The 144,179-nt window shown below is 38.3% G+C and overlaps 5 protein-coding genes across 7 annotated transcripts in view; 3 read left to right on the forward strand and 2 right to left on the reverse strand.

The window, feature by feature from the left end:
- Nucleotides 1–27,047: 27,047 nt before the first annotated feature.
- LOC117422643 (cytochrome P450 1B1-like) lies at nucleotides 27,048–31,219 on the forward strand. The gene has a single exon (XM_034037872.2). It carries the CDS (start codon nucleotides 27,476–27,478, stop codon nucleotides 29,060–29,062), a length of 1,587 nt encoding a protein of 528 aa, XP_033893763.2. The 5' UTR covers nucleotides 27,048–27,475; the 3' UTR covers nucleotides 29,063–31,219.
- A 9,082-nt stretch (nucleotides 31,220–40,301) lies between these two features.
- On the reverse strand, nucleotides 40,302–108,988 carry LOC117422079 (regulator of microtubule dynamics protein 3-like). Its single transcript, XM_058987431.1, has 12 exons — nucleotides 108,363–108,988; nucleotides 104,744–104,924; nucleotides 103,567–103,713; nucleotides 98,885–99,173; nucleotides 97,003–97,105; nucleotides 86,748–86,808; nucleotides 55,516–55,591; nucleotides 53,537–53,614; nucleotides 48,839–48,937; nucleotides 48,157–48,210; nucleotides 44,244–44,324; nucleotides 40,302–43,477 (listed from the first exon to the last, which is right to left on the reverse strand). Exons 1-12 carry the CDS (start codon nucleotides 108,568–108,570, stop codon nucleotides 43,427–43,429), a joined length of 1,428 nt encoding a protein of 475 aa, XP_058843414.1. The 5' UTR covers nucleotides 108,571–108,988; the 3' UTR covers nucleotides 40,302–43,426.
- A 3,399-nt stretch (nucleotides 108,989–112,387) lies between these two features.
- On the forward strand, nucleotides 112,388–115,984 carry LOC117422172 (GTP cyclohydrolase 1 feedback regulatory protein-like). The gene is made up of 3 exons (XM_034036867.3): nucleotides 112,388–112,575; nucleotides 113,406–113,500; nucleotides 114,554–115,984. The coding sequence occupies exons 1-3, from the start codon at nucleotides 112,540–112,542 to the stop codon at nucleotides 114,681–114,683; spliced, it is 261 nt and encodes an 86-aa protein (XP_033892758.1). The 5' UTR covers nucleotides 112,388–112,539; the 3' UTR covers nucleotides 114,684–115,984.
- Nucleotides 115,985–123,476: 7,492 nt separating this feature from the next.
- The window catches only part of LOC117422602 (dnaJ homolog subfamily C member 17-like), a 72,866-nt gene continuing 52,163 nt past the window's right edge, over nucleotides 123,477–144,179 (reverse strand). The window contains exon 11 of the mRNA XM_034037793.3: nucleotides 123,477–123,943. Coding sequence (XP_033893684.3) covers nucleotides 123,821–123,943 — 123 coding nt within the window. The 3' untranslated portion in view covers nucleotides 123,477–123,820. The remainder of the gene's footprint in view (nucleotides 123,944–144,179) is intronic.
- The window catches only part of LOC117422603 (cdc42 effector protein 3-like), a 3,564-nt gene continuing 1,326 nt past the window's right edge, over nucleotides 141,942–144,179 (forward strand). The window contains exon 1 of one of the 3 annotated variants that reach the window (XM_034037796.3): nucleotides 141,942–142,169. The gene's annotated coding sequence lies outside the window, so the exon portion shown is untranslated. The other 2 variants (XM_034037794.3, XM_034037795.3) reach the window with 2 other exon arrangements.

Here is a 144,179-nt window from a genome sequence, read left to right on the forward strand (position 1 = left end):
GGTTTAGGTTCTGTGGTGATGGGAGAACATCATATGTTGACCTGATGAGGAAACTGATCCTGCTCTGTTCCATTGACCATAGGTCTTGCCAGCCAATCTTGCGTTGTTCCACACTCTCCCATCTCATCCATTCTCCCTGCTTGGCCTAGGAAATGGCCTTTATACACCTCATCCTCTCCTCCTGCTTTTGCACCTCGTTGACTACCAGCTTCCTCCTTTGAGCTGGGGCTGCCTTGTGCCATGTAGGAGGAGCTGAACTGAAACCAAGACCCCCTCTTCCATGCTGAACTTGCCCCATGATATCACCAATTCAAAGGGCAGCCTTTGCATCTTCCACAGCTTTCTTTGCCGCCCACTTTCTTCCAGTTTTCAACACAGGTGCTGCCTCCCTTACGCATTTATCGCGTGACTCTACTAATGTCATTTCCAGTCTGACCTTGGCGCACTTAAACTCCTCGGTTAGAGCAGAGACTGGTAGCTGCAGTATTCCTTTACCATAAAGTCCCACTCTGCTGAGGCAGCGTGGAACTCCCAACCATTTCCTGATGTATGAACTGATTAAAGCTTCCAGCTTCTCTACTGTTGTCAAAGAAACCTCGTACACAGTCAGTGGCCACAGCAACCTCGGCAGTAGACCAAACTGAAAGCACCAGAGTTTTAGTTTACCTGGTAGAGCGCAGCTGTCTATGCTCTTCAACCCTTCCACTGCTTGTTGTCTAACTTCTCCCACACGAACTGTGTCCTTTAGATCCCCATCGTACCATCTCCCAAGACTCTTCACTGGCTTCTCAGACACTGTTGGTATTGCCTCACCATTAATGAAGAATGTTTTATCTACTACTTTGCCTTTAATTATAGAGATGCTCCTTGATTTAGTGGGCTTGAATTGCATTCGTGCCCATTCAATGTTATTGGTTAATTTGCCCAATAATCGATTAGTGCAGGCTACTGTTGTAGTCATGGTTGTCATGTCATCCATGTATGCTCGAATTGGTGGTAGTCGCATTCCAGAAGCCAAGCGCTCTCCTCCTACTACCCATTTTGATGCCCTAATGATTACTTCCATTGCCATGGTAAAAGCCAGTGGAGAAATGGTGCATCCTGCCATTATTCCAACCTCTAGGCATTGCCATGTAGTGCTGAATTCTGAAGTTGAAAAACTGAATTGCAAATCTCCAAAGTAGGCTTTCACTAAATTTGTTATTGTCATCGGTACACTGAAAAAATCAAATGCTGCCCAAAGTAGTTCATGTGGCACTGAACCATATGCATTAGCCAAATCCAGGAATGTCACATGGAGCTCCTTCCTCTCCTTTTTAGCTGATTGAATTTGTTGCCAGATCACATTGATGTGTTCTAAGCAACCTGGGAAACCTGGAATGCCCGCTTTTTGTATTGAAGTGTCAATGAAGCAGTTCTTTAATAGGTAAGCTGACAATCTCTGAGCAATAATGCTGAAGAAAATCTTGCCTTCTACGTTTAATAGGGAAATGGGACGAAACTGACTGATGCTTGTAGAATCTTTTTCTTTAGGTATAAAGACTCCACCTGCTCGGCGCCATGCTCTTGGTACAACCTGTTTTTCCCATGCCACTTTCATCAATTTCCACAGAATTCGTAGAACTCCTGAAGCACTCTTGTACACTCTGTACGGAACTCCATTAGGCCCTGGAGATGATGAAGCCCTTGCTTTTTTCACAGCTTGCTCTATTTCTTTCCACTTAGGTGCACAGTCCTCCATTTGGTATTCTGGTGGATTGATAGGTGGGATGTCTGACGGAATTGACATAGGCTCCTGCCTTTTTGAATCTGTATGTGTTTCCTCCAAATATCTCTCCAGCTCAACCTTAGATGCTTTTAGTGTGCCATTCTTCTCACTGGTGAATAACTTCTTTACAAATTTGAATGGGTCTTTATAAAAGTTAGCTCTCGCACGCTCCTTCTTTTTGTAGCGTTTCCGTAGGCGCTCAGCTCTGCGCAATGTTGCAAGCTTATCTTTTATGACCCTTTGTAAGAAATTGAGTCCCTCCTTCTGACTTTGTTCTGCTCTTCTCCATTGGTTCCTCAGCTGTCTCCTTTCTCTAACTAAGCGTTCAATCTCCTGCTGCCGTCTAGACTTTCCAGGAATAGTTTGTACTTTTTCCTTCCTTTTTTCAACTCCAAACCTCTCACTTCCATATGCGTAGATGATGTCGTGAGTTTGCAATGTGAATATAATGCACATCATGATTATACATTAGTTTCTGCTCATACTGTTACGTTTACTGAATGTTTATATTTGAATAATCTTTAAGTGAATCTTTTTGCATTTGGCTTTGATTATCTGTTTTAATTTTACACTGTTTTCGTTTTTTAATCATTACTTTCTATAACACTACAGGTCTTAGGCAAGTGCACAGTATTTGCACAGGACTAAATTATTTCATGTCAGTACAAACAATATTTTGAGGTTAAAATCTCTCTGCTTGACCCTCTCCAATCTGGCTTCCGCTCTGCTCACTCCACTGAAACCGCCCTTCTCTCTGTCACCAACTCACTTAAGTGTGCCCGAGCTGCCTCTCTCTCCTCTGTCCTAATTCTCCTCGACCTCTCTGCTGCCTTTGACACTGTTGATCACTCTATTCTACTATCATCTCTTGCTGACCTGGGGATCTCTGGCACTGCTCTGGCCTGGTTCTCCTCCTACCTCTCCAACCGCACTTACCAGGTAACCTGGCGTGGAGCAACCTCCACACCTCACCCTCTCTTGACTGGAGTCCCCCAAGGGTCAGTCTTGGGTCCTCTCCTGTTCTCTCTCTACACCCGCTCCCTGGGCCCCCTCATCGCATCCTATGGTTTCTCATACCATTTCTATGCTGATGATGCTCAGATTTTCCTCTCCTTCCCCACCTCTGACTCCACCATCTCCTCCCGTATCTCTACCTGTCTGTCTGCTATTTCCTCCTGGATGCACTCGCATCACCTCAAACTCAACCTCTCTAAATCTGACCTCCTTTTCTTTCCCTCCTCCTCCCCCTCCTCTGATCTCTCTATCTCTGTTCCTCTGGAATCTACCACACTCTCTCCCTCTTCCTCAGCTAAAAACCTTGGAGTCACCCTGGACCCCTGCCTCTCTTATTCCCAGCACATCTCCACTCTGGCACGCACTTGCCGATTCTTCCTGAGCAACATCCGAAGAATCCGACCCTTCCTCACCAACTATGCTACCCAGCTCCTGGTCCAGGCCCTGGTACTCTCCCGCCTAGACTACTGCAACTCCCTCCTGGCTGGCCTCCCTGCGTCCGCCACCCGTCCGCTCCAGCTCATCCAGAACTCTGCTGCTCGCCTGGTGTTCTCTCTACCTCGCTTCGCCCACGCTACTCCACTACTCCGCTCGCTCCACTGGCTCCCGATCACCGCTCGCATCCAGTTCAAGACTCTTGTACTAGCCTACAGATGCCTTGATCAGACTGCACCCAGCTACCTCCAGACCCTCATCTCTCCCTACACCCCCACTCGACCTCTCCGCTCCGCCTGCACTAGAAGACTGGCTCTACCTCCGCTACGCTCCCCTGCCTCCCGAGCCCGCTCCTTCTCCACCCTTGCTCCGCAGTGGTGGAACGACCTTCCTACAGATGTCAGGACTGCCCAGTCCCTGACCACATTCCGGCGCCTCCTTAAGACTCACCTCTTCAAACAGCACCTGTAGAACTCCTCTGTTGTATCCTGGGACACTATCACCCTTCATTTAAATATGCTTTATTTTGCTCTCATCTGCCCCCTATTTTACTGCATTTAATCCTGTACCTCAGAATATTGTAATCTCCCAAGTGTTTAATCTGTAGTATTTTGTACTTAATCATATCCTGATGTAACTATCACTACTTAATCATATCCTGATGTAACTTTCACTATTATCTGCTGTATTATTGAATTGTGGTTTGTCACACTTGAGAATTATTGTATTTCTTGTTCTTATTGTATGACTTATATTGTAACACTTGAATGTATTTGTATTTGCTTGCGATTGTAAGTCGCCCTGGATAAGGGCGTCTGCTAAGAAATAAATAATAATAATAATAATAATAATAATAAAATAAAGAGTTAAAATCCTTTGGCACACTCATATTGGGCCTCTTATATCCGCACACAAATTGGGGTACCTCAATTAAATATTATTTTGAGTCTTATGTGTGGACACTGATTATAGAGGCTAATTAAATTGAATATAATGTAGGTTTTATAAGCCAAAAGTGCAGCAGGATTTATGATACTATGTCAGGCTCTCTTTAATGATGCAGACTGCTGAGGTATTTACATACTCTAGGCCTCTGTACCAGCTTGATAATTCACCATAACGACAGTTATGAGTCAAAGGATTTAAAAAAACGTCTTGGCCCACAGATGAAGGTAATAATGTACATTGTGTTTGTGTATAAATAGATTTTTTATTTGTGGTTTTAGATAATGAACCTGACCTTCTGAAATCACATGGGCAGCTGACATTAAATGAGGAAAAAAAGCAAAACAAACACAGCACATTTCATAGAAGCTAAACAATCAAATATTCTACCGCTTTCTATTATATACTGTAGCTTACATTCTGCATTAAGCAAAATATTTAAATCTATGATGTTCAGGCTCACAAACAAGAATGATTCCTACTAATCTATATTATATACTAGGGCAGCAGTGTGGAGTAGTGGTTAGGGCTCTGGACTCTTGACTGGAGGGTTGTGGGTTCAATCCCCAGTGGGGGACACTGCTGTTGTACCCTTGAGCAAGGTACTTTACCTAGATTGCTCCAGTAAAAACCCAACTGTGTAAATGGGTAATTGTATGTAAAATAATGTGATATCTGTATAATGTGAAATAATGTATAATGTGATATCTTGTAACAATTGTAAGTCGCCCTGGATTAGGGCGTCTGCTAAGAAATAAATAATAATAATAATAATAATAATACACCAATAATGCCAGTTATTCCTGAACCACAGTTCCGATCTTTGTGTTGAACCTGTCCAAGCATTATTTCCAAGCAATCACTCTTTCAGCTTCATGCTGGTCATAACCTTGTTTCTCCAAATTATCCTATTGCTGTACCGAGGGTGTCACTGACAAAGTGGTGGCAGGACAGCATCTCTAACAATGGAAGATACATATTACAAAATATGTCAAGCCAGGTTTCCACTGGAGACATCTATGGGCTTAATGAAGACTGACTATTACCCTGGAAAAACTAGGCGCTTCATTAAGCTAAAATATTTTGATAACTTCTTCTCACTTGTGTTGGGTGTTTGATTTGCCCTTTTAAAGTAATTTGGGTTCAGACACTGTGGCACGAATAGCCAGTGTGTGAACCCAACAGAAAGCAAATCGTGCTAAAGAGCAGTTTTGCCCGAGCATTGCTGATTCATCTGATATTAAAGGCTTCGGTAGCACTTTGATTGCATTTGCATAGAGAATACTATTTCATTCATCTGGGGGACTGTCACAAAGACGGCCAGAGTGGGTGGTGTCAGACCAGAGACAGGAAATAAACAGACAGAGAGATGTTGTTTGGTGAGGCTGAGCGAATGCTTTCGCTCAGCATTTAATAACAGAACAGAAAATAAAAGGTTTTAAACACACAAAAACACTGGACACGGCACTTGCGCCAAAATAAATAGACAAACAAAACGTACTAAACACTTAACAAACGGTGCACGGAGACAAACAAACACGGTGAGTACAAAACACTTTATATTTACGTTCTTTCTTATTATTTAGTTTCTCCTTCTCCACACTCATTCTCCACTCACCGAACACCTAACCCCGACTGAGTGCTACGTGTCTCTATATATACTGTTGTGCTGGGATTCAATTACTAATTAATTATTCACTTGAATCCCAGCACGTGAATTAATTCTGTGCAACCCCGTGCTCACATATTACATTTAACCAGCACGTGAAGTGATTTGTGCCCTCCTCGTGCCTAAATACAAATCTACCTTTTTAAATCACACGTGAAACACAGACCCGTTTATATCCCGTGTACCAATCTATACACCAACATTAACACACGCACGCAACACACAACACATAATATGCACACAGGGGCGGGGCACATTGCCACATATACCCCCCCCTGTGCAAAGCACACATGGCCTCAACGGCCACCTCCCCCCTTAAAAATCCAGCAGTCCAGGACAAAGTCTCGGGCTGGGAAGGGAGGCTTCAGTGGGCCCCTGGCTGGCCATGCTGTCAGCACCCCTGCCGGTAGTGGCACGGCTGACAGCCTGCTAGTCCACGCTTGCAGCGAACTTGCTGCGGGGGATGCTGGTCTCCTGACCTCTCCCCCTTCCTTCGTAGCCGGTAGCTCTCCTTGGTGGGGCTCCGACCACAGTACTGCCGGCAGCGAAGAAGCTGCAGTGGGAGCAGGTCTCCGGACCTCCCCCACGATCTCCGGCAGCGAAACTGCTGCAGTGGGAGCAGGTCTCCGGACCTCCCCCACGATCTCCGGCAGCGAAACTGCTGCAGTGGGAGCCGGTTTCCTGACCTCCCCCACGATCTCCGGCAGCGAAACTGCTGTTGGGGTTGGTGGTCTCCAGACCTCCTCCCCCTTCTTCGTGGCCGACAGCTCCCCTTTCTGGGGCTCCGGCCACCGTACTCCCCGTGGTGGAGGTACGGGAAGCAGAGACAGCTCCTGCTGTTCTGCTTCTGGCAGTGGCAGAGGCAGAGGCAGCTCCTGCTCCTCTGCTCCTGCAAGTGGCAGAGGCAGCTCCTGCTCCTCTGCTCCTGCAAGTGGCAGAGGCAGCTCCTGCTCCTCTGCTCCTGCAAGTGGCAGAGGCAGCTCCTGCTCCTCTGCTCCTGCAAGTGGCAGAGGCAGCTCCTGCTCCTCTGCTCCTGCAAGTGGCAGAGGCAGCTCCTGCTCCTCTGCTCCTGCAAGTGGCAGAGGCAGCTCCTGCTCCTCTGCTCCTGCAAGTGGCAGAGGCAGCTCCTGCTCCTCTGCTCCTGCAAGTGGCAGAGGCAGCTCCTGCTCCTCTGCTCCTGCCGGTGTAGGTGGCGGAGGCAGAGGCAGCTCCGGCTGCTCTGCTCCTGGAAGTGGCAGAGGCAGCTCCTGCTCCTCTGCTCCTGGAAGTGGCAGAGGCAGTTCCTGCTCCTCTGCTCCTGCCGGTGTAGGTGGCGGAGGCAGAGGCAGCTCCGGCTGCTCTGCTCCTGCCGGTGAAGGTGGGAGCAGCGTGTAGTCTCCTGCCGATGGAGGTGGGAGCAGCGTGTAGTCTCCTGGCGACGGAGGTGGGAGCAGCGTGTAGTCTCCCCCTTTTCCAGGGGACTGGTGCTGCTCTGCCTCTCTTGCAGGGAACTGGTGCGGCTCCGCTCCTATTGCAGGGGACTGGTGCGGCTCTGCCTCTGAAGGGAAAACCAGCAGGCATTCTTCCTCTGCTGGTTGTGCTGGGGAAACCAGCAGGCATTCTTCCTCTGCTGGTTGTGCTGGGGAAACCAGCAGGCATTCTTCCTCTGCTGGTTGTGATGGGGAAACCAGCAGGCATTCTTGCTCTGCTGGTGAAGGTGGGAACAGCTGCCTCTCAGGCTTCGGATTCCCGCGGTCCCCCCGTCTGGGCGCTGGACGCTCGCGGCCCCCCCGTCTGGGCGCTGGACGCTCGCGGTCCCCCCGTCTGGGCGCTAGTTCCTCCTCTTCATACTGGGTGGGGCATATGGCTAACGTGTGCCCATAAGCCCCACAGCCAGGGCATAACTCTGCTGCGAGGTTCTTTAAAAAAACCTCCCAGCCATCATCCCCGACCTCCTCCCTTTTGGGCTGTGGACGCCCCGACTCCTCCCTTTTGGGCTGTGGACGTTCGGGCTCCTCCCACTCAGGCGTAGGAAGTTCGGGCTCCTCCAGCTTGGGCTGTGGACGCCCCGGCTCCTCCCGCTTGGGCTGTGGACGTTCGGGCTCCTCCCACTCAGGCGTAGGAAGTTCGGGCTCCTCCCGCTTGGGCTGTGGACGCTCAGGCTCCTCCCGCTTGGGCTGTGGACGCTCAGGCTCCTCCCGCTTGGGCTGTGGACGCTCAGGCTCCTCCCGCTTGGGCTGTGGACGCTCAGGCTCCTCCCGCTTGGGCTGTGGACGCTCAGGCTCCTCCCGCTCAGGTACTGGAGAGGGCAGCGACTGCTCCTCTCCCTCTTGCTCACTGGAAGGCATCCCTCCCATGTCTGCAGCTAGGTACCCCAGCACCACCATGGTGAGGTCACGAACGGATGCCGGGTTGTGCTGTTGCTCCCAGTCCTCCCATCGTTTCCCATCTCGCATCTGCAGCGCGTGAATAACCCAGGGGAGGTCACTGGCGAAGTTCCCCTCGGGGTGCACCAGCCAGTCCCATATCTCCCGGGACGGTGGGGAACCCGGTGCCAGTGGGGGTAGAGGGGTGGCTACTGCCCCGTTGTGGCTGTCCCCCTCCCAGCCCGGCATGCAGGATGAGTGTTGCAGCTGTTGTTGTTGCTGCTGCTTCTGCTGCTTCCTGCAGCTCTTTCTTCCCATCCTCGCTTTACTATATATATTTTTTTTGTTTTTTTTTCCACAAAACCCCCTCTCCTGGTCTGACGCTTGGAGGCGCTATTATCCCACGATGACACCACGTGTCACAAAGACGGCCGGAGTGGGTGGTGTCAGACCAGAGACAGGAAATAAACAGACAGAGAGATGTTGTTTGGTGAGGCTGAGCGAATGCTTTCGCTCAGCATTTAATAACAGAACAGAAAATAAAAGGTTTTAAACACACAAAAACACTGGACACGGCACTTGCGCCAAAATAAATAGACAAACAAAACGTACTAAACACTTAACAAACGGTGCACGGAGACAAACAAACACGGTGAGTACAAAACACTTTATATTTACGTTCTTTCTTATTATTTAGTTTCTCCTTCTCCACACTCATTCTCCACTCACCGAACACCTAACCCCGACTGAGTGCTACGTGTCTCTATATATACTGTTGTGCTGGGATTCAATTACTAATTAATTATTCACTTGAATCCCAGCACGTGAATTAATTCTGTGCAACCCCGTGCTCACATATTACATTTAACCAGCACGTGAAGTGATTTGTGCCCTCCTCGTGCCTAAATACAAATCTACCTTTTTAAATCACACGTGAAACACAGACCCGTTTATATCCCGTGTACCAATCTATACACCAACATTAACACACGCACGCAACACACAACACATAATATGCACACAGGGGCGGGGCACATTGCCACAGGGACACACGATTCTCCCAGTCGCACCAGATGCTGTGGGACAGCAAGTGGTTACAGTTACAAGCCTGACATTGAAACTCCCTCAGTCTTGTGTTTACATGCGAGGGGGGAGAATGTAATAGAATTTTATAATACAGAACAGTTGTCAGAGTTACCATGCCGCGCGTAGGACATGAAATGTTGGAATAAACAATAACAGAGTTTTGGCTTGTGTTTGTGTACTGTACCTTCAGATCAAGCGAACTTAAACAAACTTATTGAGCTTCAAATGAGATGCTTTATTATAACCTTGCCTGTGCTTTGTTGTTTAAGAGCCTGATTTCCCACAAGATTGAAATAAATAAGCCTGTGATAGCATCGTCCCCTATAATTATGGTCATATATTTACTACTATCATTATTATGTTTACATGCTAAACATCATCAGCTGCTTGGTTTGATTATTCGGACTGCTTTTCAGTAAGAGAAATTTTACATTTAAAGAGGTACATGCAGAAAGAAGACGGTTTAAGTAATATAAAAAATGTGTCCTAAGAAAAAAGTCTGCACGTGTATATACAAGCTTAAAAAGCCTAATTAAAGTTTGTTTATAATCATTTTAGTTCACAGTTCTCTCAGAACAATAGCTTACTATGTGTTTAAGTCTGGAAGTAATTTGTGGGACAGCTGCATTATTGTTATTGTAAATATTGACCTTCAAATGCTTTAATCTTGATTTTCATTTTTAGAACACTTAAGATGATGAGGATTGTTGTAAAATGCAGGCCCTGAACAGCAAAACTTTACAGCCAAGTGTCCCAAGCATAGTATATTTAACAGAAACGGTTATTGAGACAGTGTAAAAGACAAGAGTGTTGGTGTGGAGTGTGAGTCATACAGTCAGGGGAGCGCAGGTTCGTGCCCTGGTTGTGCAAAGCTGCTGGTCTTTGCACTACCAGGAAATACTCATTGGCTCTGGTGTTCCCGCAGGTCAGGGAGGCAAAACCGACAGGGACTGTTCCTCGCACCTGCAGGGCTGCCCTTGTCCTCTGGGACACGACAGCTTGCTGACATCCTCTGTAGAGTTCCTGGGTTCAAGGAGGCAGTTGGCTTGGTTGTAGGATCAGAGGTCGCCCACTGACCTTCAGTTCTCTTGAGCTGTTGAGGGAACATAATTGGGCAAACTAAAATTGCCATGAAGGAAACAAAGAGGTATGACTCAGACAGGGCAGCAATACAGTGGTGGAAGACATACATTAGGACATTGTAGTTCATCAAATATTCACTTGAAAATCCTTTTGCAGCAGGAGTCCAGACAGATGTTACTACTTTGTGGTATTTTGTGGCAAGAAAATATGCTTTTTGACAAAATTGAACCCTATGAGCTCAGATAAAGAACTTCCTCATTGTAATTGCTCTTTCAGAGCAGACATAAACTATGCCTGTACTGAAAGTTTACCACAGTGCGACAGACACATTTGTTAGGACATTAAACCTGACTTGAACTCTCACAAATAGCTTTTCAGTTGCTTCAATACTCATGTCTACGATACCTACCACAAGCTTTGATACATCTGTAAAGCTGTCATTTATAATGGTGTTCAAGATACTGTATTTCTTCCCTTACATTATGTCCTTGGGATGCTTTGTTAATGTTCACAAACTGAGAAACTGTAGGATGTAGGATCAGAAACTAGTAGGTACTGTATCTAAATCAAATACAATGTATACAGGGGAGCTCAGGGATAGACAAGGGTTTAACTAATTGGTCCAACTGTTTCTGAATAGGCAATTAATCAGAATGTGCTTGTTTATAGTACTGTAGAATTAGACTTTAGTCCTCAATAGAAGGTCTCCGCCTGTTGATGATATCGATCCTCAGAACTACAAATTCTCCGTAGTCTACTAAATTGACTAACAAGCAAAGACCTAGACTGGAAGTGTCAAGTTTGCCAACCTGCAACAGTGTTGGGGAAATCCACTTGTCCTCCACCAAGTCAAAAGAGGATCCCAATGTGTGAACTATAATGTGAGCTCATGAATATTTATCAAGGTTTTCACATTGGGAAGCACTAGAGAGCAATGCGTATAATCATTAGGGTTCACCTTAAAACACTCCAGTAGGCTACATTACTCTCATGCTTAACTTTTTAATGGATATTTTTGAAATGGTGTGTTTTCTGAGTTTGCCAGATGTATGATAGGACACACACCATCATTCTTTAGTTTGATTGTCTGGTTTAATAGAAGTGTTTGGTCAATCTGTCAAAATATAGTTGGTTAACCAAAAGCCTGAACATTTCAGTCATTTGATGACAGGTTTTACAGCATAATGGTAACATATTGGTACACTGGTTAAAACAAAGAACAATTCATGGCAGTGGCAGTATTGAAAGGATAGTTCTTACAAGTGCATATTGGCACAACACATAAAAATAGTGCACATGAATAAATTCTCACACAAAAATCTGAATAATGTTTTTTTTTTATTTTGTTTATTTGTGTTTTATTGTTAATTTAAATAGACTGTTCCCATCAATAAACCAAGAGTTACAATACAAATAGAAAAGGGAAGAATCGCATTCTAAGAAGGACCCCAGCTGTGGGATCCAGTCTGGCAGCATTCCCAAGTAAAAAATCAGAGTACAGAAAGGGGAGGGGCCAATCCAACCTCTCTCTGACCCTGCTTTATTTTCAGGCAACTAAATGGCATTGAGCCACTGAGGCGGAAAATACAGATGTGCAATGAAGAGGGAATCACGGAACATTATCCACCCAATTACACAATTCAAAGAGATCCCTGCTGGCACCACCAGCGCTGCACGTAATGTTGTGCGTGTCTGTGCGATCAGGACTGTTGGCCTCTCAGGCCTCACAGACCTCCTCAAGGGAGAGCTTGTAATTCCATTATGAAATACATTTTAACATAGTAATAGCTGAGAAATAGAACTACTGTATGTAGATATTAAAAATGTACCCAATTACAATTTCCATCAGGAATACTCATGCAATGGAGAACAATATTTATTAAAGCTTAGATAACTAATACAACGTTTTACATATTTTAATTACATCTTTGGCCTTTGGCCTCGCCCTTCGAGGTACCCCTGCCCATCATTTTGTTTGCTGATAGTGGAGAGGCTGACTGTAGGGAAGCCATGGGCAGGGGGCAGGATAGCTCTCGAGTTCCTGGGTGTAAGAGGAATTTAGTGAACACTTTGAGGTAGCAAATGTCTTCCTGGAAACAAACACTAAAAGCTGTGAATATTAAATTATAGTCTAGAATTTGAAAAAAAAAAAAAAAAAGTATTTTTGATTACTTATCCAGTTAGAATTCCCTAGGATGTCCCTATTACAGTTATAGCAATGAAAATACATACAGTATAGGGCAGTATTGCATTACTTTGAATTTATTAATTAATAAAGCTTAATTTCAGACCTGAATTTTTCTTGTGCTGCTTCAGACACTTAAGTTCCCCCAGTTTTTTTGACAGCATATGGTTTACTTAATATCCTAATTACACCAAAATAGCGCAGACACACACTAAACAAACAACACGGTACATATCTCAACAAGACTAAACTTTTTCTGTTTTCTGGCACAATGTGCATTGTAATTATCACATGGGAACAACCTCTAACACACCAATGCATGTTCTGTTTTTTGCTCTCACTGTACCAGACAAAAAATACAAAAAGTATTTTAAAATACAGCAGATAAACCTAATTACTGTATGTGTTGCGATCAGTGCCAGAGCGCTTTGCATTCTGATCAGCAACAGATTTCAAAAACATAATATAGGGTGACCCTGTAAATATTACATATCTTAAATGATGCATTTTACTTTTTGTGTACCCAAATGCACCATAGCACATTCTATTGGATTATGTAAGCGAAGCAATAGTAAGCCATGGTATTGTCAGTGGTAAAATATAGTATAGTATAGAATAAAATGCAATTCATGAATTCACAATGGGATTATCATTATGCCAGGTCTCTAGCAGTGGGATAAAATTAACATACAGATAATATCACACAATACATTCAGAAGAATGATTCTGGAACCTTCCATCTGCTCTTTCAGAAAGTGGTTGGTATTTAGTTACAACACATCTATCAGAAGCTACTAAAGGGTAAGACAATTATTCACATTTCTAAACACTATCAATTTTACTGTTAACCTAAAAACAGTCACATCCAAGATTCATCAAATACCACGAAGCAAAACATGTCATTTGTTGAAATGCAATCTGCTTGGACTGGTTTTGGATGAGGTATATTTTTATACAAGCAAACTGAACTAATTCAATAGGAAAAGAAAATCATAAAAAAAGATTCTAGAATTGCTTAGTAACACTGCTCCAACATTGTGACATACAAACCAAACAAGAACACAATTACAAAATGTAAGTACTGTATTTTGGCATCTAATATTTTAAAACCAGTACCAAAAGACGATTTACCCTTTAGGTTGCACGACATTTTACTGTACTATCTGTTTTTAAAGTAAATATCAATCACACCTATTGATTGTGGTGTATGGTTTATAATGATTTAAATTTTAACATTTAGCATAATTTGCTTCCCTCCCACAGAAAGGCAAGTAAACAATGTTTTGAGGTTGGGCTTGTCACACAGTGACATAATTTACACATAATTATGTGTGAACTTTATGGAAAAGTGACACATACTGTACTTATAGACAGATTGCACACACTGTGCACTTGAACTTCAACACTAGTTACAAAGCTAAAGCCACCTGTCGTGGTTGTTTTAGTATTATAGGTTATGATATGTCATACAAAAATATTTTAGTTTTACAAGTGGGTTAGCATAAACCTGCCACTAGCCTCTCTTTACAAAGCAACTGAATATCGTGTCATTAGATGTCCCCTGCCTGGTCCAAAATCTGAGTGAGCTGTGCACCAGCTCGCTTAAACAAAATCAGGGTCATCTGGAAGCCATTTCTTCCTTTACTCTGTGGTTTTTTTTCTTCTTCTTATTTGAATATTTCTTCAATTCAACCCACTTGTAATGCAACTCTGCAGACGCAAATGACAATAAGGCCAAACTAATAAAGCCACCAGTATAATAATTTTCCTTACTGAATATACCTTCTTAAACATTATGAAAACAGATGGGTGTGTTTTAAATGAAAACAGATGGGTGTGTTTTAAATGTATTTGAAACATTTCAATGACATCACCCATTGATATTTTAATTGTTACGATTTCAATTGCTTGTTTCCCTCTCTGAAAGTAATCACTATGAAAACCAACAACCAAAACTACAATAAATGATCATTTTTAGCCTATTTGCAGGACTAGTAGCTGTCAATACTTTTGCTGTAGGTCTTGAGATCTATTAAATATTATATGTTTTATATTATCAGTGGTCTTCAGCAAAGGCATTGTGAACTGTTGAATTAGACCTATATTAGTAGGATAAACAACTCGCCTAACAAGAGACAGCTTATTGCTTAATAGGAATCAGATTCTTCTTTTAAAATGTACCTTGGGCTGTGTCAAGTTACTGTTGCATAGCACTTGACACTTAACACAGTTTGTACATCAAGTCCAAGCAAAATATAAAATCAAACTCGACACAACTTTAAACATAACCCATCGCTCTCCTTTCGAAAAATGTTTCAACTCCACAGAGCTGGAGACGTGCAGAGTTCATGTAAACAGGGCTGTGGAGACTGATACAGACGTGCGATGATGGCACATACAAGGATTTCTGTATGGTCAATAATTCTTGGGTCTAGTACAGTGGTCCTGAGAGGGTTACAGTAGTGTTTTACATGAGTGCGATTTAGCCAGAAACCTATAATGGAATGTATACTTTCAGCAATCCCTGTATCTTTTATTAAAAATAAAACAGGCTTAATAACAAAAACAAAGTAAATCTCGGATAATAAAAGCACACCGTTTGACTACAGGGTAAAGTCTCCCTAGTTACACTGGTTAAAATGAAGACTAAATATATGGATGGAGTTTGGGTTGACTAAGGACAAAATCATTTGTGTTAACAAAAACAGAGCTAAATAAATGTTCTTAAATTATTGACACATAATGGCTACACAATGTCCCTTATTCTAAACACTTTAGCCCAGTCTCACATTTGTATGTAAGATTATAGATTATATTCACCACAGAGTAACCAGGGCTTAAAGGAATGAGAAAGAAGAAGGTTGATGGAACTGAATTTATTTAGTTTAGAATTAATAACAGTTCCCAGGATCCTGATTTAATTATTAAAAGTAATTGACAAAGTTAACCCTCTGCAATACTTTAAGCACAGAGACCAGGACCACCAGTTGGAAATTAAGTGGAGATAGAATCAGGACAGAGATGGTGAGGGTATGGATGGGTTACTTAGCCATGCTGTTGATGCTGAAACTTGATTGGGATCCTTTAAGATCTGCCTTGAACATGTTTTGAAGTCAGTCAGCTACTAGAAACAGGACAAGCATTGATTGGTTGAAGGGCCTCCTCTTCTTTGTACATTTGTATATGTTTCTTAATTATGTCCCCTGCTCTCCGTCATACACTAGAAAATCCCTGGCAATTCCTGTCAATAAATTCAAAATTAGAGCTATCAGGATGATGAAAAAGTTGATGACCATTAGCAGATTAGAATAGAATTAGCAATGATCTGTTTAATCACAATTTGATAGGTGTTTCTCCAGTGTGATATACAGATCTACAGAAAGACAGACATCCCCATATAACACCAGAATCTGTTATTCCCAATGCAATCATTTATGTAAAAGAATGATTATACCAAGTTTCATGACAATTGGATAAACAGTGTGACATACAGTACAGATGGACAGATGGATCTAATGTTAATAGTTTCATGACAATTCGATAAACAGTGTGACATACAGTACAGATGGACAGATGGATCTAATGTTAATAGTTTCATGACAACTGGTAAAGCGGATTTCTATATATATGGAAATATGTATGTAGGAATGCCACCAGCATGGATAATAAGTAGTAAACCCAGGAGTTTTACTCAAATTTATGGAGCTTTTGTAGAATAAGAATTGATGTCACATTTACTACCGCCTCTCCTGTGTGCTGACCCTAATGTGCTCTCCAAACTACCCACATCTGACCCCCCAACACCCCTCCCCCTGCCGTGCGTGACAGAGGCTCACTGAAAAGTGGAAATGAGACTAGTAAACAATGATTAGCTCCAGGACTCACAGCCCCGGCAACTACAGCCGTCTCCTCGCAGTCGCCAGTGTTCACATGCAATGCTCATTCCGAGTCAGCCTTGGGTCAACCCCATTTTCACACAGCCCAGTTAGACGACATAATCACAGGCAAACACAGGATCCACACGCATAAGCACACAAGCAATCGAAATAAAGCTGGGACTAATTAGGGATGATAGTGTGTGTGTGTGGAGGGGGGGAAGTGTAGAATTACATGCTGAAAGGGGTTTCCTACTAGGTAGGAATCTGTGGCAGGCAGGAAAAACACAGACATTCAGTTTAGCTGCGTTTGTTATTGTTTGCCTAAGCCTTTGATAACACAGACATCTGTCATGTACTAAGGACCATTTACTTTTGACCAGAACACTTTGTTTAGGCTGAAATTTGAGATTAAGAAAATCAAGTTTTATTTAAGTGTATTTTTAAATGCCTGACTGTTTTGTGGGTAGACATTGGAAAGGAAACAGTTCAAACCGATGCTGTTTTTAATTCTCCAGGTGGGCAGCCTCATCTGGAGAGGAAGACCAGTGCCAGTTTAGTGCGATTGACATCTCTCCAAAGGTCAAAGTGCATCCAAAAAGCTAGCCAGGGAAAAGGAACAGCTACACGAGCGCTTCCCCATGACTGTCAAAAGTATATTCTCAGGAATTTCACAACATAGGTTCACCTGTTTTTACTGTACATTCTCTATAAAAAATAAATGACAAATACAGTATAAAGCTGAGATATACACACCTCCAGACTGTTGCTGATGAAACCACTGAAATGCCAGCAAATGCCAAGCAGGACTCTGGGAAGCTTAGTCAATAAAACCTTAGCTTGCGATCCTTAAGACCGTAGCATCAATTCCCTCTGTTGGAAGGTATTTTAACACAGAAGCCCCTCCTTAATTTCCATAAAATGACAGCCACAGTATTTAGAAGCCTGTTGTAAACCCATGCCATAATACAAAAAGGACAGGAAAAAATAGATTTTTTTCAGGAATAATAGTGCGACAATCATAGCGTGCTACCTCTGTTTTGGTTGTGATGTTGTTTGGAAACTTGGAGAGTGGCAAATGACTTTTCACCACACAGTTAAAAGTGTTATAAAAACTGGTGGAGTCTGTTCAGTTGATCTACATGGAGGTGGTTTAAAAACTGTTTAGGTCACTAAAATAGGTGACCTTTGTGTACCAAGGTTCATTTAATAGTATTTTTTAACATTAGCGTTGTTATAGTTCATGGATGCCAGGGGGAAAATACATAGTAGAAAAAGGCATGAATGCAAGCCATTGTTTTGTGGAAGAAGGTACCATTTTACTTATTCTAAAGTAGTGCAGTAACTGGTTGCCATTGATACAAAACCTACACTTAGGTGAACCAAACGTGTTTTATTAAAACAAACCACAGACTGCATAACACAAAAAAAGTTACGTTTATTATATAAATAAAGCGATGTAGTGTGGCATGGTCGTTAGAAAACACCTCACTTTCTGTCTCAACGAGTTCTGAGGCAAATCTATCATGCATGGTGTTGAGGCACGCTATAGAATTTGCTGTTTGTAGTTTTGCATCTTTCTGTTCTTAATGAAATCTGCACGGAATAGATGTACTGCTATAAATTCTACCGAGAAGGAAAGCAAGAAAGCAGAAGAAGCACACAGGAGCGTGTGGGCCATTTAATATTTATTTCAGATGTTCCAGCAGTGTGTGTGGAAACACCAGATTCACTGGAGGTAGGGCTGTTCAGAGATATTCTGAGCACGACAAGTGGGGCTGGAAGATTAAGAGAAGCACGCTCCACAGTTGCAGTCTCTGTATCACATATTTGGTTGAGGAAGTTATACTTTTGAAGCTCAATGAGGGTTGATTTACACAGATGTGTTCTTTTTACCAAACTAGTGGAAGGATCTTCCTAATTAGAAGGGTTATGAGTGGTAGACATGCATGAGTTGGTTTGATTAATACAGCAGGTATTGCACAAACACATCTTCAAGCTTCACCAAGTTATACCGGTCTGAGTAGAAGTGTGAAGACTGATATAACCCATACACAGTTGCTATAAATCTATACTGCTTTACTGTTATTAGACAAGTTAAAAATCAAACTATTTGGTTTTCTAATCATTACCAAGCTGTATTTAGTCAATTGTCAATTTCATTGAAAAGAGTGAAAAGGTTGATGATATGAATACCGTTGAGGTACGCAGCTGATTGTGATGTCACCATTTTTAATGGACTTCCGAGAGGTGCCGCAGGTATGATTTTTTTAAAGCAGGTAAAACACAGTAAAGTCATGTGACTTTAGGAGGTACAGCATCAAAGTACCGGTATCTGCAAGGAGCCTTTGATAAATGTTCATCTCCAATAGCTTCAAATAAATTACCAATAAAAAACGTATTTTAACATATACTTGTTTGTGAATCCATCCAAATGTAACCGTAGCTCAGAGTTCACCAGATGAAGCCAAAATATGCAAGGTTTAGGTATTTTATGCAGACTGGGCTACAGACACCCAACTGTGACAATCTGCTTTGAACCTTATCCGCTACCCAAAAGAATGTCCAGCGTTTGAAGAGTTAAGCAGCTTGGCCTCTCCCAGTGTTTTTCTTTGGCAAGTGTGGGACTCATTTGCGAGTTAATTACTGCTTTTGCAGACCTTTTTAAAGAGCAAGAAGTAGCAATGTCATGCTACTGGACACGCCAGGCATTTGGCAGCCGGAACAAACTAAATGGGCAACCCCTACTGTTCTGCCGAATAAACAAGCTCAATTTTCACCCTTAACCTCCCTTCAAATTCATCATTTGCTCCTAAACTCGTACTTGGCACGGCATTTGACAATTTAGCCTTTCCTCTATTTAAATGACTGGTAGCATGAAGACCTAACAAACTATCTTTACCTTTTTACTTGAGTGTTATACTAATTTATTCACTGGAAAATTATTAATTTACACACTGCATCCCTCTCCCACCTGACACCAGAAACCATATTAAAAGCCAACCATTTACTTTGCATGGAACCTGCATTAGTTCCGGTACTTATAAATAAAGCAAATATATTAAAGCAAAATAAGTTGATTTGACAATTTTGTTTGAATTCAAAGATATATTCAAATGTTGAAATAAATCATATATAAATAGGCACAATAGACAGCCAAATTCCAACAATAAACTAATAGTTGTATTTTGAGTGGTCAAAGATAAATGTTCCAAATAAAAGCACTATTTTTTGGTTCCTTGTTAGCTTTATAATGCTAGAATGATTGTAGCTCTCTCCATAAATTTCAGTTTGTCTTTTACGCTTACTTTAAATAGGACCCTACTTTTTTTTACAAAGTAGCATCTCACTGCTGGTGAAAGAACTAAGTTCTCTTAATGCAAACTCCCCAACAGGAGCACACACTTGTGAAGGTGCATCTTGGTCATCAAAAATTCAGAACAAATGATTTGATGAAAGATGGTTTCCTGACCTGGCAGTGAGTATGTATTCCCATTCTGGCAGTGAGTATATATTCCCATTAGGATTTGCTGATGTTATTATCGTGCACTGTTAATTGTCTGGAAGATTGCTGCCATACCACCACATGAATGGGCCGTCTGCAATGCCAGTGGAAGCTGCGTACCAACATTCAAGACCCATTTCAGTGCATCATCTCTGGGTTTCCTGAACTAACATGGTCCAGGACGTTTTTTTGGTGTGCTGGCCAGCAAAGTTCTCTTAACTAAGACCTCAATGACATTTAGTGCACAGGAAATGCCTTCTGACCAATTAGGCTGCATTACTACCACTGCACTGCTGCCCATTTAGAGACTCCCTGGTGTGTCTCCCTGGCTAAACCAGACAACCCCCAGGGGGCAGCGGGTTAAACTTTACAGCTTATTATTTCACATAAGTGAATTTAAACATGGCAGGCTACCAGAGATACACATTTACAAGTGTCTTCTAATCATGTCGGTGGGTTCTTTGGCACTTTGATTGGCTGATGGTAGTGAACCATTATGTAATATACTGTAGATTGAAAGTTGCTGTTTCTTGCTGGTACCCAGTCATTTCCTGTAGGCCAGTTTCACTGCACTGGTGTGTCGCTGCAATCAGATCAAGTGACCTACAGCACATTAGCCAAAGATACTTGAAAGTGTTCAACGTGTAAATTATTCTTTTTAAATGACACATACATTTCTGTATTTTTTTAATAGAATAGTATAAATGCACCCGTATAAAAGTTTAGTAAAAGCTGAGCAAATTGTAATAATGCGTAGGTGAACATTGTAAAGCCCAGAGAGGTATAGTAAAGCATGGCAAACCATGGTATATGCATTTAGAAACATGGGAAAAGCATGAGAAAACTACCAGATTACTGTGCAAATTTACCATGGTACACTTTTAGAAGGGTAGGGTCCTCCATAGATCGCTTGTGCTCTCTTATACTCTCAATAACCGGTACAAAAGAATGTCCTCACCAAGTTTCATCAAAGGTGGATAAGCAGCTCTCTGGATGGTTCAAAAAATGTGTCTGTGTGGGGTCAAGTATGCAACACATGTCCCACTGCCAAATGTAACATGACTTTGGAATGGGCCGATCTTGAAAACAGATGGTACATTGGCTTTATTTTAAGCATACATGATTCATTTTGTTGATTGCTTAAAGATAGTTCAGTCTGTGTGAAAGTAGGTCATTATTTTTTCTTGTACGATTACAGGAATAGTGTAGACAGGGTGTTAGTCACACATTGAACTTGAGCTTATGATGTGCTCCACATGCTCCATACTCGGTTTCCATTGCAGCCAATAGGGAACACTGTTTTACATTACTGAGAAGTTCTTTAGTTCTAGCTGCCTGCCATAGACATCTGTAACGTAGGCTAGATCAGCCTACCTATGTGATTTTATATTAGGAAGCGTCAGCGCCATCTAGAGTACTGCTGTGCATTGCTTTTAAAACAAAAGGAAGCTTGAACCATAGACACTTTGGCTGATCTAGCCTAAGTTACAAATAGAACTAGAACTCAAGAAAAAACACCTTAGAGTATTTGAGATTTGAGTAAATGCAATACCACTCATAATGAGAGCAAGCATCATAAAAAGGAGACAGTGAAAAAAATTGATGAAAATGATATTTGAAGGTGAGTTGGGGAAGCACAGCGCCCCCCTCCTCCCCATGGTTCATAGTGGAAGTTGTGATGTCATGTGCTAACCTTTTATAACAATACCTTTTCTCCGCTCGTGAGACGTTACTTTCTAACCCCCCTGTATGACTGACTTGTGATTGTACTCTCGCTCTGCTCACAAGAGGTTGAAATCTCAGCAGTCAATTTTCTGATTCCCTAACCTTTCTCTTCTCAACATCCTGGAGACAAAATCCACTGCAGTACATTCTCCCCATCAAATGACTCTAATCTGTCACTGGTGAAAGCTATCCCCGAAAGATATCATATGTACAAGGGACTGCCCTTCCATCACAACCACCTCTTGGCTCGTGTCCCGTCCTACCGCATCACTCTGTGGGCAGCATTTCTGCCAGATCTCCTTGCAATGTCCATTTCTTTTCTTACTCGGTGGTCCCCTGGCCTGTCACTAATTTTCACAGTGCACTGTCTATCTGTTCGTCTGATTACCCTGCCCTGTCACTAATTTTCACAGTGCACTGTCTGTCTGCTCGTCTGATTAATGCTTACTCTTCCAGTAGCTTATTATGTCAGCAGCTACACTGGTTCCTGCCCGCCGGCACTGCAATGTGATATAGCTCTCTTCCTGCAAAAGACACAGCTGTCTGCTGCTGCACGCTAGAGCAGACCGGCAACTGTAAAGGGAGGGCGTGACGCAGAAGTGAATGCTAAAAACGTTTTTGCTATTATTACAGCACATTCATTCATTCGAAGAGATTATCGGATCGGTAATTTCCCGATAGTCCTAGGGTTAAAGTCTGTTCTAAAAGGTATTTAAGATGCAGCAGAGTTTATTGGTTACTTTCAGAAAAACAATAATCTGACACAACTTTATCAGAATAAGGAGGTCTAGTCTGTTTTCTTCCAGTTTTAGCTGTAGAGATTTACGTTTCCTCTCTCTTGAAACTACACTAAACATTCCGAGTTTTTGCTAATCTTGCAGCAGTAGGAGGTTATAATTTGATGCATTCTTTGTTATAGCTCCATATACACCAACATTGTTGTTTTTTGTGGTGGTTGTTATACAGTTCATTTTAATATATATATATATATATATATATATATATATATATATATATATATATATATATATATATATATATATATATATATATATATATATATATATACAGGAAACATCTGGGGCGTTATTTGTAATGAACAAACTGTTTTCTGTAGTTAAATGGTGAAAGACGCTGATGTAATGAATACTGTAGGAAAAGTTTGTATTGCCTTGATTCTTATTATTCTATAATTAAGAGCATGACACAGATATCAGGTTAACAGCATGTATTATTGTTATTCAAATACAAGAAGCATTCATTCAAAGCAGTTATTGCAACATATATTTCTAGACGAAATATACAAGTCCATTAGTCATCGATATCAGCACAGCGTGATCAATACTACCTGGGATATCGGGAGCCCTCTTTCAGGGCAGGATGTAGATTGAATCAAAAGATTGAAATCCTGAGTGACTCATTGTCTTACATCCCAGGTACTCTTTTACATTCACTAACTACTTTGTTAAGCTCTTTACTAACAGCATCTCTCTTTATTAATAGCATCTCTCTTTGGTCTGTATCCCCACCTGTTCCCAGTCATCTCCAGGCAACAGATTATAAACACATTTGTGTATTCATATACTGTATTTACCCTGTAGTGTTTATGTTGGGAACACCTTTTTTGTAATCTGTTTTATAAGATCTATGATTCATTCAATATTTTGTTTTACAGTGTACTTTGTTTTAGGGTGCTAATTTGTAATGAAGCAAATACTTGGTCCATCTTTTTTTATTGCTCATATTCGTTTTATTTATACATTGTAGTGCTTATTTTGGCAACACGGGTTTCGTGCATTCTCAGACAGCTCAAATAAACACAGAGATGTGTTTAAAACGTGTTGCATAATATTTATGTTGAATTCTTAAACATTTGATTTGACATTGTCTATTGCAATGCGGTGTGCGTGCCAGTTGCAGAGCTCTTGCAGAAGCCTCTGTCCTTTTAACTCTGAGTTTAGGAAATGCTTTAATGTTCTGAATTAGGGTCATTAGCTTCTTGCATAAATAAACTTCATAGCTGGTGGAGAAACAAGAAACGCGAATCCCCAAACCTCTTTAGGGCGATGCTTTAAACGAAGAAATAAAAAAGGATTTTGAAATAGTAGTGGACACCGGGGACAGTTGTAACACGGGACGGTTGTAACACCTTGAATTTCTCCAATCAGAAACAAGCTATCACTTACTCACCACATGCTCAGTTCAAGTTTCTGTCTGCCTGTGGAAGAGGAGCTGTCTGTGCCAAAGCCCTGAGATTGTGTCTAAAATCTTTTTTTTTACCTAGTAGCGTACATTTATTCCCCAATTTTATTTTTGTGATATATACCTGTGTTACCCAGTTTATGGACTCAGGCTTTTAATATTCTCATCCCTGATCTCTGTACTTATAACTGACACAATTTATTGCTCTTAGTTTTGTTGTTTCTTGCTGGAACATGAGCTTTAGTAATGGCTCCCTGGGTTGGGGCCAGTTGTAACACGTGTTACAATTGACCCCATGCACTATATTTGGGCACACGAATCTTGCACTGACGAAAACAAAATGTTCATATATCACAATTGTGACTCAGAGTGACATATTCTTGCTTGATAAGGCCTATAGTTTTAGGGATGTTAAGTTTTAGGTCAGTAGGACAACAACAACACAAAAAAAACTCCCTTGCGTGAACTTTTTATTTTTCAATAAAGATATTCAGTTTTTGAGTTAAACAAACATATTTGCTTCATATGAAAATTGATGTTATTCAATAAGACATTCAATTCTTGAGTTAAATTAAATGTGTTGTTATTTATTTAATTATTCTTCACAGAATGTTACAACTGACCCTGGCCATGGGGTCAATTGTAACATCGGACACCTTACATTTCAAGCCCTCTTACCATATGTATATCAGCGCTTAAAACAGGATAACTATGGGGATTGGTAGAGGACAGATGTAAGTTGTTTGTTTCAAAGTCTGGTCAAAGTAGCTCAAATCATCTGTGCGGAATGGAGAGAAAGGTAAAAAATGTTACAACTGTCCCCGGTCTCCCCTAGTGAAACAAACGTGTTACTCCGATTGTGTAACTACCTGTAACGTTTCCAGGTATTGAAACACACGGCGAACTTCGAAGCAAATGCAGATATACCTTTTCTAAGAGGAACAAAGCAATTGTCAGGCAAGGGCACGCACATCATTCTCCTTTCGTCTGTCTCGGGGAGTTCAAGGATGCAACACAGAACGTGCGCACTGTGGCGAAACGGCTCCCGAAGTCGCAGTTAAGCCTCAAGTCACGGTCTCAGTAGACAAATGAATTACTGAAATAGACTTTCTAGAAAAGACTTACTTCAGAGTTAATCAAGTTGTTCGTTCAATAACGTGGTATTTATTATCACAGTTAATTGTATAACACGGTCAAAACTACTAAGACTGTTTATAAATGTATAAATCACGATTCAGTATTCCATTCATTGTCTTTAGCCCACGTAGCTTTGTTTAAACAAATAAATCGTCGCAGCATTTGCTTCCACTCAATTTTGTGTGTTGGAGTCATTTTCTCTACGTTTTTCTCAACAGCATTGCAAGTGTTCCCATTGAGAAATGGTGAGTGTAGGCGTATGGAAAGCAGTGTGACTTTGCTGAGTTCTGTGGTTTTTCCCTTCATACAGTAGCCGCTTTCTTTCATTACCTTCTGACTATTTCCAAGCATCGGGGCTACGCGTAGCTCCGACCTTCTTAAAGGCGCAGCATAATGTTAACATTGCTCTGTGGTCATTGGAGGATGGGGAAGCATATACGCACGGTATTAATTCTAATTGTAATTAGTTGCTGTTTGAAATTATAATGCAGTGCCAATTCTGTACTATCTGGAAGCATTCAGACACTGGCACCAACTACCCTTTTTAACGACCATTTTTCTTGAAAGGAAAAAATTCATAAGGTATTGTTCCAAACTCATGTATCCCTTTCTTTTATTAGCCAACTGGGGAAGTTGTAAATGTAAAGTGAACTATGTGAGCCCAATTTAAACAGCTTGCAGTTGACAGTGTAAGAATTTCTTATTTTAAAATTAATTTTAAGTTAGAAATATGTTTTCTGTAAATGTATCAGAGTGTTGTGACTCAGCTGAACAAACAACTTTTGCTTTAAGTTAATTTACTATTATTTATTTTTTAAGTACTAATAACAACTTTATTATTTAAATTACATTAGGTATATCTATCTATGTTGCACGATACTTAAGTTCTGACTAAATAGTTTGGGTAAACCCAGTCATTGCTTGATTTAGTATAGATGTTATTTATTTTTTTCTGAAAGAAAACCGGTAAACAATCACAAAATCCATGTTATCCTTTTGCTTCGTTTTTCAATAATAATAATGATGACAAACAACTCGAAGTTACAAAAACAAAAAGCTCAAGGACTTTTCCTTAACAAACATATACAAAAAAAAAAAAACCAACAATAAATAGTCAATGGCTTGTTCAAATTCGAAAACAAATATTAAGAAGAGCTGCACAATTCTAGAATCGCGTGCGCGTTTTCAGCATGTTCTATTCGCAAATGGTATAGCAATAGATCGGATAAGTATTGTATAGAAGTTTTCAATCCAAATTAGTTCATTTTAACTAATGAGTATTACAGCAAAAACAACCAAAAACACTTATTGAAAATGCCGGCCGGTACTTATGAACAGGTTTTGTTTCAAAAGTTACAAAACTGGTGAGTTTGCAGCGGAATGACTTTAAACAACAAAACATACACGTGTGATTTAGCACACCAATAATTCACAAAATGTAAAAGACAGACATCGGTTAATAAAGGGCTGTTTAATATATATATATATATATATATATATATATATATATATATATATATATATATATATATATATATACATACACACACACAAAAGATAACTTTACAAACAGTTAAAGTTCAAACCATTTTACAGACTAGATTTAATATTACATAGCGTTGGTGCTCTAGAAAATGATTAATCAGATTATAAAATATATATTCATAAGCGTATGTATTTATAAATACAGTAAATAAATAAATAAATAAATAAATAAATAAACACAAGCAAATCTAAGACGAACCTTTTCCACAAAACATGTTTTAAATAGTTTTTTTAGTAGGTTTCCAGCCTCCTCTTCTCCGCGCGCTGCTTCTTTAAGAGTTGCTACATGAAATGCTTAACTAACAGAGTTGTGTTCTACTACCTGTGTATAAGACCTTCACTAGTTGTAAAATTTCAGTTCTGTTTGGCGCTTTCCGGGACGAGTCTGAGATCACTATTGGAATGAGATCACTGAACGAGGCTGAACGACGCTCTTGGGTGCTCCGGGGCTACCACAATGGGAGGAGTACGGTAATAAACCACAGCCCAGCCCCTTGAAGTACAAAGATATATAAAGGAGAGTAAAGGCTATGTACAGAGCATTGCTAAATTGAAATCTACAAAAGGGGAATGAATGAAACCTACTCAAAGGATTTTTACCTGATGGTTCTCAGCAAGTGAAGACAGACATATATTTATTCATTAAAAACATGAAGGGGAGCTTGGAAACTGAAGCAGAATTATAAACAAATTAAACTACCCTGCAATTTGAAGGAACATTGCACCAACAACAAGTCATTACATTTTAAAGGAACTTTATCTTAGATTTTCAAATTTACATCAAAACCAAGTGAGGTTTCAGATTTACATGCTTGATCTGTAATTTTCTGTTGAACATTTGAAGTTCACACTTACATAAAAAGCTAAATAACCACAGCTGGTTCATTTTGAGGACACAAAAGAGTGAAGCCAGTTTAACTTCTCATTGCAAGACAGCAAAGGTTTCGTTTACCAGCATGGCTCTTTGGGACACAGACTTTGGAGTGAAGGGAAGTGGCACTGCCAGGGAGTGGGGTGTTCAGATCCAGCCTGCACTCATAGCCTCTTTCTTGTTTCTGGTCTGTCTCGAAGCCTGGCTGTGGGTGAGGAATCTGAGACAGAACAGACGCTTGCCTGGCCCCTTTGCCTGGCCAGTGGTGGGAAATGCCATGCAGCTGGGGCAGATGCCCCATATAACCTTTTCCAAACTGGCCAAAAAGTATGGCAATGTCTACCAGATCAGCCTTGGCAGCAACAAAATCGTTGTTCTAAATGGCGAGGTCGCAATACGGCAAGCCTTGCTTAAGCACAGCACTGCATTTGCTGGTAGACCTAACTTTGGCACTTTTCAAATGGTCTCCGGTGGCAAGAGTATGGTTTTTGGGGACTACACCAGGCTGTGGAAGGAGCATCGGAGAATTGCTCAGTCAACGATTAGAGCTTTCTCCACAGCCAACAGCCATACCAAGAAACTCTTTGAGCAGCATGTTGTGGGAGAGGCTATAGACCTCATCAAGGTTTTTCTGTGCCTTGGCGCTGATAGTTGTTACTTTGAACCCGGGCATGAATTAACAGTGGCCGCCGCCAATGTCATCTGCGCTCTTTGTTTCGGCAAGCGCTACAGCCACGACGACCAGGAGTTTAAGACCCTTCTGGGCAGGGTGGACAAGTTTGGTCAGACGGTGGGTGCAGGGAGTTTGGTGGATGCCATGCCTTGGCTGCAGGCTTTTCCAAACCCAGTCCGCAGCAGTTACCTGAACTTCAAAGAACTCAACGATGAATTTTTTGAGTTTGTGAAAGATAAGATCATCCAGCACCGGCAGACATATGACCCCGAGGTCACGCGAGACATGAGTGATGCCATCATTGGTGTGATAGAGCATGGGACGGGTACCGGAGATGGTCTAACCAAGGAGCATGTTGAAGGTACTGTTAATGACCTGATGGGTGCTGGGCAAGACACCATCTCAACAGCACTCCACTGGGTTCTCTTGCTTTTGGTGAAGTACCCCAATATCCAGACCAAGATTCAAGAGCTGATTGACAAAGAAGTGGGCCGGGAAAGATTGCCTACCATTGAAGACAAAAGCAAGCTTGCCTACCTAGAGGCTTTCATCTACGAGACCATGCGCTTCACCAGCTTTGTGCCAATCACCATCCCCCATTCCACCACCTCCGACGTGACTATCGAAGGCCACTACATCCCCAAGGACACTGTGGTTTTTGTGAACCAGTGGTCGGTGAACCATGATGAGCTGAAATGGAAGGATCCTCATGTCTTTGAGCCCTCCAGGTTTCTGAATGAGAGTGGGATCATCGACAGGGATCTGACCAACAGCGTGATGATCTTCTCCATGGGAAAGCGCCGGTGTATCGGTGATCAGATTGCCAAACTCCAGATATTTCTGTTCACAGCCATCCTGCTTCACCAGTGCACCTTTGAAGCGAATCCTGCAGACAAACCCAGCCTGGATTGCTCCTATGGGCTAAGTCTGAAACCCACCCACTTCGTTTTGACTGCTAAGCTAAGGGGAACATTTCTAGACTTGGTTTCACCAGCATAAAAAAGTCAGACTTTTGTACAACCTTTCACTGAGATGTACCATCCAGACACACTCCAGTATTACAGTAAGTCATTATTTTGTGTGTGTTTTAAAACTACGGGCAATCAGGTTTAAGATTAGAAAGGTTTGGTTTATTTCACTCGATGTCATATGGACTTGATTATCTGCAAGATCTTTCTTCAATCAATTGTTGTCAATATCCATGCTTGGTAATCACTTTATAAACCCCTGTTTTATAATTAAAAAGTTTAACAACCACCCATAACAGACTAGAAACAAAATGACTTCAGAGAGCTGTAGATTTACACCGAAGAAAAAGCAGCTTGTTTCACTTAAAGCGTGATGATTGAGTGTTTTAAAAATGATGATCCAGAGTAAAGGGAGCAGGCAAGTTACAGTTAAAGTAAATGAAAAGTATGGCATTTTTTTTATTTGTGTTTTGTAACCAATAAAAAAGACCTCTTGTTACTGTACAGGCAAAACACCAACTAAAAACAGGAACATCTTACTGTTTCACTCAAACATGACAAACTATAATTAGACCATTTCTGTTATTATTATTATTATTATTATTATTATTATTATTATTATTATTATTATTATTAATAATAATAATAATAATAATAATAATAATAATAATAATAATAATAATAATAATAATAATAATAATAATAATAATAATACACGTGGGGGAGTTCATTCTAATAGGGGCAGCATTCTAATACTTGGTGTTCGTTTTGACTTCAGGGGTTTTCAATTCTAGCTACGGGTATCCATAACAGTCCAGGATCTTGATTTCAACCAGTTTCTATTTTAAATTTGAATTCTGCAGTCAGATACACATAGACCAATCACAGTGACTACAGGCTATTCAGTCCATCTCAAAAGTTTGTCTGTACGTTCTGAGTGAATGTGCAAAGCAATGCAGATTCAGGATCCTTTTGAAAAGGACTACAATTTCTATATATCTGATAAGAAGTAGCTTACTTACAGGTAACATTAATGACAATGTGATCGTCTTCAAAATACTTTCTTTCATTTCAAAACCAGTCTGCAGGTCTGTGCTGTCCCACTAAAATCATCCCCATACTGTATACAAATACCTCTGCAGGTCTGTGCTTTCCCAGTACAACCATCCCCATACTGTATACAAATACCTCTGTAGCTATATGACGTTTTATTTTAAAAAATAATTCAGAAGGCATTTATTTATTGTTGTCAAATGTGTGTTTTTTTTGCTTTTGGTTTTTTTATATTATAGGAGGTGAACATTTAAATATCAGTATTAATGTAGAAAACACTTTACTGAACATTATCACATACTAAACTACTATTTACTATGCTATTTTAGAAATATTAATCAGGTCTTGGCACAAACACATATTGTTCTTGTTATATATTATAGTTTTTATCATAGCTCTTTCTACTTTTTGACTTTCTGTCAAATCACTACAAATGAATATATGGGGTTTTAAACATCCTTTGCAGTGTTGTTTGGGACTTCTACAAAGCTGCTATGAGGATAGCAGCACCATAATTACACTTCTATCCCAGCCATATTGTCCCTATAGTTCTAGGTGAGTGCACATTCCAAGGTAGCAGAATGTGTAAGTTAGCTTGTTAAACAGTGTATAACACATTAAGAAGTATACGCTTGACAGCACTAGAAAAGAATACAAAACAAATGATGCTAAATGTTTCCTATACTAAAGCGTTTACCATGCTGAAGCATGCATTTTTACAATGCTTTATTTCATTTGGGATTGGCCACACTTGATCCCATATTGCCAATCCATTGGGCCAGCATGTCTATCACCATTCCTTTCAAATAATTGACTTTAATAATGCAAGGGACTCATCTTTTAAACTGTTCTGAATGATATCTGCCTGATCTTGTATTATGTATTTTCATGTATTGAATGTATACCCTAAATTATTGTAAATCAGTATTGATATTATTATACAATGGTTCAGTTCACTCAATTGTATTTGTGAATTATATTTCTGTACTTTTATATCTTCAGTTCTTTTGGGTTTATCAACAATAATGTGAATTCAATTTAAGTGATATACGTGTTTGTGTTTTTTTTTTGTTTGTTTGTTTTTAATAATTGTTGCACAAATCACCTATATAAATAAATGTACAAAACATCCAAACTGGCTCAGAATTGACTGTGTGCTCAAAATACTCACCTGAAGTTATTTATGACCCCTTTAAAATATTTTGAATGACTTCAAACTGCTCCACAGACATTGAGACAATGGCGGACAGCCAGAAAAGGGCATTTCTTAGATAGTCAGGAGGGTCCTAATACACAAAGTAAGTATCCCTATAGTGGTAAGTCATATTGAAAATAAACTCTGGAAAACCTTATCTAAATTATAATGTTAAAACAATGAGAGGTAAGTAAATAGTGTTTAAAGACTTGCTTGTATCCCTTTAATCTTTAGAGAAAAGCATGCTTGAGGTAAATGAACACATATTGTATTTTCCTATTGTCAGCCCTCATATAAATGTAGTATACCACTAGTATTCTTTGACACACACTATGTAAATATGATAATAATATATTGGTAACATACTACACAATCAATATTAAGATGAATATGCAATAAGTATGCTACCAATATATTATTTAGCTCATTTCACCTTTACTACTAAGAAAGATTATTCTCGAAGTAATGGGAACTCAATGCAATGATATATAAACCTTTTTTTAGTTGACTAAGTATGCAAAAATTAGCATAGGACACATATCACACTTAATACATTTGAAAGAATAAACTTTCATGTGAATTATAATAATGCTAATGTATGCAGAAAGACCCTGTATGTGACTTGATCACAGCTGTGGCCCTGGAGCCTGAAGAGAACAGGAATCTGTATCTGAGAACATACCTAATCCCCAATGAAAACAATATACTAAAGATAAATGGGTAGTGCTAGTTCCATGTATAAGCAGACACGGGCATGCTTTCTAAGACTTAGTCTTTAATTTAAAGTACTGGAGTACATGCAATGAATCTATCTATCTCTACATCTATATCTATCTATCTATCTATCTATCTAACAGTCACATGATACTCTCTTTATTTTGTAATTCTTATAGGGCCTTTACATTTCAAAGATAGTATTAAAACTACTACATATTGAAGACGTTTCTGCAATCCAGGCATGAATTCAATCCAAGTTTATTGTATTGCCATGCTGCAGCTATCATGGTGGCAACATCATTTGAACTTAACCCAGACCCTTCTTCTGCTGCATTTGTAAATCATATTGTAGGCATCATGAGGATAAAGTAATCTCATACCAAGCATTTCTGAGCCCTGGGTTTAGCCATCTCTCTATCACCACAGGGTCAGGGAAAGGGTGATGAGGTAATGCATGCTGACACTTTGCACTCTTAGAACACTAGGGGGCGCCATCAGTAACAAGGGTCCTGAAAAAGCACACGAAGCAGCAGCCCTTTCTGCAACAATAACCAGCATGTTGCAGGATGACAGGGTGGCAGGTTTGAGGATAGTTAGGAGGATTGCAGGGGCTTCAATGACCTCAAATCACGGATCAAACACAGAGCATTTTATCTTTAAATGTAGTTCTCACATACATTCTCATTAGTCACTGATTGCATATACTTTGAGCAAGGAAGTAATCGTGAATCAAATGCTTAAATTTACCCAGTGAAGCTGGATTTTAAAATGTCGTGGTAATTGATTCAAGAATTCAGGAACTCATTACATTAAAGATGTCTGACCTATCTTTATTCTCATAAGAGGAATATTCAGTTTACATTCAGTGTTCCTTAAACTGTAACGCTAATTAACTTCACTTGCTAACATGGATTGTAAGTATTTGGAACCATCACCACATCTACATTGAATAATGACACTGTTTTCTATACTGCAATGGTAGCAGACTCATTTTAGTATACATCAGACACCGGGGAAAATAGGAAACAGTGTCCCCTCTTTTATGAGTCCATTCAAACAGATGACTGAACAATGATTAAAGCAGGATTGTAGAACCTGCCTTCTTGGTTGGTCTGGGCCACAACTCCCTGGTAGTAGAAACTTAGCTTTGGGTTTCTAAATAGTAGAAGTCCATTGCTTTCTCCACACATTGCTTTAGAGAAGCTCCAGCGTACATAGCGCACATTTCCCTAAATTCACAGCATTTTAAAAAGAAAGAAGCCTTGACCTCTTACATGGAGGATACATACTGATGTTCACATAACAGTAGGTCAAATTAGAACCCAAGAGTTAGAACAATGTAGAACCACAAAGGGGTGTAAAAAGTACATTTTGAAACCTTGCACAAGTTCAAAAGATGGGGAGGTTTGGGAGGCACTCAAATGCTGACAAACGACAAATGAATGTTATCGCTTCGCTCCCCCATATCCCAGGAGTTCTTTTTTAAAACGCATTTCAACCTGCCAAAAAAGGGCAATTCTCAAATGTTTTGAACATTCCAACACGCAAAGCACTTTGTCAGGTAGCATACAGTTATTACTGTTCAAACCTCCAACTCTGGTCCTGGCAAGAAGAGGGACAGACTGGGAGAGAGGCAGACACAAGCACAACTCGCCTCAAGCTCACAACCTTCCCAGGGGGAGACAGCAGCTCTGAAAAGGCTTTTTCATTGACCACCGAGGTCAGACAATCCCCCAGGGTCATAAAGGGGCTTGAATTTTTAAAATGAAAACAAAACTTGCATTGTTTTTTTTGTTTTTAGAACATTTAGTTCTAGTTCAGAAAGCAAAACAGAACTAAAAAAAACACATTACTGAGCTTATTGGATACACTTTTAATGAGGGGGATTAAAATGGACAGATGTACGGACAGACAGACACCTTCCTATTTCTCCAGAACCTGATATTGTCCATAACTTAAATAAAATAATGTTAATATCAAATTTCATGACAATTGGATTAGCACTTCTCCAAATATATGAAAGAATGTGTGAAGTGTTACACACGTACGTATGTATGAATGACCAGCATCCCCTTAGGGTTTTCATCACTACCAAGGGAAATTTTATAAGATTAGCATTATTAAGATCCACTGACGTCTCCATCATTACAACAGAACTGTATAAGCAGAAAGCTGACATTCCAACATTTCATTTGAGTTATAACTCACATATTCAAGGCAAACCATTAAGAAGTTACAATCCCCCCCAGCCCCATTTAACCTGAATGGATTTCAGTAGGCTTTAATGAAAAACTTTTCAGTAAACTGGCATTGAGTGATCCATAATGTTATTGTGTTAGTTCTGTATTCCCTTAGAGGCTATAACTTGTGTAGATATTCCACTAATAAGCTGATTAACCCACGAGCTCCCGAAGGGCGGATTACTTTCCTCAGATCAAGCTCTACATCTGCTTCTTCAATGCGGCGTCATTTGGAACAGTGAGATTTTCCCAGTCATTCTGTTGTTGGATTTTAATGAGTGCAAGATAGCTTGCAAAATGAGATCTGGGAAGACAAATCTTTACTCAGGACTACCAAATATGTTATACGATGCTAGATATCTCAATGTTTGTTGTGTAAGAAATGTTCCCTGCACTCAAAAAAGTGGATTAGTTGTAAATCCATTACAAATTGTTATAAAATGTAACTTCATACTCTTGTTCTTCTTAGGCAGAGGGACTTTCAGATAGGATAAACAGTATTTTTGGGGCAGTGAAACAAAATAAGCAATAAACTAGATCTCTCCCTCTTGCAGTCACACCAGTTCCAACTGCTTGTGTGCCTGCAGCTGTGTGGTACTGTAGCTAAAAGCATACATTCATCAGTTATGCTTTTCCATTGTTACAACGGTCAAATTATACTAAATACACCTTTATTTTAGAAATACTATCAGAAACTTAATATATTCAATGGCCAACGTTTTGACTAGAAGTCTTTCTCAATGTCTTCCAGTCAAAACGTTTGTCATTGGATTTTTTCTTTTGTGTTTCGAAATTTAGCACTAGTGTTTAATACTTATGAATACATACACCTTAAGAAATCGTTTTATTTTTCTGTTGGCTGGAAGTAGGTTACCCCGTTCTCCCAAGTTCAGTGAATCTGAGATCTGACCTTTACTGACATTTCGCTGAGCTAAAGCTCTCTTCCCCTCTTCATGTATTATATTTGGATGGCCAATTGCAACTTTTCCCTAGGTTTCCTGCCTCATTCTCCTTATTTCTTAAATTTAGATGACTCGGTTATTATTTTATAACAGATGGCAAAATGACTAGCCATACTTCCAAAATGACCATTTTCTACAGTATTCATGTAATGATTTAATGATGCAAGTAAGCTATTTAGCCAGGATACAGCCTGCCTCCCACAAGGTGCTGAAACTGGATTAGCAATACCACAGTGGACTGCAGTTACAGAAAGAAAAACCTGTTAGCATATATGGAGGTTATAACTTGTGTAGATATTCCACTAATAAGCTGATTAACCCACGAGCTCCCGAAGGGCGGATTACTTTCCTCAGATCAAGCTCTACATCTGCTTCTTCAATGCGGCGTCATTTGGAACAGTGAGATTTTCCCAGTCATTCTGTTGTTGGATTTTAATGAGTGCAAGATAGCTTGCAAAATGAGATCTGGGAAGACAAATCTTTACTCAGGACTACCAAATATGTTATACGATGCTAGATATCTCAATGTTTGTTGTGTAAGAAATGTTCCCTGCACTCAAAAAAGTGGATTAGTTGTAAATCCATTACAAATTGTTATAAAATGTAACTTCATACTCTTGTTCTTCTTAGGCAGAGGGACTTTCAGATAGGATAAACAGTATTTTTGGGGCAGTGAAACAAAATAAGCAATAAACTAGATCTCTCCCTCTTGCAGTCACACCAGTTCCAACTGCTTGTGTGCCTGCAGCTGTGTGGTACTGTAGCTAAAAGCATACATTCATCAGTTATGCTTTTCCATTGTTACAACGGTCAAATTATACTAAATACACCTTTATTTTAGAAATACTATCAGAAACTTAATATATTCAATGGCCAACGTTTTGACTAGAAGTCTTTCTCAATGTCTTCCAGTCAAAACGTTTGTCATTGGATTTTTTCTTTTGTGTTTCGAAATTTAGCACTAGTGTTTAATACTTATGAATACATACACCTTAAGAAATCGTTTTATTTTTCTGTTGGCTGGAAGTAGGTTACCCCGTTCTCCCAAGTTCAGTGAATCTGAGATCTGACCTTTACTGACATTTCGCTGAGCTAAAGCTCTCTTCCCCTCTTCATGTATTATATTTGGATGGCCAATTGCAACTTTTCCCTAGGTTTCCTGCCTCATTCTCCTTATTTCTTAAATTTAGATGACTCGGTTATTATTTTATAACAGATGGCAAAATGACTAGCCATACTTCCAAAATGACCATTTTCTACAGTATTCATGTAATGATTTAATGATGCAAGTAAGCTATTTAGCCAGGATACAGCCTGCCTCCCACAAGGTGCTGAAACTGGATTAGCAATACCACAGTGGACTGCAGTTACAGAAAGAAAAACCTGTTAGCATATATGGAGGTTGTCTGTGTCTTGTACTCTTCCTGTGTCTTGTAATCTCTTGTAGTAATATTTCTTATCAGCAGGGTGTGTGTGTCACATTAATTAACTGTGAGTGTTTATTAGAAGGACCGAAAGAATACCAAAGCTGTAATGGAGAGAAGTTACAAACAAAAAAAAAAAGTTAAAGAATGATGTCACCACAGGTTAGGTACAAAAAGGCTTGTTTATATATCCTTCAAATGAAGACTTTGCACGCTGTTGTTTCTGAAATTCGCAATTATGCACAATGAATATCTTGTTTGTGTTAAATGCTGATTTTGATGGTTAATAAAGTATTAGTATTAAACTGACCTTGTATTGAGCAAATCACTGTGTTAATCCACAATATAAGGTTGAAAGTTAGGGCACGGTTTTGAAAAGGGTAGTATTTTGAACATCCTACACCAGACCATTCCCAACTGTATCCAGTGTCATTTTTCTTCATCTTTCATGAGAGCGAAGTCCTCAAACAACAAAAAATAGAACAAAAAAAAAAACCCTAAAAAAAAAGAACAAGGCACATGTCTGACCTCTTGACCCTAAAAACTGTGCAGCAGGAAGCAGGGTTGTTGAAATACAGTTTTATTGTTCGTACTTTAAATCTAGTAAAGCTCTCTTTCTGGTTTTGATTTGCAGGGAGAAAAAAATAAATACATCTCACAGTTTGAGCCCACATGTATCTTACTGACACCGACAGATACCGCAGCACAAGTCTGTAAATCTAGAAGGATCAATATGAAGGAGCCTGGGTTACAGTTAGGGAACCTACATTTACTACTTGGGGTTTCCTTTGGATGTAATGGCAGCTGTGCAGAAAGGCAAGGGACTTTTAAACCACTAGTAACCTTGTCACTGTTAAAAAGAGTACTTCAGTAAAGTAAAAACACAGAGACTGATTGATTTTTTTAAATTTATTGACCACACAACTATTAGATTGCATTAAAACCACAGATTAAACAAAATTACAACCTGCAAGAGGCCAAATACATAAACTGAAACCAAATAAACATTTGAAAAAAAAAGAATACATAAAGAAAACACATTTTGTAGCAGTCCCGCCAGTGTTTGTTATTTCTAGTTTTGCAGTCAAGCTAGGTGGCACAAAGATACAGACTACTTGAATAGGTCTTCAATACTATTTCAAACAAAAGGTCCACCATTTTGTCAAACATGTGGCAAACAAAATAATTTCACTGCAACAAATACAATATTTATATAAATATTTAATAAAACAATATATGTCAGTGCTTTATTAAATGTTCACAAGTGTAAGCTTTGGATTTTACAGAGATCATTTTGCTAACATGTCTTTAAGAAGCCCCCCTCCAGCTGCCCTAACTGAGGGAAAGACCATCATTACTGTTAGCATTTCAGATAAAAAAAAAAAAAAAAAAAAAAAGTATTTTTATTATTGTAATAAACTCATTAATAACCAAGAGGTAACATTTACATCTACTGTTTTCACACTTGAGCAAAATTAATCCAAGTCATGTTATTGTTTAATGTGGCTCTGTTTACATATACATGCAAATGCAGGGTCAAACTACTCTGGTAGTAATGAATGCAGACTCTAAAGTACCAAAGGTGGATGTTAGTCCAGTCGTCAGTCGAACTCAAAGACGAGTCAAGGGAAGTGTGAACAAAACAGGTTGCGAATCTTGCTTCAGTGCACACGCAACACTACTGTAAAGTGCTAGTGTGAAAATGGTACAAGTCATGTAGGCAAATGTTTCGGCGTATGCCATCAACGCTGTGAATCATGCGGTTTATCAACGCTTTGAAATTTTGTTTCACATTTGATTTTCCACTTAGAACTGCTCTAATGACACAATTCATAGTTTACTGTAGAAACACAAGGTCCCGCAACTGTCAGTGACTAGTGAGTGCTACAAGCTTCTTACTACCAGTTGTATCAGAGTATTCCTATGGTAGCTCCTCAGGTTTTGGTCTGCTGATAAACCCCTAAATCGAACCGAAGAAACAAAAGCTTTAGGATCAGACCCATTTATCCCTCTACCTTTTGTGTGTGAAGACAATTTGTGTAGCACAGAAACAATGTTTATTGATTAGGTAACAGTTGTCAGTTCTACAGTAAAACAAAAAAATATATAATAACTAAAAAAAAGATTTTTCCATAACTATCTATCTATCTACTGTACTTTTGAAAAAGTTTCTACGGTCCCCAAAACTTTTTAGGAGTTACAAAGAGGAAATGCATGCATTGTACAACTTAAAACATGACTCAGGCTTGATTGAACTATGTAAATCAGTGCTCACATGAATTAATTTGCCTTGTTTACTTATTTCCTTAAGTATTTTATAAATAAAGAATAAGCTACTTGTTGTAGCAACAGATGGTATTGACAAGCATTTGTTTTAGAGTAAATCTGATGTACTTAGAATTATCCTTTTAAATAGGGTACTGGACCTTGTTCATTCTGACTTTCTAATAAATTTCAGGTTGTTTGGCGAAACTGTAACACTGTTGCCAATAATAGGTGACGGCTGGATGACATGGCCATTAAAAAAATAAATAAAATAAAAAAAAAATAAAAAAAATTGATCGATTAAAGCAGCAATGTAAATTAAAATTTCCAAACAGACAGACAATGCATTTAAACTAAATGCAAAAGTAAAAAAAGTTACACACGTAACCTTTTGAGGAAAAAAAAATAAAAGAAATGACAGCTGCGTGCCAGTGCTTATACATTAGTTCTAAACTCCTCTCGGTAATCTGTCTAACAAGATTTTACTACATACAATGTGGTGTTTCTAGTTTTTGAGAGTTCCCAAACAGCGCAGTATGATTGTGCATGTGTTCAGGTCATCTTGGGAGTGAGAGCGTGGTCTTGGGAGTAGAAATGCTTCCCCTATTTCTACCTTCAAGAACAAAGAAGAGCCTGTTCTTTAACCCTGTGTAAACTCCTATTCTACCCCATGGAGATGTGCGAATAAAGGAACTCTGGAAGGTTCATTATGTTTTGACTCCTGCTTTTCATTAAACCTACCTCTGCACACTACTATTCCAAATTAAGCACCAAAACACGAAACAACTTCTTCTTCAAGACCCAGATATGTCAGATAATGCTTTCTATAAACCTCCTGCTTAAATAATTGAAATACTCTACTCCGCTGTTCGGATTTCAATTAAATACTCGACACATTGTCTTCCAAAAGAGGCTTCTACTCCTAAGAGACCTTTTATTTAGACCTCTGATATACTGCGAAATGCAGTTTCTTAACCATCTCCTGACACATGCAATTTGACAATTAACGGGTTTGAAACCACAGCAAACACCTTCTTAAAGGACATGGTGCTAACAACATAATTCCTCAACTGTATCCCATATATACTACCATCGTTTTGTAGGTCTAAGATTTTCCTATATGAAAAATGCAGGTGAATTTTATTCTTTTTTTGAAGCGGTGTTACAGAAGAATATTTATCGAACGCGCCTTACAGATACTTTGTAAAGGTAATCTACCTAATGTTAAAAATACTCCCTCTGCAATAATGCCTGTAATTAATTTCGCCCTTGCTGGAGTCAACCCCTTGCCCCCACACACTTTTGCCTTAATGACAACTTTACGGCCCCTAGATGTAGACTCGCTAGAATCCGGTATATGTATATATATATATATATATATATATATATATATATATATATATATATAATTTTATTTCTTCCTACAAGGACTGCAACTCCCAGAAGCAAGTCACATGTGTCAGATGGGTTCCTTCAATGGGAAGTGCAGCATGAAAAAGAGTGCAAGATACATTCGCTAGTTTTGTTTCAAATGTTTTGAAAAAAAAAAAAACCATTACAAATAATTACAATATTTGTACTTTAACCAATCTCTGAATCTTTCCACAATATCAACAGTGCAGTTGTCGGACTGTGCCCTGAAGCAGCGATCACTAATCAAGAAGGAGTACACAGCACATTTATCATGTGTCCTTGACTTCATGTTCAATTAAAGCCATCTTGTTCCCTCCTGACATAACAAAAGCCAAGCTACTGTACATTCATAAGTTAATTACACACAACACAGTAGAACCACGCTCCAATGTGCCTAAACCCTGCCACAAATAACAAATAACTGTATTCCCAACTGTGGATTGCCACTGTCCTGATAACCTTTACACTACTACTTTTCCTGCAGTATGACTACATATCTTCTCCGATTGACAGCACACAATAAACTAAAGCACACAGATCCAAAACACCAGCACACTAACTCTGTAAAGGAAATGAGACAGCAGTGATATTATAAGAAAGAATATATTAGAAAAGAACATCACTTGTTTTTCCATCATAGAACAACCTAAATGTAATATTTGTATCTGAAGCTTTACATTTGCTGCTGATTAATCATTTGGGCTTCATAATTTAATAACGTCCATTCTTAACATGCGCAATTATATACTATCTTCTATATTACACATCTGTGTAGTAGCAGGCCTTCCACGTTCTAAAATGAACAAAACAGGATAAAACTGTAACCCCCCTCCCCCAGACCACCATCCAATTACTCACAGCTTGAATAAACCTCTAGATCAAATTCTCTCATCCCCTATTATTTACATGATTCTTTCAATTTGATGTTTAATGTATTTGCAAGTGTGTGATCTGTGCTTCTGCACCTGCCAAGTCTCCCTTCTGTTGGCATGAGAATCCCCTTTTTCAGCTGAAATACTTTTTTGTTGGTTAAAAATCTGCATCAGCTCATATTTTTCAATCAGACCTTCAAGCCTCCTACTAATCTGGCGGTAGTGGTACTCTGACCATCTACATACAGGAATTTTGCCGATTAGGGGGAGTTAATCTTTTTTTTAATGGCTGTTCTGAGTTAAGAAATGCCATACTCAGTCATTTCTAAAAGTCCAAAACTCTTGTCTAGGGAGATCATGGATTGATTAATGATCAAACCTCACATAAAATTAGAAAACTCACTGCCACTAGCACACATAGAAGCTTTAGAATTAATCTGAACGAACGTGAATCTTTATACCCTGTTTCCTGAGAACTATTTAGCACAGGTGTTTTATGAGTGACTCAACGTGTTACACTGTAAAAAATAAAAAATAAAATAGTGATTTATACTTCATAGATTTGATTAACAGAGGAATCAAGAATGACACACAGGCGATTATATGAGAATGAAGTTGGCATTGGTTTACGGATTCATTGGAATTGCACATTAATTAATGTGGAAGGCACAATATAGTTTGAATTAGCGTGGAATGTAGTATTTCACAGTGTACTGTGCTATTTTGTTTAACTAGCTTTCCAGTAATATGTTAAAGTACACCGAATCATGTTACATAAAACTTTAGCTTCCACCTTTACTCTGTATCGAATACAATAAATATACACTATCTAATCTAATAAATCTAAATATTAAAACAAGTTTGCAACAAATCAATGCAAGTGCAATCTCAATTTACTTGTAGCAGCATCATTTGATCAAATAGTTTAGTACAAAGGAACAGAAAACCTGAGATTTAATTTAAGGTGTTTGATTCCTAATTCCACAGGAGGCAGAGATGTTTGATTCCTAATAAAACAGGAGGCAGAGATGCTGCTCTCTGATTGGTCAATCACACTTTCCACCCCTTGAAACATTTCACAATATCACCAAGGCTGGAGCTACATCAGAAAATATGAATAATGAAATATGAATCTCCTAGCAAAGAAAAAAAGCTGAGGCTAACTCCTGCCTACAAAAACATCTGCACCTTTCAACAACATTACAGCATTCATTAATAATCTGTCAATCTATTACTCTCCAGTCAAATAAAATCTATTAAATACACAAATACATGGGATCAGTAGTTATTACTATTTGTAAAATAATATAATACTTCTCTCTCACACACACACAGCGATGCTCACATGATGCAAACAGTGGATGGACACACAAATTAAAATCAAGTTTAGATGCCTAATTAGTATATTTGTAAGTAACAAGGATAAACACCACTTTATAATCACATTTTTCTAGTCCAGGGTGTTGTGATATACTGAAATATCACAACGGTGTGGAGTCAGAGGCAACACCCTGTCGTACCATTATTCTTAACTAACAAAAGACTGTTTAGATAATTGGGACCCCTGTGCTAAAACAGTTTCATCCTGTCTGACCCTAGCAGTACCCACTTGGTCAATATACACAATTACACAATGATGCTGAATCAAGTATATTAGCCAATTTACTGTTAGCTAGGAAAAGGGTTTTTTAGGAAAATAAAAATTCAAGCTTGAAACAGTGAGCCAAAAACACTGCATGATTTTATAATTTACTGAAATAGATATTTTCTCAAGCTAAAAGTTAATTGTATTAGCCCCAGTTACTGTACATATTCACTGGTTTCAATTAGGACAAAAGGAATGATTTCTAAAAGAACAAGTTAGTTTGTGTCTTTTATATTCAACATGCAAATACCAGGACAAACATTTCCTTTATAAAACAAATAAAATATCTGTTATAACAGTTATATAAAAAAACAAATAAACAAACAAAAACATACAGTAGGATATAATCAAATCCTGCACTTCATACAAAAGTCTTTGTCAGTTGCCCTTAAAGACATGAACACTTGTTTGATCACTCACTCTGTTCAATACAACTGAAGACCCTGGAAGAAAGCATTCCCAAGTCACATTCAAAATTCACATTTCACTTTCTACAAGGGTCTTGCATTCCAACACCTCTGCTGTCCTGTACGGAGGTAAATCGCTTTAGGTCCAAACTCCATCCCTCCCCCCTCCTCAACCCTTTGCTGCAAGTATCACGTAAACTTCTCATTCTCTTAGGGTTTCTAGCATTTCTTCCAAGCTTTCATTGTTTATGTCCTGAAAGGAAAGTGAAAACAAAGTAAAAAAGTTAATGCAGGATTCATGACATTTCTATTCAACATACTTTCTGTTTTCTGAAGTTGACCGTGCAGCTGCAAGGCTTGCTAGCTCAGCTCTAACCTCTTATATGAACCGACTCAGCAAACTGACACCTCTTACATGAGCATCTGCACCTACCCAGCCAATTGACATCCTGGGTGAATTCTGAGATATCAGAATGCAACAGTATGTTTGACATTATTGTGACATTAAATAAAATTGGATTGGTACTGTGGCACCTGGGCTACTTGCAACCAGCCCAATGGTGATTGAGATAGGAGAGCACATGAACGTCAGGTGTGCATTCATTTAGCCTGATCCCTCACCAGAACGTCCACACAAAGATTAAATCTCAATACAAAACAACAGCAACAATAATAATTCAAGGGCAGGAGAAGTGGCGGGAGAAGACTTGCATGAATGGCAGTGAATGAGAGAATGCAGACAGGTAACTACTCCAGGACTACTTACAGTAGGTGAGGGGTTTGTCCTGCTCTGTCCAAACTACAGCAAGCTTACATTTGAATGTCTTTAAAACCTGACTTTGATAAATGTTTAGAATCAATTTGTAGATGGAGTGAAATCCTTTTATTACAACCACCAAATATTTTTGAGAGAGAGCTGGTCATAAATCAAATCTTTAGTTTTGATGTCCTTGATGTTCTGAATGCACGCCTCCTACTCCTACCTTTCTTGTTCCTCTACACAGCAATGCCATTCTTACCTCATTTGAGACACAGGTCATCTTTGAAGTCAACTCTGCCCAGTGTTGAGCTGCTGAGTTGTTGCCCAGATCCTTGTAGCACTGAGGAAACAGAGCACAAAAATGAACAAATGAGTTCACAGGGATAAACCTGAACTCCACACTGCAGTGCATTTGCTGAGGCCATTGTAGCTCAAGCTGACCACGAGGGGGTTGCTCAACCATGTGACCAACTTGAGAAAGTCCTTGGCAGTCTTTGCAATGATGTCTTGGTCACCCCGCATATGGAGAAATATGGTCAACGGCCATCAAAACAGGCTTCATCAACATGGAACACAATTTAGAAATCTCTGAATACCTACAGTTTCTGAAGTTGTATTTTTGACACTTCCATGGAAATCGAAAAGGGGTTCATTTTAACAATCTAAACAGTGCTGAATCTAAATATCAAAACCATCAAATTCTTAAACATGCTGTGGGTGTCTTTCCACTTTATTTCTTATTGTGTTTAATGTCATCTCTGGAGGAAAACACCAGTAGGATTTATATAGACTGAATAGGTGGTTTATATAGACATGTCACAGGGTGGTATGTTTGATTAGATCAATTATTTAAGAATTGATACCAGAGTAAGCTTTACCATCTGCTAACGCGCAGTTAAACATCACAAGCTGAAGGAAAGACCGAGCCAGAGGGTATTAAAGCTATTAGAAAATTGGTACAGTATGTATTTACATGTATTTTAGTATTTACAGTAGAACTATTTTGGTAGCTGCTGTTTTTTTAATCATTCTGCATGTCTGTTTTTCTTAGGGACTTTACAAATAATTAGATGTAGCTACGTTTTCTAGTTGAGCGTTTAATAGTTATGGATGGCTTCTCATGAATTCTTTCTGACTGCTTACAAATAAGTCCAAGAATGTGTCTAACATTTTAAAGGTTTAGGAAAACTAATCTAATATAAATATTGTTTTAAAATCCCTAATAAAAAGGTACCAAAACTTTACTTGTCAAGCACCAGCTTCTTTACAATGAAGGAAACTGTCTTTGTCTAAAATAAATGTAAGCATGCGTGTGTGTGTGTGTGTGTGTGTGTGTGTGTATGAAATGGGCTTCATTTCTTTAGGCAGAACATAATGTGTCCTGTTTTTAATCAAACCTCTCAAAAAACAAAGCCAAATATTGAACCATGTTACAACAAACAGGAAGGTATCTGTTTTAAATTTAAAGTGGCCCATTTCACTCTTCTTACCAGCTTAGGAAAGTACCCTAAGGGGCAGCTTTTCAGCACGCAGGAATCACCCTGCCGTTATACCTTCTGGAAGCCGACAAAACAGCCTGCAATGACAACTTCCACGGCTCTTTGAAGTGAAGCAACTAAAACCCAGCTGTTTCTAATGGCTATTAGCACTAAGATACACTGGCAGCGGTCAAACATTAATCATACATTAATTGTAAACAAGAAAATCATAATATGTATGAACTAGAAAAAGTTACGACAATGAGAAACGTAACCAGTTACACCAGCAACAGATTGTCATAGGTTTTTACCTAAATGAAAATAAATCTATGATACAAAAAACACATCATAGGTAAGTGCTGTGATTCTTGAAATGTATTTTTGTTTGCGACTGTAAGTCGCCCTGGATAAGGGCGTCTGCTAAGAAATAATAATAATGATAATAATAATAATAATAATAATAATAATGAGAATCCATATGCAAATAAGATGAACAAAACTTCACATGGAAATTAGGTTCAATGTGTCGAAAAATGTGAACTTTGGGAACCAAAGAAAGAAGCAAGCGAAATGAAAACAGGTTGTGATATGAAAGTTGAAAATGAAATGAAAATAGCTATATAGGAAAGAAAATACTATGATACAAAGGGCCTGTATTGTTTAAAAATGTATGGTTGCTGAAATCATGACAAGGCAGAACATAGCTCCCTCTAGTGGAGAGCAGGGGACTGTGGTAAGGTGATCTCTTGGGGCCGGTTTTTCAAAACTTTTAATCTGGGTAACAGTGATCAGGATTTTGCAATCCTATATCTTGTAATATACTTTTATCTCGATAATTATTTTTTTTTTTTTTAAAGGCCATTATTTTTTATATAACCTAATTTAACAAAATAAATAAGATCGTGGTAATAATGAGAAATACACAACTATGTTGTTTTATATTATTTTTAACAAAAATCACACAAATCACTTTTAATGTTGGTGCACATATAACACATGCAAACAATTGTTATTTTATTTATGCCTACTTAACAGAAATTAAATAACTAAACCTAAATTAAATAAAAATAAAACTTTTGAAAAAAGTATGTTTTTTTACATCATCGTCTTCCCTGTCAATCGGGAGTCCAACATCTCAGATGAGCTTTAAGGAGGTGTATGTGAAGGTGTATGCACATGCTTTTTTTTTTTATTAAAGCTATACCACCGTTTTCTTTTTGCCTGCATGGATACAAAACTATTCGATTTTGACATCTAGTGTGTGTTTGCTATGACAATTCAAACTAAATATCGATGTTCTATGATCATTTAAAAGTTAAATCCACCTCCGCAGTAGGATCACAATTATCCTGGTATTTTGAATCAAAGTAATCCTGATCTCCTCTTTAAATTCTGAAAAACACAATTGCAACATTTAATCATCATTAAAAGAGCGATCGGATTACCAAAATCAAATCTGGATCACAGTAATCCCGTCGCATTTTGATGTTTTGAAAAACACAATTGCACAATATAATCCAGATCAAAACGCGGAAATCAGATTAGCAAAGTTTTGAAAAACCGTCCCCTGGACAGCAATCTGATTTCTTAAAATAACGTTATTATCATTATAAATAACATATAGATTATTTTTATTTTTTACTTTAAACCAACATTTACAAGCTAAATGCACAAGATTTGTGTGAAATAACTGAAATAAATTAAATACATTTTTCAAAAATAGTTTAATTACTAAATTTTCCCTTAACAGACTTCAATTGAATTCATGTATAAAGCTCTTAAAAGTCACTTCACTCTGGCACATTTCACAAGCACGACAAATCAGAGTAAAAAAATTAATAAAAAAATTAAAAAGGAGCTGTTTCTCATGGGTAATGGTTTCCAGGGATTACTTGTGGCTGCTGAGAGGAATGTGCATTAACCATCAATCAACGTCACACCTTTTCAACTTTAAGAAATGTTGGAAAAACCAAGAACTAATTACGCCAAACCAGTCTGAGACATACTAAACCTGATTTTATCACCTGAAATGACAACAGTAGACTCCCTCCTTCTTAAACCAAACAACTGTATCAAAGTCAGCACCATAAGCAGTCTAGAGCATGTGCTTTTAAATACTGAGGAGAAGAGCACAAGGAGACACCCTCATTAGCCTCTTACTGAGGTGCAGACTAACACAATAACTCAAACAAGTTGTGTGGTTTTTGTGTTGTAATATGAACATGCAATTTATTAGACAAATGTTTTCATCAATGTAATGAATTAAGGGTGCTAGTCTCCGAACTTTCCGTTTAATCTTCTAAATGTTAAAACTTTAGGATTAAATATGTTTAAACTTTAAAAATTATTGGGAATGTTTACTGAACAGAAAATCCATCATAAGATGCCTTCCATCACTATTTAATAAATTACTACAACATGCATTTGTGTTTCAGACTGTATGTGTAAAGCATTTAACTGTATATGTGAATTAATTTAAGCGATAGGTTGATTTGGGAATCAAAATAATTTAGAATGAATCTGTTTTTACTTGTGTTCCAAATGGCAATGATTTTTACAGTAAGGAGACACGCACAACATTTACAGATAATGGCAATGATGGAATGGATCCAGTGTGCAATGGCCTTTAGTCTCAGAACTGTTGTAATACCTAAGCAGGGGTGTCTGCACAGTTCAACAATGTAACTACATTACCTTTGCAATGTACAGCCTTGCAGTTTTAGAATAACCTGGGCTCAGCTCTTCAGTCTGCAAGAAAATAAGGGAAACATTTACATCTTGTTTGCTTCTCCAAATACAATCAATAAAGTAGGGGCATTATATATTTTTTCCAACTTTAAAAGGATAGTCAGACCAGCAATACTGAATGTTCATTGGTACAGTAAGTGCATATTGTTGTCAATCGTGTATAATCTAAGGATGTAATTCTATTGAGGGTTTCTGGTGACATATAAATCATGAGAGAGTTAGCTTTGACTCAAATTTGTGTGAAAAAAAAATCATAATTGTAATGTTTCAAACATTATTAAATTATCACCTGAACTATGTATAAGTCTATATACTGTGCCCCCCCTTTATAATGCTATATTGTTACCAGCGGTTTGTGTTCCGCCCTATAATGAAAGTGCAAGTGTAGCCACGGCCATTCTGCTTTATAGCTGGTTCTGAGGTATAAAGGGGAGCACTGTACAAGTGCAACTATCTAAAAAAGACAAGATTCCCAACAAACTTCACAATTGTAACAATTCCTAAAAAAAAATCAAGTTTTTAAAATGACAAATACAATAAATAATTAAATATCATTTCCACCTGGGTAGGAGAAACCAAAAAAACCGCGGGAATCCATGCCAGCATGTAAATGAGCAGAAGGAAGTACCTTGAGGAAGTTCTGCAGGGCATCGTGGACTGTGGCAGTGGGAGGGGTCTCATAAATTGCTGAAGCAGCCTTTCTCTCCAGCCAGCCCAGATTGGACACCTGCACAAGAGAAACGGTTAGTACTGGTACTGATCAATACAGTGTCTATGTGTATCAGCTCAACTTGTTCGTGTTAGCTGCATACTTTAAAATAGCAAAACAAATAAAGACAAAAGTTAAAAGAAATGATCAAATAAGTTACCTTTTCTTTGGGAAAATCTGATCAATATATCAGGCGGCCAGGCAAGTAAAGCAGACCATTTTTACTACTATGACACAAATGCATTAAGAGAAGCACCATAAGCCTGGCATCAATATTTTGAAGATCTGAACAAGCTGCTGTTCTGGCTGCCAATGATCTTAACGTCTGACGTATTCATACTGTCAGACCTCATACAGCTCTTAAATGGTTCTCTGCAAGATTATACCAAGCTGCTCACTCTCTTAAAGCAACATTACTTGAGTGGTTAGAATCATTGTTCACGGCAAATAATGTGGCCAAACCCTTTATATTTTCATAACATTAATTAGGCAGGTATCATAACAGACAAATATAACATACTTGTTAAAAGAAGCAGCAGAAATCCTCTTAGGCACTTTCATTCACTATGTAGATCTCATAAGCACAGTTTTGAAAGAAGCACATGTGACAGCAAACGGCAATCTTCATTTAAAAGAAGCATCTCTGGTACGTGGAAGTAAGGTAGCTTTCTTTAGCCTAGTTTGGTACCAGGCAGGGTTGGGGGCAAATCCTGTTTTTCTATTCCAATTTCATTTCCTTTTAAAAATCAATTCTCATTCCCCTTTTATCCATTGGCAACACATTACTTCCATTGAAGTCACTGTTAGTCAATTAAATTGGCTTCAAATGAAAGAGACTAAAACAATCACAACAATTATTATGCCTCTAAAATATAAATTCCAATTCCTTCTAAAGAATTTTGGAATTAAAAAATATTAATACCAGATATTTCTAAAATGGAAATTTTTTTCCTGAACATGCAAGACCTGTATGGCAAATGGAAATGCACGACAGGTACCATTTAAGAGCTGCAACCACTTAAAGTATAGACATACTTAAAATGGAAGACATTAGAGCTTTGTGTACTTGGCTTAGTTTCTAACAGTTTTATGGATGGATGTTATGTATGCAATACAATTATTAAAACAGAAAATATAAACCACAAAGAGAAACTTGTTTTTGCTTTTTTAAAAGCCATGTCATGAAATGTGATCTGTTTGTGCGATTTGCTCTGAGAGTGCTCCTATTATCTTCAACTCCTTGCAGATGTACGAAACCGAGGAACAAAGCATGATTATTATGATTAATTTCGTGTACACATAATGTTCAAATCTATTTGGGAAGGAACAAAACCTAATGATCAGGTAATATCTTTCACCAGATTGCTGCCTTTGTTTATTTGCTTGTTCGGTGCTGGCAGCATGTTAGCCAGGGCACCACAGAGGAGCAGAGATTACTGTTCTGTCCAGCTGCCCCTCTGATCGCCTGCTCCTCTCAGACAGGTTTAATCAATTTCACAGAAATTTGCCCATTAGAAGTCTTTGATTTTGTACTCTCGCTCTACAGCAGGGCCCAGCACTTCAAGCATCCTCCCACTGCTACTGAAATGTTACTCACAGGCGGTTATATCAACGAGAGGGAAGAGCTTTTGAAAAGCTCAGGGTTGCTTCTCTGCTTTACGCTGATGGATTTTTTAAAATTATTATTAAAAGTATTAAGCATAAATAAATGCTATAAATGACAATAGCTTGTGAGAAAACCCAGCTGCTTGATTCAAGTACGTGATCAAACATTTATGCAGATATAAATTGCACAATAAGGGCAGCAGTGTGGAGTAGTTGTTAGGGCTCTGGACTCCTGACCGGAGGGTTGTGGGTTCAATCCCCAGTGGGGGACACTGCTGTTGTACCCTTGAGCAAGGTACTTTACCTAGATTGCTCCAGTAAAAACCCAACTGTATAAATGGGTAATTGTATGTAAAAATAATGTGATATATGTATAATGTGAAATAATGTATAATGTGATATCCTGTAACAATTGTAAGTCGCCCTGGATAAGGGCGTCTGCTAAGAAATAAATAATAATAATAATTTTTCAGCCATTCCTAAGGCAGAGGAATGCAGTGGATTAAAAATCAATAATCCTTTATGAGCAATATGTAATTAGAATAAAACAATTATTCATTTTAATAAAAACAAAATTATAAAAAATAGGTAGAAATAGGTTTCTGCTTGGAATCTTGTGTTGTATCAGTTTCCTGTCACTCACAAGGACTTTGTATAACTTCTTTGGTCATTCCTCATCATTCGTGGGCAGAAGAGTTTACCAGTTTGACCAGATTGTTTACAAACTTATGCAGGGGTTTCATTCCTGAAGCAATCGCAATAATGTAAACTAGTGCTTGCACATGCAGAGAGCCCTCAGTTGCATAATAATGGCACAGTACCTGAAAGGTTAAAATTGTTTTTTTGGATTACAGCCAGATGCAAAGAAAAACGCCTATAAGACAGGAGTGTACGATAACAGGTTTGGTTTAAAATCAAGACAGTTACAGCATTCACCATGAAATTGACAGATGGACCGACACAATCTGTGCACAGGGGTCTGCATGTTTTGAGCGAGGGGGTACACACAGCACTGGAAACACACACAGAGTAGTCATTCATTCATTCTTTTTGATAAAGCTTTAAATACTAAAAACAGTACAGGGAGAAAAGGAATGCATAGACACGACTGTAGTTATATACATATCTCTTTAAAATGTAATACCTAAATGTAATAGTCTAAATGTATGTCACATTTGCTGTGTTTATTCATCTACACATGCCTCACAATTTAAAACACAAGAGAACCATCTTCAGGGCTTCTCACAAATTCTGAGTTGATTAAAACAAAACACACCCTTGTGATTCCTCCTAAGACAATAAAAAACACCACTATTTGTTTTGAGTAGTTTGAAATCAGGTTGCTCAATAACATATTTCTTCATATTGTGGTTCAAAACCACTTGTCTGGGTTAGAGATCATCTGACATCTTGTATAAACAAAGCTTCCCCACAGTCATTGCTGCCCGGATTGTGCTAACACGTTTTATATCTGGCAACATTTAAAGGACTTAAAACAGAGTCTATAAAAACAGTGCTTCTGTGATTATGGTACCTGGTGAATGTTATATCAGTCTTGGACTTAAAGGTGCTTAACTGAGAAGAATTAGCATCTGTCATACAATCAGAATCGTCAAATACAGTTGAAGTTCTTACACAGTGACACGAGACCAAGTCGGATACATGACGTATCTACAAAGGAGGCTTGTTACTAACATTTGGCTTGAGTGATTGAAGACATTGAATGTATAACATTTCTTTTAGTATTTCTAAATTGATCATTTAATAAAAAAATAAATAAAATAAAAAGGTTTCTGTAATTCACAACTGCTGGCTGACACTGCAGCTCAGGAAGCCAGCGCTCGCCTAAGCAGAGGTGCAGATTCGAAAGAAAAACACCCGAGGATGTGCATTTGCAAATACATAAATTTGCAAGTTGTGCCATTCATTTTCTTTCAGGACATTGAGTTGAACAGTTTGGAAAGACTAGATATCATAATTACTACTGTAAACACTCAATAGTGCTGAAATTAGAAATACTAAAATAAATAAATTCAATAAGAAACATTTCGACTGTAAGTCTTTTTCAACGTTTGTTTCTTTTAATATTTCTAAAGACTAGCTCTTACCTTTAACTTTAAACATTCCATCTTAACATACACATAGTCATAAGTAGGTATGGGCATCTCCACCTTCTCCAGGGATATGCTTACTTAGCAAGGACTAAAATGCAACATGTTAGTAAAGGTTCACATGCTTTCCTAGCTTTAGGAGCTGTGCATGACAGTGCTCTGATTAAGTGAATGGCACAGCTATCCGTGCAAGGCTAGTGCTGTTAGGGCACTTAGTTCCATTTCACTGGATTTGCTTTGTTGGTAATCGTGACCTGCAGTTACTCTAAACTTATGTCCCATAATTGCTCCCATATTAAAACAACAAGAGAGACGTACGGTACCACAGCATGCCACTGCTGGTAATTGAATTTCTATCCAAACCACAGCAGTAATAATAGGTTTTCAATCCACTTCAGAACGGTGGAAGACAATTTTTTTTTTGGGGGGGGGGGGGCAGATTTTTTTTAAAGAATGCTGGAGTCCCTTTCTTGTTTAATCCATGTTACAATGGAAACAATTGGGTGCTGCCATTATTTCCAGAATTGCATTCGCCGTCACGACACAATCTCTACAATGTATTTGAACAGGCAGCTATCTTAACCAGCATTTTATACTAAAAGTGTGGCATTTGGAAGATAGTGTGGCTGAGGAGAGACCTACAGACAAGATAACTCAAGAACACATCCTTGCATGGATGACTTCAAGTCATAGAAAATAGGTCAGTATTTACTGGTATTTCAAACTAGTCAAGGGTCCACTTGTACATCAATCAGCAGGAATGCATTCCAAATGCTAGCAATGAAGACCACGGCTCCCTGAGGGTAATGGTACCAAACATGCCCACCCTCCCCACCCCCTCTCACAGGCACACACAATACCTATAACTTGAGTGCTGGGGATTAAAAGCTCTTTATCTTACATCATAGCACCACCTTCCGAGCAGATAGTAGCACATTGGGTCATTGGACTTCAAGGCGATTGCCTTATCGATGTGTTCCTGTATAAATGACAAAACACAGTTACAAGTCACAAAAAGGTCGTCTGGAAAACAGAGCCAACCATGACGAATGCAAGACAGTACAAAGATAAAGACTCACAGAAAGAACCACTTTCAACGATTACAACAGAGCTTTAACTGTGCCGTGCCACATGTATTTCTTACATATTTGAGAAGGTTGTAAGTTGATAAAGCTCATGCTGAAAATACCTTGGTGCTTCTACTCAGATATACCTACAGTACTGCATATTACACTCAAATCCTTTTGTTAAATTGATTGTAGCTAACAAGATAATTCCATAAATATGGCCTTGTTTTGCACTTGCATTAGCTACATAGATCTCAAATGTGCAGTTTTGAAAGAAATCCATGTTATAACAAACACATGTATTTTTAAACCTGATATTTGGTACTAGATTAAAGATAGTTATAGTCCTTATTCTCAGAAAATCTGCAACACTTGCCCTTCCTGATGTCATTTCATTTTAGCAGTGTCTTCTGAGTCACAGCATGTTACTGTCACTCAATAGAGGAACCAGCTGGTTGGTTAATAACAGGAAATAAGCCAGTAGAGAGTTGGGGACCCTTCAGGTGAAATGATCAGGCACGTGCAACACAACTGAAAGCATGGCTTACAAACAGATATTTCTTTAACCAAGTGTAGTACCAGATAGGTTTTAAAATTAAACATGTTTAGTATGACAATTTTTTTTTCTTCCAAAACACTTCAGACTGATATAATGAATAGAAGGAGAACAACGGGTAAGATTTACTGAATCATTTTGTTAGCTACAATCATGGCAATGCCAGGAGTGGCTGCTTAGCTCACAGTGAGAAAACAGCTTTAAGAAAGCATGTGAGCGTGTGTGCCTGTAGCTGAAAATACCTTTAGAATGTAAAACTAGAGAGCTAACCAGGCTTGGTTTCTGATGAAATTCAGTGCAGTGAAGGGTAATACTGAGGAATGTGGTGAACAGTCACTGTGGAATCTAGTCGTATAAATAACAAGACCGTGGAACACTTCAGTTTTAAACAGCCATGTTAGTCTGGGTACCTTCAGAAATAATGCAAAACAATAGCAAGAGCACAGTCCTAGAAATTATATTTGACAGCTATGGAAATTCTGTTCTGGCTTTTACAAACAAATTTAGCCAACAATATCTTGTTATAATTACTGCACTTCTTTTGAACACAAAGTAGTCATTCACTTTAGCCAATTAACCTTTCTTTGACCGAATTTAACTGTTTGATATTTTTATTTGCTTTGGATATTGTTGAATGGATTTGGCTTTTTATTTTTCATCTTGTATTGTTCCCCCAATTTGAAATTCCCAATTATGTCACCTCAACACTGAACAGCGATCTCTGTTCCCACTGCCCAGCCGTTTGCCTCTTTTCAAACAGCGAACATAAGCAACTGATGTTGCCATGCTACTTAACCCTGGAGGCGAGAGTTCAGCTTGACTGGTTGCCACCCTGCCTTATCTGGCGCCTGGCCAATAAGGGTTGTTGTGTCAAAGCAAGGCAAACAAAACACAGACATTTTATCTCCAGTGAAACACATTGCCAAACCATTACAGTCAACAAAAGGAAAAGAATGGGGGAAAACAACTTGAAACAAGTAGATAGGGGAGGACTAGTGATACATATGTAATTCTACCGCAAATGCACTTCCGTCCATCTGAAACCGCACACTTAACTGCGTTTTTAAATTTAGATAGCTGAATACAAATACTGACATTGCTAGATTTAAAACACACAAAAACATGGCTGTTGCTTGCTTTGAAATTGTAGCATGCGATTTGTCGACTACCAGTTTCTGAGGTCGACTATTCGGTGCTACCCCTACAAACAGAAAATAACAATGTTGCTATAGGCTTTTTAAAATAATTTGTATTTACCTTAAAAATGTAGCCACTCTTGAGACGCCCATGCATGCTCTCGTAGTGAGATGTAAGGCCCGTCAAAACCGCAAACCTGGGAGGGAGGGAGGGAGACACTGGTTTAATGATGGATAATTTCCTGATATGTTAACATAAAGGGAGATACTGAGGTAAAAGATGATGTTTCCAAGCAGAAACCACGGTAAGCGAAGGTCTTATGTGCTCATAAAGCACAATATTGAATCAACAGATTTCTGTCATGTTGATACCAACTCAAGCCACGACGATGAAGCTGTTCTCTCACACACTGCTTCTGTTGTAAAACACTCAGTCCCTGTGAGGGATGGTCCGAGTGGATCTAATAGTATTGAGCATAAAGTTCTCTTTCAGGGTTTATACCTAAATTGTCAAAAAAAAAATTCTTTGTTACAGGATATAAAAATACAGTGGAGTTTGTGAGGCAAATTAGGTGGTATTGGGTGGAGAATTAATAAAACTCCACCCAGTTGTTTGAAATGGCAAAAAAAAAAAAAAAAAAAAAAAAAAGAAAAACCAACAACTATCCCAAACCTGAAGAGTTGTGCTTTTCTAAAGATAATTCACACTTGGTTAATAGAACCCTGTATGATATATATAAAAAAAGTTGTTTAATTAAAGGCATATTGATTTAGATCTAAGAACTGCCATCATTTCAAATAATACAAATTTACCCCTGCTGCTAATCTGCCCTGCATGTTTTTTAATTTGCAGAACGTATTAATTCCAACAAACTTGCTTTTCTGTTCAAAAGTAGACCACATGAACTACATTATAACTTTACTTATTTAACTCTCATGCATGTGCACACAGCCTACCAACTGTATTGAGGGGTGGAGCTGTAGTTATGCAAGTTACATTCAATAAACAGTACTGCTTTTTCAGGGGCGACATACAGACTGTGGGCTCAGTTGTTTGTTAGTGCTCCTGTAATTATGAAAGTTAAAGTACCAAACAGCTAGATGTGATATCTTTGGTGAACAAATACAAAGCCTATGTGGGGCATAATGTCATATCAAATTGAATAGTTTGTCCAGGAGGTTTGGTGGGTTTGGTGGTGCAGTGGTTAAAGAAAGGGGCTTGTTACCAGGAGGTTCCAGGTTCAATCCCAGCCATAGACTCACTGTGTGTGACCCTAAGCAAGTCACTTAACTTCACCATCCTTCGGATTAGACGTAAAACTGAGGTCTTATTGTAAGTGACTCTGCAGCAGCAGTTGTGATGCAAAGTTCACCCCCTAGTCTCTAAGTCGCTTTGGATAAAAAAGCGTCCGCTAAAATGACTAAATAATAATAATAATAATAATAATAATAATAATAATAATAATAATAATATAAGCCTGTAAATACAATGTTGCTACCTTAAATAGGAGATATGAGGCTTTGACACCTCACAAGGATGCTTAATTAAGAATGCAGCAAATAGGTACAACTCCACATAACGTAAGAATTATTACCCAAACATATTAAATGCTAGAAACATGACCTCAGCAGCAAGTCCTCCAATCCAAAGTATATTTCTGTGTGTTTTCACTTCTGTATCAGTGTGGTTATGTGTTTTGAACAAAGCATCATTTCAACTTTGAAGCCCATTTGATTTGTACAGCACTACTCTACCATATCTTATCTCTACTGTCCACTTTATTCAAACAACAACAAGGAGTAGTGGCAGGCTGTTATAAACAGTAGGCACTTAACTAAAGGCAAGATTAATTCCAAATCTTAGTTGACTTCTCAGGGCATCTACAAAATAACTGCCAAGCACACAAGGTCGAGACAATCCATGAGGTTTAGTGACCCATCACAGTTAAGACCCACTGATTTGTGTCCTGGACGGCCACTCCACTCTATATTCAACAGGTAAAATTTCATAATTAACTACAACAGGGTCTCGATGGATGTTTAATTGGTTCAATTAAACGATTTAGAACAGGGTTGGAAGAGACCAGGAGTGGAAGGGCTAACTTTGGCGACCCCTGCATTAAAGGAACAAGGTCATTCAGAGGGTCTCTAAATCTGAGCTTGACTCACAATCCATATTCAACTACTGCACAGGGTATGGCCTTATGAATCGAGAAGGATATTACAGAATTCAGTTAAAAATAAAATAAAACGACGTGCTGAGAGGCACAGTGCTCGTTCAGTGTGTACCAGGGGGTTTATGACCCTGGTCAAACCACAAGTTGGCCCCAGTTCGGTAACAATAACTTCCCCACACAGTGGTGAAGGAGTTGCTTTTCTCTCTAATGTAATTATACAGTACAACAGAGAGTAGTGAAAGCAGGAGTCGGTGAGTCTGCCTTAATTCTCAGTGCAGGGATCACATTGCACCACAGAACCCATTAGACTGAGGTCTGTACTTTGGCTGACTCCCCATCAGAGCAGGCCCCTTTCCCCTTTTAGATTCCGCCCCCCTCGCCCCCCCCAGGGCTGCCAGGAGGTAAGATATATGGCTCTCGGTGGCGCAGCACCTCCAAGGTAGCGGTTGTCCATACTGCCAATGAAAACAACCCCCCTTTCTTTTCCCGGGCAAAGTCTCTCAATCACAGAAGTCAGAGATCTGCCAATGTGGAGTGCCAACAATTACAACGTTTGGAAAAAAAAAGACGACTTGCATAAATGAACGTACGTGGACAGCGTGCCGCCTGCTTGTTCCTTCAAGGACACGCATGCCCGAATGGACTACATGCATCAATTTACATTATTTAGCATGTATAGTTCTACAAAGGGGAACAGAGGGCATAGTTAAATATTAGTGTAATACAAAGGTATTAAGCTTACTATTCTCTATTTACTGTATATTTAATTTAGTTTTCTAGGCTTTATTTTGATTCCGTTTTTAAATTTCTCCTGCCACCACACTATTACACTGACTTCAGCATTTCCCAGCACAAGGAGGAGAAGAATATGAATTAGCAGGGCAGCATGCACACCCAAGCTTTAATTCATTCTATTTAAAAGCACATTAACTCATTTAACGTTGCACATTGTGCTTCTGTATTTAAAAAGTAACTTTGTTCCAGGTTATAACTGAACAGAAGCTCATACATTGACTCTTTGTCCTGCAGTATGTTTCTATTAGAAGCTCCAAATCAGATATTCAACAGAAGCGTAAAGGAAATGCTGTCAATTACGTTTAAGGAAACCTTTTGGCATGGTTTAATCCAATGTAGTTTCCTGTAACTTTGTTTTATTTTAAATGATTTTTAAACGAAAGCCAAAGACATTATGTCCAGCTCGCCGATGCAATGCAATTAATTACCTACAACAAATGAACACATTTTTATATATAAAAAAAAAAAAATACACAAAGGGTACTGTATGTTGTGGCAGTGGGCTTCAAAGCTAGATCAGCTTGCATTCATACTTTTTATTTTGCTATTAAAATAAACTTAATACATTCAATGACAAATATTTCGACTAGAAGTATTTTTCAACATTGGCAAAATTGAATTTATTAAGTTTATTTTAATATTTTTCTAAATTCAGCACTAGTGTTAATAGTTATGGATACTTTTTATTGTGGACTAAAATGCACAAGTACTGTACCCGCTATTCAAATAAGAAGATGTCATGTTAAAAAGTAATAGCAGGGTTCAGAAAAAGACGTCTTCTACAACTGTTTAAATAACGTACCTCTAATTTTTCTGTTTCATTGTTAACATCCTGACTACTTTTTACACTTTTAAAAACTAGGGCCCTACCAAATTCACACTACATTTTCATAAATTACAGTCATAACATTTTAAAAATCACTATTTTAAAGCAAAAGTCCCCAAATCATAGTACATAGACACACCAACAACTACACATAAAAATGCAATGGTGTAGTACGCAAAAATGGTTCCCGCGGACTAAATTTCATAGATCAGCCTATGAACAAATTGCATCAGGAACCTGTAACGGTACATATAACTTCATTGGATTTTAGTGCAGGGTAGAAGTACACAAAACACAATTTCACGGTGCAGAATGAATTTCACGGTCCGGGTCACGTTTTTCATGGTCGTGAAATGGGTAGGGCCCTACTTATAACTTGAAAGCCTGTTTCAAAGCTCTTTTCAAAATGTCCGCTCTAGTGCACTGGGGTTTGAGATCAGACCTCTCATAAGTGGTTCACAGCCCTGGTTCTGGGGACCCCCTGGGTCTGCTGGTTTTCATTCCAACTGAGCTCTCAATTAACCAGACCCTTAAATTTAACTGAAAATCTGCTTTAAAGACCTTTTTAATTGTTTTCAGCTCTTAAAACAGTTGCATTGTTCAAGTTACTTCTTAAATGTTATAGCTAACTTGAAATCTGCAATTGTTTAGGAGCAGAAAACAATTAGAAAGGTCTAATTAAACAAAATCTGTTCAATTAAGGGTCTAATTAAGTAATTGAGAGCACAGTTGGAATGAAAACTAGCAGACACAGGGGGTCACCAGGAACAGGGTTGGGAACCACTGCAAGAAGAGCAATTTAAAAAAATAAATAAATAAATAAATAAATAAATTAAAAAAAAAAAAAAAATGACATGCTCTGGCTTTTCTTTTCTGTATCACATCATGGATCGTTATTGCTGTGTTACCTGTTACTTAAACAGTTGTAACAACATGTGGGGACGTGCAACGCTATATTTTTTCGGAACCCCGCTACTTACTCTAAGTGTTGGCAGCTGTTTAGTCTTGTGGTAAAAGCTAATCTTCTGTTATATGTATAAAATTCTACTTGGCAAATTCCATCTTCCACTCACATTGCTGAAGTGTTTAAACTAGGGTGCTAAACTGTCCACTGGTTTACATTTTAGTGGCCTTTGTTTAATTCTGTTGCGTTTCTTACCAATTCTGTACTGTACTGAGTCATGTGAAAAAACCAACTGACACACATTTGCAGATAATTCTATTATATTTGTAATTACCTGCAGTTTAATGTCTTTTTTAAATTGTTTTTAAAAATAATAAATTTGCTATTAATTTTTTATATGACTTTCCCAATCAAGAAAATATATTACACAACCCCTTTCACTTTAATACACTGAAAAACATACAGTACTGTAATTACTGAAGATAGAGGCTGAATAAAAAGAGAAAACACCATAAATGTAGTTATTCCACAAATGAGGACAACAAAACTGCTTACAGCTATCCTGAAGAGTGAAATAAGCAAAGCACTCTCATGAACTTTCATGGAGTATTCCATTTATATAACAAGTACAATATTTGGGAACAGTGTGTTTAAACCGATATTTAACAGGTGATATCAGGGAATTACTTCCCTTTAAATCAAGCTCTGCCAAGCAACTCGCCAGAATCTGGAACCGTGACATTCTCCCAGTTATTCTGTCGTTGGATTTGAATAAATGCAAGATACAGCTATGGCTAAACGTTTTGCATCCTCCTATAGAATTAACTCATAAAGTCGCATGAAACCTACTGCATAATGTTAAATTAAGATATTAAATTACATACCACTTTGTAGTGTCATATACTTAACAAAAAACTGACAAATGGAAAAATGTGACATTTCGAAATCTAATATGAATTACTGTACTATTATTATGGCTTCCGGTAGACTTTTGCAATATAGATTCTGTAGTTTCTTTGATTACATAATGCTAAATAAAATATCTAAATTATGTTCAAATAGTTACTAGGTGTTTTTTTATTGTCTCAATTAAATTCTAGGTCATGCAAAACTTTTGGACATAGCTGAATAATCCAAAATGAGATCCAGTCAAGAAATATTTACTCAGGACTACCAAATATAAACAAGTTGCTAGATATCTTAACACTTGTTGTACAACACATATACTATGACAACAAGGCTAGTGATCACTGCAACAAGACAGGTTACAAAGGGGCTGTTTGGATAACCAAAGTTTGACTGTATCTAGTTGTCAGCTGTTTAATAAAAAGTAGAAAGAAACGCCACAGAGATAACTAAATAGCTATCTCAACTAATCTGTGGTGAAGGTCCTTGGGCAAAGGCTCCTAGCCTTACTGCTATCTTGGTATGCAACCATGTCAACAAAATAAATACCCTGTCACTCCTCATTGCTTTGATGCGGCACAGGTTCCCCAATGCCTTCCTTTCCCCTCTTGTCAGACTAATGCGCAAAATAAACTCAGAAAGCAGCTGGCGTGTAATTAAAACCAAGGCAGTACTTCAGATCAAGTAATTCTGATGAGGTCATAAAATGGGTGAAAGGTTTGTAAAGACACTTAGTGTTTCATTTCATGCTATTGTAGTAGAGAACAGTCAGCGTTACTTCCCACTAAACTATGTGTCAGCACCACTAACACTCAAGCTGCCAGTCTGCTTCCATTACAGTAGAATATATACTATACAGTATTACTGGCGAATTAACAGAATAGATGCAAAAGTTGAGAAAATTACCTTAACATTAGCAAAACTGCACAAGTAGGCCTACATACTGTACAGTTGGATTCGATACACAGGGACAGCATATAAGAATGTGGCAATAGACAAGTTCATTTCTGCAAGTATACCATATGGTAGTTCCATCAAAGGAAAAAGCACGGTACTTCCTAAATATATAATTTTTGGCAACTTACCCAATTTAGGGACCCTTGACCTTTCCCAGTCTCAGTCAAGCCCTGAAGGGAGATACCCCATATCAAGAGGTGAGAAGGTTTTCCAGTCTCCATGCCAGCCTTTAGTCTTACTATATACCTTTGATGCATCATCATATTCTGTCATGGTTTGCACCTGGCTTGCATCAAAGACCAGGGTTGGGGTCAATTCCTACTTTTCAATTCCAATTCCATTTCTAATTCCTTTGTCAAATCAATTCCCATTCCCTTTGAATCAAAATTGCAATTTGCAGTATTCTGTTAAAATGAGCTTCTCACAGTAGAAGCAAATTAGTTCAATTGAAGTCACCATTAGTCAATTAAAATAGCTTCAAATTAAAGCAATTGAAGAATCGCAACAATTGTGTCTAAAATATAAATTCTAGTTCCTTTGAATTGGAATTGGGAATTGATTTTAAAAAAGGAATTGGAATTGAAAAACAGGAATTGATCTCAACCAAGACCAGGACTGATTTCAAGCAGCCAGCCCATGATCAGCAATAATACGGCTTCTGATTTATTTTGACCCAAACTAGATTTAAACCTTGCTGGTAGAGTTTAAAGCTTTGTACCCCACTGGCAATAAATTGAGCCAACAAGTCAACCCTAGAGAAAAGTATCTATCTCGGCTTCTGCAAATAAAAACCACATACATACAGTAATCTTTTGCAGGTATTCAAAACACTTCATAAATGCACATGCTGTTTTCACAATGGGAGCTGTGTGCGTATTTGCCCCCTATAGTTCTTGTAGACAACCCCCCATGCTGAGACCACATTGCTACAAAAGAGACTGCCTTGCTGAAACCCAAACAAGGAATGCTAGTTTTCTCATAGCTCCTCCAGCTGAGAAAATACTTAGAAAATTGTGTAAGGAGACAAGCATTTGCAAACACTGATGTTTGAGATCCGATGACAGAATTTTCACTTGCTGTCTGCCACAAGAGACGTCAGAGCCTTGTTCTGCTCTTTCTGAAGCAAACCAATTAAACAGGGTCCAAAAATAAATAAAAACAGGAGCGACTAATCTTTTCCCACAGAAACTTGATCTGAAACTTGAACTTGAACAGCATCTCCTAAGGAATAGGAACCTTAGATATTGTTTTCTTTTTGCATTACACTATGTAACACAATTTTTGTTCCTGGGTAGTAAGTGTTATTTCCTAATTGCTTATGCCTCAAAAGTATAGAAAATGGCTATTATTCCCCACAAACTTTGCTTTTGTGACCAGGACAGTGATATTTTGAAATTTACCTATTTCCAATGAGAAAACGGGCAAATTTGTGTCTTTTCGTTCACATAGTCAGAAAAAAACAACATATGAATCCAAATTAACATGTATTTATACTAAAGTAATACAAAAATGACTACAAAAGATTTAGAAGTGAGTAGTTTTTCGAGATTTACAATTATACTGTAAATCACTTCACGAATCAGCCCTCAAATGTAGTCTCCCATCATGTTCTCGTTATACTGTCCTTGGTAGCAGCGTTCAAAGTCCAGTATATCCTGGTGGAAGCGCTCGCCTTGCTCCTCCGAGTACGCTCCCATGTTCTCCTTGAATTTATCAAGATGAGTATCAAGGATATGGACTTTGAGGGACATCCTACAGCCCATTGTGCCGTAGTTCTTCACCAGAGTCTCAACCAGCTCCACATAGTTTTCGGCCTTGTGATTGCCCAGGAAGCCCCGAACCACTGCGACAAAGCTGTTCCAAGCCGCTTTCTCCTTACTAGTGAGCTTCTTGGGGAATTCATTGCACTCCAGGATCTTCTTTATCTGTGGTCCGACAAAGACACCGGCTTTGACCTTTGCCTCAGACAGCTTAGGGAAGAAGTCTTGAAGGTACTTGAAGGCTGCCGACTCCTTAGCTAGAGCTCTGACAAATTTTTTCATAAGGCCCAATTTCATGTGCAGTGGTGGCATCAGCACCTTCCGGGGGTCCACCAGTGGCTCCCACTTGACGTTGTTCCTCCCCACAGAGAACTCGGTCCGCTGTGGCCAGTCCCGCCTGTGGTAGTGCACCTTGGTGTCCCTGCTGTCCCAAAGGCAAAGATAGCAGGGAAACTTGGTAAAACCGCCTTGGAGACCCATCAGCAATGCCACCATTTTGAAGTCTCCTATGACCTCCCAGCCGTACTCATCATACTTCAAGGCGTCCAGCAAGGTCTTGATGCTGTTGTAATCCTCTTTGAGGTGCACCGAGTGAGCCAGGGGAAGAGACGGGTACTTGTTACCATTATGGAGCAACACGGCTTTGAGGCTCCTGGATGAGCTGTCAATGAAGAGGCGCCACTCATTCTGGTTACAGGCGATTCAGATTGCCTCGAACAGACTGGTCACATTGTGGCAGAAGCAGAGCCCATCTTGACGGGTGAAGAAGCTGGAAAAAGGTTGGTGACGCTTCCTCTGCGACTTGCACACTTTCATCCAACAAGTTCCACTGCTTGAGCCTAGACGTCAAAAGCTCGGCATTAGACTTGGTGAGACCAAGATCTCTAATCAAGTCGTTGAGGTCTTTTTGGTTGGGGTAGTATGGGTTTCTCGCCTCCGCTCCACCTCTGAAATTGTCATCTGGATCTACAACGTCTTCCTCGCTCTCTGACTTGCTGCTCTCTTCTAAAGACGGCTGCTCTCTCTCCAGAGGAGTGGGTACGGGGAGCTCATGGCAGTGTGGCACCGGGGCGATGGATGAAGGAAGGTCCGGATACGTGATAGCAGGTGCATTCTTGCCAGTCCGACGTTTGGAAGGGTCCACCATGCAGAAGTAGCAGTTGTTTGAGTGGTCAGTGGGTTCCCGCCAAATTCTTGGGATAGCGAACTTCATGGCTCTCTTTTCCCATCTGTACCATCCTACAAAAATACATTTATTTCACCCATGACTAATGTGTAAGAGATTCTCGCAACATTTTTCATATATGATATATTTTTTCAATAACATTGAAAACTGTAAAACATTTTAAAATTAAAAACTTTTACAATTTTAAAAATTTTAACACATTTTATAACATAAAATTCCGAGCAACAACTGTCCATCTTACCTTCCAGAGTTTTTTTGCAGTGCTCGCAGGTGAAATGAGGTGCCCAGGGTTTGTCTTGATCCCCGACAGGCATGCCGAAATATGCCTTGTAGGCCTCACACATCTTAGCAGATGCTTCCACGGAGTACTTTTTCGCTCTTGTCTTGATAAATTGGCCGCAGACATAGCAAAATGCGTCTGCCGGATGCTTGCAGCCTCTTCATGCCATCTCAGAAAAATGCAGATATGTATCCACTTAGGCAGCTGGAACTAAACTGAACTGGTGGGCTTAAGGCCCCTGTATTTATACTACTATTTATATTACTGGAAAGTTCTAGAAAGTTCTAGAAGTTACTCCACGTTTACTCAGCACTGAATCTATCTGGAATGTTCTAGAAAATAGGTAAATTTCAAAATATCACTGTCCTGGTCACAAAAGCAAAGTTTGTGGGGAATAGCCATTTTCTATACTTTTGAGGCATAAGCAATTAGGAAATAACACTTACTACCCAGGAACAAAAAAAAAAAAAAAAAAAAAAAGTTACACGGTGTTATCTACTGATATTTTTTCAGTCATTCATTTCTTTAACAAAGATTTCACTAATGCCGTCACAAAAATACAACAGCCACTACTTATACAGATACACAATCATTGGTTAAGATCACCAGCAAGGTTTGTTACTAGGCAAACAAATGGTTGTTTTGCAGTGATAGTCACTTGTAGGCTAATCTAACCTTAATGTATACTACATTCTTAATCATTTAATAGGAATCACCCTATAAAACTGTCTCTAGAGTAATGTATTTGCAGAAGTCAGCTTGGTGACCATCAGTGGAGTTGACTTTAGTGGGAATTCACCAATATCTTCCAAAATAAGCATTAAAAAACAAAAGTAGATGGACTTTCAGATAGAATGTCTAGCTTAAAAAGAAAATGGAAGGAAAGCAAAACATTGAAAAGTTCAATAAACACGCAAATTAGAGATTAAGCAATTAAGAGTTTCAAAATAAAACCCTGATTAGAGTGCATTACCATCTGGTAGTTGACCTTGTCTGTATGGTAGCAACTGCTCTAACAACCTGACACAGTCATCTTACTAACTTGGGTTTTATTGCTAATCATTTCTTTTCTTACTGCAACTATAAAATTAGCTTTGAGATTAACCACTGTATATACAGACGCCTGTTTTTCGTCTCATGTTTAAATTCCCTTGTGTAAAACTCAAACCGACAGTTATTTGTTTATTTTGCATATAACAATAGTGTAAACAGTATTTATATTTCTCAGACTAGTTCTGCATCTAAAGGGAATGTCTACAAAGCAGCAAAATAAATAAAACATAGCAGCACATCTCTGCCAAGCAGATCCTCGAACGTCAGAACACACCCTCCCATAAAAATATCAACAGAAAAGTCCAACAAACTTTCATCATTATGAATTGGAATGTCATTTAGTATATATACAAAGCCTGCTGGAATTTCCAGAAGGGAAAGCATAAGAATTGTAGGTAACATAGTAAATCAACAGCCTGCAATTCCTGGTTTGAGCTGCCACTGCACAATGTTCCTTTGCACAGTTTTGACTGGAAATAAAGTACTCCTTTGGTTTCAACTGGCCCTTGCACCTGAGTCTGAGTATGTGCCTCATCCTGATATTGATATAAGCACCTTTATGGCTGTTGAATGCAAGTACATTACTGATAGTAAAAATGACAACGATAACCTTGTAGGTCGATTTCCCTTTCCTCAGTTGTTTCATACTGTAAATAGCAAATTAGTAATTCACTTGTAATTACAATAGCAACAGCAGCTGCACTTGAAAAATTGGAAAGATAACCCATTTTTGTTTTCAAATGCAGGTAAGATTCATAAAACTTAAAACACAGTGACTGTTAATAAATCTCATCTTGGGTGCGTTAAATAATTTCTCTTTACTAACTTCTTTAAATAAATTACCATTACAAAAATCTTATTTGTGCATTTTCCATATAGCAAAATCCAAGACCTACACAATGATGACAATATATATTAGAGAAGATTTACTGGAATTATTTTATTAGCATTATGTATTTTAATACCAAAAGAGAAACACACAATTTTAAATGAGGACCCTACAAATGACCACATCATTAATTATGTGATCTTTTACATCTTTTTAGTATCAGATAAATAAGTGATAGTGTAAATATTGTTACAGGATTACATCGGACGGCTGTGCAAGTTCCATCCCTCCGCCATCTGGGAACAATTAGTTCCTAAAGCTTTCAGACAAATAAAAATAAAGAAATAAAAGAAAAACATTATTAATGTTAGATTATTTATGGATATCACCTTTGGTGTATAACATGCTATACACTGAGAGCTTATTTAACGCTGGAACAAGATTAATGGCCAGCACTTCACCTGAAGAGCATCTGCATCCAATGACTTTACTTTCACACTCGACAGAAGTGTGGGCGTTTGGGCTTATTTCCCAAAGGGAGTAAAAGGGATTTCTAGAAACGACAAGGTCAGTGTAGGTCTACATTTGACTTTCTTTCTTCTTTTTATTTTTTATTTATACTGCCCAATAAATAAATAGTTTTTATCCCCAATTGCACAGTGCACAGTCTCTGTTCTGGCTCTCAGCATCTCTGCTGCCAGTATCGGATTTGATTGCATTGCAGTCTGTTGAATAGTATGTACAATTGCTTGTGACTGCGTGGTTGTAATCCAGCACAATACGATCACAAGCTATTGATGACACTGAAACCACATAGTGTATCTACTGAAGGACTTATTTGCATACTGCCTCAATCAAATATGACACTTACATTCTGAAATAATCTCAGCAGGGATTCTGCCCAGATGCGCATTCAATACCATATTTAAAAGTAATTGTAGCTAACATAAAATGTACATCCATTAATTATATAGGTCTCAAATGTGCAGTTTTGAAAGAAACAAATGTTCTAGCAAACATGTATTTTTATTTTAAACATGGTATCTGGTACCGCACTAGGTTATATAAATTTCTTCACAGGTCATGCTTTTAGACTGCCTTGCACTTTCTGGGTCATTTCACTTGGAGAGCAAAACTGTCCCTACCCCTTCACTGGCTTATTTGCTGTAAATAACCAATCAGCTGCCCCCCCCCCACCATTAACTGACATGCTTTCAGCCAGTAACATGTTCAACCCAGAGAGTTTCCAATAATTTAGGGTATTACCTTTTATCATGTTTTAAAATGAAAATACATGTGTGCTACAACGTGTTTCTTTTAAAACTGCACATCTGAGACCTACACACCTCATGGAGGCACAAAATGGCAAAGATGTATGGAATAATGTCGTTTGCTACAATTACTGCAAGCCTATTGTGAAAACTGTATCAAAGAGTCAAATCAGTAAATCGCTCCTCAACATAACAAGACGACACAAAGGATCTGGGGTATCTTTGCACACTCGACGGTCAATGGAATTTATAGAAAACAAGAAATTGTACTTTATAGGGGAAATAACATGTGTGGTAAATTCACACATCAGTTTGTAATTTATCTGTCACACAGGAGAAACTGCAACAGTTTATTAAATAAAAACTTCAGGAAATGAAACTTAAGGATTTAAAATAACAGCAAAAGGCTTTGGGAATAACAGATGGGGCCAAACCTTCAAGGTACAATAAATGACTTGCTGGGTTGAGAAATTAGGAGTTTGCCTCCTGGTATGGCACACAGGTGATTCCAGTTCTGAAAGAATTATTCAGAACTGTGAGGGAAACATATGGCTAAGAGGAGTAGACTGCATGAACCTTCTACCTTGCATAAGGGGAAGACTCCCTTGATTGAATAGCAACATCTTGGAGTGAATATTCCCAGGTTTAGGCCCCATCATCACTACTAAATGAGGAAACAGCAAGGTCCAGTTTCCTTGGAAACGTAATGAAGTGATTCACTCAGTGGATTCTCCTCGTGTCAGCAAACCTCAAATATCAGGAGAACCCAGAGTAAATTACTTTCTTGTGTCAATGGGGTTCATCTTTCTCAAAATATACGGTAAATGAAGAAATAATTATGCACTTGGATCCTTTAAAGACACAACTGAGATCAATACTACTGGGATCCAGACAAGCTCAGATGGGACAAATGGCCTCCTATCGTTAGTACTTTTTTTTTTTATGTTCTTATGTAAAAGTTTCCTAAAAGTGGTCTGGAGTTCAGACTAGAGCACCAGCTGGACTCCAGCAGTTTTCACTGCTCTCCATTTCATCAGAGCTGTACGGGTAATTAAATAATAATTCATGGTATCATAATCACATTTAAAAAGGTGGGGGGACCCAGCTGTCCAAACAAGATCCCTACGGAAAGGAATTGCAACACCTTTTTGGGCTATCCAGAGCCAAGTAGAAATTTTTAAAAAGTCACGATCACCACAATACAAGCAGGTAGAATACATATTTAAGTTGTTACTACCTGCCTGCAAATCTGTTCAAAGCAAATCAACTTCAAGCAGACTGATGTCATCCGGATGCTTGCGTCAGTGCTCAAACTGCAGCCAGCTGTAGGCCCCAACAGAAAGGATGACTTCCTTCAAGAACACTGACAGGGCTGTTTTTATCAGGCACACAGGCTGCGTGTGTGTGTTAACCCTCAGTGACGCTAATGAGAAGGCCCCTGTCCAGCTGGATACTCTGCCAAACAGTTACAAATTGACTTCTGATTAAACAAGAACAAAAAATTTAAAAAACACACAAATCACAAAACAAATACAACAATTGCTAAAAACTGCGTCAATTCAAATATGGTCACCCTACATTCCTTCTAATGAACCACAGGCAACAGTTGTAGAAGTGCAATGACAATTATGGGCTCATTCATCTTCTTTATTAATCCTGCTGTTGTAATGGTTTGTGGTGTGAGGTGTCATTCGAATTCACAACAAAACAAAAAAGTGATGAAATACAGCAGAGTATAGCCTTGTCATGGAACAAACACTTAGCATTGTAATAATCTTTTAATGTTTTCTTATTTAATGCAAATACAGGATTTCTGTTGGTGCTCTTTGTGACATCCCAATCAGCAGGTTGGCAGGGGGCAGTACTGAAATGCATAAGCCTTTGGGATGTGGTCATGACAGATTGAAAAATACATGAGTTTGGAACCTAAACTACTCCTAATTGTTATCTGTGCACATCAGAAATAGAGAAACGTGACCAGTTTGTGTGAATGTTTTCTCAGACACTGCTCAGAAAGCTTGGCTGATCGAATAAACATAAGCACACAGAGGGAAAGCTTATACCTTTTTTTTATCAGGATCAACTAAAAAATATGTATAGAAAACATGTCACAAATGAAAATAGAATACCTAATGTTTTAAAAGTAAATTGAATAAATCCGCAAAGAAGTATACTTGCTGCTTCAGCTAATCCAACATCACCCAAGTGTTTCAAATCTCCTTCACTGCACGCTCCATATGAAAGACAGCTACCTCTGGGGAAGCTGGGGGCTCTCAAAACAACCTTTACAAAAACAGATGAGCGGACACCTGCAATGCTGTACAGCTCCGCAAGGATACGCAGGAAAACAATTACACTAACCTCAAGAATCAACAGCTAATTACCCAAATATTGGGGAACGCTGCCAAGTTAAACAGCTTAGGATGCTAAGGGGAACCCTGAATCGCTAACCATGCAACCGTGCCGGTTCACTGGAGGGAGTACTTAAGTAGAAAGAGAAAAAAAAAAAACATAAGGAGGACTGAAAAGGGATTACAGGGAAAGTAGGCAAACAAAAAAAATGCCCCGAGGTAAAGATTCTACTCAAGTTACACACTCAAGACGTAGAACCACCTGTGAAATCTCCCTGGCCACCCAAAGCAGTCACCAAAGACGCTCCTTTGCTCCTTCTGAAATGACCTCCCTGGTTTTGCAAATTGAAAACCGCTGCTGAGGTGCGCAGTTTGTGTAAGCAGGAGGCCCGGGAGCTCTACAGAGAGCCAGTTGTGTTCTGGAGCTACCCGTGGAAGTGGATACAGCGGAGCCACAGGGGAATGCAGACAGGGTTTACTGTTCTCCTCACTGCATTCCTCACTGCATACGTCTTCTATTTTGCACATGTTGGGTGAGAGGTTTAGGTAAATAATAAAATAAAAAATGAAGCACTATGTTATGGGAATTCTGCTACCCCCAGATACAACATCTGTGGTATGAAGTCCTTTTTTTATTTTTTCAATTATTTTAGTGGACCTATAGGGTACTGGTATCTGAAAGAAACAAAGCTCTACCATAATGCCTCAATTTTGCCCTTCTAATAAGTGAGAGGGTGTTAAATATCTTAAAAAAAGAGTTAGCCCTATCCAATATTTAAAGCACAGCACAGAAACCAGGACCAGAGGACACTGATGAAAATTAAATCAAGATATGTTTTTCAGAGTGGTGAGGGTATGGAATGGGTTACCAGGCCACACTGATGATGCTGGATCATTGGAATCCTTTAAGACTTAGCAACTTGGATCTGGACTAGTACTGATGGGCCAAATGACCTCCTCTTGTTCATAAATGTTCTTATGCACATTATATAATTTTCACACACATTACCCTTTTCACTCCTGTAGTTGTAACTGGGTATTAAAATCCCCTTTTGATAGAGGCGCAGTCCTGCAGTGAATGCAGTTCCAGTAGTTGGGCACTCCTTAGCCAGAATGCTAACTGTAACTATCCAACAGAGGGGATACAAGAGAAGCACCACACACTCTGTATGCAGGCGACAGCAGAACATAACTTTGCAGATATATATATTTTTTTTTTCACAGCTAGCACACAGAGGAGTTTGTTTTATATGTAATGCTTAAGTAACTAGGCCTCACCAGCAACATTAATAGTATTCAAACAGGAAGGAACATAAAGCTATAAGGTTTCTTCCTGCACATATAGTAGGAATTTCTTCACCATTACAAATGTGAGCTCATTTTGTGCATGTGCGTGTCTTTGAACTGGGGGTTACAGAGGGGCAGCATCTAAAACGGCGGTGCATCCCTTAACACTCTTATTATTTTCAATTATCGGTACTTGGGGCAGGACAATTACATTTTCCACTTGAAAGTAGCCAAATCTTTTCTCTACCGGCTCTAAAAATTATTTTCTCACCACATGTTCGAGGAAATGATTCATTAACTGCGACCAAACAGGGGGGAGAGGGTGATCGGGTAGCCATTATCCAAAATTAAAACCAGCTTCTTACCCGAGGCCAGAACAAGATAAACTGTGAAAGCTGCAATCAGTGCTGAAGGGGCTATGGGTGCTGCGAGTCAATGCTAGGACAGCTCTCTGAAGGCAGACTTAAAATACTGGCTTCCTGTTATAACCCTTGACCTAAAGGCCATTAAATGATCTTTCCTTTTGTGACTAGCTAGGTAAAAACCTGACTATGAGTGACAATGAAGATAATTGTAGGCATATGAAGGTCCCAGTTCAACTCATGTGAATTAGAATAATATAAAAGGCAGTAAAAGCTACAAAACTACTTTTTTAGAGAGTTAATTTAATGCTTGCCCACATCACAAAACCATAATTTAACACAACTCGGCACAACGGTGTGCTGAAGGGAGGCCTTGGTCTGAATGCCAGGGATTGTCCAGGTATGATTTAGCCACGCTCTCTTGCAGAGTTTTCTGCTGGAGCTCATTTGGCACCTGGTGGAACACTATCTGACTGTATTCAATTCAATTACAATTCTACACAAAATAAGAAGCGACTTTAGACTACTTACAAGTTGCCAATATTACATTTCAAAGATTTATTTCTTGGAGAGTGGCTCCACTGGCACAAGCACAACCATGTGGTGTGCAGGCCAGTGTTCTCTAGGTATTACACAGACAGCATCTTACTGGCACTGGTGCTCCCGCAGGTTACGGAGGCAGAAATATCAGGGATCAAATTTGAAGAGTGAGCTTAAGTAGATATAAGGGCTGGCCTCTGCCTTCCAGGAGCCGGTAGCTTGCCGACATTTCTTGTCAACAGTTTAACAGGCTTGGCGGTGGGATGTTTACTGACCTTCAGTTGTGGGGAGTTACTTTTTCTGATTTGGTAACTTTAACAGGTGCCTTTTTATTTTCTGTAAGAAAGTGTGCAAATGATGATTTAGAGTAAAAAGCTTTGAGAATCCACCCCAAGGTGTTTTAATGTGAGTGATACAGTATTTCCACTGCCCGTATCCAGTTTGCCAACAGGACATTGTTTTAGGAAAACATTTTTAAGATGGGAGCAGAAGAAAAGACAGGGAGTAGGAGAAAGTTTCAATTCTCTTTTTTGCCGGCAACTCACTGGAAATAGGTAGTAAAACAAGCAAACTAACAATAAAATTAGACAGAAATAAAATCGATCTTTAAAAATGCTGAATACCTGAACAGAAAGGCCCTTCAATCCAACATTTGTATGTCAATAATGAGTCTCCAGTGGTTTTTAACCACCGATGTTTAGAAGAGGAATGCAATTACTACCTAAATCCCAATACATAGGTCACAAGGATTCCACATCATTCATGGGCCTCTAGAGCAGTGCAGTGTTTGGGGACATGTGCAGGAGCAAGAGGTTATGAGAACCTAGGGAGGATGGGAACAGGAGATTCATTATGTTTATTTCTATTTCCTTCATTTGCACTCAATAACACATGTTCAGATTAGTGACTTGTTTGAGTGCAGCTCGTAACCTGCATCATATTAACAAGCATGTCAGCGACATTCACCTTGTGCTGCTGCTGGAAATTCATAGAGAAATCAGTAACATGAAGTTGTTCACCATGACCTATATACACCATTACAAAAAAAAAAGATAGACATTTGCCTCGATATACTCTGAGATTCTGAAACTCAGTAAACTGTGCTTAAAAAAGTACTTCTTTAAATGTTTTATAAAGCTTGGTAGAGAAAGCTGCTTATTTAGGTATGCATTCTCTGCCCAATATCATCGACTCAATACATGTAAGTGCTCTCAGGGCTGGTCATATCCACTGCTGCAGCTTTTACTTTCTCTTTCTTCTCCTTACAATAACACTAATTCGGGCATGCAAAATAACTGCAACCACAGGAATTGTTAAAAGCAACACTCAATTCCAATTATGTTTCATGTCCATCAGCATCTCAATAATAAGCAATTCCCTACAGCTTAAAATGTACCAAGACGGGTGCCAAGTGCACCGATAACTCAGCTAGAGGCTTCTTGGTACTTCTAGTAGTCATTCTTACCAGTGCCATGTGATCACTTACAACAATCCAAGAGGTTAGTTTGTCCAAACCATTACATAACAATAAGTAACAAGTTAGTTCTGAAACACATTAAAGCCCACCCCCACAAAAAAAAAAGTGTTTAGTCAAATGAACAAAATGCTTCTATATTCGAGAGCTTCACTGTATATATGAATAGACACAGATGCATTATTTGCTGATGTTGTAGAACGGGGTAACTTGACAGCCTTTGTATGAGGATTAGCTATTTGCACACAACTGGCCACATGTTACCAATCACAAAGAACAAGCCTGCGAGAACTGTTTAAGAGAACAATGGAGCTTATTGGCGGATCAAGTGTAAATTCAATCCAAATGTAAAGACAAAAAGTAGCCAGCAAGAACAAAGCTCCCAAAAACATGGACATGGGTCGCAGAGGATTTACTAGTGGGAACTGGCAAGGGTTATGATTTTGTACCTTCCTTGAAGGTGCAGATCATTATTTTTGAGCAAACTGGGATTTTTAATAAGTAAAAGCAAAGAAACCATTTGCAATACATTAGGCGATTATGCACCTTAACATAACAGCATGATCACAGATCTTCTCAGAAAGAGATGCGCAGGAAAACAACATGGTGGAGGCTGGGTACGATCGGACGACCTTAAGCGTTTTCACCACTAGTTCAGTTCAGTTCATACTCATGCACAGGGATTTCTACCAGACATATGCATCTTTATGTGCTTTAAAAAGCAATAAATTGATCGTTCATACATTGTGATGAAGTTGACACTTGTACGTACTGTTCCAGGTGTCTGCTCTCACCAACCCCATCTCCTTGTGCGAAAATAAAGCACTCTCACAATTGTTTTCAGTGAAACAGGACGGTGCCTGTGTGTTTATTTCTTTCCAAACAAAATAAAGCAAAACAAAAACCTAACTCCTCTACGGAGCTCTGTCTAAACTTTGATCACCGACCTAACTAACCACCGGACAGCTAGTCCGTTTACAGGTTTCCAAACCAAACAACTCTCTTCTGGTTTTACCTCAGTTTTCTTTTGTCCACACTCTACACACAAACTCTTTTTCCAACCCCCAACCAACAGAACACACAAAGTGTGGCCTTTTTCTTCATCAAACTAACCAGTCACAGCTGATTAGTATTTTCTCATTATCCTCAATTACACCACAAATTATCCAATTTAGGAGGCCTTTACTAAGATGGCATCCTGGTAACTTCAGCTTTACTAAGATGGAGTGTCCTCTCCCAACCCCCCAGGCTCCTAAAGCCTACATATTCTTGATAGGAGAGTCCACTCCATCACAGCATATAAAAGGAGTCTACGTTTAACAGGAACAAGTGTAAGTCTATTAAAAGGCACGGCCGCATGCATTGTCACACGAGTCATGCAAATGTGGTTTAGTTACAGCGGGAATGTACTGTAGGGCCCTAATACAGGATACTACAATTTATAGATGCTGTTATTAAGGTTTGTTGGCTTATTTTATTGTGTGACACTGGCAACGTAACACCCAGTGAGCATAGCGAACCGGTTCCATGTAAAGTATGTTGACTCATAAAAACATATTGCATTTTTTCTTTTTACCATCTTGACTGCATGCTCTCATATCACCCACATCATCCTACCCTCTGCAGTCAAGCAACCTGCCAGAGTAGGTTCCGGTTAGTATTGATAACTTAGAGCAGGGAAGTGAAGTGGAAGACTATTCAGTTATTGTAGTTCTATTTCATTATCTGACCCCCGTTTTACTCCGCCAAGTTAGAATGTCAAACTATGTTCACTCACTGCAGCAACTCCCCACAACAGTTTAGGAGAATGGAAGGTCAGTGGGTGTCCCGTGATCCCACGACCAAGCCAATTGCCTCCAGGAGGACAATGACAAGCCCAACAGGTGTCTGCTAAAGCTCGCCCGGTTCCTGGTCAGTAAGGGTCACTGTAGTGTGGCAAGGTGATGCCAATTTCACTTCCGTAACCCATGGGAGTTTAGGGCCAAGGCAATGTACTCTCAGGGGGCCTTAATCACATCGTTTGGTACAATTGTACAGAGGCAACCTCTGTATTATCTCCTGGTGAAGACCAGAGAAGGGAAAATTCTACAGTGCTTAATATCTTTATTATTTGCGTTGAGCGATGTCTGGACAACTAATAAACGAGTTGTGCAAAGTCATCCAGAAAGTCAAGCAAATAAGCAATTGTTTTTTCTAATTAGAAACCAAATAACCGGATGGCTATTTTGTTAGTGATGGAGCTGGTATGGCCACACAATGACGAATTGGGAAGACAAAATAAAAACAAAAAACGACAGTAGCATCTCTAACCACAATAACATGAAAAAGTATCTCACCACTTACATCCTATACATAATGTAGTAAAGGTGACTCCACTATATGCTTGTAGCTGAGGATATGTATTAAAATTACTTCAGCAGAGAAAACATTTGTCTGTTAGACTAATAGGTTATTTAAGTTTGATGTGTTTAAGTTACAGATGATAATTTGGATGGTAATTGTTACTTTTCACTATTTATTGTGTAAAGGCAAAAAAATATTTTTATGAGCATCATTGTAAGAGTTCTTAAATCACATCAAGACATACACCTATAAAATAAGTATTCCAGGGCTTGCCTTGCAATGTAAGGAAAAGGTTTACATCCAGATTTCTCTATTGTAAATAAATGCAAACAAGGAAGGTCTCCTAACAAGTATCACAATACTGTACTAAAGCACTGTGTGGAGTGGCACAGTTATACTTCCACATTGAACTATTACACTCTTCAAAGTTTCTAAATTACTGTACTGTGGTATGTATTTAATACCAAGCAACAGAAATTATAACTGCATGCACATGCTTACTTTTCCAAGCAGCGCTATTCTGCTCTTCCGAATCAAACTAATCTTGACTGACAAACTTTCAGCCACCTCAACCTGAGCCGTGCCAAACCACCAGAACGCATCAAGACAGCTGTGGATTAGACGCCTAAACATAGCAAGTTGCCAGATTAACCACAGGAGCTCTTAATGCATGTTATCAGCTGATATTACAACTAAACAGTGCAGTAGCTGGCATAACCGGTCTAGCTTGAGGTTGTCGGTTGAACTCCCAGCCAAAGTTTGTTCAGCCTGGATTCTAATGTTAAAACGGCACTGAAGCAGGGTGTTATTTTTTTGAAGTATTTCGTATTTTGAAGCAGTGCAAAAAGCACATTTTCAGAGGAAGTTTTAATGGTATATAAATAGCAAATACAATAGTATTGCAGTTAAATTGTTATTGTTGCTCCCTGGAAATGCACAATTGGATCGATTAATAAGACAAAAATTATTGAACGAATACTTCATTTATTTTACAGGTTTATGTGTAACTTGTCTGTGAAGTTACTGGCCTAAGTGATTGATTTGCTGTTTCTGAGTACAGCAACCAACAAGGGAATCTAATCCAAAATATGTTATATATAAAAGCCTTTAAATGATGCAGCAAAGAAAACATTATCCATCATTATTTTTGCAGGTATATTACTGCTTTGGAAATTACGGTGTCTGACGACTGATTGTGTATATTTTTTAATTGGTGACAAATTTAACCAAACGCCACTCAAAAAAGCTTCCATGAATAATTTGCTCCATTTCAAAGCCGGTTCACTTTAAAGGCTCGATTGAAATTATAGGATCTACCACCACCGAGTCCTCTTAAACACTGTGGTGTAGTACTGGATGCGCTTGCCTCCACAGGTAACAGTTAACACAAAATGGCTTTGCGCTCAATAAGACTGGATGCTTTGACCTCTTATTTAGTTTATCTGGTTAGACAAGCACATAAAAAGTGTATACAAAATGGGTTTTATGAAAACATATCGCGGGGGAAATGTAAACATGTAAGTGCCTCACCATTTTTGTCAAATGACTCGCCTTTCTTGAGCCAAGTGTGCCGGTGATGTTTCAAATTTTCATTAGAAACTTTGGAAGCCTATTGCTTATAACAAATATTTAGTACATAACATAATTAAGTATTTTTTTCTTAATAAAGCAGTTTTTAATTTGTGTTTTACAGCAATATAAACCCTCTACTTCAATAGCTTTCAGTAGTTTAAAAATAAACTTAGACCCTTACTGGGACCACAGTTAGCACTGATTAGTGTTAATCAGAATCTAGGAAACGTTTGTTTGTTTTTTGTTACATGATTACAGCATCACTTGCTTTATACAGTATTTGAATCGATGCCATCATTATACAATTGTTATCACATTTTAAAAGCAACTCTTGTGGTGTAGGAGGAAAAAGGAATGTTTTCAATTAACAGGTTCAGAAACAAGACTTGTCAACAACCAAAATGAACCATCATTAAACACTGCAACACATGGAGTTGATCAAAACACAGTAGTGCAATGATGTCACCGTCACATAATTGACCTCCATCGTTTCTTTTCTTTTTTGGAACGCATTAGGGCCCGGACTTGTTTGAAGTGGTATTGCGTGTCATTCATCGTGTTTTTTTTTTTTTTTTTTTTTTTTTTTTAGTTTCTGAGGACTGGCATGCCTTTCATCACATCCTACAGCTCGGGGAGTGACTTTTCCCAAACATGTCTCACCATGAATGTATACATCATACATATACATATACATATATATGCAGGATTGTGGATTCATAATAGAATGCATCATTAGAACCTGAAGACCCAGTAAAGTGAGAAAGTTCTGGGGGAAAGTCTGCAATGGTGTTGATAAACGTAGTGTTCTGCATTGTGTGCCTGTATTAGCAGAATGCTGAAGTGAGTAGACATTAGTCATTTATTAGATATCCTGTGTTTTGTATTTTTGACATTGAATTATGTATACTTTAAATCAACCTTGGCTAGCAAGTAGCGTAATTTTCTGAATTCTATTTTATTGCAATTACTGAATAAGATTTTATTGCAATTACTCCAATATTGTGTGTGAAGGTGCTTTGACTGCGTTCAAGAGGTGCTCTTCAGTTGTAGTTGTCTGCCACAGACATGTGCAACATTGTGCACATCACAGAAAGTGTCTGTATTAGCAGGCACCATCACCATTTAGTGCATCTTTATATAGAGACAACAAAACAAAAGGTAAACTGTTAAAAAGTTAGGTCACTAGAGGGCATTGGCTCTTACTTCCATTAAGACTAATCCAGCCTTATGTTACATGCATCTATGAAGAGCAGATCCTGCGCTCAGGGGAAAGACCATTAACACAGACTTATCAAACATTTAAAACACAGTAATGGAAATAACTGTGGTTGCTTAAGAGTTGTTATTTGTATTAAAAATCTTTAAGCAGCTTCTTAATCCACAGCAGTGACTTCTTATCTAAGCAAAACACCTAATAAATGAAAGTGGATTTTAAGAAAACTGCATATTCACATGGGTGAAAGTGGCCATTGATCATTTTGACCAAAACTCCTCGGGCAAAATCAATCTTTTGGCCAGGGGCCCGTCTAGGTCCCCGAAGCTCTGGGGTTGTACATGCTCTCAGATGCATTCTGAGCCATTTAGACCACTTTCAGAATCAAATTTGAACTTGACTTTGTAGAAAAAGAATTTCAGAAATTACTTCTACAGCTTGTCATTTTACCAGATGGATCAACCTGATAAATTACACAGGAGGCTAGGTTTTGAAATGTTACTCAAACCTGTTACATGTATACCTTTTTCACATTAATGATAAGCTCTGGAGCAGTAAACTTTCTTATTCAGTAACGCAGAGTCAGTTTTGGTACCTACAGGAGAGTGTTTTATTCTAAGACCAGTATAACAATTCCGTGCGTTAATCAATGTCAGAAGCAATAGTCCAAGAATTGTGCGTCTCAATCATAGGTGCCTAACTTTGTGCCTAAAAAGTGGGGGGGCAACCTCAAGGATTAAGTGGATTTTACAATTAAGAAGCTCTAAGAAACCAAGCAAACCTTGCTGTTGTGAAGTTATGGTTTTAGTAATTGCAAGCCGACAAAATTGGGCAGGTGTTTCAGCACGAAATGTTCAATATGTACTTACTGAGCACACATTAATCACAAATACAGGCAAGTGGCACCAAATGGAGTAGTGGTTAGGGCTCTGGACTCTTGACCGGAGGGTCGTGGGTTCAATCCCCGGTGGAGGACACTGCTGCTGTACCCTTGAGCAAGGTACTTTACCTAGATTGCTCCAGTAAAAACCCAACTGTATAAATGGGTAATTGTATGTAAAAATAATGTGGTATCTTGTAACAATTTTAAGTCGCCCTGGATAAATTAAAACCAGTACCAATGGCATCTCTGCAGTGATACACCTAGAATTCCAACATGTAGTTTATTAAAGGAAAGTGTCAAACAAACAAAGAAAAGCAAGTACTGTTCTTTTGAAGGTAATTATTCCCTAAGTAAGGCAGCTGAAAATACTTGCCATGTCAGAAGCATGGGTTTACCATATATAAAAAAAGACTTAATTCTGAAGCAAATGCAAATAATATATATTTTTTGCTTAATAAAACAATTAACAGTATACATTTAACAGTATAAACTTAGTTGCAGGAAGGACCAGTCAAGAATTGTTTTTTGTTTTATACAATTAAAATGGTCGTATTCCTCTAAGAAACTGCTCTTTGCTTTGTGCTTCCTTCTAAATATAGTCCACTGAGTTAGAGGGCAAAGTCTGCCCAGTACTGCAACCAAGGCATTTATTGCTAGTTTTAAAATATTGACATCTTTTATTTTAAATACTGGGGCAAGTTTTGCACTTGCTTGGGATCGGGTATATTATTTTATATCTTTAACAAGGGCCGACAGTGCGCAGAACGACGGGGAGAGTATAAGCAAAAAGTTTTAATTACCTTACGATTTCAGGTACATGCCTTTAAAGTAAGATGACACTGGCTGCGAAAGAAGGACTGCAACTCTATTGTCGTTTTTTATACACAAATAAACTTACTTGACTTGAAAAACATCTTAAGTAAATTTCTACTTGGTTTGAGTGAATGAGTAATACACAACAAGCTTCAATATTCAAGCTTCAATTAAAATTAATTAATATTTTAATGAAAAACATTCTAGCCTACTTCATTAAAGTAAAATACCACTGCTTCAGATTATTACTCGTGCTTAATAACAGTAACATTTTATTTAGAGGTGGTGTTGAACCTAAACGTGCATTTCTTTTTTTATTTTTATTTATTTATTTATTTATTTATTTATTTTTTATTTAAAATAAATGTCGGACCTGGTGTCTTCTGAATGACTTTCCGTTTTTTTTTTTTTTTTTTTTAATCACATTTTAAACCAGTTAAAGCATACACGGAGTAAAAAAAGTAGAGGGGCAAAATATAGTTTGCCTCCCCTGTGCACTATGGGTTGGGCGCCTATGGTCTCAATCACTTTACAGTTCAACAGAAGGAAAAAAAAAAACACTGAAAAGGTCACAAAAATTAAGTACATGTGAAAACATTTTGCAGTTTTCCACAAATGAAAAATTTACCCACACCCCCATTTTTTAAATTTCTACATGAATCATAGGAATGGACCTGGGAGAGGCCATTTTGACAGAATTCACTATACAGACGGAAAACTTTCAACCATGTAATTAGAAACAGATGTGAACAAATACACCTTGTTCAAACTATATATTGACCTCCATAGCGTGTATTAGCACATGACGCCAAGGGTGGACTAAAGGTGCAGGGCACAGCATTCAATTCAGCCAAGACCAGCTGCCAGGTTGTGGTTTATGAATATGGTGACCAGATTTTTAAGTCCTTAAACTGGGACTATGGAAACATTGTGAAAACTTCCAAGATACGGGGAAGCTCTAGGGTTTTTATTTTCACTTTGGCAATGTTTGATCTAATATCATACTGAAAGTGAATGCAGAGACTCATGGTGATATTCATGAGTGGAATCTTTTTCAAAAACTTGTTTTTGTGAATAAATGATCTTATTGTCTTTGTAACTTTATTTCTACACAAGTATAGTTATTACATTGCACAGTAGCAATTCAATAATATCAAACTCCGAGATTCTATTTTATTGCTGATTACTGCTGCAAATCTAGTCCTTTTTCTGCCTAAAACTGCATCTTCTCATTTTGATTTCCACTTTCCATCTTGCTCTATCTCTATGCTAGCCTCCAGTGTCCAGTCTGCAAACCAGGCCCTTCCTGTATGAAAACATTACATATCTCAATATTTATTAAACATACCAGTGTTCCCAAAGTGGGACTGTCCTGTCCAAAAAACAGGACATCTGGTCACCTTATTTATAAATAAAATTTGAAGCCAGGTTAGCCCTAATAGTGTTTAATTTAATCTTGAACTTGGAACTTTTTATACCATTTTTTTTTCCATAGCATTTCTTTTTTCATAGCTTTCTCAACAAGGATGTTTTTTGTCAGATATTTTTATCATGAGAGTGGTATCCATAGCAACAGGTTGTAGGATGAGGTCAAATAGATCATTTGCACTGAGGTCGAGTGTCTGTCTCCATCTGGCAAACCCTCTCTCAGCTTTGACTTCCGTAAACCCCTCAGCTTTCAATTCCGAAGAATAGCCAGCAGTGCAAATAATCGCAGCTGGCATGCAAATTGGATATTACCTAAAGTTTGGATATAGAGCAGGTCATACTCTGAATATACATAAACAGGAGAATTAACTTGCATCCTGTTTTATCAGAAATATGTTGTGCTGCTAGACACAAGTTTAATTCCTGTAACAAATTCAAGCCCCCCCCCCCCCTTGTTTCTTGAATGTTTTACCTTAAATCTCTGCTCTGTGATGAGCTCACTGCTCTGAGCTGCTGCAGCTGTGGCCTGCTTTAAACCCATGATAGGACTAGAAGGCGGGAAGGGAACGTAGGCAGTATGGGAAGAATCAAACACAATCCCGTTGTAACATTAGCCCTCCAATGCAGGAAACCGTTGCTAATAGAGCTTACCAATTTGTAGATGACTGAGGTTTGTACCGCCTCATGTAGACGCGCGAGGCCCACAATGCAAATCGTATTGGACCATGTGACACGGTGGCTTGGTTGGGGACATCAGGCACAATTACCAATAAAGACAGACAAACCAGCATGGGTAGCAATTGTTTTTAGATATTAGCTTCTTTATCCCACGACTCACATCTCTCGTACCACCTCTGAACACACTAACCTCGATCAGCCAAAGCTGCGGGTTTATATACATGTGACCGTCTCTAAATTAGTAATAAAATCATTCAAGCTGGAGACAGTCACATTCTGCACGAGTTTAGCATGGATGGAGAAGTTTAACCCCATCCATGCTGCAAAACAATTAACAATAAAATAACGTGTTTTTACACACATAAACAATACATTTTAAATAATAACACAACAAATAATATATTATACACATGGGCAGGGTGTACCCTGTCACAGACCAGAACAACGTGGATACAATTTCAAGGTATGAAATTTATTTTATAGACCAAAAGTTAAATTAAATAACTTAAAAACATTACGATTTTATAAGACAACAGGCAATCACCTAACACATTAAGTTTATTCAGTGTCTACAAAATGCAAACGTAATCTGCCACGGAGAAGCTCCAGTTTTGTTATAATGTTAACCCTGGTTTCACCCACATTAAAAATGAACACATACTAGGTAGATTATTATTTTATCAAAATTCTGACTATGAAAAAACAAAAAACAGGAGCAAATAGATAGCTATAACTATCATGATCCAAGTAACGGCTTCCTTGTTTTATCAGTACGAATAATAGACTAAATACAATCTTGAGGTGCATTAAATTTATATATATATGTGTGTGTGTGTGTCTGTATATATTGCATCGTCAAACTATAACTTATACACATAACTGTCACTGTCACCCAGCATATATATATATATTTTTTTTCATAATCTTGGTTGATATCCCTTATTCTGTTATTACTTCTTAGTTAATTTCTACAAAATTGTACAGCATTTAAAAATGCAGTGAAAAGGCAGGGTGCGAGCATACATATTTATGAACACGTTGCATGAATCTTTTAAATGTAGTGGTACCGTGCTAGAATTAACAGCTCGGTTGTGGTTGTAACTTATAATTTATACAATGCAGGATTCAACAATAATGTGGCACACAGTATTTTATTTTTTTTTTTAAAACAACTGAAGACAGATAAGAGGATAATTTCATACCATTTAATTTGCACAGATGAAACATAACCTGGTTAACCATACTGATGGCATATCAAATGCTTAGATGACAGATGTGGTTGTGTTCTTGTAGAACTTAAGCATAAAACTAAATACATTTTGGCAAGGAATTGCATTAGTTTCATTACTTAGTTGAACACAAGGTGGTTTCAATAAATACTTTCTGATTTAAATATAGACATACAATGTGACAGTTTGAAATATTCAGTCTATTTAAAGCAGTAGGTAGGTGTTTCTTTTCTTTTCTTTTTTTTTAATTATTTTTATATATAATTATTAGTTGAATAAACCGCTACCAAATAAGACCATTTTGCTACCTACTTTCCAGCCAAGTAGCAAATCCTCACTAATGCCTTAAAAACTTAACTTCTAGCCCTGTATATGTTATATTACTGGTATATATATATATATATATATATATACACAGACGTGCTCAAATTTGTTGGTACCCCTCCACAAAAAACGAAGAATGCACAATTTTCTCTGAAATAACTTGAAACTGACAAAAGTAATTGGCATCCACCATTGTTTATTCCATATTTAATAGAAATCAGACTTTGCTTTTGATTTTTTATTCAACATAATATTGTAAATAATAAAACAAATGAAAATGGCATGGACAAAAATGATGGGACCGCTAACCTAATATTTTGTTGCACAACCTTTAGAGGCAATCACTGCAATCAAACGTTTTCTGTAGCTCTCAATGAGACTTCTGCACCTGTTAACGGGTAGGTTGGCCCACTATTCCTGAGCAAACTGCTCCAGCTGTCTCAGGTTTGATGGGTGCCTTCTCCAGACTGCAAGTTTCAGCTCTTTCCATAGATGTTCAGGACTCATAGAAGGCCACTTCAGAATAGTCCAATGTTTTGTTCTTATCCATTCTTGGGTGCTTTTAGCTGTGTGTTTTGGGTCATTATCCTGTTGGAGGACCCATGACCTGCGACTGAGACAGAGCTTTCTGACACTGGGCAGTACGTTTCGCTCCAGAATGCCTTGATAGTCTTGAGATTTCATTGTGCCCTGCACAGATTCAAGGCACCCTGTGCCAGGCGCAGCAAAGCAGCCCCAAAACATAACCGAGCCTCCTCCATGTTTCACTGTAGGTATGGTGTTCTTTTCTTTGAAAGCTTCATTTTTTCGTCTGTGAACATAGAGCTAATGTGACTTGCCAAAAAGCTCCAGTTTTGACTCATCTGTCCAAAGGACATTCTCCCAGAAGGATTGTGGCTTGTCAATATGCATTTTAGCAAATTCCAGTCTGGCTTTTTTATGTTTTTCTTTCAAAAGTGGAGTCCTCCTGGGTCTTCTTCCATGGAGCCCACTTTCGCTCAAAAAGCGACGGATGGTGCGATCAGAAACTGACGTACCTTCACCTTGGAGTTCAGCTTGTATCTCTTTGGCAGTTATCCTTGGTTCTTTTTCTACCATTCACACTATCCTTCTGTTCACTCTGGGGTCGATTTTCCTCTTGCGGCCGCGCCCAGGGAGGTTGGCTACAGTTCCATGGACCTTAAACTTCTTAATAATATTTGCAAATGTTGTCACAGGAACATCAAGCTGCTTGGAGATGGTCTTGTAGCCTTTACCTTTACCATGCTTGTCTTATTTACTTTCTGATCTCCTCAGACAACTCTCTCCTTTGCTTTCTCTGGTCCATGTTCAGTGTGGTGCACACAATGATACCAAACAGCACAGTGACTACTTTTCTCCATTTAAATAGGCTGAATGACTGATTACAAGATTGGAGACGTGTGATACTAATTAAAGAAACTAATTAGTTTGAAATATCACTATAATCCAATTATTTATTATCTTTTCTAAGGGGTACCAACAAATGTGTCCAGGCCATTTTAGAATATCTTTGTAGAATAAGCAATAATTCATCTCTTTTCACAGCTTCTTTGCTTTATTCTATGACATACCAAAGGCATGCAAGTATACATGATAAAATAGCTTTTAATTTCATCACTTTTCAGGAGGAATGAAGCATTATTTCAATGAGCTGTAAGGGTACCAACAAATTTGAGCACGTCTGTGTATATATATATATATATATATATATATAGAACTAGCATCTACTCAATATTTAGAACTATATATAAGATTTGCGGGGCCGTTAATTACTTATTTTGTATGCTGTAAGTCTGTTTACCCTCGCCACTAGCCAAAAGGATGGAGATTAAATTGAATTCTGTAAAGCTAAACTGTGAAGAAAACAACAGCATGAAAAAGAACTACGTACCACTTGTGGCACTCGGCACACTGGTCATCTCTTTGGAGAGCTGCTTCTGCCTCTTCTCTCCCTGCAGAAACAAGACGCAAGAATCTGAGACATGACACATTGTTCAATGGAGCCACTGCATTGTGGGCCGGATCGATCCACTATCAGGCCCCTTTGTAAAGTCAGATATATTTCTGCTTTCCCACAGTTTATTTCGGTCTAATGGATTACGACACATTTTCTATTTTTAGTTCCCTTCTCCAGACACTTGGTATATGCTCAGAAGCAATCAAACTTAAGCACAGAATGTTTTTTTATGAAAAAGAAAAGTTGATGACTATGGCGGTTAGCTCACATCTTTAAGAAGTTTATTATAAACAGTTTTTTTCACTTATGAGTAGTTTCTGATAGGCTGACACACCAAGACCGAGTGGTGTGGAGATACTGGTATCCAGAGTCAACAACAGGACAGTGTCAGACATTGACACCTGTTTAATTTGTGAGACAGCTAACCTGGAACTCATGACAGGAAAGGTGCATGTTAATGTAAAAATACAGATCTGTATTTGATGTCGCTACTTTTTGAATACTGAAAGGTGACATACTTATGTACGTTTATTCTGGCGAGTGCATCCACAATGCTTTGGTTCATCAATGACTAGGCTGGCCTCGGCCATTGCCATTTCAAGACAGAATATATATAAGTGAACCAATTGGTAATTAAGTTAGGTCAACCCCTAAATTAAATGAATCACCATGGCTCTTGCATACACACCAAAAGTAAACAGAACATAAGCAGAACATTAAACTGTATCATAAAACAAATCTGAAGCCAATGTAAAGAATCCGTGTAATATGTTCATAGGTTATGGTTCTGGTCAGGATTTTAGCTGCAACATTGTAACTTAATTGTAACCATAAGGCAAAGTGAATAGATGAATTAAGCATGGGGAGTCCCAGTTCATCTGAATACCAGCAAATGGATTGCATCAAACACAATCCCAGCGATCAGCAACGAGCATTGTAACATTGGCAGCCCATGGTAGGTGCTTCACACAAACATACATACAGGTTCACTGTTTTAAAATAATTGTAATCTAACCGAACCCCTTTAAGGATCGATCGATAAATATATACAGGTAGTGAACAAAAAAATGGAAACACCAATGCAAAGTCACTTAATAGTGCGTTGGGCCACTCTGTGGAGTTCTCGGCGGACCGTTTTTGATGAAACTGGCTGCTCGCGCCCCAGGTTGAAATTTACAGTTGCTCGCCTGTTTTGCCTTGCACTTTGAATTAATACGCCGACATCACCTTAGACACCGTTGCTCATGAAACATCAGCAAGTTGAGCTGTCTTGGTCACTGAAGCTCCTGCCAAACGCGCCCCAATAATCACCTCTCTTTTTCAAAGTCACCGAGGTCTCCTCTTGCAGCCATGCTAGCCATAATTATAGGCAACCAGGCCTGTCCAGCAATTTTATACATGATGACCCTAAGCATGCTGGGATGTTATTTGCTTAATTAACGCATGAGCCACACCTGTGTGGAAGCCCGTGCTTTCAATATACTTGGTGTCCCTCATTTACCCAGGTGTTTCTATTTTTTTGTTCACTACCTGTACTACAAACCTTCAATTTTGTTAGCTGTAGGCTGCTATAAAACTTGCTAAAGAAACTGTTTCATGGTGGGTTTCAACTTTTAAAAAAATATATATATATATATATATATATATTATTTATTTATTTACTTCTTAGCAGTCGCCCTTATCCAGGCCGACTTACAATTGTTACAAGATCACATTATTTTTACATTCAATTACATTATTTTATTTTACACATTACTTTTTACATACAATTACCCATTTATGCAATTGGGTTTTTACCTTGCTCAAGGGTACAGCAGCAGCGTCCCCCACCTGGGATTGAACCCACGACCCCCCGGTCAAGAGTCCAGAGCCCTAACCACTACATCACACTGCTATTTTTTATATGATTATATATATATAAAGAGTGATGTCATATATATAAAGAGTGATGTCAGAATGAAGGCTACAAAGCCTCATCCCTAAATGTCTAGCATTCTGTGGAAGTATTTGTCCCACAGTCATTTGTTACAAGATCAGCAGTAAAAACTGTTTTTTATACAGTGAAAACATTTTTAAAAACCAATGTATTTATATAGCACTCAATTGGCATCTACTCAATATTTAAAGAACATAAGGTTTGCAGAGCAGGGAATTACTTATTTTGTATGAGTCCGTTGCCCTCACCACCAGCCAAAAGCATGGATAACAAATTGAGTGTGTAATGCTAAACTGTGAAAAAAAAACAACAGTATGAAAAAAGACAGACTGAATGTGGCCTCGTTACTTCACCTTCTGCTCAAATATAAGTGAACCAATTGTTAATTAAGCTAGGTCAACCCCTAAATAATTAATTATCATGGCTCTTGCATACACACCCAAAATAAACAGGTTTTTTTTTTTTAATAAAAACAATGTTTGTTTAGGGCGATACCAGAATAAAGCAGGACACACTTTTTCAAGCACCAACAAGGCACAGAGCACTTGTGGTCAGAAAAAAGACATGTGGACCTTTTCAAACAGAATGAGGCAGGCGAAGGGTGAAAAGGGTAAAGTGACGGGTCAGATACGTAAACACACACACACACACAGTAGCTTATAAAAATAATACAAATGGTGCATGACATAGCACCGAAACAAAGGAGAGACTGTAATGAAAGGAGATGCAAACTTATAGAGCAGTTGATGAGGAGCAGCTGGACCAGGCGGCAGTCTGAAATTAATAACACAGCGACAATGGGGGCAAACTCACCAGCAGACTTAACCATTTCAATCCCAAAAGCTGTATACACAAAGACAATAATATTGGGGTACAAACCCACTTAACCTATGCTGCACAACACAGCACAATACATTATCTTAATTGGCTCCTGGGTGGGAAATGCAGGCCAAGTTTAGTCATTATGGTTAAATTGCCAGCAATGACAACAATGAGTTTTAATTAAAAGAACACCCCAGGATCTTAATGAGCAATGTTGTTTTGCTGCATTTTTCAACCATGATAACAGCAAATACTTTGTAGGTAACTCAATTTTACTAGTTTCTAAAATTCCACAAGTCGACTTGCCAGTCAAATTGTCTGTGTATTTTTACACGTGTCCTGAAAACGCAAATCTGATTTTAAAACAAGGCTTGCTCCTTTGAAATGTTTATCTTTCAGGGACTCACAAAATACCATAATAAAATCACTCAACTTTTAGAGTACATATTTGACTGGGGTTCTTCATTGGAACACCATAAAACTTAATTACAGCAGGTTTCGACACTTTCACTTTATGAGTTGTTTCTGAGCTGACAACATGCTGTGCTTGAGTGGGGCGGAGAAACTGCTATCCGAAGTCATCAATAGGAAAGTATCAGATATGATGGACACCTGTTTCGTTTGCCACAATTTCCTTAGCTTGGCTATCTCCACAACAGCTACTGGTCAGAAGCAGAGAATAAACTGAAAATTAAGTAGCCACTGCAACCAGTTGCACAATCAGCATGTTTCAATAAAGAACCAGCTCAAAATGAAATGCTTTATACTAAAAGGCAAGTGATTTATGATGGTATTTTGTGAGCCTCTGAAAAAATGATCAAAAAAGGAACAAGCCTCTTATTAGTAATAGCTTGGTATAACTAGCGTTACTGAAAGATCCGGGGTTAAGTAGTCATTACAGTAAAAGCCAAAAAAATACTTGGCCAAAACATCTGTCTGCTTCAATTTCTTATAGTGTTATGAGTGTTTCAGGTTATGGATGAAGCACCTAGAACCTACTTCCATTTGTTATCCAAGACCTGCTTCCCCAGAACTTTTAGCACAAAAAGTGAAGGGTGAAGAAGAGACACATTAGTGGTGCCATTGCCACGCATCCCAGCTGAAGCAAAGGATGTTCACTCCTTAAAGGCATTTATTCATTTATTTATTTATTTATATATTCCCAGATAGTTTTTATATATTTATTCACACATCACAAATAATAAACCTGGGAGATAGATTGTTTTCTTCCAAACACCGCAGTCTACCCATTTCATGCTCCCTCCTGCAACAATGCCGTTTCTCTGTTGAAATGAGTGGTGTATTGTGGGAACAAAACCTGTATTGTTGCAGAAGGGAGCGTGATCATACACCCTGTGATCCCTTGAAGAGATTATTTTTTTCTCCTGGAGAACATTCCCGAGTAAATGTTAAGAAATGTGTTGCCCGGTTGATTTATGATGTGTGATTAAAGTTTTCAAGAGTCAGCAATAGGTTTAAAAGAAAAATAACACTGCGGTATAGACAACAGAGGACACAACAAGGTAACATATTACATTTCTTGTAAACACTGCAGGGTGTTCTGTTACACTTTAATTGATCTATTGAGCTATGATAAATCAATATTAACTTATAAATGATTGTTGGACAGTTTAAAGATAATTGTGTGAGACATTAAAAATATATATTACTAAAAACATGCTGTAAAATGTGTTATTTCTCCCAATACATTTTTTAATACCAAGGCCTAAAGTTTGTTATAGATCGATCATCAGTCATACCAACTAGCCAAATTTACTTCAATACTGCCACTGCTTTGCTTGTCCTTGCATATTTGAAAGTATTGTACTGTCAATGTGATCACATTAATTGGTGCCAACATATTCCCAATAAAAAGAAGTAAATACAATTACAAAAACACTTTTCTGAAGTTAATTTATTTCAAGGTGCCAAATTGAATGTAATTTATAAATCATCAAGACTACAAATAAAAAAAAGGAAATATTTACGTCTCGGAGCTGACCTAGTGTTCAACAGGCTAGCATGCAACAGTCTGGTTAGTTTTATGACTTTGTTTTACGAATTTCCAAGTTATTCTCATTTCTCAAGGGAAATAAAAAAATAATTAATTGTTGGTGTGGTGGAAGAGGCCTGCAGACTCAGGATCACATCATAGGCCCTTCAGGGTCAAAAAGCTCCATTCTGGTCTCCATAGCAACCATAAACCACAACAACTTCAAGTCTTGAAAGGCTTGTTAGAGAGGTAAGTTCCCTTTCTTACCCAATGAGAGCATTTCTTGGTTTCACAAAAAATGTCAAATGTATTGAAGTGTTACAATTTGCTGTGTCCCGTGTTGTCCATAACGCAGAATTATATTACAACATATTGTCGATTTAATTTTTTTAATTTTTTTTTTATCACACATCATGGTGAATACATTTCTCAACATTTACTCGGGAGCGTTCGCCAGGAGACAGAGAATATATCGTGCAAGCATCTCTGTGTATCCAGATCACACTCCCTCCTGCAACAATTCTGTTCTTACAATACGCCTCTTATTTCAACCACACTACCAGCATTGTTGCAGAAGGAGCATGATCTGGATATACGGCAATGTTCAGAAGAAAAATTATTGTTCTCCTGGCAAACATTCCAGAGTAAAAGTAAAAAAAAAGAAAAAGTAATACCCTACAGAGGTGTGCAATTCGTATCGCCCGACGCCCGGGACAACAACATTTGTGTTTTGCTGTTATACTTTGCCCGTTGGACAAATAGGTTTTTTTTTTTTTTTTTTTCTATATTTGTTCTGTTGCTAGAAAAAACACTCCTGGTAAAACACTTATGATGCGGGAAGAAAACTATCAAACCAATTGAAATGTTGAAAAAAATATCCTACCATATGGACAACACAAGATACAGCAAATATGAAGTAATGTGTTTCTTGTGCAAGGGGTTATTTCTCCTGTGCACACACATCACATGTTTCCCTTTAACTAGTGAGCGAGGCTCATGCCTTTGGTAATGGCTAAATAAGTTGAAGAAGAAATATACTGCCTCATAACTGTCCGTTTCACACTCACCTGCAAATCATTATTCTTCATCTGCTTGTTAGCGTTCAGGAAGAGACCTGATAAATTGCATAAACCTTTGAATTCCGCTTCATATAAACTACGGAAACTAGGCCAGTCAACAAACCACAAACTGCTGTCAACTGAAGCGTGGCTTTAACATTTTAAGTTAACCCATTTTTAGGCATGTCTTAAAAACTATTTTAGTAGTGATTTATGAAATGTCCAGAAACATGGCTTTTGACATCAATTCATTGTTATGCAACAGGAAAGGGCTGTGACTGATTTTCTACAGCAGTTTCAAAAGATGGTGGAGGTGAGGGTTAAAGAGAAGACAACCTCATTAAGTGCCATTGTCTTCACTTGAGGACAGGCTACTTTTTAGAGCATTTTTAACTGGCCCTTTGGTTAAAGACTAAATTAAATTGAATTAAATGGAATAGGGAGTAGCTCTGTATTCATACCAAGTATAAAACACACTTTATTCAAGAACTATTAGGTGAACTATGACCTATATTGTGCTTTTGGTATTGTATCATGATACCAACCAACAGTATCATGATTCATCGATACATAATGAATCATTACACCCCTATCAGTATTATCAAAAAGCAGGCCACATCCACAGTAAGGTGAGACATGCGGAGGTATGTATTTCCGTAGATGGATTAGTGGTTCTCTAGATACACGTACTGTGTTTGTGTAACATACAGATAGATCCTGTGGGGGGTCATTTTTAAATGATGTCATCCAAAAAAAGACACAATTATAGTGCCAATGACCAATATGAGAGTGTTAACAGTTAACTTGCAGAATGCTGTTAATGACTGTTCACCAGCCATTACAGCATTAAGACCACTAAGAGGCCAATCAAATCAGAGTTTCTGGCACCATTTTTACAACCAAGGTTGGCAGGTCTGGTATTAATAAAACAAAAAATCTGGTACAGCACAGCACAGAGGACTGCAACCTACAGCAACGGGCATGCAATGGCTTCCAAATGTTATTTACAACAAAATGCATCTAATTCAGTAAAAAACGAAGGTAGGGATCCAAATGATATTTCAGAATTATTATTTCAGACGTTTGTTTATGTGCAGGTTTTGGCTTGAAAGAAGACAATCTCTGTTTGATCGCAGCTATGGAGACAGGGATGAGGATTTGTATTGTGCTTTATTTAATGTCAGGCAAGCTGTTTCTGCCCAAAGCAGCATTTCTCATTTCCACTTCCTAAGTTACTGCCAAAAGAATACTGAACAGATTGTGTTCCTAAACTAGGTTAAAAGTGTCTTTCTTGTGCTGCTTTGTACTTGAAAATGTGCACTTATTAAATCCAGTAGTCCACAACCCCAACCATTTTATGCAACCACTTTTATGGTCACATTTTTAACCTTTAAATAATACTTATTTTAAGTCTCCGATTGGCTGGGAAGTGTTCATTAATTGCTAGAAATGGACCAATTTACAGCTCTATGCTATAATCGTAAAACATACTAGTAGTTTTTTTGTCTACAGTTAAAGCCACTCGACTTTGTCTTCTAGTGTTAATCACATTTAATTAAAGTAATGATTACTGATTTAGATTGCATTTTTATTTTTAATACACATTTAAAAGTTCCTCATTTATCCTATGTAAAAAGGTACTCCTTTTCATAAATCTATGGCCACACAAACTAGCCAATCAAGCAGAGTTGTACTTGTTTCAATGAACAAATGCAATCAAAACTATGTAGAAATGCTACAGTTTAAGCAAAAAAAAGATTTTTGGGTTGGATAAACTGAAACCATAGTTCTGCAAGCTTTCGCCTTCATGTACATAACAAAACCACACAAGCTAAAACATTCTATGCCAATGTTTGGTGTTTCTTTGGTCAATTGTGCAATTACCTCTTCTTATGGTTGTCCAAGTGTTGGTCAAAACTAATCTGTTCTGTCTTTCTTTTATTGCAGTGTAAAGGAATAAACAGAAATATAAAACTACTGTCAAAATATTAAATCACATTCCACTCCAAATGCAAATCCTGACCCACTGCTCTTGCACTCTTCATAAAGAACTCTCAAACACTACCCACTGGTATATTGTAAATTAAAATAAATCATTTACTTAACACTAGAAGCCCCGCAGCAGTCATTTTGGCGGTTTCTGATTTTAAAATTTAATTTTCTCCACTCGTGTAACACATATGGGGCTGCGCATTCATGCACCTTTCTGTCCGTACGTATTACATATTCTCACAAAGCATGAAACGCAAGAGTGCATAAATAAAGGAGATATATTACATTATACCTAAAAGCCCAGGGAGCAGTCACATTGACGGCCACAAAGAAAACAACTGTATTTTGATTATACAGAACGGTATTCTACTTTATAATATTTTATTTACCAGTTCGCAATGTGTTGAGCTGTAATTAGATTAGTCTCTACTCTCTGCCTGAATGAATGACTGACAGTCTATTGTTTTTCAATCAGTCTTTTCAAAGGCTGGCGCCTGCTTGCCAGGTGCGCTTTTTTGGTCAGTCAATTAGCATCGGGATTAGTGAAAAAAAAATACCAGAGACCGTGGAGTTTTACAATGCAACAAAATACGGAGTTGATGTTTTGGATCAGATGGCACGGTATTCTGTGAAAGCTGGCTCCCGCCGGTGGCATTTTCAGGTTTTTTACAATGTATTGGACCTAGCAGCCATCAACTCCTGGGTACTTTACAAAGAATGCACACAGAAGAATTTACCAAGGAGAGAATATATTTCACAGTTAGCCCAGGAACTTTGCAAGAAGCATTTGGAACAGAGGGAGACTGCCAAGCGTGTACCCACAGCTGAAGCTGACAACCCTGCTGACAGCCACAAGAGACGCCAATGCCAGGTTGGCAAGTGCAATAAAAATAAAACTTCGGACAGCTGTGCCCTCTGCAGAAAGGCGGCATGTGGAAAGTGCACGGCACGTGTGGAGAAGCGCATTATCTGTGTTTTTTTATTTTTTTTATTTTATTTGGAAATCTGCAATTATTTTTCTTATTTTCTCCCCAATTTTGTAAGCCAAATTATTGTTTGTTTATTTCAACCTGGCTTACCGCTGCTACCGCCGCGCTTACTCGGGAGGGACAAAGACGGACACACGCATCCTCCGAAATGTGTGCCATCAGCTGTCCGCTTCTTTTCACTCTGCAGGCCCACCATGCTGTCACCTCAGAGCTACAGCATCGGAGGACCACCCAGCTCTGGGCAACTTACAGGCAGGCCCGCAGGCGCCCCGGCCAGTCTACAGGGGTCACTGGTGCGCGGTGAGCCGAGGACACCCTGGCCGACCTAAGTTGTTCAGATGTTTATGTGACGTACTCAATAAAATAAATAATAATTACATCCGACTGTTTCTCCTTTCGTTATACTATTTACAGTGTTTTGAATACAGCCGTCAGAAAGACTGCTGCAGGGCTTCTAGGTATGACAGCAGGTCTTCTAGTGTTAAAGCCTTTGCCCTGGCAGAGGGCGCATTCATTTCTTATGAACAAGCTAGGCAAGTTTGCAGAATACGACAGTAAGAAAAATTGGATTGCTGGTTTTGTCACGTGAGCTGTTCAGTGTGTTGATATGCAAATAAATCCAGTTCGCCTGCGGGGCGTATCAGCTTCAACCTCCATCTCGATCTCCTGCCTGTCACTCAGCAGCGAATGCACGCACCCACATGGCAGGTGGCTACTCTGTCACGAGCATTAATACCCTGTATCTTTCTAAACAAGGAATTTGGGAGAGCTCCCTAATAGAAGCTGAATCTCAAAACAATAATTGTGTGAATATGGTAATTGTTTCAGCTGTGAATGGTATTTAAAACAGGATTCATTCATCTGATTTTTTATATATCCACCCTTACTGTGGTCCCACCGCAGTCGGATATGCAACAGATTACTGTATTACACTTCCTAAGCCGTTTTCCCACAGGCGCTCATGGATATCCATCTGCTTGGATTGAGATTTATGGGTCAGACTCTCATCATGTAACAAACTGATCTGCTTTGCCTATTTGCACCGATAAAATGGACTTGAAATAGAGAGCAATACCATGTGACTTTTTAGTGCAATCCATGACTTTTCCATGACCCTATAATAAAACACCAATGTTCCTGGGTATTCCAGGACTGGATTTTGTTAAAGCAGTTTTCTAGGACTTTCCAGGTTTTCAACAGGGGCCAGACCAGTAGGGTCCGCTGTAACACAATCTGCAGAAACAGTTCCTGCCCATTTTGCCTCCCCAATACACGCCAGTACCAACACGACCTTCAAATTTGTACAGCCAGGACGCAAACCTGCATTTCCCTGAACACCATGCAGAAGTGCCTTGACCAGGTGAGGCTGCTGGGGATCACACTATAATGTGACTCTCACCTTGTTCTGCGTAGGATTGCTTCTCGTCTTTGTCTTCTGTGATCTCATACATGTCTTTGTAGGAACGGGCCAGCCGCCACAGAAATTCTTTCTTCTCCTTGTACTATTATTGAGAAACACAGAAAAACAGCTGCATGAAACTGCTGTCTATTTATTTAACAAGAGTATCTATTGAGACTGAATTGTCATCAACAAGGTGGTGTTGGCTAGTGAGGCATTCTGTGGTTTTACACAGTGGGGTCAATATAATTTTTTTTGCTGACAAACTTACATTATTTATAATTATTTAGTAGCAGGTGCCCCTTAAGGGAGACTTTAAAAAAGTTTTTGTGTTAACTAGAACATGGAATATCACAGGGAATGATTACAAAATGTAATCTGCTATGATTTCTTGGCCTTCTGTTTTTAAAAACAACTCAATTTTATAATAGGGTATTAAACTGATGGGGACATACAAATATTGTGATGCTTATTAGTAGAACTCACATGGCCCGACGACTATCTCCATTGCTTCTGTAAATTGTTACATGTCCGAAATATCACAGATCGCAATTAATATATTCTTTTGGTTTAGAATCGCTCTTTGTAACATTTTCTGTTTCAGTCACCACACCCTGGTGACTTCTTAAATTTTTTTTTTTTTTTTTAAGTTAGAGAGCTCTCACACACGTCTTCTCTAAGTAAAACTGGTACACCCGAGTGTAACCATTAACCAGCCCCCCTGCAATGCTGCCTGCCCCAGTGGTGCTTAAAAATACCACATTTGTTCTATGTGGTATTTCTTCCTGATGTACTATAGTTACTAGTGGCCAGTGTTGCAGGGGTACAGGTCAATGGTTACACTGTGGTGTACCAGCTGTACTTAAGAGAGAAGACAGGTTTGACAGCTCAGTTAGCCACGGGTGCTTAAAGCGTCTGTTCTAAACAGTCATCAGGATGTATTGACTGAAGCAGAATACGATACACAAAGGGAACTGAAACAAGAATACTTTAGGTCAAGATAACTGTGATATTTCATACCCGTACCAAGTTATTCTTTAAGGAGATTGAGGTCACACTACATGGATTTGCAACTCCACAGTTAATGGATGCATTAGATAAAACATTAAAGTCTAGTGACTTTAAAAATCAAGCAAGGTTTACCAGGCCCCTTGCTAATATGAGGCGACCGGCCAGATCAACTCTGCTTTGCAGGATGCGGCTAGCTGTCAGATCTAATTACAGCAGCATGTCCTTTTTCAGCATCAATGTTCTGGTATTTCCTTCCTATTGAAGTGTGAAATATTGTTTCCTTTAAAGTCTTTTAAACTGCTTAAATGTACTTGTTTTTAAAATGTTGAAGTTATTAATTGTTGTACGATTGTCCCGTTTTACTGTAACCTCGCTGTTGTAGCCAAATTGGCACCAATGAGAATGGAAAAAAGATACTGAAAAAGCAGTTTAGCATTTTTAACTTATGAAATTAATAATAACCCTTGATCATCATCTCCATTTCTACCAGATTTTCCTTTCACATGGTCACAGTAGCCATGAACTAATTTGTCGTAGCATAAATAATTTCCCCTTTAACATTTAATTAACATTTACTTGTAATGGGAATAAAATAAAACGGCAAATACTGTAGTGTGCTTTCTTTTAATAGGACTTTCACTTACAATAAAGTGCCATCCGGGGGCCAACTTCTGAAAGGCTCTCTGCATACAACAAGTGCACAGTATCCTTGACAAATGTTAAAACAATCTGGATTATGTTTAAATACACTCTATATATCGCTGTGATATGGACAACTCAGGATACAGGAAAGTTGAAGAACCACAATTCTGGAAAACAATGGCAGCTGTTTTAAGTACAACATATCCAAGAGTGCCATGGGCACACTGACCATGGGCTTGTTGCTTAGCAACAGCTGGAACCCCTCGGTGTGGTCCTGGATGGTCCCTGTATGGAGCCTGTCGCTCGTCTCCAGCAGGAGGTTGAACTCATCATCAGGCAGCTCAGTGGTCAGCTGGGCGATGGGGTCCTCATCTAGGCTGAGGGAATCCCGGCAGAGAGCCTTCACTGTGGCACAACTCACTTCCTCATCATCCTCCTCCTCCTCCTCCTCGGTATCCCTGTCAGTCTCTTTGTCCGTTTCTCCATTGTAATCAGACTCTGCATTAGCAGTCGTGTATCTGAAACATAGAGCGAGAAAGCAGACCGTGTTACTGACACAAGCAGCTTCCCTCAAAATCAGTTATTTAAAATAGGCCATTAGACAATAGGAAGCCTTTATTTTCCACGTGGAAGGGTGCAGCAGAGGGGAATTTTGGAATGAACTGAACATACAAATGAGAATATTGCTCTATGCCTGGCAGCAATCAAAGCCGAGTACAAACCGAGATTCAGTGAAGCAATAACTGTCCCTTACCTTGTGCCCAGATTATCTTCGATTTCCACATTTAAGAAAAGCATGTGATCTTTTAATTCTGTTAGCGTCACCTGCTCAGGAGTAGGTCACCAAGCTTCTGTCTATACAAAAAGTTTCATAACTGGATGAATGGTTCACAGTACATAGCTACTAATTTAAGTGACATATTGACTGACAGAAAACATCTCTATAATATCCACATTGCCAGTGATATGCATTACTCATTTCAGGCTGTTCACTGGAAATATTTGCGTTTTGCTTTTACTGCTGTTCCCTGTAATGCTGCCTGAAACAATTACCAATCTTTTTAATTAATTTGTTCATCCTTGCTTATTCAAATTATTCTGAAAACGAATAAATGGCAATTTTTCCAAATAAATTTAGCGCACCCAGTTATGTCCCCCTCACCATGGCAATATGCAACAACAACTGGAGGACAAAGGCCAGCCTTGCAGGTGTCCGCTTGAGCTCACCTGCTGTCTTGCCAATAGGGTCTGGTGTAGCATGGAGAGTACAAAATGTCCCTGCAGTTTTTGCCTCACTAACGCGTGACAGGGCCAGAACCAATGACACACCCATGGAATCCTCAGAAGAACGGTGCTCCCATGGCTTTGTGACTCATCCTGCACTCCACACAACCCACTCGGGGACCACTTATGCAATTATGGATATTTAATTACCCACTACAGTATTTATAATTCTGGGTATTTGAACCTGCCTTACTATTACAGTACAACAACAAAAACAACAGGTCGGCCAGGGTGTCCTCGGCTCACCGCGCACCAGCAACCCCTGTAGTCTGGCCAGGCGCCTGCGGGCTGGCCTGTAAGCTGCCCAGAGCTGCGTTGTCCTCCGACGCTGTAGCTCTGGGTTGGCTGCATGGCGGGCCTGCAGAGTGAAAAGAGCGGTCGGCTGATGGCACATGCTTCAGAGGACAGTGTGTGTTCGTCTTCGCCGCTCGCTAGTCAGTGCAGGGGTAAAATCAATTGCAGATTACTAAACTTAAAAAACAAACAAAAAAAACAAACAACAAAAAAAAATATTACTAAATAATATAGTGCTGGGACAAATATCCGACAATTAAAATATTTTTTTTTACATGTATTCGGATACAAAAATCAGATGTTCATATTCGCTAGAAATTACAAAAATATCTTGCACTTATTTACCACCGTACCAGAAGTTGCACGACAGTTTCAAAAATTGCAAATGAAAAAAGCTTTGCGTGATATGTGAGATTAATATATAAAAAACACAGCAGCTCGAGTCTCTATTTAAAAGTTTAAGACAGCAAAATGTAAACAAACCAGATTATGCGTGACCACGCATAGTGATCTCTATGGAAAGCCATCTGGGTCAAAAACATTTTGTGCTGCTTTAGAGCGGATCAGAATCTCATGGGGCAGAAAAAAGGCAAGCATATCATTCTGAAATGCCTCGCTTAAACAATGCCCAACTTGCTGGAAATGTTGTGTAGTGATTTTTATATAGATTTTATATATTTTATGTTGCGACTTTCAGTTATGTGGAATATAACGTACAACGCCATTTCCACGTTTGTTTTATTTGAAGAGTTTAAAGTTAAAATTTCAGTTTTCATTTGCTTGTTCAGCTAAAAAATGTGGTGTCAATCTTTGTTTTGTATTTAATTCACTTGGGTAAAGTAAGCTCTACACAATTTATTCTTTGCTCCTGGGATATTTTTCTACTTTAACGTGTTACATATTGTAATGCTGTCTCAGCCTGCGTGCTGAACAATATAAAGGCTTTTTTACTTTTTGAAACAAACGATTATCCAAACAAATATTTAAATTATTATTATTTTAAATTATAAATTATTATAAATTATTATTATTACTGAATAATGCATCAAGGAACCAAAAAAGTGTGTCAGGAGGGGGAGAGTTTAGAAAAAGAACACACTCGAAAGCAAGGGTACAAGGGAATACATGAAAAATACCAATTACAACACACAAAGCTAACAATACTGTTTAATGTCATGTGTTTTGCTCCTCAGTAAGACTCCTGGAGAGGTTTTTGGATGGAAAAACACACATGGTCAATTTTGTTTTCTGGTCACACTGCATTAACAGGATCTGGAAAAAATATTTTTCTGAAGAACAAACAGCAAAAAACCTAATGATAAAAAGCCGGTGTACAATGGAGATTGCCCATTCATCTGAGTGACCCGTTAAGAACACCACTCCAGCTGTCCACCCCGTCACTAAGCATTGACACAGCGCCTGGTTTAAGCAGAGCCAACAACATGTCCAAACCAATTCTTGATGATTTCACTCTACAGTACTATAAATCTGATACAGGTTCTTATTTTACTGAACTCTTGGGAGGCAGGAGATATTTGATTAAAACCAGGAAACAAAAAAAGGTTTACATTTGCCAGGCTGCTGTTAGGCTGCTGAGACAATGGTTTGTTTTTATTTGGCTTCAGTACATTCGCCATATTATGCTGTGTATAGCAACCAACTTTATATTGCACAATATTTCAACATACCGAGTGAAAAATGTAAATGCAGGCTGCTAGAAGAATACTTTCACATAATGCAAATTGGGTAATATGTAACATTAATGTTCAATGCAGTGCTTATTTCAGCTAGAGAATTAAACGTGCCGAATGTTAGATGTCCTGAGACGGCACTTAACAAAAGACATGGTCAATTATCTAGCAGACAGTGACTGGTACTCAAATGTCTGGCTTCTGGGAGTTTGAGTTCTTATAAAGAAAATAGCATTTTGGTTTATTTTGAATTCTTGTGAGATAGATATTTTTAAAACATGCATTCAGGAAGAGTCATTGTCTAAAAAAAAGAAACATTCTGAATTGTTTTTCATACAAAGACTCAAACTTCCAGAAGCAACTCGTTGTCAGAAGCGTACCTTTGATGGGAAGTGCAGCATGGGAAAAAATGAATTCTACAAAATGATGATCATACATATTAAATAAGACTTACTGGAATTATTTTGTTAGCTATACATACTTAAACTAATTCTGGTAAAGAACAGTATATTTGACACCAGTCCTAAAACACAATCTCAGGTCTCAATAGTTTATTTTCAAGTTGGCTCTTAAAGTACGATCAATGCAGTATTTATGGTCACAAATGGACTTTAATAGCATAGAGGCTAATATTCAGAAAATGCAACCTGGTATAAAAGATTCACCCCAACGACTCTGTTGGGAATCTGCTTTTTTCCATCATTGTTTTTCCTCAAAGTCAGGAAGAAGGGAAGTTTTTAATACCTTAATGTGAAATTTCCCTCTGAGGGCAAAAAATAAGTGCCAGGACAAGAAAGCAAAGGTGGTTCTGTTGAAAAGCAAAGGTTTACCCGTGCCAAGGATGGGCTTCCTCTCCCTGGTACATCAGAACAAACTGGGTCACTCTGAATCAACACATAACGAACTATAAATGTCTGGTTGGATAGTAATAAGAGGCGATTCAGGAGGTAAAACAGGAATTCCCACTGTGGCCAGCGGAAGACAAATGGTGCTCAAAAAGGGGGTTCTAAAAGTATGTTTTGGCAGAACAATTCTTTATATATTTTCTCTAATTCACACAAAGCCCTTTGGTTTCCTGTTTTCTTTCCTGAACAGGGTCTCTTTAATTCATTTGAAAATATTGCAGATAAAAAAAGTGCATCATGAGAATTATTCTTTGAATCAACAACAATTTTAAGCATCTCTCTTACAAGGCCAGCAACCTAATATAATGTACTGCAATCGTACTGTGAGGGAAGGAAACTGCATTTTCAGAGAGCCACATCCCATTATCTCAAACAAGGATGTTGGTTCATCTGTGAGTAACCTGTCATAGGATGATATGTGTACACAGAGGACACAATTACATAATACTTGGAGCCTTGCTTTAATGATCAGGTGGAAGCATAAATACTTTAAATACCAGGCAACTGAATAGGACTCTATGCAATCTATGGATGGCAGAATAGAAAGATGGCACTTTTCAAATATGTGAGATTTAAGGTCGGTTTCACAAACCCTGATTAGCACTGATCTTAGACCTGATTAGACTACCTTTTAAACTGACACTAGGTAGTCCAAGATTAGTGATAAGCAGGGTCTGTGAAAGTCTGTGGACTCAATTAAAAACAGTAATTTAAAGAGGTAGGACGTGGTAACCTACCCTCCCTCACTCTCCCCATCGTACACACTGGCTGCGCCTGTGCTTGCACTGAAGTAAATGGAGCTTGAGCTCATGGAGTCTGAGCGCTCCCTCATGAAGAAATGTCTCCGTTTCCGCGTTGCCTTCTGACTCTCCTCCACGCTGGATCTGTGAAAAGGTAATCAAAAATGAATTCAGATGAGAATGGCAATGTACACTGAGAGACGCATTTCATGTATGGTTCTCAAAAGGGTTGGACAAAAAAAATAGAAACACCAGTCGTAACGCGGTCAATAGGGTGCACAGCCAACTTGAACAACCAAGAAAGTACTGATTCGAAGCCAGGTCCAAGGTGTTTCAATTGTTTTTGAGGGATACATGACCATTCCTCAACGATTTCCACCACCAATTCCTTAATGAAGAATTGGGGTGGATAAGTGCAGCAAGTTCTTCAAAGTTATCCTTGTAAACCATCATTTTTTTCGCCATGGACACAAGATCTGCAGTCTTGCTCGTCATGAATGAAACTGGCTTGTAGCAGGGAGATGTACCTTTATGGAAATTGAATGAATCAGTCACATGAGAAATGCAATTTACACAACTTGTTAACTGTGTGCAACATACCATATGTGTTTCCAATTTTGTATCCAACCCCTGTAAATACAGTATTCCAAATAAAAACTGAACAAGGTAAAGCAGGCTACAATGACATACATTTATGGATGTGGATTTATCTTATGCAAGAAATGTCCAAACCTGGTTTCAACATATCTGGAGTTCTAAAGATAGCCTTTATAAACCTGACAAATAAGATGCCATAACTCATGCGAATTTAGATCACCGTGATCTAGATCTGACACCATCATGCATCTTGTACTAAGGAATGCCAATACCAAGTTTCATCACAAGAGCAAGTTTTAAAAATGTAAGTATGACAAACTTACATATGGACGTATGTACAATAGTGGTGAAACGACACAATAATGTCATGGTATAATACGTACTGCAACATGTATCACGATACATTGGATGGTCTTGATGATGCATAAAACCATCTAATGAAACCATTTAATGACGTACCACGAGTCATTGATTCATGATGAATTGCTACACCTCCAATGTACAAGCACTACTATTTAATAATCTCAGTTGACATACATCCTCCATCAGGCTTAGCCTAAATAAATTATGTTCTTACTTGACTTCTTTGACTATCTGCACAACGATCCCCTCAAGCCCCTTCCTCAGGTCAGCCACCTCGGTCTTGAGCTCTATCACACACTGCAGCATTGTGTCCAGCTGGTTCCACAACTCCACCTGCTGCTCCGGCATCAAGCCACGGCCACCCGTCTCCCTCAGGACAGCAGAGACTCGAGAAGCTGAACATGGACACAAAAATTGAACTATCAATTACTTCTTGATTGCAATACAATGACAAAATCAGACAGCTAGCTGATCACCACAGAAAAGCAAAGTATGATGCATGTAAGATGTAATGTAAAGGTGGCTAAGTTAACCATGACAAATGGGGCAAACTTGGCTCCCACTTTTGCCATTCATGTTGTTACTTTGTAGCTAGTTTGTACTGCAATACAATGCGGGCAAAGTTTGCCCATTTTGCAGATATCACAGCTTAATATGGTGGACCCTTTATGCTAACTTGGCCATTTTTGTACACGTGAGACGTATTTAGACAGATACAACATACAATACATCTGCAACAAACTGTAAATACAAATTTAGACCTATTAGTGTCATGATAAAGCAGACCACCATGTGATCTCTGAAAATGTAAGTGTCTCTGCACGTATGGACCACAGGGGATAATAGTCTCGGCTCAATTAAAGTAAAAGAAAACCCCAAAAGTTAAATTATTTACAAGCATTAGGCCTACCTAGAAATGAACTATATTTTACAATTGTTTTTGTATTTATTTTGTAATATGAGCATGTAAGGGGCTTAATGTACAGTAGCACAGCCATATTGTCTTCTTCCCCGAGAATATGATGTACACCAGACCGATATATTTATTTATTTTTTATTTATTTATTTCTTAGCAGACCGATATAAAATTAAGACTCCATTGTTTCATTTAATTTCATTATATATATATATATATATATATATATATATATATATATATATATATATATATATATATATATATATACACACACACATATATACATACAGTGCCTTGCAAAAGTATTCAGACCCCTGACCAATTCTCTCATATTACTGAATTACAAATGGTGCATTGAAATTTTGTTCTGTTTGATATTTTATTTTAAAACACTGAAACTCAAAATCAATTATTGTAAGGTGACATTGGTTTTATGTTGGGAAATATTTTTAAGAAAAATAAAAAACTGAAATATCTTGCTTGCATAAGTATTCAACCCCCATACATAAATATTTGGTAGAGCCACCTTTCGCTGCAATAACAGCTTTAAGTCTTTTGGGGTAAGTATGTACCAGCTTTGCACATAGTGTCGGAGTGATTTTGGCCCATTCTTCTTGGCAGATTTGCTCCAGGTTGTTCAGGTTGGTTGGACGACGCTTGTAGACCGCAATTTTCAAATAGTGCCACAGATTCTCAATGGGATTGAGATCAGGACTTTGACTGGGCCACTGCAGGACATTCACCTTTTTGTTCTTGAGCCACTCCAATGTTGCTTTGGCCTTATGCTTGGGATCATTGTCCTGCTGAAAGGTGAATTTCCTCCCAAGCTTCAGTTGTTTAGCAGACTGAAGCAGGTTCTCTTGCAGTATTTCCCTGTATTTTGCTCCATCCATTCTTCCTTCAATTTTAACAAGATGCCCAGTCCCTGCTGATGAGAAGCATCCCCACAGCATGATGCTGCCACCACCATACCTCACTGTAGGGATGGTGTGTCTTGAGGCATGGGCAGTGTTAGGTTTGCGCCACACATAGCGCTTTGAGTTTTGGCCAAAAAGCTCTATCTTGGTCTCATCTGACCACAAAACCTTTTCCCACATCGCAGCTGGGTCACTCTCATGCTTTCTGGCAGTGCCTTGATGGTGTGATGCAGCTTCCACTTCCTGATTATTGATCCAACTGTGCTCACTGGGATATCCAAACACTTGGATATTATTTTGTACCCTTTCCCTAATCTATGCATTTGTATTACTTTATCTCTAACTTCTGTAGAATGCTCTTTGGTCTTCATTTTCCTTCAGATTCACAACCTGACCAATGATCCTTCAACAGTGGGGTTTTTATCCAGAAAATGTGACAGCAACTTTAATGGTTCACAGGTGGAGGCCAATGGTAAGGTAATTGTGTCCTCGTTAGGGCAATTTCTTTCATCGGTGTAAACTGGGAACTGGGAGCTTCCACAGCACAAGGGATGAATACTTATGCAAGCAAGATATTTCAGTTTTTTATTTTTCTTAAAAATATTTCCCAACATAAAACCAATGTCACCTTACAATAGTTGATTTTGAGTTTAAGTGTTTTAAAATAAAATATCAAACAGAACAAAGTTTCAATGTACCATTTGTAATTCAGCAATATGAGAGAATTGGTCAGGGGTCTGAATACTTTTGCAAGGCACTGTGTGTGTGTATATATATATATATATATATATATATATATATATACACACACACACACACTGTATATATAGTCAGAGAATGCCATTCACAAATTTTAGGGTGGATTTCATAATACTGATGGTTTAATTTTGTTTGTTGTAGTACACACTATAAAACGATAATGAATAAATGATCAGTACGCTGGGTGTATTTGTTTCTTTTTGCCAGAGAACCGGCTAGGCTCATTTCGCAGCGTTTTTGCAGGGTTGTGTGTGGAGCTGCATATTATGTGATAAAGAGCCTTTATCCTCTGGGCCATCTGTCAGCTGAAGTCTTTTTCACCCCAACCCACGCCCCAGCTACTGAGGTACTATTGAGATGGGCACACCCAAAATCGAACTTAATTGAGAGAACCATACAATTAAGTTGTAGCCAAAATCTCAATGTGCTTGTTCAATATTATATGGAAACCAAAAAAGTGAATGCAATATGTAAGTCATAAAACGCAAGAGCTCAAAGAGAAGATTACCCCCACATTTACTGTGAGGAGTTTCCTTGTGAGTACATCTGATTTGAAATTGCATCTTTACACAAACTTAAGCACCCCCTTAAAAGTGATATGTTTTACTACAATGTCCCTTCTCAGCTCCCGGTTTGAAACTGAACCCAAATATTAAGTCACCCTGATATTTCTCAGCCATTGTTTTGTCCTGAAAATATTCAATACATTTGTCATATGATGCATTATAAATAGGCAGATGTTACTACCAGTAGGATTTTTACTGACACTAAGGCAGCTGATTCCACAGCTGCCATTAGCAGCACAAAACAAATTACTAATATAACCACCCATTTCGCTTTCTCAAGTGTATATCTTTCTTTAGCCCTGATAAGCTACTAGCAGCATTCTTGGGTCTTCCCACAGGCAGCAGAATTTGTATTTGTAATAAACGCCGAATTAGATTTTCTATTGGTTCTGATCACTTAAATAACATGTATGCACCACAGAACATTCAAACTGCTAGCACATGTTGCTAAAATTGACAGTGCCAGAATGCTATATTATCTAAACAGCCCAGTACGGTGCCAATTAACATACCTTTCATTGTAAGAACAGAAATCGTTAAGGGAATATTTTATGTCAGGTCCAATAACTTACTACTTGGATCTTGCAACAAGCCAAAACGTAAAAGAATCGACAGTCATACCACCACCCGCAGCATGGACTTCACGTGTTTGAATGTGAAAACAAAACGTACCTTGGCTCTCCAAATCTCTCGCACTGCTAGTGATGTTTCCATGTGGTCCAACAGTAGTGTAGAACACAGGCGGGGAGCTGTTTTCATTCTCAAGTCGTCGGCCTTTTCTTTTTTTTCTATCTTTGTAAATCAAATAAATTACCCACCCGGCTCCTGCCGTGGCTCCTAACGTGAGCCCCACCACGGCGTTCGATCCCAGTTTAACCATTTGGAGTACCGTACTTCGTAAATATGAATTCAGTGCCAATCCCTTTTCACAAACAGCTTAATATTAATAAATAAATAAAAATAAACACGTTGTTATCAAATACAAATGTTTTAAAAGTTATTTCGTCAGATAAATGTAGCCTATTTACCTGTCATAAACAATTTAAATACAATTTGAAAGCAGTACCAACGTTTTATCACCGGCACATATCTTTTATTTCGTAGCTACCCAGTCAGCACCGTGTCGCATTTGTTTGTCTAGTTTACCAGTTGTATGTTTTAATTCTTAATATTCAATTTATTTATTTTTTTTTTAATGATTTTTTTCAGTATGCATAGCTACAATTTCACTTTCTACATTGCACCGCGGGAATGTAAAAGCAGACGAACTCAACTTGTGCAACACAAAAAAAGGTTCGTCGGGAAACTGCCCTGAACTTTTGTTAGGTAGTTTTCAGTTGAAAGAGGTCATGAATTAAATTACATTACAGTAATAGTGTATGTAATTACCGATATCCCAACATATATACTGCCGACTATTCAATTCATAATATTTTATTTTATGCAATATAGGATTGATTACAGATGACTTCATTATCAACATGTTAATACGTTTACACCCAAGTATTATTACTTTATCAGTGTTACCAAAAACGTAGGCCTATACAACAACATTACAAAAACCCTTCCACTTACTGTCCAATTTACACTTTAAATTCAAAATATCAATTTCCACAAATCAAAATGACTCTTACAATCTCAAGTGTTAACAAATAGTAAATACTCCAGTCAATCAACATTACCTTAAATAAACTTTTTAAAATACATTTTCTCACCTTTTAGCACTTAGCAACATGAGCACTGCACTCCCTGTTATTGTGTTGAAGATCAGAAAAGGTACCAGGATGCAGCATTATATATATATATATATATATATATATATATATATATATATATATATATATATATATATATATATATAGCATTATATTAGATTTTTTTAATATCCTGACGAAAAAGTGGATCTTTAGTTAGGCTACTAAAGCTAATACGAGTTTTTAAAGCAATGGTTATTAATGCTGTTGAGTCCTTATAGTTAATTCAATAATTCTAGAATTCTTTCTTGTCTGTACTTTCATTCACTATAGGTCTTACATGTGTAAGAACTGTGTTAGAACAACACATGGGAGGTGCGACTACCTCAAACAAGTATATATCTGGTGCCATACTGAACTAAAGAAAGTTTTATGTTTGCATGCCTTACTTTCAGGTAATTTTACAATTGCACTTCCTAGGTCATTCACCTGAGCAGTGTTTTCCAGAGAAGGCACACCACTGGATACAGAGTGGGAAACAGCAGGTTGATTAATGGTAGGGGGAAACAGTGATGAAAGGGGTAGAGAGAATTTTACTGAACAAATGAAATGACCAAGAAAGAGAAAACACAGAAAACATAAAAACATAAACTGTATAACATTGAAATGTTCAGGCCAGTGACATCAAAGCTGTGGTGAACCAACTAAGGGATTGCAAATGTACTGGTACGTACTGCATAGAAGTAAGACATCCACATGCTGAGCTTACTTTAGGATGGTACCAGATATCATTTAAATACATGTTTTCTATAACGTATGCCTCTTTAAAAACTTGACATGTCAGGCTTACACCAGTGAATCGCAGTGCACTCTACGTGAGATTTATGGAATTATTTAATTTACTTATTAAAGCTTTCCTGCAGTTTCATTAGAATAACTTATGAAAAGCTGCTGGACAAAACTATTCTGTGTTCAATTTCCTACAGCGGTCGTGATTAATGTATCACCATGCCCCAGTAACCCTTACCATATTTGTCTTTCCAACAAAATCCTGAATTGTATGACCTAATATGAGTCAACTGTTCCTTATCTGCTATACATTTTAACACATCATACTGGCAATGCATTGCATTGTGAAAAAAAAAATCCTCACTATTTGTTATTCAATATATGTTAGACAATAATGTGCAATGTTGAAATAGTTTATTCCTAGTCAAATTATTCAAGAAAGGATAACATTCATTGTTTTTTTTCCTATCCAGCTTCCTAATGCAATAGGTTAATCATTAATAATTAAAGACTTGTAAACTGTTGCACCATAACCCTGCTGATAAGCTCTCATGTGCATCAATCTCTTTATTAATCTTTCACTAAAATTAGATAAAAATGAAAGCTTTAAAATTCTTTAAACTACATTTCTATGATAAGATCATTCTAATAATAATAATAATAATAATAATAATAATAATAATAATAATAATAATAATAATAATACCAATATATTTCTTACCACACATGTACAGCTCATGTGTGGTGCTTTTGATTTAAATTTCCAATTGGAATCTATAAAAATATATATTTTTCTAACATGATAATTCGATACAGTTCACAGAAGTTAGGTACATGTGTTTGCAGACACAACCAATCTCTTGATGGAAAAGGTTTTCATGTGAAGTGAAAAGCATCCTGTGGATATTAAAGATGTTATTTATCTCCCTGCACGGATATGAAGATGATCTCTATCTGCAGGCTTCCATTTTCAAATGCTCCTCTTTGTAATGGATCTATTCAAGAGACAGACACTTTCAGTGCCTATCCGCTGTACCATCGCCTGCTGTGTCCTTATTTCATTCTTCTTGTTATTTAAGGAAATTATATTTTTCTTTGTCTTCTCTGTACTGTAGTTATACGATAGAAATCAGTGCATTTTATTATTTTTGATGTCAGTGCTCCTGTTATGCAAAGGATCTGTTTGTTTGTTTGTTTGTTTTCAGTAGTCCCATATAAAAAGGAAAAATGTATCAAAATTATACATTTCATGATCTGAACAACCACAGATTACAATTACACAGTTAATTTACACTAACTTTCTTTTTCTGGGGAGAGGCACTTGAATGTAGTTATAAAACAAAACACCTTACACCTTGATAAGATATCTATATTAGTATATAATCTCAATATATAAAGAAGAACGTTTGTCTGTCTGTCTATTCCTTTATGCATTCGTACCCCGCAGGAGCCAGTGCAATCACACTTTCCATGGCCTCCTCTTTGAACCAGGGGAAAGTCGAGGGCTATGTTTGGATCCAAAATTTTGACCCCCGGAGTATTTTATTTAGTAACCCCTCTGCTGGATCACGTAGCCATGTATCTCAAATTAAAGAAACCCACAAAAACAAACAAAAAAATAAAAAGAACAAACTTTTTTTAATTAAAAATTGGCAAAACCCAGATAATAATAATAATAATAATAATAATAATAATAATAATAATAATAATAATAATAATAATAATAAAGTTAAAAAAAGGGAAAGGAGTCCAAGCGCATTGTGCGACATCCAAGATCAGTAACTTATAGGAAACCCTAAGGCTACCTTTCCCCAATTTGTTATGCATGAAATATTGAAATATTGAATTTCCCGCAGCAACGCCGGGTACTTCAGCTAGTTTCAAATAGTTAATAATAAGCATGGCAAACCATGACCTAAGATGAGGCAGCAATTCAGAAATTATACAGAATACACATACAGTAATAGAAAAAAAAACATGATTTGAATACACTATACTATCTGTTTAATTTAACACATTCCCATTATGACAAATGCTATGCTATAGTATTGCCAAATTAGCAAATAGAGTACTGTCGTGTGTAACTATTGTGTATTTCCCCTTTCATCATTACCACGCCGGTCCTGTGCGTTTGTCTTTAATAATTGTGAATGGGTGATGCCAGTTTTTAATTTGGGGCTCTCCGATTGGCTCCTCGGAGTGGGTGTTTCCGCATGCCACTGACCGAGTGAATGCAGAGAAGAAAAATCTCAGGTTCAGAACGGGAACCTGTATTTATATATGCTTGTGGATCGGAACTATTTCCAAACGAAAACCTCGGGGGACAAGAAGAACCAACGCAAAGGGGTAGAAAGTGAAGTGCAAGGATGCCTTACGTACTCATCAGCACACAAATCCGACTGGTTTGTAACATACATTGCTTTGATAAATACAATTATTATTATTCTGTTCAAAGGCAGCCATTACCGATTGTCACTGACATCCTAATCCATGCTAATACGATTTATTAAACAGGGTAATGTCTGTTTCCCAATGATCAACTTTTTTATGCCTTAACGCAGTATAATTAAAACATATAACTCGCTTTTATTTGTGAATGGCGAATGCACGCGTGTTTAGTGGTCTATTTATTTGCATTTGAATGAAATGTGATTTCTTCGGTAAATGTTTGGATAATGGAAAGAATTCTAAAACGTACTGTGCAGTAGTTCTAATAAAAACATACACAGTGACAATTGAAATACGGTTTGTTGTGAACTTTTTTACATGAAGTAAACGTCATAAGAAACGGATCTTCGCCATTTAAGGTTTCGGAAGTGCCTGGGTGTGTTGTTTAGGACTTTAGACCTTTTAGGGCGGGATTAGGTTTTGTTCAAACCAATAGTAAGTAACTCCACTAAGCAGCACGGTCAGTTTGAAGCCATCTGCTTGCATTGTTATTTGCACAACCACAATCAAACTAGTTATCTTGCAACTACCAGTACTTGCTGTATCCCCGTCTGTCGTACTAGCCTCATCACCACGTACGCAGAACAGTGCCATATCACAAGCGTCATTACCAAATATATCAAGCTAATTCGTTGCGATGCTTGTGGAGATCTCTAAACTAACGATCATGTCATTCTAGTCACTGAACACAGCATTATTCTATTCAAAATGAGCGAGCTTTTAGTTTTACTGCATATTGTTTAAATATGTTACAGTAACACTTGAATTTCCTTTTCCTTTCTAGGAGACAGGTCCCACAATGGTTGGGGATGAATATTCAGATTCAGCACTAATGAACTATTTAGGAGCCAGAAAGACTACAATGCTAGGGAACAATTTGTGAGTACAAACCTGTGCCCTTGTTTCTTACAATAAAAAGTAATGGACATGACATACTGTTTTTAAAAGGCTTTCTCGACTCCGTTACTGTAGACGTGTCAAGTCAAACCCACTCGGCATGTGACTCGCTCATTTGCATGTTATATAAGAATGATAAAAAATGGAGACATTGGCCAGGTTTCTGTGGAAAAATAAAGTCTCACCTTTTCCTCACGCATATGCTGGTAGTAATTCTCGGGTAGTGTGGGTTTCCGTGTAGTTTTCTTTTAGCCAGAGAAATTTGCCATCTAAATGCAAATGACCGAAATAATATTAAAATAAGGGAAGATATATTCAAATGTTTCTGTCTGAGTTCCAATTTCCAAAACATACATAGCGTTACACAAATAAAAAAACAACGTTCCAAAAGAAAGCAATTCTTGTATTATTTGGTAAACATTTTTAATGCATATATTATTATTTATTTATTTATTTAGCAGACGCCTTCATCCAAGGCGACTTACAGAGACTAGGGTGTGTGAACTATGCATCAGCTGCAGAGTCACTTACAACTACGTCTCACCCAAAAGACAGAGCACACGGAGGTTAAGTGACTTGCTCAGGGTCACACAATGAGTCAGTGGCTGAGGTGGGATTTGAACCGGGGACCTCCTGGTTACAAGCCCTTTACTTTAACCACTGGACCACACAGCCGCCTTCTCCTTATATATATATATATATTTGTTCTTGTTGTTATTGGGAATCCAGTATACCGGTAGTCCGTACGAGTTCAGCACATTTCTCAGTAGATGCTGATCCACCCAGGACTGTCTGGAACTTTGTTATGTATAATCTCGGTGCATAAAACCCGGTTTCCTAATGTAAATATTAAAACATCAGTTAAAATGACACTTGAAGCCACTTGATGTTTAAATGTTGTTATCTTGCTCATTCTGCTAAAGAAAGTGTTCGGTTAAGAAGTAAAAGAAGCACCCAAAAAGACTGACAGAGGAGATGGGTAGACATAGACTTGCGCTTTGATGTCTAACTGAGAATGTTTTGTTTGTATTGCAGTTCGGAATACCATGTGGACGAGCCACCTCGATTGATTCTAAACAAGCTAGAGCAGGCTGGCTATAGGGTGGTGAGCATGACTGGGGTGGGCCAGACACTGGTGTGGTGTCTACACAAGGACACCCTATGAACAACATGGGGCGCCCTCACAGCCAACAAGAGCAAGGACCACAGATTCTAATTAGGATGTCCTTTTACGTACCTTCATCTCAATGTCCCGTAATAGTGAAGAGAAGCATGTCTTCAATTATAAATACTTTGTAAAAAGGTAGTACAGTCATGCTTTCAAACACTTCCCATGCAACAAATAGGTCCAAAGAGTTTGAGATGTTGTGAACTGTACCATTTTAATATGCTCCCTTTGACTTTGTTCATCCCTATGAACTGTTAAGCTATATATATATATATATATATATATGTGTGTGTGTGTGTGTGTATATACCCATATTCCTTCGAATTTAAGATGCACTTTTTAACTTAAATTCTTAAATTCGAGTACAGTAGTGATATTAAAATTGCTAACAAGACGTGACTACCCGAATACTCAAACAGCAGCGTGACTGACTGCTGAGAAAAGACGAACCAAAATGTTACTGCCTGACATACAGGCAGCCATTTTCAAAGAAGAGTCATTAGCTTACGAAGGAATTCACTGAGGAGCTTTTACAATTTCATCGTTTCTAACAAACAGTACCATCTTGGACAGATCAGAAATGCTGATCAGACTCCCGTATTTTTTGACATGCCAAGCAATACCACAGTTCATAAATTGGGAGAAAAACAGGTGTGAGTAATCACGACTGGAAATGAGAAGCAGCACATAACTAATGCTCTGTGTGACAGCAGATGGACGCAAACTGCATCCATATGCGTAATTGAGGTTGTATCTTGATAGATGCATATTTATTTTGTGTTTTATTTTTTCCTCAAATTGAGGGTGGGGATTTTGGGCTGTGTCTTAAATTCGAAGGATACACATACACACACACACACACACACAGTATGTCTAGGAAAGCCACATCAATCCTGTATGAAAGATCACTTTACTCAAAACAGCAGTCCAGTGAACTAATGAAATATATTAGAATACCTCAGGCCATTTCTGTTTCTGTTTCATTGGTTATCTTTGTTATTCTGTAAAAAGAGTTAGACTTTGTAGAAGCCAATTCCTTTGTGCTGCACATATGTGTAATATGTGAGCTATAAAACAGATAATGGCTTTGTTATATGGGCAGGTTTCTGAGTATGGCACTGCTGTGTAGTATTGGATAGTGTTGTACTATCTATTTATTTGCTACTTTTTTAGGACCCAATTACTGATTTTTATAGTAAGGAAACATGGGAATACCGTTATGTAGACTTTATATTCAGTGTGTTTACTGTGAAAAACTAACAAAGAAAATAAAGAAATGTGCAATTTGTGGTAAATAAGTTTTGTCATTGATTTATTTATTTAAAATTGTATTTGCTGGGAAAACCATACAAGGACAATCAGTCCATTTACAAAGGTGTCCCAGGAGGAAGGCAGGGGCAAGTTACAGTTACATACAAGCATACAGTAAGCACTCAATGCTATTATCCGTGTATTATTGTGTTCATTTCACATCACTCACAAATCACAAGGCTGGTTCAAATGATAAAGTGACAGTATGGATCTAAGTTCTATGAGTAGTTTTTTATTTTTTCAGTCTGAGGGGCAGCAAAAGCTTTCCTTCCAATAGCTATTCTCACTTTTGGTATTTGAAATAAGGAATAAACACAGTTAAACTCATGGAACAGATTTTTAACAGATTATTTATTTAAAGTTTGTGTTTAATGAAACAGCTTTGAAAAATGAGCAAGGTTACAAAGAGGATACTGTAGTCTGGAACTGTACAACAAAGAAAAGCTTTGACTGCCTAGGATATCCAGGAGTTGTAAGAGTTCCCTCGACAGCATGAATTCCATAGAGGAGACTGATTAACTTATCTCTTCACACAGAAACAAAGGCCCCTGTTAGTCAAATCAAAGCACAATTTTTGGCGAAAGGAAAAAAGAAACATACAAGTACATTAGTATAAAACTATTTAGTTGGATTTCAGAGCCCATTCATATACAGAGATGTTTCGCACTGGTTTTGTAAGTGGCCGTTAAACTTCCCGGAAATAGATTCTAGTTTAGAAATACTAAAAGAAATTAAAAGGCCAAATGTTTCGACAAGAAGTCTTTTTCAGTGTCGTCAAATGTTGGAATGGTTTTGGACTCACTTGTTACAATTTGGATTATGGACCTCGGCCACATTAAGAGGAGTAGGTGTGTGCCAGTTATCCACAAATGTGACATTAAGCTTGCAGAGATGTGGCTAGTTAGTCATGTAGGCAAGAAAAGAAAAAAAGTTAATATATAGAAGTAAAAATAAATAAAGATGAGAAGATTAGAAACTCACACCATCTACAATTCTGTCTTCATCCCTTTTATTCCCCCTCTTGTATTAATATTCAGATTAATATTTATTTTATATAAATCAGTGTTGGAAATTATATATGTATATAGATAGATAGACACACACACTATGTATAATAGTACTAGTATTGAAATACCTCTGTTCTGCAGTTCAGATTAGGTGGCAGGTTACAATATACTGGGCAGAGGTTTCTGCTACCTCGTTTTTTCCCACCCAAGAAGATCTGTAGTTTATCTTCAATGCCATTATCCTTTAAATACAATCTAAGAAAAACAGTTATAACATTTAGATTCAAACAGGAAACCAAAAAATGTGTAGCATCTGTAGTTTCAGAAATAGCACTGTCAAATCCTAAACATGTAAACATGTGTATATAACACGTTTAATTATAAGAAAGAATATTTCTAAGTGTTTCATACATTTAAAGTGTTATACTTACTGTTTAAGGTATTTATTAAGTAAATCACAGTTCAATAATCCTCAGGTTGGCAACTGAAGTCATGGCTCCATTAAACCCAGGTGGCTATGACATCTCACAAGATTTCAACTTCTCAACAAAACAGGACTCCTTGTGGTCAGATAGAGGCAATGTATTTTTAAACAGATCGCACTTTTTTTTTTTTTTTAAATGCTTCATGTGAAACAATGTATTTATGACCAGCACTGGTCTTTGGCACACTTGGAGAGACAGTCCATCAGCTCTGAAAAAGCATTGCTTCTTTTTTACACCTAGGGACACCATTGCTGATGCAAAAGGCAATGACATCATGCAGAAAATTCTTTAAAAAGCCATCGACCTGATTACTTAGAGTGGTTGCCGCTGGATTCCATGTGTTTACTTGGTTGCTGTGGCAGCTGCCCCAGTGGTTGGAGGATGAAAAGCAGATCGGAAGATATCCTGCGTTGGTGAAGCCAATGCCAACCATCTGCTTTTGGTGGTACAATTAGAAACCAATCTTCAGCTGGTTAATTGCCAGTGTGTAATTCAAACAGGATCTGACATGAACAGGTTTGGCCCGGCGCTGTGTTTCATGAGGTACCGTGACTTGGCTAAATTGTGGCTCTACTTGCACCTATTACGACATTAAGAACACACTATACAAAAAAGAAAAAAAAAAAGCTTACGAGCCAACTGCAAGAATAAACAGGCTTTAAAATGCATTACGTATTTGTACACCTGACAAAACACGATAAAGAAACACAGATGTGCATATGTGATAAACCGAGACTACTGTAGTTGTTACTGAGAATCTGTATCGCTGTGTACCAACTAAAAAGACACTACAGTATGTCAAAGCACGTGGTCGGTATGATAATATCATGGTCAAAGGCTAAAACAACGTGGCACAGAAACTGATAAAGTAACTTAACTAAGAAAATCAAAGAATACAGCTGTGTGGCAAAGATTAAAACAGTTTACTGTCTCTATACAGCAGAAACTTAAAAGTCACATGACAGCATAGTATATACTATACAGCTCTGTAAACATAAAGCCACTACCTCAAATGGTTTCTGTTTGATATGAGAGAACATAAGAACATTTCCGAACGAAATGAGGCCATTCGGCCCACCTATGCACGTCTGGTTTCGACCAGCTGATTAATCTCAGAACTTTATTCAGTTGGGTCTTAAAAGATCCAAGTGATTCACCATCAACAATATGATAAGGTAACCCATTCCAAACCATAACCCCCCTTTGTTTGAAGCAGTGTCCCCTACCCACTATCTAATCTTCAACTCATTTTGAACTGTGTCCTCTGGTCCTGGTTTATGTGCTTATTGGTTAGGGTTAACTTTGTCTTTTTAAGATTCTAAAGGCTTCAATCAAGCCCACCCGAATTATTTGATCGAGGTCAAACAGATTTAATTCAGATTCCGACGAATGATACCAAGCCTGGTGTCCAGCCTATTCCGAACAGTTTTTTTTGTTTCCTGAGCTCTGCATGTGTTATATTAATTGACATGTCTCAACACTGTCAAAATCAATAACCCCTGTCTGCTTATCTATTTTAAACAAGACTGAGATGCTTCCATTACGTGAGATGCTTCCTTTGTTCATATAATGCTGGAGTCATCAGATCTGCACATCCTACTGCCATCTACGGAAAATGTCAGAAAGCATTTACACATAGGGATGACCTTTAGTACCCTGGTACAATCTGGAATTTTTAATTTTATTTTAACACAGTATTATTATAAACGGTGCAACTAATACGCAACCATTAAAAAAACAAAATTCAACATTATGGCATGCTTGATTTGTTTTGACTATTCCTTTGAGTATTTATATCCATCTGTTTTCCATTAGATAACCTGTATTTCTTAATATAAATCCCAAAACCAATTAATGGGATATGCCTGACTAGTTATCCCCCAGAAAGTGTCATTGCAATATCTACAGCACACTAGAAACAAGATTACTGTTGAAAGTAATGATTTAGCTGCAAATATCTCTAAGAATAAAGAATAAAATATTGAAAGTTTTGTGTTGCTTGCAATTTTTCCCTAAAATGTTTGTGATGGCCTATTTTTTTTCTCAAGATTGCCTCAAGAAGAGCCATAAGAAACACATTACGTCACATTTGCTGTCCCTTCTTGTCTGTATCGCAGCTTTATATTTTTAAACACATTGCTGACTCTTCATTTTTAATTACACATCATGTGTTATAAATCAACTGGACAGCACATTTCTCAACATTTACTGTCTGCACAGGGAGAAAAAAAATCTTCTAAGTATCGCAGTGTATCCAAATCACGCTCGCTGCTGCAACAATGCCGGTTACGCCGCTATTTTTAATCAGCGGCAGAATTGTTGCAGGAGGGAACCGAATACACTGCGATCCTTAGAAGATTTTTTTAGAAGAAAAAACATCTCTCCTGGCGAATGTTTATTAACCAATGATGTGTGCATAAAAACATATAAAAAATATATAGAAGATTGTGTTTCTTGTAAACACTGCAGGGTGCTCTGTAACACTTAATACACACCTCGGCAGTCAGCCAATGAGCTTGCATGTAACAGCGCTGTTACCCAACGACATTACCGTAACACTTAACATTACAAACTGTTTCATCATGACCAATCTTTGCATAGTTTCATCATGACCAATCTTTGCATAGTTTCTGCAGTGTTGCTCTTCTGTTTTACAAACACCCATAACTACCCTCCTATGTTAAATTACCCAAGATAAACATTTTATAAAAATGAATATAACTTTACCAACTGACCATTGCACAATTAAGAGTATTCAGACAGTTTCTATTTATTCCTTGGCAATGAGATTCTCGTTCTGATTAAATAATGAAGAGCAGAATTTCATTTACAGCAGGGGTTTCAATTCCCTGTTAGCATGCTGGAAAGAACACAAAACTGCTGCCCGGGAATGCAAGCACAACTCCATTCCGTGCCTGGCTTTCACTCAGTGCCATTAGTCCCTAAAAGCACACGTATCAACTGGTTTTGTTTGGTTGAATAGATTGTATGCCTTTTTTTTTTTTTTTTAATTAAATGCGTCCAATTATTTTACCCTTATTTTCCAGAATGTCCAATTACATTCTATCACCGCAGTAATTCCCCACAACAGCTCAGGAGAAGGTCAGTGGGCGTCCTCCTCCAAGCCAATTGCTTCTTTAGACCCAGGAACTAGTGAGTGGCTGTCAGCTGCTGGCCTCTGGAAAACAAAGGCCAACTCTGCAGGTGCTTCTCCTGGAATCCCTATCAAAGATAGTCGATTTCACACACAGCCAGAATGCGAACATGCGCTCCTCTGACTGTATGACTCACCCTGCACACCACGCGGCTGTGCTTTTACCAGGTGAGCTACTCGGGGACACCCCAGAGCACAGTAGTTTAATGAATGTACATCTATGTGTTATGGCACAGAGTGACTTTATTGACTACCCTTTGCTATACTTTTATCATAGTAAACTTATCTTACACATTTTTGTATAAGAAACTACAACAACCCTTTTACCAACGCCTTGGTAACATCATACAAACCCTACAAGTATGTCATTTGAAATAGACTTAGGACAGAGTGAAGGAGACACTTCATCACACAGGGAGTGGCGAGGGTATGGAATGGGGTACCTTATGTTGCTGAGGCAGAGTCATTTGGATCCAACTTGGCAAAGTTCTTAGATCAATCACTAGGAACCGGACGAGCTTAGATGGGCTGAATGGCCTCTCATTTATAAATGTTCTTATGCCCCTCTAACATGGCTCTCTTAAAAAAAAAGTTGACCTCTTTTTAACAGGCAGCTCCGTATACTGAATCCCCTCTAACAGCTTAATAACGAAGTATTATCACAACTGGATAAGCAGTTCAAATTATAAGTGTGAAATACATCCAGTAGGTATTGTAAATGGGCTACAGTCACGGATAACAAAAAGGCAGTTCAATCCATATACTGTTTACACAGTATGAATAAAAATCATGGTTTTGGATCCAAGTATAACATAATTTAAAAGCCGTACCACGCGTTTCAAAATAATGGGAACTAAATGCTGAACTTGTTTGCATAGTTCATTAAATACCTGTATTTTGCTTCCTAACTTTAAATGTTCGACTGGGTTATCCCACAGTAGTTGCTTACAATTTAGATATGGTATGATTGATGGCTTAAAATTGACAAAAAGGCTGTAAAAAACACAACATAATGGTAATGACAAATGATCAACTCAGTTGTGCCACTTACTCACATATTACAGTAGCAGCCTACGACTCATACGCTCTGCTCTTTTCCATCCATTAAGCTATACACTTCAGAATGTTGAATTCTGAAAAAGATATCTTGAACACTTGTGTTACAAACTACACCTTTAAAAGGGCTTTCAAATAAAGTAGGTCTTCCTTGTACTTACTTTCATTTTACATATTTTGTATGTTTGTCGAGATGAAGCTTGTGTCACAACTAACTGGGGGATGGAAACAAATAGGGCGGTCAGCAACATCTTTTCAGTAAGTGCACAGAAGGCTAGACTACGAAAGAATGTGATTAACAGATGGAAGTGAGTTATAATTTAGAGCACAACTGAACAATAGTTATGATTGTAGGACACGGCAGTTTTAACTGCACTGGTTTACACGAACGGAAGAAAGACGTTTTTAAAAACACAAAAATGCACACACGAAAAAAAAAATAATTTGTTCTTGGCTGAAAGATGAAAAATGTAATACACATTAGTAAAACGGCACTTCTTGACTGGGATTCAGGGACTCTACTGGAGTAAATTCAAACCACCATTTCACTTATTTCAAAATCCCAAGAAATCTTCTGACAGAGTCTAATTGAATGATAGCAGTACAGTGGGACAGTGTAAAGCAATACCACTCTCCCAGAGCTGATACAGAGAGGGTTGTAATCTGTAGTGTGAAGGATTTCCACAACTACTATAGCTGCTACAAAGAAATGAACGATTTCCCCAAGTCATAAGGAAGCACTTGTCCAGGTGGTCAATGGAGGTATAGAGTATATTGAACTGATCTAGCCAGTGGCACTTAATATGGCCACTGAAAGAGTGCATGGGAGTCTTGTTCAATGTAAACATCTGCAACATTTAGATCAATAATCTAATGTATCTACCCAAAAACAGTTCACTAAATTGGAAACTATGTATTGTTTATCAGATTAGCCACCAGTTTTGTAGAGAACTGGGCAGCTGCTCTGGAGAGGTGACTGTGGTGGGGAACACGAGCATCTTCAATACAATCAGACTGGACAATAAAACAAACAAGCAATTACTGGACACTTCCTTGTTTGCCCTTGCTAGCATTTAACACAAAGACAGTCGTTTAAGTAAATTCACCTCATTTTACATTTATTCATTTTTTTTTTTTTTTTAATTTCCTTTCTGTGTATTCCGTGTTAAAATGCTTTAAGACAACTTCAGGAGTTGATCTTCAGGTCAAGTTTCCTGTCACTGAAATAAGAAGCCCAGGCTAGATCAGCCAAATTGTCTCTCTAGAAATAAAAACCATTGCCATCTAGTGAACAGCGGAATGAAACTGCACTCTTTAGATCTGTCCACTAGATGGCACTGTTTTTTTTAAATATATAAAGACACTGGGTTATATATGCCTATTGCATGTAACTAGAACACAGCAGCAGCTCCAGAAATCAGCTAAATCGCCTTAACACATATTAAAAAACAGCATGTGATAAATTGTAATGAGAATCACTCAAAGTTATAAGGGGGCAGTAACAAAAACTTTGAGTTTTCTGTTCTTTAAGGTGTTTAATGGTTTAATGGTGCTAACTTGTCCGGACTCTACTCAATTTAACTCAAGCAGGTTTATAAGATCAATTCAATAACATTTTTCAATTGACCTAAATTGAATTATATTTCCAAGTGCATAAAGTCAAAATTCAATTGAATGCAAGGCAGGGAAAAAATAGCTTTAACACATGGATATTAAATGTATCTAATCTATAGACTTATTTTACTAAAGCAGATAATGCACACAATAATAACAATCATTAAAATATATATATTATATTGGAAATTCTGGCTTCCTGAAAATGATTTATTTAGATTCTAAAATGAATCTAGAAGTGACAAAAACATAATCACAAATAATGCATTATGAAAAGTAAACCACATCATTCATACCACTAACTAAAATAGGTTTCACAATGATACCGACAGTAAAACCTTTGTTAGCATTCCCTGAGCATTTCAGCAGGTTTTTAACCCCAAACCTACGTTTCACTTTTGTTGGATTTTTAATAATTTCTACAAAAAGAAAATAACATTTTTATAAATATAAAAAAAAGGGTTTTATTAAAATTAAAGTAGTGTGAATGCTCGGGTCCTCTTTGTGCTATGTCTGTGTGTCCTCTTCATCTTCTTTCTGCATCTCCTCAATGAGTCGCTGTCTCTCCGCCGCCTGTCTCATCCTCATCATCACCACACTCTCGTAGTCCCTGGCCATGCACACAGAGCCCTGCAGGGGGCAGTAAGGAGAAAGCGTGAGCGAAAAGCACACACAGTTCATCATGGTCAAGCTTTATACAGTCACTTCTATGAATTAATTGACCGTGTGGAAATTAGAATCAGGGATTCTGAACAGGGGGTCTGGTATTTTTTTCAGAAGCTCACAATGGTGATTGGCAGTACTAGGGGGAAAGGGAATTTGAGAAGACATCCCTATCTGTGTTGTTTGAAGTACATGACCTTGGAATTCTAACTATGAATTCCGAAGTTACAATTTTAATACAAAGAAGAAAAGATTATTAGAATACAATAAATGTGTGTTCACTTGTAGGGCAGCAGTGTGGAGTAGTGGTTAGGGCTCTGGACTCTTGACCGGAGGGTCGTGGGTTCAATCCCTGGTAGGGGACACTGCTGATGTACCCTTGAGCAAGGTACTTTACCTAGATTGCTCCAGTAAAAAAAAAAACAACTGTATAAATGGGTAATTGTATGTAAAAAATAAATTGTAAGTCGCCCTGGATAAGGGCGTCTGCTAAGAAACAAATAATAATAATAATATTCTTACATACCTATATAAAAAGGCCTAAGCAACAACTTCCATATTGTGATCCCCACCTACAGTAACAAGAATCTCCCAGGATTCCACAGTCCTTTAAATCACTGTTCTGAGCTTCTAAACAACTGTGTCCAGCACAGCACAGGATGCAGAAATGTGGCTTTCAGGTTAAAAAAATAAACAAATACCAGTGATTACATCCTGTGGTAGAGAGAGTTCTTCCCCATATGAAAAATAATTAATTCCCATCTTTTCAAAAGATATGGAATCTAATTACCCAGTTTAGACGATGGCATTGCCCTGGTCATAGCATTTCCTCCTGGATAAAGAACGCTGACCCCTCACAGCACTTCTGTTAAAGTGGTTGTAGTTAACAAAATAATTCAATTTCATGGATTTCCATTCGCTATATAGGTATCCAAAATGCAGTTTTAAAACAAAACGCATGTTTTTTTTACTATGTTACACACTTAAATTCAGCCTTACACAAGGGTCTTCAGTATGAAGTCAACACTTATTAGTACATTTATATGCAATGAAACCTGAATTAAGCAGCCATTATGGACTGAACCTCTGTGGCTGCTAAGAAGGTTATTTCATGGATCATGAAATCATGTTTTACTCTCCAAAAACTGGATTTTCCAAAAGCAGGCAAACAACATGCTTCCCTGGCCTGCCTTTTCACCCACTTTAAACCGCTTTGAACATGACTGGGATGAGTTAAGACAGAGACGTCATCATAACCATAGACCTCAACCTCAACACAGTATTCAACAAACATTTGAACAAAACCATTTCCTTTACAATGCATTTATAAGAGGAAGTAGCTTCAAATTCCGTTTTTATAGGTTTTTGTTTTAATGGTTTTCTTTTTTGGTCTCTGCTTTGGCCTGTATTCAGAAGCTGCTATTCAGTTCTTGTTTCCAGTCATAATCATGCTTAACACAAGCCAGACCAACTAAACTATGTTAGTAAACACCAGCAGGTGTACAACATAAAGACACTTTGACTTACATAGCCTGTGTTTCTGTCTATGTATGGCAATAAGAACTATTTCCATTCCGCATATCCTCTATTGCTCTAAAACTCCTACTAAACCAATTTGACTATTTTTAAGCTTAACTTCTTTATCAATATTTATTCTAAAGTTCACATCTGATGTTTCTGGCAGATGATCTTGACTCACAGCCACATCCGAGGGAGCCTGAGAAGCATAAGCTTACCATTTTTTTAAAAAAAATAAACTTAGTCGTTGCCAATTATTTTTTTATTATTTTCTCCCCAATTTGGAATAGCCAATTATTTTCAGGCTCAGCTCACTGTCACCCCTGCGCTGACTCGGGAGGGCGAAGACGAACATATGCTGTGCTCCGAAGCGTGTGCCGTCAGCCGACCGCTTTTTTTTCACACTGCGGACTCACCATGCAGCCACCCAAGAGCTACAGCGTTGGAGAACAACGCAGCTCTCTGGCAGCTTACAGGTGCCCGGCCAGATTACAGGGGTCGCTGGTGCGCGGTGAGCCAAGGACACCCTGGCCGACCTAACCCTCCCACCCCCCCGGGTGGCACTCGGCCAATTGAGCGCCGCCCTCTGGAAGCTCCCGTCCTCGGTCGGCAAAGGAATAGCCTGGTCTCGAACTTGTGACGTCCAGACTATAGAGCACATCCTGCACTCCACGTGGAGCGCCTTTACTGGATGCGCCACTCGGGAGCCCCGAAATATGCAGTTTTAAAACTGTATCAAACTCCAGTTGGGACTACTAATAATAATAATAATAATAATAATAATAATAATAATAATAATAATAATAATAATAATAATATTTTTAATTGTCAAATGAAATAGAATGAACTGTGCTTTCTGGGCTTTTTCGTCAATAGGTTTTACTCGAAGGAAGTTCTAGTAAATCAAATGCAATTGATCAAAACTGTCTAAATACACTCCATGCTTAAATCATTAAGTAGGTCAGATATCTTGGCCACAGCTAGATATACTATGTATTGTAGATGTTAAAATAGCTGGATTTAAAGTAGGATGATTTGCTCCATGCTTTGCAGATCATCGGATAGCAACGTAATCCCTATTCTAACTAATTTGACATAAGCGTACAAATCCCTCCACTTCTTTCCAAATGAAAAGCATGTGTATGGTATCTGAACTCCCAAGGAGGAGACGGCAAGTCAGAAATTGGGAACTATCACCATGTTCAGGAATGGACACAAGTAAAACATGTCCCAAAAAAATCCAAGCTCTCCAAAAAAAGTAACCGATCACAGTTCTGCTTAACTTCCCATTTGAGCTGTCAAAGATAAAAAAGCCGCAATCTCTTTGTGTTCCAGCAGGCGCTGGTGGAAGGGTCTGTGTTGCCTCAAGTTAATCTCCCTGGGTAAAGAGCTGGAGATTTAGGAATCAACAAAACACGACTGAGCTGGGGCTCAGAGTTCAAGTTCAAAACTCAACAAGCCCGCCGCAGCTTCTGGTACAGGCTGACTTGCTCCGATACTTAAGCATGCATGCCACTAAAAACTGAGTTAGTCTTTTTATATTTTTATTTAGCGTGCCCAATTATTTACCCCCCAGGTTTTCTCCCTTTTAGAATGTCCAATCATTTTTTCCCCCCTCAGAGTAGCGATTCCCCACATAGCTGCTCAAGGGAACTGAAGGTTCAGTAAGCATCCTCCAATCCCACGTCAAACCACCCCCTGATCCTTTGCCATCTTTTTTTTGTGTTTCTGGCAGAGCTTGCACGTCATACCATCCAATTCCTTGCTGTAAATTTATATTTTCTTTCCCACATAACATACCCACGATCGCAATGTTTTTTGGGTTTTTTTTTTTTTTTTACGCACTGGCCCCCGCTTGCGGTTCTTCCAATTCGCTTTCTACAAGTTGCTCTTTGTTGACTATATCACGTTGCTTTTTCATTTTCATCATCCATTTCATTCATTGTCACTATTTTTTATTAGAAAATAATCGTCATTTTAACGTTTCGGCCTCTAGTAGTGCTTAAAACTGAAAACCCGCCCCTTCAACACACTGATTGGTTAAATGTAGTGTTAAGACGTAACACAGCAACACAGCTGTCATGTGATTCCAAGTTGTTTTTTTTCAACCTCGCGTGCAAGTGATCTGGTCTGCTAGCAGCGCAGTCAATCCTTATTGTTAAAGGCACAGTAGCATCTGCAAGACGGGCAGATCGGGGTTGGGCGGTGACAGCTGAAACGACCTGGAGAGAACCCTGATTGGTAATAGAGGGATCCCTGCCCTGTCTATGCTGATCTGGAGGCCACGGGGGTGGTCTTGACTGCCTTAGGATACAGGATTGCTTTACTTAAATAAGGTCTGGAGAATGGAAGCACAAATTGGCTTTGTTGTGCAGGCGCCGCACAGGGAGTCACATATCAGAGCAGGGTGTGTTTGTATGTGTGTGTGTGTGTGTGTGGGTGTGCGTGCGTGAGCGTGCGCGGGAGTGTGGGAGGGTCAGCATCTGGAAGAGATAGAAGATTCAAAGCAAGAGTGGAGTTCAAGCCGCAAGAGTGTTGGAACAGGACTGGGAGAGCCTGGAAAAATAATATGATCTAAGATTTCAAAAGGACATTGTCATTCTCAGAACTGAAACAGACTTGAGTTGAGACTGGTGACAGTCTGAAGTATGATCCTGTGGGCGCTACAGTTGCTTGCTGTGTTGCAACACAGAACTTCCAGATTTACCACGATTGAGTGTTTTACAGTTATGGACAGAGTTTGGGTCAATTCCATTTTTTCAATTCCAATTCCATTTCTAATCTCAATTCCCTTTTAATTCAAATTCCTATTCCGATGATTTTTCAACAAAGGCTTTGTTGAGTAAACAAATACTGTATACAACTTAATGAACTTGTCAGGTAACCTGATAAAGCCTATGGCATAAACCTCAGTAAAGACTATGCCGTAAAACAGATTAGGAATTGGAATTGTGTAAAAGGAAACTGGGAATGGAATGGAATTGGAATTGAAAAAATGGAATTGACCCCACTCTGGTTATGGATGAAACACACGTGCAAACACATTGTAATATACTAGAACCAATCGTCCATTACCTAAAGATCCTTACAGCACTCGTCACGGATACTGAGATTAAAACAGTCGCTGTGAAATTATTATTTTTACTGGACAGCCCCCATAAGCAATCATGGAATGTACACTGAAACTGAAGCCAATATCTGAAAGTGTTGGTCTTCATCTTCCAAAAGTCCACAACATCAAAGTCACATTAGGTCAGGTCAAAGGGATAGATGATTAAACTGAAAGAATATTCAGAAAAGTACATTTAAATAAAATAAATAATGAGAGCTAGACAATGACAGAAGCTAAGCCTGTTCAGTTTTTAATTGTTTTTTTAAAGAATATAATTCATGTAAAAACACAATTTTGTCCTGTCAACATCAACACTTCTGAAAACGACCACAAACAAATGTAATTTTCATTATAATGGCTTTACTTTAGTACCGGACAGCAGCACATACTGTATAGGCTGTGCTAAAGTAAGAAAATAGACAGTACAATCTTATGCGTAAACAGAAGCTTCTCTCTATCCTCGTCACATCTTTGCTCTACCCTGACCTCCGCTGGAGACAATTTGAACTGCACATAGCACAAACAACTCACCAGTTTTCAGAAAATACATTTTAGGCTATGTTCTATAACCCATTGCTTTTAATGTATGATGCCTGACTTAGACTATATGTTATTTTCACTAAGCTGTGGACATTGTCTAAAGCGCTAAAAATATTTTACAGTAAAGCAACAGCGGCTGCTAAAGTCCACACAATGCATTACACTAATACACACCATTACTCTATCAGGTTACTGCTAATAACCAATTACCAAAGCAAAGAGTGCAGCGTTTTGATACAAGAGCCCAATAAATTCACATAACCCTTGACTGCCAACTACCCGTTTATAAAAAGACCTGGCCCTATCACTACAAGTCTGGAAGCTGTCTGCTCTGGTCTCAATGATCCTGTTTCCAAGCACTGGTTAATATGACCTTTCCTCTGGGGTGAGGGGATGCATGACCCTGCTCAGAAAGATTCCTCAGCCTGTCTGATATCATCGAGACTGGATCTTGGTTTGCCCCTCAGCAAAGATGACATCTTATTTTCTTAATCTGAGTGGTCAGACAGGAATGTAGCCACAACCCTCCCCAAGTTCATTTATCATGTCATCATGCTTTTCCTTCCTTTGGCACATGACCACCACGTCTACTGAGAGAGCCTATACACCACTGTTACTATTTTTAAGGTCTACAGTACATTTGACCTGCTAACCACCTCCGACCAGCATGGTGGCATGATCAATCCTACTGCCACCTTAACAGTTTATACACAGAGAATAATGTTAATCTGTAACAGCAAATTATATTGTCACCTGGTCAAAATGCATTTTTTTCTATGACCATTTGAGACAAGTAACCTCTAAATGACCCAAACGACTTCCTTTCACGTTGCTGTCTCTGGTCAGAATCATACCTGAAGGGCCATTTTCTGTGAATACTGAAGTTTTGCTTAACCACTTATATCCGGCAATAAACAGCAGAGCAAATGAGAGAGCCTCACTATGTAGGCTGAGGATAACATCCCTTTTAAAACCTATAAATATTATTAGACACTTCCAGACTTCAAGTCCAACTACCTCAGTAAGGTCAGTGAGTGAATGCCATCCATCTCAGTCATCAACACACCGTACATTTTTATACTGCTGGTTGTTTAGTCTAGTGGGTACATGACGTGTATTGCATGAAGGTTTAACAAGAACATACAGTAGCACAAGCCAAGAAAATGTGTAAGAAGTTATGGTAGTATATTTGAGGTTCATTTCCCCAGTGTGGTTCCGTTTTCAATAGGACTAAAGTCTGATTGGTATCACAGATATCAAAAGGACAAACATTTGCCATTCGACCAAGATCTCCCATCGGGTGCAAGTTCCAACCACTTCACCTAGCTACTTTATTACTCAAGTCAATGAGTACAGACTGTTGTTAGCCTACTTACAATAGTCTGAAACAACAAAATCCCAGAAATAAATGCTGGTAGAGTCGCCACTGCCTAGAACTGGTGTGTTTGTGTTACGTGATTCGCCCGCAGTAATCGATGGACAGTATAAACTCCCAGACAATAACCTGACATTCAAAATGTCCCCCAATCACCAGTACAGTAATCAAAACAAACAAGCGTGTATGCAGTTAAAAATCTTTATTAAGACACTCATTACACCAATAAAAATATTTTATTAAAAACTATGAATGTTTTGCTAAAAAAATCCCAATTTTGCTCTATATCCGGATGCTGCTCCATAGCACGCCGCAGTGTTAAAAACGCGGCACGCACGCTTACGTCATCGGTGGCTGTTTCAGGCAGAGCGTTGTGGTCGCCATGGTGACACAGCTGAGAATTCTTTTGACACCTCTGGTGTTGTCAGAGTTTCAGTTTCGGTTGCATTTGTCAGCACTCACCTCCTCAACTACAGAAAAAACAGCTTTTTTGAAGCAACGCTGCGTTGTTTGCTGACTGACAGAGTTCCAAGCATGCTTTAGCAAGTGCACAGCATCTAACAGAGAAATGCTATTTACACCGAATCTTCATGCTGATGCTCATCGCTTTTCTCTTTCCAGCCATGCTTGCTGTTGCAGTCAGTGCTGTTTTTTCAAACTGTAAACCTGACACTGCGTACAGGGATTAAATAGCCAAAGTACAGTACAGAGGTAATCGCTCAGTAACAAGGTGCAAACAACTGATTGATCGATCTGTCAGCTTTTACTACAGTAAAGTGCTGCCTTTTGTATTGCAATCTATGTGAATGGCAAGGTAACGAGGTGAAAACAGCTGATTGGTGGATTAGTACGAGCGATTACTACAGTAATAAGCAGATCCAAAAAGCTGAGCTTGCCCGAAATAGACAGTGTGCTTAACACAGTATAAACAATGCCTTTGTTATTGAAATCAATGGGAATGGCAAACGCTATTTGCCCGATATTAAAGGTATAAGTGGTGGATATTGTAAACGTTTTGTGGAATTATTTTATTAGCTATAATTGCTTCAAGACCATGTTATTTATCCCTTTTTTGCAAATAGTTTTTTTTACTAATTATACATACTTACATTACTCCACCAATAAGAATCATCTAATGCGTTTCAGATGCAGTGAATGTTCTCCATATTGTAGAATGTGCTTCTTTTCAAATTTTGTGTTGTGGTTTTGGGACTGTAATGGCAACGCCCTAACATGGATTTTTCTTTTATTCTATTGCACGCAAGTACTATACCTTGTAAAATAAAAAAAAAATTAAAAAAAATAGGGCGCAAACTCCATAGTGTACTGGTTTAAACATAGTGAGTCCAATGAGACTGCATTCCATAGTCCATGGCAGAGATACTATCATGGCAAAACAATTCTTAGAAAATAAAGTTTACAAGTTGCCCAATTTGGAGATTAAGAAGTTACGGTCCTTAAGCTTTTTCCTTTCTAGTGGAACAAACAACAGAACAAAATGCTTTGTACCCTCTCAATAAAGCACTCTGGCTTGTTTATTTACAGAAGGGTCGACTTGTAACTGAAAAAAAAGGATGTCTTTTTGATCACTGGACTCAAGTTTATGCAAGTTACTACATACAGGCTGTTCTGGACCAAGAGAAAGCGTGCGATTGGGTCACGTAGAAGCGTCTCTTTAAAGAAACACAGGAAGGCACCACTTTCCAAGACACGCTTAAAAAAAAAAAAAAACACATTACGTCATTTAAGAAGGAAGGGAGTAGCCCTTCATACACTTCTATTTGGAAATTGTGGATAAACCTTAATTTTCACAAGGGCCCAGAATGATCACAAATATAGGTACACTACAAGAAAGTAATGTTTAATATTTAAAAAAACAACATTGTTACCAGGAGCGTGGAGAATAAGCTGGGATCGCCTCCTGAAAATAATTTTAAATCATTTGAAATTAAAACGTTTATTCACAATACATTTTGAACGTCCTCATGCTTCGAAAATGATTCAGTTCAGAACATGCTCTGCAATCTGTCTTTCATGTTTCAACAATAAGCAGTTCAACATCCACAGACTGCTCTCTGCATGATCTGCTCGTTTCAATTCACGGATATTATCCACATTATCTAAAAGAAACCACGACTTCCAGGACTCTCTACATTTTTAAGCATAAAGGCACCTGAAACATGGAGCAAAAAGGTAAATTCAGGTTTTAAATATAAAGAAAGGAAAAATCTTTAGAGCCCTCTCGATAAAGCCTCTTGTCAGGCAGATGATCTTAACTTCCATTAGCACTCACACCTTTGGCTCGGGACGCATTATTGACGTTACAGCCTCCATTATTGCAATATCAACTGGGTTTCTACTAAACTGAAAGAAATCTCGGTTTGCAAGTCATGCTTTCAGTTAGTGTTGCACTTGCTTGGTCACCTGGAAGGTGAAATTGTTCCCACGCCTAATGACCCAGGAAGTGCAAGTGTAAGTGTAACAGACAACCTGAATAAAAAAGAATAGAAAAGGAGTACTTTCTTTAACCTAAAGTAGTACCAGGTATCATTTTTTAAACAGAAAATACATGTCTGCTATAACTGAACATGTTAAACTAATGAAGCTAACAGAAGTGAAAAACAGGTCAGGTTTATGGAATGATTTAGTTAGTTGGCTGCACCTCATTAATTTGTTAAACTCATACGAGTCAGTAGTTGCACAGCGAAGGATGGTAACTAACTGTGCTCCGTACCCAGTAAACATGAGTACATTCCAGACTGTGTGGAGAATGAAGGGGAGTGACTCTTCATCACAGGGTTATTACTATTATTATTATTATTTATTTCTTAGCAGACGCCCTTATCCAGGGCGACTTACAATTGTTACAAGATATCACATTATTTTACATACAATTACCCATTTATACAGTTGTTTTTTTTTACTGGAGCAATCTAGGTAAAGTACCTTGCTCAAGGTTACAACAGCAGTGCCCCCACCGGGGATTGAACCCACAACCCTCCGGTCAAGAGTCCAGAGCCCTAACCACTACTCCACACTGCTATTTTTTATATGATATATGATAAAGAATGATACTGCGTGTGAATGAAAGCCCCAGTCCATTTACTTAGGAACAGCTGATTACTCTTGAAAGCGTCACCCCCAGACCACATTCAACAGCTCTCTGATTTATATGGAGGGGGGGGGAGAGTGCTTGTATTGGTACAAACTGGAATTAGATCAACAGAACATCTTGAAATCTGGGTATTGGAAATCCAGATGTTGGCTCGCAGCTGGTCTCTTAAACCTGGAGCAGGCAGTTGAACTCTGGCCACTGCAGGGTCCACTCTAATGTAGCCAGGGCTCCAGTTTTGGATGATGGATGGGCTGCAGTTTCACTATTGAGCGTGGGCTTCCTCCTTTCTTACAGACATACAGATCTCATGAGTTTTAATATCCTGTTCAACAGAGCAAGCTTTAGTTTCATTGCTCGCTTGAGTTTCTCTACCTCCTCTCGAGGGAGCCTGCTGAGATTATAAATATGTTGCAACAAGAATGCAAATACCACACAAATGGATCACCTACTGCATTTATCATTTATATGTAGAACGACTAAAAACTAAGCAAAGTTTGTTGAAAACTTTTGTGAAATAATTTGACTAGTTAATTTGAGTTTTTCTTGTCTGCATGTATTAGCAGTTAGATTGAACCTCACACTAGCCCTGAATCCAGTCCTGGGTTGTGGAACTTCCCTTATTTAGTCATTTCAAAAGTATACCCAGATGCTGGGATTTTGACCAATCAGGCCCAGGGTAAATCTGTTCTGAACTTATAACACATCATGAGTAAGTCCCCTGTGGTTTTACTAATAGGAGCTGTTCATGCAACTATAAGGAGTGACCAATTTATTTAACAACGAACTCATGGCTCCCCATCATTTAAATAATATACGTAATTGAAAGTCATTGTGAAACCTAGACTGGATGCAGGATGAGTGAAAACTTCAAGCCCTGTTTTAGGTACAGCAATGTATCTTCAAGGATGGAACTAATGAGAATTTTTTTGTAAAATGTGCAGTTTGGTTGTAGGGGCCATCTGTCATGAAAACTGGGTGTGGCGGTGACTTGGGCACAATAATGTAAATGTGTGTTGCATAGATGAAGCACCCACTTTAGTAGCCATTGTTCGAGAGCTGTGTGTTCTGGGGTGCGGTGGAATGTCAATTTGACTGCTGGTCAACTGAATGCAACACTGCCTGGAGTGTGAACTTTATTTCTCCATCCCCGCACGCACGCACGCACGCACACGCACGCATACACATAACTATATAGTTCCACATGCTAGTGAAGTGTTAACACATTGCTTCTATTGTTGTAAGCACAGAAAACCGCTTTTACAATAATCCAAAGAGCAACATTCTATACTTACCGAAGAATGCTGGTAACACTTTCAAATAAGTGCCTCTCATGATGAATTAACATGCCGTGTAGATTAAATATGAATTAGTGTGGACCATTCAATATACTTAGGAATGCCATGTGCTTGGTAATTTAACATCATATTATAGAGGCACTTCTTTTAAAACGTGTCAAAATGCTTGTATTGTGAGATCATGACAATACCATATGCTATTAACTTATTTATTTATTTATTTTTTGCACCTGTAAAAAGCAAATACGTAGGTTTACAAATAGATTTAAAAATAACCAAGGGGCAGCATCTCCTTTCTGGAATTATCACTCATAACTATAATTCATAAATATAAATAAATAAATAACCAGAACAAAAAATAACTGTAATGCTTAATATTCTACTACTATAAAAACTGTAGTATTACATGGGAGGAATAAAAATAAATACATTTTACAAATGTTTCATAAGAACTGCCATGCACAAATTAATTGAAAGGGATACTGACATTAACAGCTAAAAAGGTCCCTATGTTGTAGCTTTGAGCAGCTCATGCATGCACGTGTCAATACACTGAAGGTTAGTCACTTTGAGATTTTGTTAAGGGACATCAAATGTCATTACATTTATGCGAGTGATTTCCAAAAAATATCCTTTCATGAGGCTAACCAAATACCAGCAAGATTTCATGCGTGAGAAGGTGACCAGGACTTCGATTCTGAAGAACAAGTGCCAAGAAATGTCAATTCTAATTTTCATCACATCTGTTTCTGTCTGCATTGCCTGCAGTCCCAAAAGCCACAAATGTGGCCGTGCAACTTTTTTCTACATATAAAAAAATATATATGGATACATGTATATACAGTTGAGTTGAACAACATTTTCAGTTGATTACTGGCTGACTCCCACTTTCTCCAAGCGCCTCTCTCATTCACACACCTGGAAATGCTCTCTTGCACATTAGAGCAGAGGATGAATGAATGTAATTAATACAATTGCAGGAATTATTACCACTATGATACACTGAATGTAAGCGTGCCCAAGACAGGGCGGGCCTATCTTTTGAGGTTGTTCATCTATTGTCTGGACAGATTTGGCAGGATAATTGATCCCATTCATTCCATGTGTACATTGGTAAATGTTCCCTAAAGAACAGGGTACAACAAATGAAAGCAATGGATACATTGTGAATTTGCATGAGCACAGCACGAAACACGGAGTCTATTGTAAAAGCAAACCACTGACATCTAAAACTGTGGTTTACAACTTTGAAAGGCTGGCTTCAAAGGAATGACAGCTTGTAATCCATGGAGGGTGGATGGAAGCTCAAAAGAGAATAGACTTGCTTGGAAGGATCAATTTACCTCCAAGTCTACAATAAAGAATCACAACAGTGGCTTCAAATAAAAAGTATCAGAAAAAGGAATGAGCTGTGTTGCGTTTACAAAAAAAAAGAGCAAAACTGAAAGTTTAGGACAGGGGTACTCAATAGGCAGACCGTGGTCCGAATCCAGACCGCAAGTACATTTTGACCGGACTGCCAAGTCATATGCCAATCTATGTTATACTTGCATTCACACTGGAAATTTTTCAGACAGCACAGTTCTCATGAGAGTGTGATGTGCGAGGGTACAGCAGGTGTCACTGTCATAGTAAGAAGCAGATACTAAGTGCAAGCTATGAATTAAACAAAATGTGCAGTATTAGCAGCTCAAATGAAGTGAAACTCAGTGCGTTGGCTTTTGTGGCGTCAACATATCCCTTCTCTATGACTAAATAAAACAACTGTCATTAGTAATTTTTTTGAAGATACTATTTCATACCTTATGGTACGAGTTCAGAAAATCACACTTCACAAAGACCAAAAAAACAATGACAAGTACTGGTGCTACAAAGCCCAGGTAAAACAACATAATGCTCTCTTTAAAAACACATACAAGTCAACGCGTACTTGTGTTACTGTTGGTACTCCTGACTCAGGGAAAGCACACAATATCATACAGTACTGTACTACTCATGTGTATGAAACTTCACTTTGCAAGCAATGGTAGCGCAACGGACAGAACCCGGCCACGACAGATATCGCATCATTCCACCATCCATCAAAATGTGCTATGTGTGCAAAAAACTTAGCAATGAGTATGCCGATTGTATTGGCGATTCAAATTGTCAAATTCTGCAATCCAAGTCAGGCTTACAACACATGCAAAGTGTTTCCTGTCTCAAGTATCTGCAGATCACACGTGTGTGGATATTCGTTCTCCAAGACAAACGTTATTAATATTAATATCAGCGTTCTGTTCTGACTGATGCAGATATTTGCGTCTCTGTATTGCGTTTGCTGAGCTCACCTGTAACTCAAGGCCCTTGAAGACCTGCCACTTCTCCCACTTACTGCGAGTATTAGCTGATTTATAAATGCACTGAATGTAAAATTACTGTATGTTCATATTATTTGTAAGGTGTTTTTATTTTTAATTCACTTGAAAGAGAAAGCACAGTAATTTTTCAGTTCAGTTTTTTTCGCTACAATTTGTTTTTGCGATGGAGAAACACAATATTTGGCTCTGCTAACACAGACACATAAGAATACAATAGTTATACAATTCAGTGGTTATGGCAGGGAAATAATTCCTGCAGTAACAAATCAGTTAAGAAGGCAGACTGGTAAAAATAAGACAGAGTTTTGATTCCCCCAAAAACTCCTTTAACCCTAGTGAAGAACTTGTGTAAAACTGTACTGGTGTAACTCTGTGTTTGTTTGTCGGTGTGGGGATGGGAGTGAAAATGTGCTCCGGACCTTGACCTTGCTGCAACCAAGAATATTGGACCTTCACTAAAATAACTGAGTACGGCTGGTATAGGAAAACTCCTGCACAGCTTCTAGATACGATATGAGAAATGCAAAAAGAGATCCAGAATTTCAGAGTGCCACAGACATCAAACAAAACCATAAAACATTTTTTTCCAATACCACAACTGCAAAATAATAATAAATAAAGATCTGAAATGTCTAAGGGCAGAAGGAGTAGAGGCAGATACAGTAGTAATGAATGAATGCTATATACAGGCTTTCACTAGTAATGATGCCAATGACAAACCCTGGTCACCGACAGTCCACAGGTCATGTTAGATGCATTTAGTAGAAATCAAACAGAAGTACTAAGGATGGCATCTATCTAAGAGTGCTTAAAGAAACAAGCAGATTGCAAATGTGGTACTGATAGGAAATTAGACCCATAAGCCTTACCGTCATAACTAATAATAAGGGGTAAACTATATTGTATTGTAAAGTCACATTATAGCAGACAGCCAACATGGGGTCATAATAGGTTGACCAACCAGGCAGTGTGGAGTGGCAATTACAAATGCAAACAGAAGGCTATATAGTCAAAATTGTACAAAATCAAGGGAACATCTACTGGTACCCATAAGCACTGCTGAGACTGCACTTAGAGTACTGCATTCAGTATTAGTCCCTGCATTACAAAAATGACATTGCAGGAACTAGGAGATTTTAAGTTCTAGTTAAATTCTTAAAGGTTTCAACAAAGTTAACCACAGTTACTATTTGAAATGTAGTACAGAGACCATGATTTGAGGACATACAGAGTAGAGGGTAGGAGACATGTAGAGTGGTGAGTGTATGGAATGGGATCAAGCCACCTTGCTGCATTGGAGTCTCAGATCCTTTAGGAGCTGACAAGACAGGCAGTCAGGCAGCCAGTCAGCCTACATAACCATTGTTCAGTTTGTGGAGCTTCAATATGAAGTCTCTTATACGATTTATGATGCGTCAAGAAAGGCCGAAAAATGTTACCAAAGCATCTGGGTACCGTTTCATTTCTAATTTAACTTAGGGGCCAAATTCTCGGTGAAACCTTCTGTGGGTTTTTTTCTCCCCTGAGTGTGTCAGTAGTTCAGTTGATGATATTTGGAAAAACTTCTGTTTCACGACAACAAAAGAAAATATGCAGTTTTCAGAACAATAATATCAAAACATACCGCAAACCAGGGACTGCTTGAAACTGGTAGAGATCAGATGAAAAAATGCACCCTTTTATGTGAACCAAAGCCAAGTCATAAATCTACCAACTGGATGACATATTGAAAAAATTAGATAGTAACCAAATTTTTGCATCCTGGCTAAAGAGAATGCCTTTAGTGGTATCCCAAAAGAAAATATTCCATTGTTTTAGGTTCTATCGAATAGTGTAACAAAACCATGGTCTTTAATTGCTAACTCATTGAAAAATATATACACTTAAAAAACTCGCTGAGTTGTCTGGACAGTGTTAAGTAAATATTATCATTAGGAAGCTATTTCATTTGATTGAATAATTACATCTCTCAGAAACAAGTCTCTCACTTATTTAATTTTTTAAAATATTTTTACCAGAATAGCCATATTGACATTAATTACCTTGTTATTACTCAAGCAAAAGGCCAGGCCTGCAGCTTGCGAACACCAGATGCCTGGCCAGTAGGGTAGCACAATAAAGAGAAACAGTCCCTGATGGTTTTGCTTAACCCGCAGAAGCATCACTGTCAACTCTGCACAGCCAGGACACAATCCTGCTCTCCCCTGACTGTATGACTCACTCTCACACCACGTGACAGGTGAGCCACTCAGGGCCCTACACTGGATCATTAATTGTGTTCAACCTTCAGCAGGTTGACTAGCTTAGTCAAGATACCTGTCCATGCCCAATGACTGCACTTGTACATTCTACACACAGTTCAACCAATATATTGTTAAAACGACATCTCATACTAAATGCACTGTGCCAAGCTAATCCACCCTAAAAGATTGTAAGGATGTATTATGGACAGATAACAGACCAAAAAGACTAGTCATTACAGAGTTACAAAACCTCAGGATTGTCTACAATGCTACAGCACTGCTTGACTGCAGCATCAGCAAACTAGCAGATCTGCTACAGACTTGACCACCTGCCATACCATGCATGATTATTATTTGAATTTGTAAGTAACGGAAGCTGCAGTAAGCTGAGGCTCTTCGAAGGTACACTGACAAACACTGTGGGTTGTAAAGTATTCCAGTCTGTTTTTTCAGCTGAAACTGACATCTGGAAGTCTATCTAATTGGGAGCTCATGGAAGATATGATAACCCCAAACTCTGCAAAATGATTTCAAAGCTACCAAGAACGGTTATTATTTTTTTTACTATTCTGTCTTTCTTTGTCTCCTTTTACAGATAACAAACTTTGAAATTGGCAGACAGGATAAACAATTTCAACTTTTCATGCTCCTTCAGGTGTTCAACGTGTTTTACGCAAGTCACAGCACAATCACGTACTGGCTGCACTGTGCTACTGTGCTCTGTTCATCATTGAAAATACTGTATCCCAATTAAACAAAGTGACATCCCAATTAAATGACACAAACAGCACTGAGAAGAACTCTCCAAGAGTTGTATCCCATTTAAGCAGAAATCCCGATTATCAGGATCTCGACTGGGCGGCGCTGACTGTACTGTAAGAAAATGAATAAATTCAATGACAAACGTGTCAGTCAGAAGTCTTTTTCAAGGTCTTCAAAATATCCGCCTCCATTAAATTGGTGAGAAAGAACTATTTATAGCACATGACAAACAACTTTAGAGCCTGCGGGCAATGCAGGCCTCGTCTTTACAAATAAAGACATTATCAAAAGGTAGACTGTGACTGTTTCTTTGCTGTAGGCGTATTCAACTTCCTTATGTATGCAATACTGAGCCTAACACAGCACAAGGATAAAGAGTACAAGAGCACTACTCGAGACTAACAAAGGGTCGACAACATAACAAACCCTAAATGTATTACTGTACACGATCATGAGTTCATATATATTTTTAAAGTCAAGCACCATTAAATAACACAGCATTATTACATAGAAATGACCCGTTCATCTTTAGATGCTGTAATCAGTCTCTGAATTGCCTGCCGCCACTGTTAAATAAATAGAGAAACATTTACTGGGTTACAGGTCAACTACACAGTAACTCAATCTAAATCTATCACCCCCAGCCATCAGTGCCCCCTGCAACTCTCCGTGGGAATGTTATTATGCAATACAGAAAAGTGTTTAACATGTGTCTAGCACATACTGTTACAATATACTACTAATTCTGCATGTACAGCAGTGGCAGGAAGCTATTTGTACACACTGTGACATAGAATCAGGAATGTTTTACAAAACTGGACAATCTGCATTAAGATATTGCTTAACCATAACATATTACTTCAGCAGGCCTGAGGGTGCTAACTGGGTTGGATAGTTTTGCTGTGCTAATCCCTATACTTTGGCTCGTAATTAGTCAAATATAGGACTAAACTGAATTGAATACATAGGTTTTGTTTTTTTTATTGAGATTTCCCTGGGCTACATCAAGCCTGGGCTGGGCTTTTCAGTAACACTGTATACGGCCTGTTTTATATATTATTTTGCAAGATTAAAACTTTTGCTAGCAGTAAGTACTTGCATAGCATCCGTAATTATTAAAAACTCAATAGTGCTGAATTTACAAATAGTAAAAGAAACTTCAATGACAAACATTTCAAATAGAAGTCTTACTAATCCTAAATACTTACCTAACACACTTAGCCCCACCTACCCCCACCCCAAAACAAAAGCATGACAAATGCAGGGGTGTCTACAAAAATCCAAGGAAGATTGTTTTAATCTAGTTGTGTCTACTTCCTTTGTGAGAATGCACAGCAGTGTGTGTGTGTGTGTGTGTGCGTGCGTTTGTAAATAAGCAAGTACTGTGCCTGGGCTTGTCAATGATACCTTGGAATAGATAAACAATGAGAGAGAACATTTGCAATCATGACTCTCTATGATCATCCCACAGTTTCAGTAGAAGCCACTCACACAAAATGCACCATTCCTAGTACATGAAAAAAAGTAAAAAAAGAAAGAAGTGGGCATGGAAAGCAGCTGCCCTTGTGATGCATTAATCTCTGAGCCGTATAGTCCTTCCTTGAAAAATCTCACAAAAGAATGCCTCCACTCCTTGTTAGCTGGCTCTGGGGCATGTGACTTGGCCACAATCCCCTTCCGCCTATGAAAAGCAAACAGAAAAACAAACCTGCTTTTCACTTTTGTACTTGTGTACACCTAGGCGGTACGTTAGGTAAAGGAGGTAGAAGAAGTTTTCACAGGAAACAATACAGATGGCTGGCTAAATAGAAGTTCAATTGGACAATAACTGCTATTGAGCAAAACAAACTTAAAACACAGTGATGAGGAAAAGGTGAGGGGAGAAAGGGAGGTTAGAGAACCATAAATGACACATAGGAATGCACAGGGTTTTCAGTTTGGACGGCCTTTTTTGTTTGTTTTATCCTGCTCAGGTACGTTAATCTATTTTCATAACTTGTTTAGAATTATCACCACTTTGTACAGACGCAGAACCCTGAGAGTTGCTTTCCTTGACTTTCTGGCTTGTTGTGTGGTTAAAACATGCCTGGTCACATCTCTCTATTTAGGGATGTGTAATGTAATTGTGAGGGAGAGACAGGCACGCATTCCAGATAGCTTTTGTCAGGTAAGTTTCTAAGAATCGTTTGAATTTAAAATCATAAAAAAATGTACATTATATAATTGCTGCATGCACTATATTGCACAATATATTGGAAATTACAGTTACTCTTGTTGTGTGTTACTACTGTTGTTAGAGTAACCAAGTAATGGAGTAATGGGCCTTTCCAGACCACGTACAGTTTTTGTTCCAACCATGTTTTTCATTGTTTAACTGAACCATATAAACCAGCAGGTAAATCTCCCATTATACCTAAACCTGGAGTTGAATAGCACTTTAAGATTGGACAGGCCATCCCTAAACTAATAATTCACTTTTTTCATAAAATGTGTTTTTTTTACTTTCCAAAACAATATGTTTACTAAATGTATAGAATATACAGAAAACTATGGAACATTCTTTAAAATACATTTTTAATAATTGCTCACAGGGACATTTAAGGAATACGTAAAGGGAATTTTGGAAAAATAAATGTGTTCTGCATTTAGTTGTTTCTCCATTATGTACTCTATTAATACATTACACGTTTGTAAGGTTAAATGCAGTTTCTTAATTAAAAAAAAAAAAAAAAAGTTTGTCTGTTGTAGGGTTTGTTATTTGGTTAAGACAAGATGTCGCTAAGCCTAAAAGAACAATTTTAATTGTGTAATTTTTTAGAACCAGCTACTAGGATATAACAGTTTTTAGACTTTGTTAGTACTATTGCCTAGTTTGTTAAAATAACTTATTTAATAGCATGTGCTGGTATTGAAAAATTAAGGAAGTTTTACTCACTGAAAAGTAAAACTTAAACAGAACCTTAAATAAAGTAGGATTAACAATTTGGAGAAGTGACCAGCTGTTAACACATGGGCTGAAAGCTGATTCATGGGATATTATATGCACCAAAGTTAGTTTTTATTATTATTATTATTATTATTATTATTATTATTATTATTATTATTAATTTATTTCTTAGCAGACGCCCTTATCCAGGGCGACTTACAATCGTAAGCAAATACATTAAGTGTTACAATAAGAGTAATACAATAAGAGCAAGAAATACAATAACTTGTACTAACAACTTTTTCTACGTTGTTAGTCACGGTTTGTTTGTTTGCTTTCTGTCGCTTCTCTAAAGCCTTTTTAACTGAAATTCACAACATGTGGTTCATTTGTAAATCCTAGGTAGTCCCAGGAAATTCACCAAAACAGGCTACATTTCCACACCCCCAAACTAGTAACGTTCTTCTCATCGGCTATATAGTATGTTTCTGTATTTGTACCTGTGATTATTGCTTGGTTATTTAGAATAAATAGAGTGAACATGTTAATGTGTGTAGTTGTTTGTTACTTTTTAATGCAATTGTAATTACTGAAGCATAATTGTAACTAACTGGAATTGAACAAAACCGCATTGTAATTGCAACTGTAACTACAACTGACCCCAGGTCGGCTGCACAGCATCTCAGCAGACTAGCTTTTAACACAAAACAAGCGTTGCTATTTATCCCTTTGTGAAATATTTATGAAGCTAAAATGTAGCAAATTGCAGACATGTAATGGCTATGCTGTCAATGTCGCCTAAAAAGAACAATTGTAGCTGTAGCAAAGATTATTATTTTTGTGAGACTTCTAATTAAAAGTAATCTCAACAATCAAATTCCTTTACATGTTGGCTCCCACAGCATTCAAATAGGCACAGGACGAAAAGCCTAAAAAACCCTGTAACCATGTGTTGTC

Source organism: Acipenser ruthenus, chromosome 15, assembly GCF_902713425.1.
Source record: "Acipenser ruthenus chromosome 15, fAciRut3.2 maternal haplotype, whole genome shotgun sequence".
In the NCBI taxonomy this organism is placed as follows: domain Eukaryota; kingdom Metazoa; phylum Chordata; class Actinopteri; order Acipenseriformes; family Acipenseridae; genus Acipenser; species Acipenser ruthenus.

What these genes read in the sequence shown, in the direction of transcription:
- LOC117422172 (XM_034036867.3), top strand. Translation starts at nt 112,540, where the DNA reads ATGCCTTACGTACTCATCAGCACACAAATCCGACTG. An exon ending in TCAGCACACAAATCCGACTG is followed by an intron (nt 112,576 to 113,405) that starts GTTTGTAACATA and finishes TTTCCTTTCTAG; the next exon opens with GAGACAGGTCCCACAATGGT. An exon ending in ACAATGCTAGGGAACAATTT is followed by an intron (nt 113,501 to 114,553) that starts GTGAGTACAAAC and finishes TTTGTATTGCAG; the next exon opens with TTCGGAATACCATGTGGACG.
- LOC117422643 (XM_034037872.2), top strand. Translation starts at nt 27,476, where the DNA reads ATGGCTCTTTGGGACACAGACTTTGGAGTGAAGGGAAGTGGCACTGCC.
- LOC117422079 (XM_058987431.1), bottom strand. Translation starts at nt 108,570, where the DNA reads ATGGTTAAACTGGGATCGAACGCCGTGGTGGGGCTCACGTTAGGAGCC. An exon ending in GCAATCCTACGCAGAACAAG is followed by an intron (nt 86,809 to 97,002) that starts GTGAGAGTCACA and finishes TTGTTTCTGCAG; the next exon opens with GGAGAGAAGAGGCAGAAGCA. An exon ending in TCGGAAGGTGGTGCTATGAT is followed by an intron (nt 48,938 to 53,536) that starts GTAAGATAAAGA and finishes TCTCTTGTGCAG; the next exon opens with GTGTCCAATCTGGGCTGGCT.